Source organism: Chelonoidis abingdonii, chromosome 9 (assembly GCF_003597395.2).
Source record: "Chelonoidis abingdonii isolate Lonesome George chromosome 9, CheloAbing_2.0, whole genome shotgun sequence".
NCBI lineage: Eukaryota > Metazoa > Chordata > Testudines > Testudinidae > Chelonoidis > Chelonoidis abingdonii.
The window spans coordinates 55286578-55410686 of NC_133777.1; the positions used below are offsets into that span (position 1 = coordinate 55286578).

Genomic DNA, 124109 nt, shown 5'->3' on the forward strand with positions numbered 1-124109 from the left:
ATCAGAAGGAGAAGGTGGGGTTGGATAGGACATACACTACGCAAGCAGCCAACTAACATCACCAGACAGGCACTGCGGTGGAACCCCCAAGGCAAGCAGAAAAGAGGCCATCCAAGAAACACCTGGCGACGCGACCTTCAGGCTGATAGCAAAAAAATGGGCTATACCTGGAACCAGCTAGAGCAAATGGCCGAGGATAGAGGACTCTGGAGATCTGTGGTTGGCAGCCCATACCCCGATTGGGGTGACGGGCATGAGTGAGTGAGTGAGTATCCTTTCATTGCAAATTGAAACTGCTTGTTTGCCTTTCATCAGCCTAGTTACTTAAAATGGAGTGTAAGTGCTCTTATGCTTTCTAGTGCAAGGTCCCCTGGCAGGGCTGTCAACTCTGTTGATTAAAAAAATCACTGTAAAATTCACATTAAAAAAAGTATCAGTAAAAATCACAACTTAATTTAGGAAAATATGTTCTTTACTCTGAGCCTGGTTTTGCTTCTGCACTGTGCACAGAACTTCCAGTGACTTCACATGGAGCAGTTGTGAGGCCAGGCCTCTCTTCTGTTTGTTGGCTTATGAAATGTATCCCTGTGATATTCTGTACCTCAGGGAAACATCCTACACCCCCATGTTCATCCTTATAATATGATTGTGTGGTATCCAATGCAAAGTTTGTCATGTCAGGTGTCTTCAGAGGGCTCATGATGCACTGAGCATTGTTGTTATAGTAATGTTATATTATAGGTTGTAATTTTATGTATATAGTTATGAGGTTGAAAATGTGTCCTTATGACTTAAAACAAGCCCAGAAAAAACTCTCCAAGAGTTCACAACTCTCCAAGTTCACACCCCATCATGGTATGTATGGGACAAACCCATACATACTCACAGGAACAAAAGACACTGGTTTAGCAGCAACAAAGGATCCGTTGGACTCTCAAGAGAGTCAGCCCCCTTCCTTTGGTCAGTCTGGAACTACGATGAACTAATGCTCACTTGATTCTGAAGGGGAGGGCAAAGCCAAGAGGGAAGAAAGAACATGATAAAAGCGAGAGATGTTTGCCATGCTCTTTCTCTCTCTTCCACCTCCATCTACAGACATCACCACCAAGTGACTGAAGTGCTGATAAAAGGGGAGATCCTGGCTGAAGGGCAACCAGCCAGCCTGTGGTGAGAGGCATCTAAGTTTGTAAGGGCACTGGAAGTTTTAAGATCAGCTTAGAATGTGTTTTGCTTTTATTTCATTTGACCAAATCCAACTTGTTATGCTTTGACTTATAATCACTTAAAATCTATCTTAGTAGTTAATAAATCTGTTTGTTTCTTCTACCTGAAGCAGTGTGTTTGATTTGAAGCATGTCAGAGACTCCTCTTGGGATAACAAGCCTGGTACATTTCAATTTCTTTGTTAAATTGATGAACTTATATAAGATTGCAGCGTCCAGCAGGCGTAACTGGACAGTGCAAGACGGAGATTCCTAGGGTTGTGTCTGGGACCGGAGATATTGGCGAGGGTCATTTGGTTGCACAATCCAAGCAGCTTACGTGCCAGAGGCTGTGCATGAACAACCCAGGAGTGGGGGTTCTCACAGCAGAGCAGGGTAAGGCAGGTTCCCAGAGTCAAGGATTGGAGTGACCTAGCAGATCACCGGTCCAGATAAGACCAGCCACGTGTACTTAACTGGTAAAGCCACCAATAAAATGGATAGTGTCAGCTAAATAGAATTCAACAAACCCCCCAGCAAAAAGGAACATAATCCCACTTACCCTACTCTGTCAGTCAAAAACTTGGCTAAATAACTAGTCACTTTTAAAATTTTACCCATAGTCGGTCCAAAAGGGCAACTTCTCCAAAATCAATGAGAAAAAATGAGTTCCAGAGCTAAGCTCTCTCCGTCAAGGGCACCATAAGTGAAATTGTGTCCTCACTGAAGTCAATGGCAAAACTCCCATTGACTTGAATGGGACCAGGATTTCACCACACAGCTCCAGCTTCCAGACACATAACTTTTGAAGACCCATCATCAAGAGTTCTTCAGCAATTCCTTTTGCTTGTTTTAGATACAAGGAGCAAGGTGGTTTCTAAGACAACCAGGACCTAAACAATATGTGACTTCAAAACTCAGAACCTGACTTGAACTGCACCCAGAAACAAAGTAGAAACTGATACTGCTTTTGAATACAGTTGTACTATAAGCTCTAAGAATATGATCCAATGTCTACTGAATTTCTGAATTTACTGAATTTCAATCTATGGAAAGTCTTCCATTAACTTTAATCAACTTGGGATCAGGCCCTAAGTGACAAATGCCCCTGAGTAAGTGGGCAGAGGGAGGGTTCTCTCTGAACCTACGTGGCTATTTATAATATGTGCTCTCAATTTGTAATTGTTTTGAAATGGGGGTAGATTTGTAAAAAGTGTCAGACAAAAATTGAGTCCAAAATTGCTTTGGCATCATCATTTTCCAGATGGTGGTCTAATCCTTCCTTCAATGTCAGTTTTAGCTGAATGAGAAGTCCAACACTGTAAAATCAGTGGAAGTTTTGCCTGAGTAAGAAGTGCATGGTCTAGCCCTAAATGGATTTACTGGCCTTCAGGGAAGAGAATGCATTGAAAGTTTGTGAAAACATTTCTTTGCCAATCAAAAACTGATGTGGTGTTAGTATGTTGAGAATGGGATTGAGTGCCTGGATAAAGGAACCTTGAAATAAGGCTAGAGTCTAACAGGCTACCTGTTTTTGTGATACAGTGCAAGAAAGGGGATGAATTAGATTACATTTAAGTGTGTCAGAGATATGGCCTGAATTTGTCGTCATTGACTATACTGGTAGCCTAAACAACAAGATCTATCATTTCACAGGAAGTTAGACCAGCAAAAAGAAATGCTAACCACAGATTGTGTCATCTGCCATTAGTAATGTACAAGGAAGATACAGAAGAAACTTTCGTAGTAAATGAGTTAATTCAAGTGGCAGCAGCAACATGAGATGAAAATGTGCATGATATATAAAGTATCAAGTTCCATAATGGATGGCTTATTTACTACTTTGGCTGTTTTAATACAGACATCTTGCCTAACTTCAAATTGTTCTAAAAAGGATTAGATATAATTAATGCTGTATGACCTCTTTTTTCCCCCCATTTTCAAAGAATGTAGAGCTGTACATCTAATGAGGACCCCTGAAAGGCCTATTATGTCCAATTGTCTCAATTATGCAAATAACGCTGAAATTTTAGGAGAAGGGAGGGGACACTTCAAATTAAAAGTTTCAGCTCTGCATTTAGCCTTTCTGCAGTGCTGGCATTCTTGCAGTGAGTAGAGCCACTGTTTGAGAGAGAAAAGAAGGTTTAACAAATTGGAGATTTGGGCACTATCAAAGTAGATTTGTTGTGCCTTGTTCCACCAAGAGATGAAAATACCCTGTGGGCAGAGAGATGGGTCATGAGACTTCTAAAGGATTACCTTCAAAGGAGTCATGAGATTGGTTTAAACAAAGAAGCTGCTCACATGGTTATCATATGAGATTCTCTTCTTAAAGTGGTGGAAACCCATCTCATTGGGGATTCTCAGGGACTTCAGAGAGGCTGGAAGTCCTAGCAGGAAGATGAGAGAAATCTGAACAATAAAAGGAAAGGTGGAACAGAAACTGAGTTAAATTTAACTTATTTCTATTACATGTAAATCATATTTCTAAATCGGAACAAAACTTTCCGGAAACAAACAGGTAGGATTTTTGACTTGTTTAAAACTACTTTTCTGTGTATTTTTGACCATCTTCTATTGTGCGTTCTTTTTTAATATGATCAAATATAATTGAGATTTAGGTTAAAAAGATGCATAAATAATTATGCTAAGTTGGGTGCTATCACAATACTACAATTAGGCTACTTCCTAAACTTTTCATTGTTTGTTGTGAAGGAGGTGTAACTTGAAATAGGAATTGCAAAAAGGAAAAGGGAGAACAGGGCAACTTTCAAAATTAATTTTGTAAGTAGTTGGAAATCTGTCTTTAAGCTATGTTTCAGAATAAGCAAATTATATCTGTAGGACAATAACAAGGAGAGATGCTGTCGCTGTTAGACAAATATATAAAATATATTTTTCCCCACCTGAGTGTGTGAATGCTAAGTTGGCACTATATTTGAGACAAATACAAAAAGAATGCTAGTTTGGCTGGTGGTTTTCTTTTTTCCCAAACTGAGTGAAAGTCAATCAATAGTCTTTCTGTTTTGGAACTCCATGCTGGGTTCAATACTCACCCTCTGATAACCAAACTTTCTTCTCTTTAACTGGGTTTTATCAGATTCTGATGATACTTGAGTATTATGGAAGTCTGATAAGTGGAAAAAGCATGATTCTGATTCAGGCCTGCAGTGCTATCTGTTCTCTCTTACGAAGAGATGAAAAACATTTACCTCACCGGTATCCTTTCTAGTTATAGTGTTTCTGTATCTCATGGACCAGGTGGTGCCTTCTCATGATAAAACACATAGGAGGAGGCTCTGAGGGTCAGAAGTCTCAATGAGGATCAACTCACTGAGATCCTCCCTCACAACATCCCAGAAATGGCTATGGAGCTTAACAGCAAAACTTGCAAATATGGTGGATCCATGGTTCAGGCCAGGTTCAGCTTTTGTTATCCGTCAGCTCTCTGGCAGCGTGACTCCAATGCAACCATGCTACCAAAACCTACCATAGTGGGTCCAAGGTACCCAAGGAGGAGCTCCACAGAAAAGGTAATATCAATCACCGGGGCAATTATCTTTTTCTTGTATTCTGCCATGGGGCCAGAGGAAGAGCCATGCGTATCAGCCCACCACTGCCTCTGACCCACTGGTCTTTGGAGTATGTTTTTAGAGCTTTATACATGCAATGTTCTAGTCACAATGGGCCCAGCCTGCTGTTCTTAGTTATTCCTTACTCAAGCAAAACTCCTACTGACATCAACCTCCATTGACCGCAATGGAATTTTTACTTTAGTAAGGACTGAGAAAGGGTTGACCCCATCTGTTGAAAGTTGTCTTTATTTAAACATTTTTAAAAAAACATTTTTGAAATTGTCTGTTGCTTTCATATTCTGGGATGATTTTGAACTTGGAATATTCAAATTTTTAGAAAGTTCTCAACTAGTGTTGGCATTTTCCAGAAAATCCTTTTTTATATAATAGTGGTTTTATTTTGTTTGTTTTGTTTGTTTTTAGCCTCTGCACAAAGGAGTTTTAACCATTGAGTTCCAGTGTTTCCATTATGGCCGCTAAAAGAATGTGGGGAGTGTTTCTGTGCTATCACAGCAGCCTAAGGGTTAAACGATTTGGAAATTCTTTGTTTTCAAAATAACAAAAGGCAGCAGGGCACAAAATGCAGCCAACTCTGCCATGACATATTCGATTATAGCTTACGTACCAACCAGTGTCTGTAAAGTAATTGCTTTACTGAGTGTAAAATTAGCCACAGCAAGTAGCAAATTCTCTACCAACAGAACTATTTAGCAGACTTTTGCCTGCAGATTCTTGCTCCCAGGAAAAAGTACAGCATGGGCTGCAAATTAGGGTTAATTTCCTAAGGGACCAAATTGGTTAAACAGTATATAGCCTGACTGCAAATATACAGGGATGTGGGGGTTGAAATGTATGTTTGTGCAACTTGTTTCTAGAAGAAACATCAATTTGTGTGTCATACAGACACTTGAGATTAAAGTTTATTGTATTTTAGGAGTCATCCTTCTCAAAAAGTGCTTTTTAAAAATGTTTTATACATTTTGATTATAAATAGGAATTTTACTATGCAGTAATTAAATGATGTTCATATTTTACAGCATGCCTAGCATTAATTTACATACCAGTATTCTTTCGCCTTCCAGATCTTTTAAAATATAATTCTAAATCCTTTGAAAGACTGAATAATTCAAATATTGAATTTCCCCACTCATTATCATCCTTGTAATGTTGGTGCTTGTGCATTATGAGATCATAGCAAAGTGAGGATAGCTTATGGGGAATGCTTGTTCAATGCACTATGCAATTCCCGCTAGTACTAATCAGATCTGTGCATTTAGGACCCAGTCTTGCAAACGCTTACATGAGTAATCCTTACTCTCACAAATAGTCTAATAAAGTTAATGAGGCTACTTCCATGTGCATAAGGGTGTCTAGGATTGGGCCTGTTGTTCCCTGTTGAATAAAGCATCCTATTTTAATCACAGAGGTACAGCAACATGTATCATGAAATCTTGCACCAGTGTCTTAGCGTTAAAGTCTGAAAATTAAAAGGTAATTAAAACAGAATGATTATCTTTTCGTTCTGAAATACATGCACAGGTATCTCCTGCATTTACCTCTTGCCATCTTTTTAATTGTTACAAACTAAGATAATACTCCAAATTTAGCATATAGCAGCACCTTTTCCAATTTATCAAATCCTTGCTGTAGTAGATTTACTTTCTAACACACCATGTTCATAGTGTCCTCTTTTAAATTATCTTTTCACCTAAATGAAAGACTGTGATTAATCCATTCACATCAACAAGGCTATTTGTAGGAGCATATATTAATTATTCCTATCAGAATAATTTCAGCTTGGTGATACCAGCAGTATATCTTTTGTATGAATTCTTGACCAAATATAAAAAAGTATGTATAAAAGAAAAGATATAGGGCCAAATCCGCACTGCTATAAACTGGCATAGCTCCACAAGCGTCAGTGGAAAATTGATGTAACTTCATTGTCGTCAGTGGAGCTATGCCAGTTTACATGAGCTGAAGACCTGACTTATAAAGTTGCATTTTTTAAGTAATTTATAATAAAGAGGGTCAGCATAAAATATTAAACTGCCAGAAAGGCCATCCTTTCAGGAAATGTAGCCACTTCTTTGTAGAACACAAAGACATTAAAATGCCCTTTAGAACAGGAAATCTGAAATAATAAAATCGACGTTTAAAACACCATTTTAATAAAACCTAAAATCTGACTCAAATGCACAAAATTAAGGATGTTTTCGTTTAAGGTTATCCCTTTGTTTTATTTTCATTTATCTTGCTGGATTTAAGAATGATTTCTTATAGGTCTGTATTCTGGGCCCTCGAACAGTGGGAAATCGCCTATGACATAATGTAACCTTTTAAGAAAAATATCCTGGTTCACGACTGGCTGAAAACAATTATATGATGAGTCAGCATTATTGTACTACTCTCTCGAGATGAATAATAATATGATCTCAAAGAATATTAACTATCAGATCCCAAATGCAAATCTGTATTTCCAGGCTGGCTCATCAGAAGTCAAATAACTATTCTTTCTGGGATCTGTAACTTCATCTCCTTTTTAGAGTGTGACTTTTAAAGGAGATTATTCCAAATATTTCTGATTTTTGCAGGGCCCAATTCTGCCTTGATCCTGGAGGTAAAACTCCAGTACAAATCAGTTTCGCATCTGTGTAGCTGAGATCATATTGGTTTTTATGACTGTATGTGTAAATAACTGCCATGGATTTAGTTTTCAGGCCCCGATTCAGCAAGAGACATAAGCATATACACAACGTTAATTATATGAAAGTCCTATTAAAGTTACACACATGCTTACGTCTCTTGCTGAGTTGAGACCTTATAAATATCAAGAATTTGTCATTTAAAGCACAATATTTTAGGGTGTTGCATAGGATAGATTTTTCCATTTAATACGGGCTATCCAGCTAATCGAACCTCTAAAAATTCCATTCAATATGAGCCTGTATTAAACACACATTTTTTTAAAACAATAATATATGCATTTGGGACAGTTTTACCTTCTGTTACAGAGTGTGTGCAGCAAAGACACTGTTTGTTACTAGTGGAAGGACTGCTAATTAATATGATGTAGAACCCTTTGCTAAGCCTCTCCAGGTTCAGCTAATGTCGTCATCTATCCCTAACTGAGATTTAATGCTTTTACAGCAGAATATAAATGTATATTTATGCTGTACCCTATGGAGTCGCATCCTGCAAAGGCCACACTCCCTCCATTCCCATTGATTCCACCTTGCAGCACTGGACACTTTGTGACAACACTGTAATAGGTGGCGCTGGTCACTCTGCCTGTTATGAAGGTTGCTCAACTTTTCCCATTATAAGACCCTGTTTTCAGATTATTTAATTGTGCCAAACTTGAATCAGTTAGGCTAAACTTTTCCATGCTGAGTGTCTACCTCGGGCTGATATTTTTTTTAATAATTTCTTTTTTATTTCAGCCAAAATAGTTCATTCTTTCTGAGAACAAGGCTAAGGGAAAATATTGTTTACCCCATTTTTAAAAAATTCTGGCAACCTTGTCTTTGAAAAGCTGTAATGCCCCCATGCTTTGGAATGAGGATTTAAATTTGGTACAGGATGGTCTGTGTGTCAGGGATTTGCCTTTTGCTGTCCCCTTGAAAATCTGTCATACCACAATTTCCACATACTTAGTCGAGACTTAGATTGTAGCAGCTAAAATCTCTGAAGATTCCATTGTCACTCGTCATAGCTCCTTTATGGAACTGTAACAGTTTACATCAGTTGAGGATCTGCACTGAAACCAAGAGAGGCATGGCCCAAGGAAACTCACACTATCTATAATGACTATTCAACTATGCTTAATACAGTTGGTCACTAAATGTCACCATTGCTCCATCCAGATATACAGTAACTGAAAATTCACAGCACCTGACGATGAAATAGAGAGTGGAGGGGGGAAAGTGCAGTATGAAATTTCCAGATGGGTAGCTTGATTCTTACATCTCCTTCTCTCCAGGTTCAGCTAATGCATACTGAAGTCTGGTGCCAGTTCTGCTTGCTGTCTTAACACAAAACTTCAATGAGAGCTTTGCCCAAGTAAGGACAGAGGATCAAGCCCTGTAATTGTTTAATCAGACTTTACAAAACAGTCCAAATAACTTTCATTTCATTTTACCAGCCAGCTGGAGTGAAATGGAATTTCCTCCTCAGACCATGTATCAAACATGAAAAATATTTGTTTACTAATTCAATAGTGCTACACATCTCTGGTCCTCTACCTGCCTTTCTCTGAGTATGAGTAGCAGGCTGCTTTGTGGGCTCTCAGTGCACAGCAAAAAGGACGGTGGCTTCTCTAACATTAATTATTGCTCAAATTTATTTTTAACTATGGTTAACTATTGAGCATATTTTGAAGGCCAAGGTCTTATTACCTGCATGGTCTACATACTAAGCAACAGTGGTCTCCATTCTCACTGCAGGATACAAGGCCCTCTCATTGATGGCAATGGGAACTACTCAAAACCCTGTGGTGGGAGAATAAAGCCCAATATTAATTAATGTTCTTTCCAGACATAGCAGTAGATTCGAGGCTGGAAGCCAAGAATTAGCAAAGGTTTTGTTTTGTTTTACCTTAATTGAAGAGACCTTTGTCAGTTTTCACAAAGGAGAATAAATATGCCACTGAGCATTTGAAATGCGTCTTTCCAAGATTCGGTTTTGATTAGAGCATTTTGTGTTTGTAATAATAAGCAGTTTTGAACTTCAATGAGTTTAGATGTTGCACTTTTGTGTTTCCTACAGATCAACAGAAAACCTACAGAGAGCTTTAGTGGCATGATCTTGCTGGCAATACCTATTTTTGTCTCAGCATAAATATACCCACTGGCTCTTGGCCTGAAAACTGTAGTTAATCTGTCATAATCCTTTCAAAATTCTTCTGTTCAGAGGCTGTTAAACAGTATTTAGTTTTTCCAAATCACTAGGGACAGTATGCCTGCTTATATTTTTCTCAAGAAACCGAATAAATTCCCATCCAGAGTGATCGTAGCAGCTTTTCAGAATTGTGCAGAATCCATATCAAATAAGTGGGTAAGGTACCTATTTTCTGACAGTGGATGTGTCTGCTTAAGTATTTGCACTGGGTTATAATCAAGCTCTGAGTAAGAAGATTAAACAGACAAGGGCAGTGAAACTTCAAAGGCTGACCGAACGTGCTTTGTGAGTTTTTATTCCACTGATCTGTAATGCCTGCTTTTCCCTTCCTCTCATTAGCACTAAAAAATAAGCCAGCAGTACATCATGTATTATTTGTATGTGGTGCATTCGAGGTGTGGGTGTGCAGTGCTTTTTTAAGTGCAGTGGCAGATAACAGACTTTATTAAAAATAACTATAGTACAATGAATGCACAGCTGGAATTCAGATATACTTCAGATAAAGCTCACTTTAGAAACTTAACTGCAAAAGTTTTCCTTCCAAACATAAATTAGGAACAGAGAGCCTTAGACTTCAGGTTCTTGCTCCAGATCGTAGCCAACTTTAATACTTCTCTGTGAAGAAGATCAAGTAGCAATAAAAAGTTGGCTCTCTTTGCAGAGTAAAAAGAACAGGGTGAAATAACAACCTGCATTGATGGTGTGCAATCCAGTTGTTCTGATGATTGTCAGGTTGTCTTTTCAGTATTCTGTGTGGAGAAGTCACATGCACAGCATCGCTTATCAACACATCCTGAACTTATCTCCCCTGAAATGCTTACAGTAGGGTTTCCAAAACTGGGGGTTACAGATCTCTCGAGGGGTTCATGGAGCGGATGTATCTATCTATCCAGGCACTTACATGGCCCTCATTTCTACAGTAACTGAGCACCCAGAGAGGGGAGTTATGAAAGGTCTCACACACAAAATTCAGTATATTTAAAATGGCAAAAAAATGGATAAGCACAAGCCTGGAATGCCGTACCCCTTTGAAACCTCTACATTGATATGAGTACCCCAGCTAGGGGTTGGTGTAGACTAGCACAGCACGTGTGCTTGTGAAACAGGCTGCTAGAGACTCAGCTAGTGAAACATGATTAATCTCTTATGGGAGGATGGTTATGTGGGTGCGCCTGGATTTACCTAACACAAAATGGTACAAGTCCAATTAAAAATGTTCTTTAATGTGTACCACAAAGCACAACTACCCATGCACATGAACAACAGCAAAATGTGCTACCGAACTGGATGACAGCACTGCTGAGCATCACGTAACCACATTGCATCTATCATTCAATCTGTAGAGCTCACTTCTGGCCAAGGGTTGATTCAGAAAGATTGATGGTTTCAAAATGAAGGTAGCAGCAACAGATTCCAATGACAGCTCAGAAAAGCAGAAGTAAATGCAGCATAGAATGACACATGGGTTTTATATCAGTTGATTTGAAACCACTGGTTGTAATGTGCTCTAAAATGCTGGCTGCTGCCAAGACCATGATGTTTTCAAAGTTACTGCAATATTTAAAAAGGGAATATTGAATTGGATAGTGGACTTTTGGGGAAAGAAAGCCTGAAGCCTGGAAAGACATGATTACTCAGACTGGCATTGTCAGTAGGAATGCCCTTCAAACATCTTATCTGATATCTGTACAATCATGTAACTGCAAAAGTCATTTAACATTACAGAAAATCTTAGGCTTTCCTTCACAATATACATGGTTTCAGAAGTTCCAGAGGCTGAAGCAGCTATACACGTACAAGGAGAATGTTCATTTAAAATGTTTGGAGAACAAATATTTCCATTTTTATTGCGAGCACCGTATTGCAGTTTACACGGATGGTGCCAAAGCAATGTATGGAGGGAAATAAGTCCAGGCCATACTGGTCCACAGCACTCTATCTAATCCCTGAGGGCTGCATTGTTTCAGATTCCATCAAATTCCCGATGCTAAGAAAATGCCTGATAAGCTGTTCCATGTGGTTCATAAAGCTGTAGTGAATTTCATTAAGTGCTGTCTAATGAATTATTGACTTTTGCAATGCTCTATGATGGCAGGGGTTCCATTCACCAGCAACTCCCTACATTTTGATAGGAAGTAACTTTTACCTGGTACATTGATAGCTTGACTGTTTGAAATAAGAGCAAGAGTATAGGCTTTTCTAAATGACCAACTCTCTCTCCTTGCTGGTTATTTAAGTAATTATTCTTTGGTGACTTGTTTTTGCGTCTTTGGGGACTTTAGTGAAGTAAACTCTTCTCTCCAGGGACAGAATATGAATTTCATCCAGAAGACAGGTTTATCCATATCCTTGAATTGTGACTGTGGTTAATATTTTGTACCTCTTTAAAATCAAAGTATCTTTTTCAAATCTTCTTACTTAGTTCATTTTGGTGTTAGAATGGTGACAAAGTTTTGCCTGCTCAGGGTCAAGGTTACAGGTTTTGAGAATGGGGATCACAAGCACAGAGTTTGGGAAACCTTGGTATACAGCTATTTCTGAGCTATACTTTCCATTCATTGTTTTCAAATCTAATTGAACAATGTTGCTGCAATAGACTTTCTAATTGCATTGCACAGAACTGTGGCATTGTTTTAGCTCATCTAGAATTCCTGTTTGAAAAACATTGTGAGCTTGATATGATGAGTTCTGGTTTGCATTTGCAGGGAAAATGGTCCTACACAATTCCAATTTGTCTTTATAATTAGTGTCCTCCTTCCCTGCTCCCACTATGCCTTGGTGAAGGAGTTCATGCTTTCCTCAGTAGATGAGAGTACCCTATTAGAATTTAAGGAATCTATCCTCCTGAAATGTGCATTGTAAATATCTCATTTGACAATCAAAGCTATATTTCAGGAAGGAAACTAAGAGGTAGACATTTTACAGTATCGACCACTCAGCAAATATATCCATATTTTATTTCCCTTTTCCTATTTCAGGGTCAAAAGGCTTGGATAGAGAAGACCTTTTCAAAAAGAGAATGCATCTACATAATTGCCAACAACAAAGATATTAACAGGTGACAATTTTTAAGCATTTACATTGGTAGATAAAACAATACTTATCACTGAAGTCAATGGAATTGTTCTGAATGTACATGATGTAGCTGAAGCTGATTTCTATTCACTGTGCTTGAGGGAAAGAAGGCAAGGGAGCAAAAATGAAAGTGAGGCAGAGGGCTTGTCTACACAGAGCAGCAGTGTACGCTGGGGTGGGGGAGGAGGAATTTCTAAAACAAACTGATTTGTTGCTCCATGTGGAAACTGGAGTTAGTCCATGGGGAAACTGCTGGAGTGCACTAAAAGTACCGTAGTGTGCTTTAATATAGTACTGTTAGAGACCAGCAGGGTCTATGCCAGGCCTGCACAACTCATAAAGCAGCGAGGGCCATAAGAAAACAGCTGAGGGCCAAAACCCACCACATCCCTCAAAAAACACCCCTCCCAACACTGCCCAGCCCCCCGAAACACCCCCTCACCCAACGCCACCTGGTCCCGCGGAAACAGCACACACCCCCAGCACCACCCCACCGAAACAGCAGTATTGAACCTTGGTAATATATTATAGCGGGCCCCTAAAGTAATATAATTAAGGTAAAAGAAAACTGTCTTTTCACTAGAAGTAGAATAAGATCTTCCCCCCACTTTGTAATCAATTGCCCTGTTGAATGAATGAGGTGCGAATGAGGAAGGCATGGAAGGCAGCACCTCCAGACAGCTACAACCCTTGATGAGGGGATGGGAGCCAGACCAAGAACAATCAGACTTGTCAAGTGGGCTGACCAGAGAAGAGCAGACATACTGACGGCCTCGGAGGTTAGAAGCAAGCACCTTCCTTTGGGAACCCCTCTTTGCATCATTTGGATAACCCCCAGCCCAGAGAAAAGCAGCAAAAAGGACCAATTTTTATGAGAGACAAGACCAGTAGAACAGGTCAGCCACCAACTCGCTGCTTGCTTCCTCAACCCCCCAAGTATAAAGCCCCCTGCCACTGCCCGCCCCCTTGTCTCGTCATCCCCCCACCCCTCCCAGCTCGCCTACTCACACCCCACCACCCGCTCACCTCCTCAGCCCTCTTCTCCCCCACTGCCAGCTCATCTGTCCCCCTCCACTGCCTGCCTGCTCAGCTCATCATCCCCCCAAATCCCCGGCTCGCCTACTCGCTCCCCGCTGCCCGCTCGCCTCCTCATCCCCCCCACCACCGCCAGCTCACCTACCTGTCCGCTGCTGGCCTCTTACCTTCTGCCACTGCCCCTGACTCACCCTCTTGCTGCTGACTCACCCTCAGTCTTGCTGCTGACTCACCCTCACTCTCAGCCTGACACTGGCTTCTTTCACCACCCCGTCCACCCGCCAGCCAGCCAGCCAGCCGGCTGGCCAACCAGCCAGCCGTTGGCTTGCCCCACCCTGCCATTGGCTTGCCCCACCCCGCCGCTTGCCTACTCACCCCCCATGGGCCGCACAGTGAGCCCATGTGGACCGCATGCAGTCCGCGGGCCATGTGTTGTGCAGGCCTGGTCTACGCAGTGCAACACATTAATGCGCTTTAGAAATCACACACGCTAAGGTGCATTACTGCACTGTGTTGACAAGCTCATACACTTGCACACTCTGCATAGAACGGAAGAAAAGGAGCAGAGAGAAGGCCCATACCGGAGGAGTGGAATGAGTGTTAAGGGAAGAAGATGAAGATAAGGCCAGAGAAGCAGAATGTTGCAACTCCTTGGAGATTTCATAAAACCAGAACACAACTTTACATTGGATTCTGAGATCGATGAGAAGCCAAGAGAATGGTACAATCCTGGTTCATGAAGCAAGGTAGCATGGCCTTATTGTTCTGGATGTAGTTGTACTGTAATACTTAGTATTACTGCTACTGTATTATCAATTGGCTAAATTGTGCCCTGCTTGAGTGGCCTCTCAGAAGTGGAAGGGGGTTCAAGGTGCCCCCTTATGCTGTTGCACAGGTTAGCCACATTGTGTATAGCAGCAGAAAAAGGGAGACAGGCTCCACAGAGCTGCTGTTTTCCCCAGCACAGGAACCAGACCATCAGGGTCCAATCCTCTTACAGGAGTGATGTGAAACATTTAGTCCTTAAGCACTAAGCAACACCTGTGAGCTGGTACCTCTGAAAAGTGGGTTTGGTATGTGTGCTTAGGTATGGCTCAGAGGAGGTGTTTCAGTGACTTATAGAAAGTTCTATGTGCCAGATACAAAATAGGTAGGGAAGCCAGAATCATGTGTGTCTGAAATCTAATTTTTTTGTTTCGGGGGGAGTTTGGTTTCTTTTTTTAAAGAGAACACTATGAGATATTGGAGACAATATATTCATCGTCAGTGCAAAATCTAACTTTGGTTTCAGGTGCTGCTGTGGCCAGCTTATTAGTCAACATATTCCAATTCCTCCAAGTACAGCAGCTAACAAAAATGGAGAGGAAACAAAGCAATTGGAACCTCAGCCAGAAAAATGGACCATCAGTAAACACACCCAAACATGTCCAACAGATGCCTATGGAAATCTTGAGTTCCAGGGAGGTGGACATTCAAATAAGGCCATGGTAAGGAACAGAACGCATGCTATACAAACATCTGTCATCTAGATCCCCAGCTCACTGAGGGCCTGATCCAAGCTTGACAGTGTTGGAGACTAGAGTCCTGTGTCTTTCAGCAGAGCAGGTATAGTATACGTAGCCGCAATCCAAGCTTCTCCACTCAAGCATTCCTCTGTGCCTGATCGCTGTTCTAGAAAGAGCCACTCCTGAAATTGCTCCTTGTGCACATTTGTCCCATGGCCTCTCTATAAGACTGCCAAATGAGATACTCTGGGGTGCAAAGGAGAACAACATATTGCAAAACCAATAAAAGTTACAGAAAACAAACACATATGGTTCTCCCATCCCCATTTAATAGAATGCCTGTAGTTTAAAAAGAAATTGCCGTAAGGTCATAATTTTAGAAGTAAATATAATATAAAAAGCCGATGCTTAAGAGGTAGAAAAACTAACAAAACAATGAAATGTTGCATAAGCCAACTTTGGCAATGCAGGTAAGGACTCTAGTTTGGTAGTCAAAACAGGATTCGATTAGTTAAAGAAAACATCTTGATCTTTTTCAGGGAGGTAATTTCCCCTAGTTCAAAATCCTAATGAAAACTTAGTACTTCCCCTTTCCAGCTCAGGCTGGGATTTTTAAAATGGCATCCTGTTTTACTTATAGATTTCATAGATTCCTATACTCCAGGGCCAGAAGGGACCACTGTGATCATCTAGTGTGACCTCCCGTATAACAGTGGCCACAGAACCTCCTCCCACACACACACACAAACTCCTAGAGCATATCTTTTAGCACAGTGTTTCCCAAACTTGGGACGCCACTTGTGAAGGGAAAGCCGGGCTGGTTCGCTCCAGGCCAATGGGAGCTGCTGGAAGCGGCGTGGGCCGAGGGACAGAGCAGCTCCCATTGGCCTGGAGCAGCAAACCATGGCCAGTGGGAGCCACAATTGGCAGAACTTGCCGACAGGGCAGGTAAACAAACCAGCCTGGCCCGCCAGGGGCTTTCCCTACACAAGCAGCATCCCAAGTTTGGGAAACACTGTTTTAGCAAAACGCCCAATCTTGATTTAAAAATTGCCGGAGAAGGATAAACCACCACAATCCATAGTAATTTGTTCCAGTGGTTAATTACTCCCACTGTTAAAATGTATGCCTTGTTCTGAATTTGTCTAGCTTCAACTTCCAGTCATTGGATCATACATTATATCTTTCTCGGCTAGATTGACTACTATCAAATATTTGTTCCCTGTGCAATGAATGGCACGTTCTCAGCTCCTCAACAGTGGAGCAATGCGACTCAGGCTTACTAATTCTTCTCATTACAAGCAATATAGAAACTTTGTGATACACATGTTTAAAAACCATTAAAATCCTTCCTTGCTCATTTTAGACTTGTTGATTCCTCAATTCTCAGTCAATGGAAGGTATCACAAAGAAAACAGCACTGTAATATTAAGGCACTGTTACAAACTATTTTGCAGTATATACGTGTGTCGTTTGACACCAAACCAGATTCTCTGCTTCATCTCATGGTGAAAGACTGGCAACTGGAACTTCCCAAGCTTTTAATCTCTGTCCATGGGGGCCTCCAGAATTTTGAATTGCAACCTAAATTGAAACAAGTATTTGGGAAAGGCCTGATCAAGGCTGCCATGACAACAGGAGCCTGGATTTTCACTGGAGGAGTTAGTACTGGTAAGAAATTACCATCTTCTGAATTTTACTTATGGAGTAAATGTTTCTACATATGGTCTTTCTCATTGGTAGAAGACATGAAAGTGCATAAGTGATTCATAGGTCATATGGTCAGAAGGGACCACTGCAACCATCTCATCCGACCTATTGCATAACACAAGCCATAGGTCTTCCCTGAACTAATTCCTGTTTAAATTAGAGCATATATTTTAGAAAAAATCTAATCTTGATTTAAAATTGCCCAGTGATCCACAACGTTTAGTAATTTTGTCCCAAAAGTTTATTACCCTCTCTGTTAAAAATGTGCACCTTATTTCTAGTCCGAATTTGTTCAGTTCTAGCTTCAACTCCTAGCCATTGGATCTAGTTATGTCTTATCTGGTAGGTTGTAGAGCCTACTATTATCAAATTTCTGTTCCCCATGTTGGTACTTATAGACTGTGATCAAATCACCCTTTAACATTCTCTTTGTCATAGTAAATGGATTGAGGTCTTTGAGTCTTTCACTATAAGGCATGATTTTCAATCCTTGAATCATTCTCCTGGCTCTTCTCTGAACCCTCTCCAACATCCTTCTTGAATAGTGAACACTAAAACTAGATAAAGTATTCCAGTAGTAGTCACACCAGTGCCAAAAACAAAGGTCATCTAACCTGACCTACTTCTACTCAAGATTTTCCTATTTATATATCTAAAGATCACATAAACTCTTTTTGGCTATAGCACTGGACTGGGAGCTCATGTTCAGTTGATTATCCACCATGATCCCCAGGTTTTTTTTCAAAGTCATTGCTTCCAATGATACAGTCCCCCATCCTATAAACATGGCCTGTACTCTTTGTTCCTGGATGTTATGAGCTTATTGAAACACACATGACTTGCATCCAGTTTATCAAGTGATCCAGTTTGCTCTGTATCAGTCACCTGTCCTCTTAAGGACATAAGAATGGCCATAGTGGGTCAGACCCATGGTCCATCTAGCCCAGTATTCTGTCTTCTGACAGTAACTGGTACCAGATGCTTCAGAAGGAGTGAACAGAACAGGGCAATATATTGAATGACCTAAAATCTCATAATGCCTGTATATAAATCCCTGGTACGCCTACCCCCTATCTTGAATCTGCGTACATCTGCATACAGATCTGGTTGCCCCCTCTCAAAAAAGATATATTGGAATTGGAAAAGGTACAGAGAAGGGCAACAAAAATGATTAAGGGTATGGAACAGCTTCTGTATGAGGAGAGATTTAAAAGATTGGGAGTTTTCAGCTTAGAAAAGCGATGACTAAGGGGGATATGATAGAGGTCTATGAAATCTTGACTGGTGTGGAGAAAATGAATAAGGAACTAAGATAACACATGAACTAGGGGTCACCCAATGAAATTAATAGGCAACAGGTTTAAAATAAACAAAAGGAAGTACCGTATATACTCGATCATAAGCCGGTTCGTTTATAAGCTGACCCCCCCCAGATGGATAAATAAAAATGGAAAAATTTTATAACCCGTTCATAAGCCAACCCTATAATTCAGGGGTCAGCAAACTTTGGCTCTCAGGCCATCAGGATAAGCTGCTGGTGGGCAGAGATGGTTTGTTTACCTTGAGCATCTGCAGGCACAGAGGTAAACCTAAGTAAACAAAGTGTCCCAGTGTTCCAGCTGCTTACCCTGACAGGCTGGGACAGCAACTGGTGGGGAAATTTTTTGTGAGGGAGAAACTGGGAGTCAGGAGTAACTTCTGTGACCACTCCCCACATGACCCTACTTCTAGCCTGGGACCCCCACAGTCTCCGCACCCCATCCCTTCCCACCTTATCTGGGGAGGATGTCTCTGGCCTGGCTGGAGCTGCTCCAGCAGGCTGGGCAGTGCAGCCACAGCCTGCTCTGGTGGGCCAGACCGGGCAGCGCGGCTGCAGCATGTTCCAGCGGGCTGGATCGGGTGGCGTGGCCACAGCATGCTCGGGTTGGGCCGGGTGGTGCGGCAACAGCATGCTTGGGCTGGGCCAGGCGACACGGCCACAGGATGTTCCGGCGGGCCGGGCAGTGTGGCCACAGTCTGGTCTGGGGGACGGGGCCAAGCAGCACAGCTGCAGCCTGCCAACCGTGGAGCTGCAGTTGCTTCGGAGACTTGGGGGAGAGCAGCATGGCCAGAGGTGGAGAGACACTGGCCCCACCTCTTCGCTTCTGGCTCTGCTGGCTGTGCTGCCTCTCCTTGCTCCCTCTGTTGGGGGAAGCGACTGTGTCCCACTTCTCCCTCTCTATGCCTGTTTATAAGCCACACCCCTTCTCTGGTACGTCCCTTTTTTACTAAAAAATTCGGCTCATGAACGAGTATATGTGGTACTACATCACACAACACACAGTCAGTCTGTGGAACTCTTTGCCAGGGGATGTTGTGAAGGCCAAAAATATAACAGGGTTCAGAAAAGAACTAGATAAGTTCATTGAGGATAGGTCCATCAATGGCTATTAGCCAGGATGGGCAGGGGTGCACCACCATTCTCTGAGTGTCCCTAGCCTCTGTTTACCAGAAACTGGGAGTGGGCGATAGAGAATGGATCACCTGATGATTGCCTTGTTCTGTTCATGCCCTCTAAAGCACCTGGCACTGGCCGCTGTCAGAAGACTTGGATACTGGGCTAGATGGACCACTGGTCTGACCCAGTATGGTCATTCTTATGTTCGTCCAGTGGATTCACTGATTTTTTGCCCCACTCTTCATTATTTACCACTTCCCCAATTTTTGTGTCATCTGCAAGATTTTGTTTTTTTCTGAGTCACTGATAAAAAGGTTAGAAAGCAGAGGGCCAAGAACCAGTCACATACTTTCAGATTGTAAAATGTAATTGTAAATGGGGAATCATCACTGTCCGTCAGTTTTTAATCCATTTGATGTGTGCTATGTTGATACTGACTGAGCTTCGACATATTCAAATGTAATTTCTTTTAACCATATTTCTAGTATATGGTGGGCAGGGTTAATTACACTGTATCTTTATAAATGGTTATTTCATAGAAAATGTATGCAAACTAAGGGCCTGATCCTGCATTATGATGCAGGCAGGCAGATCTCTGTGCCTGTGTGGGGGCCTCTTTGACAGATGTTTTATAGGTATATATTACATGCCCTCCTAAGACACTCACAAATGTAAGATGGTGATTGCTCTCGATGAGAACAATTTTTAAATAAATAAATGTTTGATTTATTAGATATCTATCATCTAGCTTGCTACCGTATCTCACACACAAGAAGACCCCAGTTTTGCCAAGACTTACCAAGCTTTGCCAAGACTTAAACTAACACACTGTGAATAGTCACACTAAAGCCAATGGTACTAATCACAGTGTGTCAGTTTAAGCTCCAAATGAGAGTCTTTGCAGGACTGGAGTTGAAGTGACTTCAGTGGGGCTTCATGAAGATGCAGGGTTCACCCACACACATTACAATATAAGATCAGTGCCTAAGAAAGCAACTGGAATAAGGATGGTTTCTCTCTTTGTGATCTACTACTTCAAAGTGTAGTCTAAGTCCAGGTACTCCTAGGAGGCAGTTACCTGCCTCAGCTTCAGTTTTGACTGTTTCACTCCATTTCTAGTTTCCTGGACTTCCGAGCAATATCTGAATTATTGCATTTCCTCAAGCTAAAGTAAAGTTGACTAATTTTTCTTGGTGTATCATAAGTCATAGCTATTAGAAGTGGTAAAGTCTTATTTGGTCATTTAGACCCATCTCCTTTTCCATACAGGATTATTTTCCATTGTATATTATCCAGAGCTTTGTCAACTTCAGTTATAAATTATTCAAGGAATGGTTCTTTCATCAATACCTTTGGAAGGCTATTCTAAGTGTGTCAACAAAATGAAGAGACAACATAGGACGAGGGGTGGTGTTATAACGTTTTTCACTCGTATTTTATGGTTTTTATATTTAAATGGACCCTATCAACTTGAAACTCACATTTCCCTGCAACAAAACTTCTCTCTCTTTTACTTACAAATAGCACCTAAGATTGCTAGAACTGAAAAAAAATAGCAAAAAGTACTTTTTGTTATTTTTGTTTGTTTTCTTTGTGTATTTTATAGTGCTTTCTCCCCCTTGATGTGAAGACGCTTGTATACAGAGCAAGGGAGCAGAAAACTGTTTCATATAAAACAAATTAAAGATTTTTTTTAAATTTCAAAGCATATTATTTAAAGGATGATTTTTCAAAAACTAGAGTTTTCTGAAAACAGTTTCAAAAATTATGTGTGCCTTTCAAGTATATTATGCTGTAAAGTTAGAAAAAGTAGCTAACTACTTATCAGCATTTCAGCATAAGCCTCTGATGTGGCTTATGACACTTATGCATAAGTGTCAATAATGAATTTGAATGAATTGTACCTATAGGAGTAATTCGCCATGTGGGAGATGCCTTGAAAGATCATTCTTCCAAGTCCAGAGGACGAATCTGTGCCATAGGAATTGCACCATGGGGCATTGTGGAAAATAAAGAGGATCTGATTGGGAAAGATGTAAGTCTCTACTGTAAGAAAACTCTCATAGTGGGATATCAACTGTGTAACAAAATGCATGTTTCATCTGTTTGCAGTTCTTGTGTATTTGTGTTTTTCTCTCTTTCCAGAGTATTTCTAGAGCTGAAATTAATGTACGTTATTCTAACATTCTCCATCTGATTATGCTCAAAATGTTTTGCTGAGGAAAGGAGGAAGAAGGTAACAGTAGCTGGGCAGACACGTGGCATCTGCTCCATGTACAACGAGGAAGGGAAGGAGCTGAAGATGATAATTTACCCTTAGTCTCTCAATGGAGACATGAGAGAGGGTATATTTGTCATCAGTGTTCTAAGGGTTAATAGATGTTGATTGATTTTAATCTTGAATTCAAGCATATTGCACGTGGCTCTGTGATCTCCAGCAGCTACTACTGATGACACAAAGGACAATTCATGCAAGCTATGAAGGTGTTCTGTTTTCAGCACAGCTATAGATATAATTGATGTGTCACAGATAGACGATGCCTGTGTTCTTCTAGGAAACTGATTACTCTTTAGAACACTTTTTCAGTAAAGATATACTTAAGATGTATTCATTTCACTTGTTGCCATACCAATACAAAATAAGTACAGTATGTGTAGCTAAAAAGGTACTGCTTTAATGCAAGTAGCAGGAGCCTGTTTTTTGTGTACTGGAAACTGCTGGGTTCTAACCCCAATGTTATATGCTGAGAGTTTTGTAGACATCCAGGGTGCCCATACATGGGCAACACAAAGGATTCATTATAGATTGGCACTCAGCTGTTGAATATGAATTACTCGGGGCTCCACGTTATGCAGAAGAAAATTTTGGCAAATTGGCTGAGGGAATTACACAATACAATGGCTATGGAGAAGGTTTTTAGCACTTGTAAAGTAGCAAGTGAGAGATCCTTTAGTTACTGGCTGGACAGCTAAAGACAGGTTGTTGTTTATTTCAGATTATACAGGCCTCTATTAGTAGATGCTCTTCTTGGTGCGGCATGTCGTTATTTTGAAAATTGTGGCTGTGGGTTTATTACATGTGTATATATAGTAGTAAGTAAAGCCTTTTTTTCATCTTTATGCACATATCCCTTTGACAGGTGTCAAGAGTTTACCAAACAATGTCAAACCCTCTAAGTAAGCTCTGTGTGCTCAACAGTTCTCATACACACTTCATCTTAGCAGACAACGGCACACTTGGTAAATATGGAGCTGAAGTTAAGTTGCGACGTCAACTGGAAAAACACATCTCCCTTCAGAAAATTAACACACGTAAGTTCAATGGGAGATTGTAGACAAACTGTGAACATTAATATCTTGAACGAAGTGAATTTTCAAAAAAAATTATTTTTGTTGGACTGAAATTTAGATTTTTTTGTGCCGGTTGTTGACCAGAGACTGAAACTTATTCAGATCAGTGTAACTGGAACACAAACATATGCTTCCTGATTACTAACACAGAAGGCTTGAATCTAACAGGATGGGAAACATAGAAGAGTAAGGATCAGAAAAGGAGGAAGGGAAGGTGAGGAATAATAGAGAGAAGGAAATTCAATGACACAAGACTTTCAGTGAAAGAGATTCATGAAGGAAAAGAAAGATAAAGATATTTTATGTACTTCAAGCCAATGTTCAGAAGCCTCACTGAATACACTCTAGGGAATAATGCTTCGTCTAATTTCTTTTAACCAATATTCTGTGAATCTCTGTGGTTCCTGTTTCCAAGAGTGTGCGCTAACATTTTTTATTTCTCTCTATTTGGGTTTGTATCCCCTGAGTTTCGCTTTGTATTTCACAGTCAAAAATTCTACAACTCTTCCGATGAATCTAACCAGAGATTTGGATTTTTAATGAATCTCTAACCTAGGCAAATCTCATCTAGTTTAAGGGTTTCACATGTAAAGTTCATGCAGATCTGGTGTTTACTTCTTCCCCATTATCCATTTCTAAATAATTTATCAGATGCATTTTGTGTGATTTCTCTCAAGACTTGATCAGTGATTTCTTTCTCCATTGAACCTTCTGTAACATCCTGATCTCGAAAAAAATTATAAAAAAGTAAATAGATAAATGGGAGAGATGGCTGGGCTGGTTTTCCTGTGGTTGCCCAGCTGTAATTATTTTTATTCTAAATAATGCGTAGTTATTGAATAATGTCTCAAAATAGGAGGCCGATTTGGGAATCTGCAACTGAGACAAGGGCAAAACAAAAACTACATTCATCAACATGTCAGCTTTAAAAATTTTCTGCTGCCTCTTCAGACATATCATTGAAGTTTGGTCTCTTGAGCTTATTATCAGAGGACTGGAAGTGGGCACACTTTAAAAATAACAGTTAAAAACGTTAATTAGATCTCCTGAGTTTCAGAATTTGGCATTCACCAGGTATGGATTCCTAAACTTTGGCAGGAATAACTAGGCTTGAAAATACTCCATGTTATCTAATAAATATTAATAGTCATTGATTTTTCCCCCTCACTCAAAAATCAATGGGAGGAAAAACAGCATCATTAATAATTTATTGTACTTTTTAAATAGTCTATGATCTTGCTTGGTGGGGAGGTGGGGATATGAGGTAGGTGAGAGAGAGAAGTTAATATGAAATAATAATATTTTTTAGAACCCTGCCTGGATACAAAATTTGTATCTGCATCCGATCCATGGATATAAAGCAGATAACCACAGATTTGCAGGGCTCTAATTATTTTCTCTTTTTGATACCCCCTGATTTCATGAAGGTCTTATGAAATATTTGAAACCTTTGTAAAACCAGGGTTTTGTAAAAATAAACTTTGGTTTTGATGTGAATTTCAGAGAACGTGGAGATTTGGGGTCAGAAAATCTGGTTTTACGTAAGTAATATGATTTTTATTTTTGAACCTGTTAGGAATCAACTTCAGCCAGTGGGCCAATTTGTTCTCTCAGTTGCAACCAGATACCCAGTGCTTTTACAGTGGTGTAACTGAGAAAAGAATTTGGTCCATTACTTTTCAAATCAACAATAGTTAGTATATGTAAAGGGGGCTTTTTAATTTCAAGATTGAAAAAATAAGGTGATTATTTTAAAAAAAAATCATTAAAAATAAAATCTTTCCTATAGCTGAAATAAATCTTAACATTTTAGTGCCTCAAGTAATGATTATCCTAGGGAGCTTTCAGTGGCTGTTATTTCTTAAATAAGAGGAAATCAATTCAAAATAGCAGTGGCATAGGGACTGATAGCAGCTACTAATTAGGGTTTTTAAATGGCCTTAAAAAAGCAGAAGAACATAATAGAGTGTCAGGTAAAGGCTAAAGCACCTTTGTTTTATACACTTCTGGAGTTTGGTTTTCTTCTTTTCTTGTTTAATTGGTGTTTGGTCATTTCACCATCTATAAAACTAAATTTGGGAATCTGACAAAGTACAGGAGTTAACAACATGCTTTGTGGGAAGCCTCAATCCAGTTACTAGTGGCCACATAATTTAAAAAATAGAAGTCACTCCAAGTGGCACTATTTGGCACCCTTCTTGGACGTCTAAGCAGAGATGTGAAAGGCTCAAAGGTAGTGATCAATAGCTCCATGTCCAGTCAGCAGCCGGTATCAAGCGGAGTGCCCCAAGGCTCAGTCCTGGGGCCAGTTTTGTTCAATATCTTCATTAATGATCTGGAGGATGGCATGGACTGCACCCTCAGCAAGTTCGCAGATGACACTAAACTGGGAGGAGTGGTAGATAACGCTGGAGGGTAGAAATAGGATAAAGAGACACCTAGACAAATTAGAGGATTGGGCCAAAATAAATCTGGTGAGATTCAACAAGGACAAGTGCAGAGTCCTGCACTTAGGCCAGAAGAATCCCGTGCACTGCTACAGACTAGAGACTGAATGGCTAGGCAGCAGTTCTGCAGAAAAGGACTTAGGGGTTACAGTGGACGAGAAGCTGGATATGAGTCAATAGTGTGCCCTTGTTGCCAAGAAGGCTAATGGCATTTTGGGCTGTATAAGTAGGGGCATTGCCAGAAGATCGAGGGACGTGATCATTCCCCTCTATTCGACATTGGTGAGGCCTCATCTGAAGTACTGTGTCCAGTTTTGGGCCCCATCCTACAAGAAGGATGTGGAAATATTGGAAAAAGAGCCAGCGCGAGGGCAACAAAAATGATTAGGGGCTGCATTCACGTGACTTATGAGGAGAGGCTGAGGAACTGGGGATGTTCTGAGGGAACTGGGATTGTTTATTCTGCAGAAGAGAAGAAAGAGGGGGGATTTGATAGCTGCTTTCAACTACCTGAAAGGAAGTTCCAAAGAGGATGAATCTAGACTGTTCTCAGTGGTAGCAGATAACAGAACAAGGAGTAATGGTCTCAAGTTGCAGTAGGGGAGGTTTAGGTTGGATATTAGGAAAAAAATTTCACTAGGAGGGTGGTGAAGCACTGGAATGGGTTACTTAGGGAGGTGGTGGAATCTCCTTGGTTAGAGGTTTTTAAGGTCAGGCTTGACAAAGCCCTGGCTGGGATGATTGAGTTGGGGATTGGTCCTGCTTTCAGGACTGCCGGGGAGTGGGGGGAAGTGGGGCAATTTGCCCCAGGTCCCACAGGGGCCCCCGTGAGAATATAGTATTCTATAGTATTGCAACTTTTTTTATGGAAGGGGCCTCCAAAATTGCTTTACCCCAGACCCCCTGAATCCTCTGGGCAGCCCTGCCTGCTTTGAGCAGGGGGTTGGACTAGATGACCTCTTGAGGTCTCTTCCAACCCTGATATTCTATGATTCTATGATTCAGTGGGCATAAAGGCTGAACCAATCTCTGGGATTCCTCCAGATCAGATATAGGATGCATTGGCTGGACAGTGTGGGGAGACTTGACCTACCGCTGTCCATGCTGTGCCTGTTCTGCAGAGAGATAAATTAAATATGCAGGGTTGCTGTTGTGGTACCTTCCACTGTTTCTCCGTGAACTTTTTAAAAAAACAGACAAACTCTTTATGAAAAGTTGATCATTTTACAGAATTAAGAACTTGATCCAAATGCTTATGGGTAGTGAAATCAGACAGCTTGCACCTAATGCTTTTTGCCTTGCATTTTCCTGAGTTGTAAGTGATCGTGTGACCAAGACTCCAGAGACCATGTGACCTGTGGGCTTCCCTTTGTCATCCTATGCCTGGAGTTCATAGTGAGGCAGGGACAGCAAAGGGATGCTCAGCTGTCATCCCTTACATCGGCCAGCCATTTCAACCTAATGATAAAGAGAGCAAATTAATGCTTCTATCTGAAGAGAAAGCATAGATGGATGTCATGTTGAGGATGACATGGTGTATAAGTAAGAAACTAGTCAAAAGTAGCAAGGAGACAATAGCCTGGAGCCATCAGAATATTAATTGGGGTAATAAGGTATTAGAGTTAGTATAGTTCAGGGGTCGGCAACCTTTCAGAAGTGGTGTGCCGAGTCTTCATTTGTTCACTCTAATTTAAGGTTTTGTGTGCCAGTAATACATTTTAACGTTTTTAGAAGGTCTCTTTCTATACGTTTATAATATATAACTAAATTATTGTTGTATGTAAAGTTTAAGAAGCTTCATTTAAAATTAAATTAAAATGCAGAGCCTCCTGGACTGGTGGCCAGAACCTGGGCAATGTGAGTGCCACTGAAAACCAGCTCCTGTGCCGCCTTCGGCACCTGTGCCATAAGTTGCCTACCCCTCGTATAGTTGATCTAGCTACAGATGGACTCTAACAAGATTCCCATGCAACTGAGATTGCAAAACGGATCACTTACCGCATGTGTGAATAAATAGACAGTAAGTAGCAGTACCGAAGAAAGTTGGCTTGGAGACATTTTGCTTGCTTTCTTTTGAGGCTGTGGAGAAACATAGGCAATATCTTTCACGCCATCACCCAATCATGCACATCCTCCATTTCTTTTCCTGAAGCTTCCTCGCTGCTCTGGTTCACTGGGAAGCCATAACACAGAATTCACACACGTTGACACCATTCCACCTATTTGAAACAAATCCAGTACCGTTACTGGTGTTTAATGACACATCTGTTTCTTTTACAGGTCTGGGACAAGGTGTGCCCGTGGTTGGGCTCATAGTTGAAGGGGGTCCCAATGTGATCTCTATTGTCCTGGAATGCCTGCGAGAAGAGCCCCCTCTGCCCGTTGTGATCTGTGATGGCAGTGGACGAGCATCTGACATTCTGTCTTTTGCACACAAATATTCTGAAGAAGGGGGGTAAGATTTTTAGGATCATTACAAAGCCTGTGGACAGATCAGGGCATTGGTGATATGATACTACCCAGTTTGCCTCTATGTTGCCAGTAGAGGTGGATGAAAATTTTGAAATTTTGACACAAGCTTTCATTCAAGTTACAAAATTGGATTTTAAAAACAAAAAGGATAAAATGTTCACGAAAATGTCCTGTTTTAATTCACCAACACATTTCTCAGTTTTCCCATCTTCACCATCTTTCTAGTCTTCTATAGTGTATTCAAATTTAATTGAAATAACGTATCAGAAATCAGTCTGTTTGATAGCTCACTGCTGCATGGTTGTCTATTGCAGTATGCTTGGACGCTATGTCCAGTTTCCCTATCAGATGATGATGAGATAATTGCATTGCTTGATGATGAGGAATCTTTGGAGTCTCTGCTTTCAGATTAGAGAGAGTAATTTTCTGATGAGCTCTTAATTTATCTATATTTTGTACCTTCAACAGTTTTGCTGCTCTGAATGTCTGTTGGTAATATTTGCCATCTTCTTGAAGTAAATGTTTTATGAAGAATCCAATGAAGGTTGGAGGGCTCACATCTTGTGTTACTTTCACAGACCCAAATCAAATCATTTAAACATTGCTGAAACCTTTTCAACTTCTTTATGTATACTTTTCTTTAGATGTCATATTTTTAAATATTCTGTATGAGCTTCCAGGCTTCCGTTGACAAGAACTCAATTCATAGTCCACTTACAAATACAGTACCACCCAGTAGCATAACACAATACGCCCATCCCACTCTCCCCAAAATCCCATTCCTTCAGCTTTACAGAAAAGCATTTGGAGCATTTTAAGGTGAAATTAGTGGTCTTGTAAAATGTCCTCTGGAGATCTCTGGAGACTGAATTCCTTGGCTGATCCTCACATAGAGGTACAGAACATGTAGCTGCAGTGGCTATCATCTCTGTGAATGAAAAGATGGTTCAGGCACCTAGCCATTCAGTTTTTGGCTCCTGTGTTAAGATTTTTAGACATGCATATGGGAACCAATTTTGGTATTGATCTCATGAGAGTACCGCTAACTCTTTTCATTAGTCCCATAATCTTATATCATAAAATAGGAAGATCCTGGATAAATTATATAGTCTCAAAACAAAGAAACTGGACTGATGTAAAAATTCTTGTTGTTTTTTGTTTTAATGACGGCGTGTAATTTATATTATTTTTAGGTATTTTCTCTCTTTTTTTCTATTAGGATAATAAGTGAATCTCTCAGGGACCAGCTTCTAGTTACCATTCAAAAAACCTTCAACTATAACCGGAACCAAGCCCATCAGCTGTTTGTCATTCTCATGGAATGTATGAAAAAGAAGGAACTTGTAAGTGCCATAACATTCATTCACAAATGCCTTAACCTTAGTACAACCCTACCCTTCCTTTCAAATGCCATTTACATATTGTTACTATTTATCTTTCATTCACAGAGTGCCAGAAATGTACATAATGTTTTACAAATATAGACTAACGAAAGATCACTCCCATCCCAAACAAGTTCCAACTTAATGGCCAGATTCCCATTTAGAGGAATGGAAACATTCCAGTGGACTTCAGTGGGACAGATTTGGGCCCTAAAATAGACATGATGGGAGGATCAGGTGCAGAAGGTAGTGAAAAGATAATTGGAGGAAGGATTCCCGGAAGAAGTGATTTTAGTCTTTTGTCTTGCATCCTTTTACAATTGACTTGTCTTTTTTAAGTCCCCGGGAAAAAATTGTTTTTAATGTTCTTAAGCATCGGTGTCATTCCTGATCTATGCTTGCCATGACAGTATTATCCACATCATTGAGTCACACTCCTTCAAGTCCCACAGGGGGAGAAACTCACTTGTAAGGAAAAGAAAATTGTCTAGGATTCATAAATGTATTCATCCATCTTCAATCAATAGTGCTTGTACTCATGGGGTTATAATCTGTTGTTTTTAGCATGCAAAGGGTACCAATGAATGTTTCCACTTGGTTAATTGCAGCTGTGAAATTTTTTTCATATTTTCATTGTATGAATATATCCTCCCTTGTGTCAAGGGGTAGATTTCTAGTTAATTCTTTTGGGTTGCAAATCTGAAGCAGCCATTTTCAAACAACAATGACATTTTAACAGCTTTGTTTTTAACAGCAGTTTCAACTGGCTAAGTCTAGCTTTTTCCATTTTCAGTGTTGTTTTTTCTTTTCTAAATGCTGGTTATTTTTAGAGGTGGGAGTGGGACTGAAATACCAAACCCCTCTCTCCTAACTGCCTGCAGTAACCAGGTGTGCCTATCCCTTTATGATGAGAAAGTCTGTATTTCCCTCCTCTATTTCTTCTTCCAAATGCTTCCTGCTTCTTAGGACTAGATGTCCCAGTCCCTGTCTGCCAGGGGAATATGGGACCTTATTCCCTATTCCAGGATCCTCTGAGCCTGGAATAAGGAATAAGACTCAGAGCATGGTCTGAAGAGAGGCCCCAAAGGGCAGAAGCTCCTTTTTTATTTGTTGGGACTTTTTAGTTAGGATTTCTTGGCTGTGATTTGGCCGGAGGGTTAAGAAACCCCTCTGGAACTGGCTAGTGTGTGAGCTGATACCCACCTTGGGGAAGGAAAATGAGGCAAGGAGCAGGAGTGGAATACTACGCCAGCAGGAGGCACTATAGGACAGCCACACACCATGACAGTCTGATCTCTGTGAACAAGTTGACCCAGCTCCTCAAAGATGTTTAGATGCCTAACCCCCATTGAAATAATTTAAATCCATGGGATTTAGGCACTTAAATACCTTTGAGAAGTGGGACTATAGTTCCCCCTCATAACATGGCACTGTACACTGAGAAGTGTCAGGGAAAAGAAAGTGTATTCATGTTTGGTTTTTTCCACATAGTTATGTGATATCTGCAGCAGTTTGCATTTCCAGAATGGGATCTGATTCTTGCAGATTAAATGAACAAAGATGTTTTAACCCAAGTCTAAATACTCAAGTTTATGCTTAAGGCCCAGTTCATCCACAATAAAGGGAGTACGCATGGAGGGAGGTGCTACTTCTTGTGTGTAAGAGCAGCAGATTCCAGCTCCTGCTCCTTACTCATGCATACTCCACTGACTCAATGGCAATTTTGACTGAATAAGATCCAAGTTAAGGACTTCAGAATTTGGTCCAATGAATGTGTGATGCTAGTGAAAGATTCCATTGGGTCAGTTCTTCCCTCAGTTCTGTTAATGCTGGCCTCATTATGATCAATAAGAGCCTCATCAGTGTAAATGAGCCATTTATGTCTGTCCATCTCAAACTGATATCTGGACAGTGTTATATGGTTAGCATGATAAAGCCATGATTTCAGGCCTGACTGCAGGTAAAATGTACAGAACCCCACCCAACACCATTAATATGAACCTGCATCCAAAGATTCCATCAGGAAATATTCTCAAAATCCTCAAGTCACATATGCTAGTCTGGAAGGCATTGTCTTTTATTATAGAATCTGACTCCGACAGTCAAAGTATCAATCAAAGAATGATTTTTCATAGCCTTTTGCTGCCAAAACAAAATTTAGTAAGTTACAGAAGGAGCATTCAGCAATTAGGGTAAATAATGGGAGTTATGAGACCAATTTTATCAGCTTAAATATTAATCCTGATGTCCCACTTTGAGGATAAATAGCAGCCAAACAGAACATCCAGAAATCCAGTTAATCAAATCTTTTCCATCAAATCAATTCTGAGTCTCAGCAGCCTCCAACTCTTTCCCCTTCTTCTGTCGTATTCGTCTCTGTAAAAGTATTAAAAAGAAGCTGGTAAAGAGCTAGAAATCATAAAATAGAGAGAGAATGAATTTTAGAGACTTTCACTGTTTTTCTAGTCCTGCGATGAGCTGGATATTAGTATTTAAATATCTGATATTTTTCTCCAGATCCAAACGTTAGATAAAAATCTTGGCTAATGTATGATCACAACGCCACTAAATATCGTATACACTCAGTAACAGCAGTGTTAATGTGAACCCATCTTCTGGCAGCCCAGAGCACAAACAATCTCTTCAGTGGGCTGGGTTGATGGGGTCCTGGCTGGGTCAAAAAGCCAAAGTGTGCACAAAAAACAACCAGTCCACACCCTAATCTCCAAAGCCACTCTCTGCTCCAGTTGAGAAGCTCAGCAGGCAGGCTGGCTGTGGGTTTTGTGGGGAGACAGTATTAGGATGGATACCTCTGACCTACACTTATCATGTTGTGGGGGGGGGGGCCTTTTGGAGAGGTGCTTATTTGCTGACCTCTCGTAGAATCTGGCCATTTGTCATTGAGCATCCACAGTTTTGGCACAAGTCGCAGACTGTTCATTCTAATAGTTACCTCAGTTGGCCAGGAGGTACTAACATCAGTTCCTACAAATTTCAAGATAAGAATTAAGCCCTTCAATGCCAGTCTGTAATTCCTTGCCTGTTTAGTGTCATAGTGGCCTCCTGTTTTTCCCAAATGTTCTTTTCCTTCCTTGACTTCCAATAATTTCCTTTTGGAGGTACATCAGAAGGTGACATCATTCCTAGTGTAGAACTCCCATGGTACTCTGGGGAGTTCAGCATTTGCATCAAGAAAAAATGATGCAATTTCAAATTTACCTCCATTCCTTCGATTTTTATGCTTTTTAGTTCTCAAACCCTAGTTTCCTAAATAAAGGTCCAGTCCTGTGATTCTTATGCAATTTTTACTCAATCCTTACTCTAAGGACTGAACAGAAACTGAAGTAAGGTTCCAAGGATTGTGACATAATGGCCAACATTGATATGGTGGGTCCCATGCCTTTCTTGGCAGGGGGGCTAGGATGCCACCCTTTATCCCTGCTCTTGGGGTGCCAAGGACCCCACTAGTGGTCCAGGAAGGTAGTAGAGGAGGGAAGCAGAGAGAAGGAGTTTGGGTTTGCTCCTCACTCTGAGTCCCAGCCCCTCTCAACCCCTGTGGATTTCTTACCCTCTTCCCCGTTGGGTAGAGTTACTCTTGGTCCTTGACACTAGGGAAGGAAGTCTCTCTGTTCTGCTGGGGCAGGGTCTCTCTTCCTCTGGTTCTCTGGTTTTTCAATTTTCAGCAACATGCCTCCAAACTCCAGTCCTGTCTCCTTCCTCACTGCGCCCTGTCTTCCTGAAGCACAGGTTTTTTATTAGGTTCCTGGCATGGCCTTAATTGGCCACAAGTGCTCCAATTAACCTGTAGTAACCTTCCCTAGTCTACAAGACCAGGACCCTACTGTGCTTTGTACATTGTACATACACATAACAAGAAAGATGCCCCCTGCCCCAGGGAGCTTACAGTCTAGTAGATGTCCTGTTTGAGTTGGGCGAATTGTTTACTTTCTCTGTGCTTCAATCCCCATCTATAAAATAGGAACAATAGTATTTCCTGTCCTCCCACCCTACTGTCTGCCTTGTCTATTTAGATTGCAATCTCCTTGGGACAGGGACTGTTTCTTATTACATTTGTGTACAGCACCTAGAACAATGGGACCCCAATCTTGTCTGAGTCCTCTAGGTGCTATTCTAAAACTTATTCTAATAATTATTCTAATATTAATTCTAATAATGCATAACAATCACTAATGCACAAAGTTATTCACCAGACTATTCTTCTAATCTAGTTATTTATATTGGGCAATCATAAAGAAACATAAATCAGCGCATCTGCCTTACAGCATATAGATGTACTTTTCAGAAGGCCAATATGAGTATATTAAAACTCACTCAAGTACGCAAAAGCGAAACATCTTTAGATATTCTGGGGTAACATAAAAATGATACAAAGTAAAGGACATTTACAGGTATAAGGCACTCTAGTCTCAGAATCAGTGACATACTATAGGATACCTTCATTGAAAGCTAGATATTTATATCCATTTTACTCTCCAGTTCTCTGCCACAGAAGTAGTATTTTCTAACTGAGCAAGACATTTATTAGTACCTGCAGCACTGGCTGTACAGCAAGTCAGTGTTCCTATGTTCCTTCATCACATTTTTTTTTCAAATCCAGATCAAGTTTGCATAGAATGTGAGTGTCAGATCATTCTTTTTACTGTAACTGTATTTAATAAAATACATTGTGAAGCCCATTGTGCTTTCTAGGTTCAGCCCTGCAGAATGCTGTACACTCTGGCCCTGATCCAGCAAAGCACTTCAGCACATGTTTAACTTCAAGCATCTAAATAGTCCCTTTGACTTTAGTGGACTACTCCTGGACTAAAGTGCTTGGCTGGATCAAGGCCAAAATTCTCAGTATCTGGCAGGTTTGAGCCCTCTGTTTCTAATGACGCTAAGCTGATGGAGTCAGAAGAAATCTTACTTTTCATATAGTGATTTGGCACTTCTTTTCTAATGTCAACCAGAACCCAGAAGGACAGTTGGAAATATGAAAAATAATGGGGCAAAAACTTAAATAGGCTTTTTTTCCCAAACTTTTTTGATGAGGTTCTGGTTTAAGGTTCAGATTGGTTCCTGTTTTAGCCACTTGTCCCTTTGAAAAAGGGCTGTGAACAACTGCCTTGGCAGTGCTTGTGGGAATACAGGGAGTGTTCTCTTTGTGAGCATGCAAGGGCATAATGCACACCAAAGAAGGGGAGGAGGGCAGCAGAGTTTGTTTAGTGTAAAGTGGGGTAGCAAATGGTACCTCCAAAGGGTGTACTCTCCAGTCATATGCTTTGGGCAGGAATTGTGCTGCCAGAGGCAAATGCCTCCTGCAGCTTACCACCACCCCCAACATAGGTCACTGACTGTATGTGCAAGTCACACCCATACCTACCTGCTTGATGAATGAGGGGTGTTTTGAGAGGTGAAGCACAGGAAAGCAGGTTTGCAGAAAAATGTCTCAAGGAACTTGCTTTGTTAGGGCACTGTTGTGCATTTTTAACTCAGTAGATTTGATTCACTAATAAGCAACCAAACATCAATATAAATATTCAGTTTTGTGTACAAGAGAGTTGCCTCCAAGGTTCATCTAGAGTTGTACTTTTTGTCAATGTATTACTTAACTTGCCTCTCAAACTTGTGTGAATGTTAAACTCAGTCAAATAAATGCCATAATGGTTATTTCAGATATAAGCGGGCAATTCATAATACTGTAAAATACTAGAGATGGATGGAAAACGAAATAAAATTGGCACAGTAATTTTGTCCTGTGTTTTTTGTCAAAATCTATCAGTGGAAAAATTTCATCAAAATTTAAAATTTTTTATTTTTTTATTTTTTATTTTTACTAATTGAGTAGTCAGTCAAAGAACAGGACAAAGATATGAAAATTTTAATCCCTTTTTATTTGTCAAAATTAGAAATTTTAATGAAAAATGTAATTGAAATTGCAAATTTTGAAAATTTTCAAACAATATAGAAAAACACACAATTTATCTCTTTTCTCTCTCTTGCTCTTTCCCTTAAGCTATGTCAACACTGGCAATTGAATGACAAAACTTTTGTCTTTCTGGGAGGTGTTTAACACCTCCTAGAAAGACAAAAGTTTTGCCACGACAAGTGCCAGTGTGAACAGCGCATTGTCTGCAGGAGAACCAACGAACAGCAGCTACACTGCATGACATTTAGCGGCACAGCTGTACCAGCACAGCCCTTTTGCTAAAAGCTGTGGAGTATAGACATAGCCTTATCCTCTTTCTTTCTTTTGTTCTAAGTTATGTTCCTGAGTTAATTGTGTGTTTGGTTTTACTCTGTCCTATAGATAACCGTGTTCCGTATGGGTTCTGAAGGGCAACAGGACATTGAGATGTCTATTTTAACTGCTCTACTTAAAGGTGAGTTTTTATGCAGGCAACAAATAAGGATGAACAAACCAACCTGGGAAAAAAAACACCAAAATAAACACTTGCTCTGTGTGGGTCATTCTAAATACCAAAACTGTTGTCTGTTCTGTTCTTATCAGTTCAGATTAGTAACCTCAAAGCGTTTGGTGTTTTGGGTTCAGGTCTGATAAGATATGAGCCCAATATGCAAGGTCTAGATCTGAACTTTTCCATAGCATTACCCTGAAGTTTCCACAGCTTCCTTCTTCCACTTGGGCAGGAAATATCAGAAGAACCTTTCTCATATGTGTTTGCCGTGTTGTTGTAGCCATGTTGGTCCCAGTATATTAGAAAGACAAGGTGGGTGAGGTAATATCTTTTATTGGACCAACTTTTGCTGGTGAAAAAGACAAGCTTTCAAGCTACACAGAGCTCCTCCTCAGGTCTGGCAAAGGTACTCTGAGGGCTTGGCTATACTTGAAACTCCAAAGCGCTCCCCCGGCAGCACTTTGAAGTGCGAGTGTGGTCGCGGTGCCAGCTGCAGGTACTCCACCTCCTCGAGGGGATTAGTTTACAATGCTGGGAGCCATGCTCCCAGCGCTGCGGCACTGTTTACACTGGCACTTTACAGCGCTATAACTTGCTGTGCTCAGGGGGGTGTTTTTTCATTGCTTACCTTACCATTGTAAGGTGTGCAGTGTAGACATAGCCTTAAAAGCTTGTCTCTTTCATCAACAGACTTTGGTCCATTAAAAGATTTTACCTCCCCAACCTGTCTCTCTGACCTGTCTCATGGTGTTTCAATACATCTAATTCCCGTCCTGGCCAGTGTATGCAAAATGATAAATAACATGGGGAGAGGGAAGAAGTTAACAAGATTTTTTAAACCTCAAAAAAAATGTAGTTCAAGGATTGGCATGAGGCTTTACAGTCACTTCTAAATGTAATTGGTTTGTCTGTCCAATAAGCTTGCTCTCTCTCTCCCCCCAGTCTAAACCCCCTAACCTTTGTGGCTGAGTCTGTCTTTGTTGGAACAACTCCTGTCATCGAATGTTATGCGCTTCGGAAGTTGATATCGGCTGATTACAAAAGACACTTTAGGTGAAAGATGTAGGGAAAAGAGAAGTATGAGATTAAGGAATCACCAGACCTGTGTTAGAGCATCTGCCAAACTGCAGATTATACTCTGTGGAAGGGAGGGGAGCAGCATTAGGGATAAAGTCAGCAGGGTTTAGAGAAGGAAGAAGCCTTTCAGAGGAGCTGCTTAAGCTCTGATAAACGTCTAGACTTTTAGCAAGGAGGGGGGATTTGTTATGGAGTGGCACTAGCTTCTGAAACCACTCACCCACGCTTAGCTTAGCCCCACAAAATTTGCAAAAATATACCCAAAGTTCAACAAAGCAAATGAATAAAATCTCATTTCCTATTCAATCAATCAATTTCCTTTCCTCTCCTAGTAAATTATCTGTACCTTTACATAGGTCCTAACAAAAGTGTTTGGTTTAAAAAATTGTTGTGTGTGGGGTGTAAATCAGATGGGTGATCATGAGGACGGAGGATGATATGACAACGCAGAATGAGCTGGATCACTCAACTAGCTGGATTAAGGGATCTAGCCAATTCCCCTTGGCCATTTCATTTTCAAACATTCTAACGCTTGAGTTTGGTTTTTGTTGTTGCTTTTAAAGTAAATCTTTGTAAAGAAAGTAATGTTGGTTTGGACTGTTAGCTTGATTCCAAAGCGCACACTCAGCCATAATGCTCTTATCACAAAGATTTTTGTTTGCGAGCTAATCTGAACCATTTGAGATTATTTTATTGCTTCTGACAATTATTCTTGAACATTTAAACTACATAATGTTATTTAAACAACATTTACAGAGAATGATATTGTATCACTGTTGCTAAAATAAGTAAGGGACTAAAGTCCATTTCTGCGAACTGCAAGGAACAAGGGAGAATGTTACTGTTCCCGATTTTGAAAGGATTATTGGGCTGAATCCTCAACTGATGTAAAAAAATCATTGCTCCATTCATTTCAACATCACTACTCACTGTTAGACCAGCTGAAGATCTGATCTAATCCCCAGAGAATTAAATTACAGTTGTGTCCACTCATTTACATGAAGTGTGAAATGCCAAATACTTTTGTTTGCTTAGGTACCAACGCATCTGCACCAGATCAGCTGAGCTTGGCGTTGGCCTGGAATCGTGTGGACATTGCACGTAGCCAAATCTTTGTCTTTGGACATCACTGGCCGGTAAAACTGCTTTTCCTAGACTGATTAGTTAGCAATAATTTTACATTAAGTGGCAAATATCCCTTCCTTTGGTTTTCTTGGCAACGACAGTACTGTTGAATTCTTTTGGTCTGCATGATGGCCTGATCTGGAATATTCCATATGGACTGTTCATTATAAAATATCACTAGTCTACCTTTTCCAAAAAGTTAATAACGATAAAACTCACGTGCTTTTGAAATGAAAAGTAGCAGCATAAAATTAGCAAATTAATTTATTCAAGATTCTTCTTGAGGCAAGAAATTTAAATAATGGAAATCATGTGGGGCCTGATTTATGCTGAGTGCATATCTACACCAGAAATTTAAATCAACCTATGTTAGGGCATTGCTCTAACTACACTGACATAAGCCCTGTGCTTCTCATGGTTCATGTACACACTGCCATCCTTCTGTTGGTGTGGTGCGTCCACACCAGGAGTGCTTCCACTGACTTAAGAGGGGCAGTGTGAGGGGCTGAGAACCTGGGCTCTCGGCTCCACTTGCAGCTCCCTGCAGGAAGCTCAGCTGCCCTCCACCCCCAGCACCAGCTCTCAGCTCCCTGCTCCCCGCCACCAGAAGCCCAGCTGCCCCTGCTCCCAGCAGGGAGCTTGGCACCTGAGGCCAGGCGGCTCCTGGCCTCCTAGCAGGGAGCCAGGAGCGTTGGTGCAACCAGGCTCTGCATAGGCAGCTAGGACCTCCAGATGGCACCTGGGCTCCCCATTGGGAGCTGGGAGTCTCCAGGCGGCAGCCAGGTTCCAAGCAGGGTGGGCACAGCCCAGCTGGGAGCAAAGCACCCAGAGGGGCAGCCAGGCTCTAGCTGGAGCTCCTCACCCACCCAGCGGTGATAGCTCAGCTTTCAGCTTGGAGCCATGAAATTGACAAGACTGACAGCCAGCAGCCAATGTAAGTAACTCAGGGTCTACACGGACACTACATTGTTACACCAACGTAAGCTCTATGCCTCTCGTGGAGGTGGAGTTATTATATTAGTATAATAGGCACATACATCAGTGGGAGCAAGGCTGTAGTGTGAACGCAGACATAATTACATCAACGTAAACTGCCTTCCATCGACCTAACGCTGTAGGGTAGACCAAGCTTCAGGCCTCAGCAGAACCAATCATCACACCCAGATGTAATACTACTTAGACCTCAGGCTGCCTGACTGGTGAGTGCAAGCAGGTGGTTAGATGTCTAGCTTTAATAAATTACACAGTAGGGCTGGAAATTAGAAAGGCACCTAGGAGACTCCTTTGAAAATCCCAGTTGGAATTAATAGGACAAAATCATGACCACAGAGAGACAAATGCTGAATATCAGGCCCTTAGGCTGTAAGATGGTGCAAAATGAATGTAGGAGTGAAATTTTCAGAAGTACCTAAGGTATTGGAATGGGTCTTGTGTTCCTAAATCATTTTTGAAGTGTGATACTGCGCCCATTGAAGTTAATGGTAAAGCTCCCATTGATTTCAATGGGGGAAGATCAGATACTTGAGTGCTTTTGAAACTTCTACCCTAGAGTCATTCATGTAATGAAAAAAACCCTCGTTTTAAGTAAGTTTGATGACTGAATATGCTTGTGCATTTTGCTTTACTACATGAACCATCTGGTATCAAATTATTACAAAGTGTTCTGAAGAACCAGGATGAAATAGGCCATAAGAATTAAGTAAGGTTCTTTTTTTTTTTAATTAGATGTCTTTCTTGAAATGATGTACAATAAAATGGTCAGTAAAATACTTTACATCCACACTGTGTGCTTCATTGAGATTAATTTAATTTAGAAACCTCAGTCATTAAAAATTTAACCAACAGTCCTTCCTGTATATGTTATTTTATTCTTTCCCTGTTAGGAATGTGATGTTTCCAATATTCACAGTCCATTAAAAACATTTTCATAAAGAGGATTTAGGGATCCTAAACAATATAAGTGTTATTATAAATCAATTTATTTAGAGGAAATGTTGCAATCTCCACATTATTGTGTTTAGATCCAAAAACATCTACGGGCAAACAAAACCTACCTCTATTTTGTCCAGTTTCATCTTTGTACTCTTCAATTCTTTGTGGAAATTACATGAGCCAATTACAATTCATTGTCATTTCAAATTAATGAAGACTGCCCTTGATATAGGGTTTGCAGTGAGTTTACAGATCCATTTCTGTCCTGACTTATAAATGCTTTCATGGTAGGATAGTGTGAGAGGACTTTGTGCAAAAAAGAAAGCTTTGTTAAGCAAACGTGTATGCCCTTGATCCTGCAGTTCTCTGGAGGGCTGCCCAGAGGATTATGGGGGCCTGAGGCCAAGCAAATTTGGAGGCCCCTTCCATAAAAAAAAAGTTGCAATACTATAGAATACTATATTCTCATGGGGGCCCCTGCAGGGCCCGGGGCAAATTGTCCCATTTGTCCCCCTCCCCTCTCTGGGCAGCCCTGGTTCTCTGCACAATGAACCAATTTGTTGTGGTCTAGCATAAATGTTTGTGTAAGTTTTGTATGAGAACAAGTTAAGTGTGAGGTGCAGCAGTCCAAACTCTGAGGGGAAGTAGTCTCAAAAAATTTCATCCAAATGTTTTTTTTATTGAAAAATGCACTTTTGGTGACATTGAAGCATTTTGTGAATTCAATTTGTTTTTACCAAATTGTTGGTTTAAGAAAAAAAACAAACACAATTTGAAAAAAAATATTTTTTTTTCAGTTTGAAATTATTTTTGTTTCAAAATTTTCTTTAATATTTTTAAAAATTCAAAAATGTTAAATGGTCCAAGCCTAAATGACATGTTTTGTTCCATCTGGAATAAATTTTTGTCAACTTTTTTAAATTGCTGATTTACTGAAAATTCGGTGTTTGCCCAATTCTAGCCTCAAGCGTGCCTTCCTCCCTTCTCCCAAGAGCACAAGTTAAAATGGAGAAGAGTGTAGTGAAGAATAGGCACATTTGAGGAGACGTGAACATAAGCATGATCTTAGCACGTAAATGAGGCACTTAACTGCAATCTTCCCTCTTTGGCCTTAGCCCATATGACTATATAGAGGTCAGTTGATGGCCATGTGGCATTCTTATTAACACTGGTCCCTTCTGTTCATTATCTGCTTGTTGCTTTTACTTGGACATTCCACTATTGCTCTATATATGTTTAAAAAGTGGAAAGAAGGTAAAGTGTCAGGCGCATATTCAGCATCTTACCATACCTCTCCGTTGTACCTTACTTTGAGACATCCACTTGAGTCCCAGACTTAACTACTTACTACAAAAATATGGTGCTGTCCCACTTTGAAATGTTGTTGTTCATATCAGGGATGAAGAATCAAGCAAATGGTTATGGAACAGGTGCACTCTGGGAATGAACCCCTGCATGAATTTGTTGAGTGTGGTGTTCCTCATTTTGGATCTTTCTCACACATTATGTCCCAATTTGGGCCTTGGTGTTTTGAGAGATTTGCCACTACAGATAAAGATTGTGTACTAGGCGTTGCCTTTTCAACTGTGAATTCTCTACCTATTCCAGCAGCTGGGATCAAATGTCTAGATCTTAAAACATTAGCCTCTATGCTGCCTAAGCTGAAAGTCCCAGCTCTGTTAGCTAAGGCTGTATGAGTCTCATTAATCTCTATATGTGGCCCAGCCACCACTAGAGGGGGGACAGCATGCCACACTGAGTGAGGGTAGGTTACACACAGCACCACTTTAAAAGAGAGTAGTGGTATTAAGATTCAATAGAACATTCTATTGACGTACAATCTCCAATTGCCAAAACAATTGACTGTATTATCTTAATATTTGTGCATTATTAAATGTAGCCTTTAGGAAGCCTTACAGTGACTGATGGCACAGCACCTGAGAAGGAAAAGAAATCTCCAGCAGTTCAAACTAAAGCAGCCAGAGGGAAAGGAAAAGGAAAAAAAAAGGGAGGGAAAATGAAAGAAGAGCCGGAAGAAGAAACAGATCCACGGAAGCTTGAACTACTAAACTGGGTAAGGTGAAAGTGGCATCTTTCTTCCAGTTGCTGCTCTGTTCTTTATCTCATTTGACTCCTCCCTCTAATCTGTTCTCATTTTCCATGTGCACACACCCAGCCTACCCCAAAGATAAATCAAAGAATGAGTTACCTTCTACAAGGTCCTAGAAGTGATGCAAACAGACACATTAATCCCACATGGAATGAAAGGAATTAACTTCTGGTGAGGGACATATTGATGCCTGGAATATTTTGAGGCATGGGAAACCTTTTATGTAGGGCTGTCAAGTGATTAAAAAAATTAATTGTGATTAATCGCGTGATTAAAAAAAATTGTGATTAATCGCGCTGTTAAACAAGAATAGAATACCATTGATTTAAATATTTTTGGATGTTTTCCACATTTTCAAATATATCAATTTCAATTACAACACAGAATACAAAGTGTTCGGTGCTCACTTTATTTTTATGACAAATATTTGCACTGTAAAAAACAAAAGAAATAGTATTTTTCAATTCACCTAATACAAGTACTGTAGTGCAATCTCTTTATCATGAAAGATGAATTTACAACTGTAGAATTATGTACAAAAAAGTGCATTCAAAAATAAAACTATGTCAGACTTTAGAGCCTACAAGTCCACTCAGTCCTACTTCAGCCAATCACCCAGATAAACAAGTTTAGTTACAATTTGCAGGAGATAATGCTGCCCACGTCTTGTTTACATGTCACCTGAAAGTGAGAACAGGCATTCGCATGACACTGTTGTAGTCGGCGTCACAAGGTATTTATGTGGCAGATGCGCTAAAGATTCATGTATCCCTTCATGCTTCAAACACCATTCCAGAGGGCATGCATCCATGTTGATGACGAGTTCTGCTCAATAACAATCCAAAGCAGAGTGGCCTGGCACATGTTAATTTTCATCATCTGAGTCAGATGCTACCAGCAGAAGATTGATTTTGTTTTTTGGTGCTTCAGGTTCTGTAGTTTCCACATCTGAGTGTTGCTTTTTTAAGACTTCTGAAAGCATGCTGCACACCTCATCCCTCTCAGATTTTGGAATGGCACTTCAGATTCTTAAACCTTGGGTCCAGTGCTGTAACTATTTTTAGAAATCTCACATTGGTACCTTCTTTGTATTTTGTCAAATCTGCTATGAAAGTGTTCTTCAAACAAACATGTGCTGGGTCATCATCCGAGACTGCTATAACATGAATATATGGCAGAATGTGGGTAAAACAGAAAAGGAGACATACACTTCTCCCCCAAGGAGTTCAGTCACAAATTTAATTAACACATTTTTTTAACAAGCATCATCAGCATGGAAGCATGTCTTCTGGAATGGTGACTGAAGCATGAAGGAACATACAAATGTTTAGCATATCTGGTACGTAAATACCTTGCAACGCTGGCTATAAAAGTGCCATGCAAACACCTGTTCTCACTTTCAGGAGACATTGTAAATAAGAAGCAGGCAGCAGTATTTCCCATAAATGTAAACAAACTTTTGTGTCTTAGCAATTGGCTGAACAAGAAGTAGGACATGGACGTGTAGGCTCTAAAGTTTTACATTGTTTTGTTTTTGAGTGCAGTTATGTAACACAAATGTAGATTCTTTTTTAAGTTACACTTTCACGATAAAGAGATTGCACTACAGAACTTGTATGAGGTGAATTGAAAAATACTATTTCTTTTGTTTATCATTTTTACAGTGCAAACGTTTGTCATCAAAAATAATATAAAGTGAGCTCTGTACACTTCATATTGTGTTATAATTGAAATCAATATATTTGAAAAACATAGAAAAACATCCAAAAATATTTAATAAACTTCAATAGGTATTCTATTGTTTAACAGTGCAATTAATCGCGATTAACTTTTTAATCACAATTAATTTTTTTTAGTTAATTGTGTGAGTTAACTCTGATTAATCGACAGCCCTACTTTTATGTATTTTATAGGTGGCTTCATAATTATAGGTAGATTACATATTTCTGTGCAATCTACCTGTAGCTAAGGTCACACAAGCATTTCCATTTTAGGTGGTAATTTTCTGTTGCTATTAACACTTCTACATTTTCCAATCTTTTTCCTTCCTGGCTGGAATTTGGCAGGTTTGTTTTCAGTTCAGGAGTGAATTGTTTTGGAAGGTTTGAACCAAAGTGACTAAACCATATTTGGGAACAGAAAGAGTGCAAAAATATATACTTTTTCCATTACAAAAAAGTGATTAGTGAGGGAGACTTAACATTTTACAGAAAGACAGTTCTTTTATTTTGAATTTCCTATGAGTTTATTTTAATTTTTTTTAAAGTTAAACATTCTGTTGAGTTGTTCCCATGTTTGGCCATATTAAGGGAAGCTCTTGTATGTTTTCTGACAAATATTTCCAGCAAGAACTTGGGGATTTATTTTCAGAAGATCGAAGCCAGTGCATATTGCCACTTCTCTCTATTTGAGGAAACAGCTTGTCAATTAAATGGATGCTGCTTATGTGGGTTGTTATGGTACAAAACACTCTTTATGTTTGTGCAGTTCATTCTTTTTAAATTTAACCTGCTCCCATCACACACAGCAAGCAAACCCACCTCTTCATATAATGTGTCATTTCACTTGGTTTAGCTATAAGATACCAAATAAAAAGTACTGAATGTTACAATTATGTTCCTAAAGGTTTCATTTACTGCTCTCATTACTTCAACATTAAGGACGCATCCAAAACAAAAACAAAAAAAAATCCAAAACCACAACATTTAAACTATACATGGAACAATGACATTTGACATGTAGATGACTGAACATAGCTTGAAATTCACATGTGAATTTTTTTTATTAAACAACCAAAAAACTTCTATTTAGCAGTTGCTGGCACAGCATCTCTGACTTACTTACCCAGGGTTTGCATTGTGTTCTCTGTTCTCAACTTTCAGGTGAATTCCCTGGAGCAGGCTATGCTGGATGCCCTGGTACTCGATCGAGTTGATTTTGTGAAACTCTTGATTGAAAATGGAGTGAACATGCAACGCTTCCTCACTATTCCTCGACTAGAAGAGCTTTATAATACTGTGAGTGAATTGTGATTCTGATATAAACTGCTGCATCTCTCACTGTTGAGTTTAGCATGACACTTTTTCCTTTCTCCCTCCCCCCACAATAATTGGCAAGAAACTGTCCAACTGGTGGTTTCACTTTATACTTCAACAATTGAAGGGGAAAAAAACTGGGCACACTGACAGTCCATGAAAGGTGCATATCACTAGAGGGAGTCACTGTAATAACTCATGGCTTCATAATACTTTAAGATACACAGAGTATCTTGACTAAGTCTAGAGCAGCTTTTAGACAATCTTATGATTTCTCATGTAAATATAGTGAAGTATTTTTAAAAAGCATATTAAGAACTCTTTAATAACTAGTATTGCCATTAAAACCATAATATCAGCCAATAGCTGTGGCTTTTTACCTACATATTCTTAACTCGCTCACTGACGTATACACAATCTTGTTGACCCTCTGTTAGTTTTCATTTCTTTATCCTTTATTGTTGTTGTAATAATAAAATGCTATATAGAAACTCTCATCCATAAATCCCAAAGCACTTTACACCTGGAGCTGAGTATCATTATTCGCACTTACAGATGGGGAAACCAAGGCACAGAGGCAAAGTGACTTGCCCAAGGTCACTCAGCAGGCCAGTGACAGAACCAGGAATAAAACCCAGTTCTCCTGAATCCCAGTCCAGTGCACTATCCACTAGGTCATCCTGCCTCTTTTATAACACATAGGCTGCTTGGGACTAGAGTCTCCTTTGCACAAACCCACAGACAGAACACCCCAGTAGATCCTTACTCCTGGGGGAATTCTGTTCCACTGTGCATGTGCAGAATTCATGTGCTGTGCAGAATTTTTTTCCACAAAAATACATTCTTCTGGAAAGGTGCTGCAGTTACTTATTTCATCCACAAGGGACTGCTGTGGCACCAGAATACAGAGCAGGCTCCTGGGCAGGAGCAGCTCCAGCTCCAGATAGGAGAGAGAAAGAAGTTGCCTTGCTCACAGCACCCTGCCCATGGGGGCAGATCAGGAGGCATGGGATATAGAGACACAGACACCATGGGGCACCTGGGGCTGCCAGGGGGTCACAGAAGGGCTAGTGGGGGTGACAGATGGGGGCAGGGGTGGAATGGGAGTGGGGGTGCGGAGACACATGGGGACAGGAGGTGGCTAAGTAGGCGTGCACGGATACATGGGGACAGGGTCAGATGTACCTGACTAAATGAGAGAGACTATGGGTCATCCAGGGTCTGCATGGTGGTGGGTCCCTAACAAACTCTGCCCTCTCCCAAAAACCCTTTACATTGTTCTCCCACCCACACCCAACAACCCTCCAGGTTCACACCCAGCCTCCTTTCCAGCAGTTTTTCCCTCTCCCTAAGCTCCTCCACTCTCCCTGGCTTCCCCAAGCCTTTTCACTGCTCCTTAGGGGTGCAGGAAATACATTTCCACATTGTAGTTCAAATGAATTGTTGCTCAGAGTTCTGTATTAATATACCTGGTAAGGAATCTACTTGTCAAAAAACATTTCGTGAATTTTTTTTGTTGTCTGTATTGTTGTAGACACAGTTGCTGACAGATCTTTGAAATAAATTACAAAATAATTGAAACTAGCATGGTTATATTGTGTTATTTTCACAAATAAAATATGCAGAATTTTAAAATATTGGGTGCAGAATGTTTAATTTTTGGCACAGAATTCCCCCAGGAGTAGATCCTGCAGAGGCACAGAGCTGCCATAAACTATTCCTCCATCACCTCTCCCTGCTGTTAGTGTGGGAGGTGTGGCCAAAGGTAAAGTGTCAGTGCCAAGGCATCCCGGTACCTTGCAATTCCCAGGCAGGAATTACAGCCCCTTGTAGCTGTTGGCAGCCAGTGCAAGTTAAGGCAACCTGAAGGCTCCTGTGATGTATATCTGAGGACTGGACCTTTGCACAGGGTTCCTAGGTTGATAGCAGCACAAAGGTGGCTGTAAACTCTATAAGTGACTTGTTACTTTTGGCCAGTTATGCCACCTATCTTTTTATCCGTGAAGAAAACAGTATATAATCATGTGCTATTCGGGTAATGAACAAATGATCTTTCTGGGAATTCGCATCCAAATTTCTAATGCTTTGCAGAAACTACACTTTGATTTAAAAAAAAAAGGAAGAATTAAAAGCCTAACAAAATATGAATGGTTTCTCTTTCAGAGATTGGGTCCACCAAATACACTGCATTTGCTAGTCAGGGATGTGAAAAAGGTACGTTTTTGTATTATTTCCAGATACTGGGATTTATTTTCATGATTATTTTAATTTTACAAATCAATGAGGAAAGTGAATATAATGTAGATGGAAAATAAAACTGTGAAATGAAATTATAGTTTTTAAGGAAAGGGAAGTTAAATCACTAGTAGTGTAAGATACTCAGACCAGATTTAAATATACTTAATTTCTTTACATATCAAAAGAAGCTTACATACAACCTTATAGTGGAAAAATATTTCCTGGCAAAATTGCAGAATCAGAAGTTAGAGAAAATATCTACTCCATTATCCAGTTCATCTACCTGCCAATGCAGGATTGTTCTTTTCTGTGTACTTACTAGTGTGTTTTTTAGACTTCCAAGCAATGTTACTTCTACCACTTCCACTGGAGGAAAGTCACTTCCACTCTTCAGAGTTAGAAGTCATAAATCTATTATTCATTACCATCCACTGCCGATAAATGTATTGTAAGGCTTAGTATTAAATTTACTATATTTGATGGGTTTTGCATCTGTTGTTTTGCTACACAGAGTATATCTTGCATTCCTATTGCAAGGAAAACCTCAGCTGATTTCAGTGAGTTCCTCCTGAAAGTTTTCTAGGATTGGTTCAATGTATAATCCATAATGATCCACCTCAGGGTTTAATTCTTATCTAATTTTTCATTAATCACATTTTCCAATGGTACTAACTCTCTTCTGTGTATTTTTCCTATTTGTCTGTCTATCTTTCTCCTCCTGGTCATCGCATTTCCATGGCTCACTCTCATTCAGCGACAAGTTCGGGGATTTGGTTGGGTTAACATGGAGGTGATTTGTTTCCCTAGAATGTAGCTCTTTCATCATAGTTTATTGCTAAGTGGTGTTCTAGACTAAACCTTGCTGTGGTGTGCAAAAAAGGATACAGTTAGAACAGTGAAACACAGTGTTCAGTCACAGCTCTGGGAGATTTAATGTAACTGTCAACCAATCTTTAACAATATGACAGTATAGATTATACAACCTGCTTGTTTACCAAGTTTAGACTGCAGATTAACCCAACGTTCCCTGTACATGGTGGCCTGAGAATTGTAGATAATAATGAGGTGGGGGAAAAAGTTGTCCATACAGTAAAAGCTACAGTGTATTCTGACCCCTTTCACAAGCAGGAGGAAACTCGTATATCAGCATACTACACGTAATTGCTCTCTTTTTAAAAAGCAAGGAGTGTAAACAAATCCGACTTATCCTGAAATAAATAGAATAATTAAAACAAATTGTAATTTAGTAGTTTGATTTCTCATCATAGACTTGATCCAAAGTCTACTGAAGTCAATAGTAGTCTTTCCATTGACTTCGTTTGGGGACTTATCTCAAGTCCATTGAACCATTACATTAAGGACACATTATACTGTCCAATTCAGATAATTTTCTCTTTGATTTCTCTGAGAAATCACATAATTTGCAATCCCCTTTTAATTTGTAATTGTCACTTTTTATTTTAAAACACAGAGACTCACATTTTGAGGTTGAGCAAACTAAATATAGGAGTTATCTGTTTATATTCAGGTTCTTATACCATGCTCATTACCATGGAATCTGAGCACCTAGTATGCTATAGAGTTTGCAAGTACTATAATGTTCTCCATAACTGAATACACTTAGTAGCATAGTACATTTATAGTTTATGAAATTTATTAAAATTGCTTATAATCTTGTACTGTATAGAATTATTAGTGATAATATGTATACATTTGGAGTATGAGTATTATAATGATATCTCACTAAATTATTGCACAGATCATAAATATTCAAGGAATGTATTAGTGGAAATGTTGTAGTAATAAAATGCTTGTTTTAATTTTTATTAAGGGGTACAGAGAAAAAAAACCACCCACTCCATTATACAAAAAGCCAGCTTTAAACCATCTCAGAAGCAAAATTAATTCTTGCATGAATAAAACCTTAAAATAGACAAAGCTCTTCAGATTAGTTTGCAGATTGAAATCCCATTCAAACATGGAATGTAATGTTATTAATTCAGTTCAAAGAACTCAGAGTCACTGAGGGCCATCCTGCAAGCCCTGTCTCTCACGAGCAGTCCCTTTGACTTCAGAGGAACTACTTGTGCATGTGAAGCGTACTTTCATCAGTCAGGTTCTGCAGAACCAAGCCTCATGGCTATTATAAACACTTGATTTTTATTTTTGAATTAAAAACAGTTTCAATTTAATTTCTTAGCACCATGTACCTCTAGTAAGATTGGTCATCACTTAAATCTTTCAGCCATGAGATAGCCACACTAAAATTAAGCAAGTTATCTATAAAATGAAAACCTATGAAATTACATCAAATTTCCATGGAGCACATAATCAACAGAATGTGTATAAATTTTCAGCTGCATTGATTTATTAAAAATAATGTGATTGTATCCATTTTAGCAGAATTATATTAAAAACTATAAAGCTCTTGTCTTCTTCCCTTCCCTGATACATTCATAGTTCCATTACATATTATTTAACTGCTGCAAATAACTCTGTACTGATATATATGTTACCAACAACCACTGCTGAAATTCTACCCTTGGATACACAGACAGCTCCCCAAAGGAGAATTTGTCCCCAAGTAAAAATTTTCCCTGGATGAATATATTAATAATGAATAAAATATTAATGTCTACCAAGTATGAGTATAAATGTGTCATAATGTATATAGCCAGGGCAAGTCTCTGTATATGCTTTACTGTTGTTTTATATCCTAAAAATACACTTTGTATTTTGTAGGGAAATCTTCCACCCGATTATCATATCAGCCTGATAGATATTGGTCTTGTACTTGAATACCTCATGGGTGGAGCTTATCGTTGCAACTATACTCGAAAAAGTTTTCGGACCCTTTACAATAATTTATTTGGACCAAAGAGGGTAAGAACGAGTTTATGTTGTATTTCCCCATAGTGCTAATAATCAAAATAACTAATTCTCCACTTATTGAATCTTGTGTGAACTACTGTGTGTCCACTTGATCTTCATTTAACAGCCTGTGGAGTTAATATGAGGATAATGCAAAATGTCTGAGCTAAAGAATAAAGACTCAGGGTCCCAATATGTGCTAAATATGTTGTGCAAGTGTGCGCTTTCCACACTTCTTGGTAATTAACAATCCAAGTATTTCTAACTGTGGTGTTATGTATGTTTAGCCATTCCCAGCTTTAATTTGTGAGTATGACCTTCTAAAGTTATTGTAACTGCATAGAATAGTTATATATACAAAAAACATAGGGATAAACTACAGCTCAGTGAGCAAGTAATTGTAATAATACATAGGCCCGATCCAGGTAAGACAAAGGAGCTGCCTCAGAAGAGGAATAACTTTGCAAATCTCCTGTAAAAGATTGCTTCCAAGAGTAATGGCTTATTACCCAAAATAAACTGTTCTCTTGCCAAAATATAGTAGTGATTATGAAGCTAATTGAATATAAAGAGGAGTCATTTTAAGAAAATGTAATAGAATAAAGATTCTAATTTCTATGGGGAAAAAATTAAATGGGTTTGGTTTGTTTGTTTTTTAATTCAAAAATGGCCTTTTTTTTTTTTTTGTATCAGAGTCAAAGGATGATTTGGGTGGAGGGGGCAGAATAAGAAACTTTTTTTTCCCTTCCAAAATAGAATTACAGCTATTAGCCAAATAATGTTCCTGTCTATGCAAATGAAAAAAATTACTTTATTTGGCACTCTTACATCTTTGTTCTTCCCTTCCATCTAACTAGATTTTTTTTCTTTTTCTTTTAAATATGCAGCCAAAAGCTCTTAAACTTTTAGGAATGGAGGTAAGTCGGATTATTTTTTTTCATATAACTAGGAAAAACACCTTTCTGCATCATTCTGAGCTTTCTCAGTTTTACATTGATTTAATATCAATTGTATCTGACTGGAATCTTCTATTTTACAGATTACTTTTGAAACACCAGCAACCTGCTTTATATTTACGGTCTTGAGTTCTGCGTAGAGCTTTGCTCACATAATCCTCAAGCAGTTTTTTAGCAGTATTATGTAATAACACACTCCAGTGTTGGAAAATACTGTAGATAAAACAATTTTAGATACGAACACAGAAAACATAGTGATGAGAGAGAATACAGCAGCTGAGTAATTCAAGGTCAAATCCTTTTTATATTTAAAGTGCAGTTTATGCATGGAAGATTTAGGCTATGTCTACACCTATAGCAGCATATAAAGTACAGGCACTACATGTGTAGCTACATGCCACAGTGAAAGGCAGACTGCATCCACACTTGTCACTGTGGTGTGTAGCTTTGCACTGCAGTGAAAGGCTCCGGCAGTAGGAAGGAAAGGCTCTCGCAGGGGAGAGGCAGTGAGACGCTACGGAGCTGAAGACAGCAGCATAGATGTGGAAGGTACTGTTTGGGCACGTAGAGAACCATGCAGGGTATGTACCCTGGGGGTTAAGGTATGTAGGGCACTTTGCTCTTCTCACCTAAGCCAGGTCTCACACCTACACTGCTGTTTATAACTGCGCTAGCTGGACCCGCTGCATCTATACTTACATCCTTACATGTGGATTTAGCATAGACATAGCCTTAGAGAGCTCAGAGAGGGAAATTGCTTTTTCAGTCAAGTTAACTAAGTGTTATGTTAGTTATTTTCTTCCATTGTAAAACGTAGCTGATTATTTCAGAGCATAGCAGCACTGCTCTGTAGTAAACAGCCCAGAAATAAGATGGACCTGAACCAGAACCCCAGGTCTGAGCCCTGCCCCAACCACCCCAGAACTTCAGGGAAGTTTAGATTTGGATCCAAATGTTGTATCTGGGACCTGTCTCTCCCATGGACCCAAACCAGAACCCTGGTTCAGATGTCAACAAACTTTGGGAAAGCTCAGTATCTGATCTGAAGGCAGAGCTAAACATTTCTAACAGATACCTTGGAACATACCAGTTAGATACTTGGTACATGAAAAGATTAGGGACTTTTGTATATGAAGCATATAAGCAAGCTTGTATTATCACTGTATGAATAGTAGTGTTGCCAACCCTCCAGGATTTCCCTGGAGTCTCCAGGAATTAAAGATTTATCTTTTATTAAAGATTATGTCATGTGATGAAATCTCCAGGAATACATTACAACACAAAATTGGCAACCCTAGTGAACAGAGTTCTATGTCAAAGCTAAAGTCAATTGTAAAATATATATGCACAAAGGCCTATGTTTTCCAAAGCAGATAAGCAGCTTTTCCCTGTATGACGGAAGTGTAAAGGAAACTTTAATTTTCCTCTCAAATCTACTTCATATTTTCTAACAGCTTTAGGGCAAAGTGCTTAGGTTACAGATGGGAGGAAACAAGAGCTGAAGAGATGTGGTCTCATATATATACCGATGAGCTGAGCTCTGAGATATGTGGCCTTATTCATATGCAGGTTATGCAGTATTTTCTAAGAACACTTTTTGATGTTTTTATGCTTTCCTTCAGTGGCAAATGCTTTACATAGAAGAAATTGAAGTATTTTGAAGTTTAACTCTGTTTTCTCCATCTTGCACTCGGTGCAGTTCCGTCTATCTAAAAGAAAAGAAATGGTGAAAAATAAAATTAACTTTTAAAAAAAATTCCAAAGAAGTAAGAAAGTTTTTGTGCTCATGTGAAAAGAAGAGGGGATATTAAATTTCTTCATTTCTAGTTTTTATTTTCTTTACTGTTAACTATAAATTATTTGGCATTTTGCAATCATTGCTTGTTCTTTTCTACAAAAAAATGCAATTCTCGTCTTCTGATTTGAAATGACACTTGCATGTGTATGCACAGCCTTTTTCTTGAAAGACTGATAACGTTTTTTCTAAATGTATGTGAATAATGACCACTGCAATTTCTATAAGGACCACTTCTCCCTTCCTGAAATTGTTGGAAAGTAGGAAGAGGTGAGATGTATTTAAGGAATAAGTGAAGACTTCTGCTTGGAATCTCAGGTTCTAAAACTTAATTCTGAACTCTCATATAGAGCTCATGCTGCTGCATACTTCCTTAAAAGAATCCAGTGCACTTTGCATGCACAAGGATTGATGTTATAAAGTGTTTATCACCACTACTTGCACTCCATCTCTGATAGTGGAATCAAGCCCTACAAATTATCAGTAGCTCTATCTATATCTATATATGCAGTATTCTTCCTACATTATTTAAACCCTAATTTTCCCAGGCGTGGCTTTTCTCCCTTTAGGATCCTGCTCCATTGTCTGTATCTCCCTTCAGTTACTTCCATGTTTGTTCCTGTAGTAATGGCCTGTCCTCCTTATCCTTTTAGGAAATGGGATAGTTATACCTTCAATTTGTACTGCATACATATGAGGAGATTCCTTATTCAAAGGTGAACATTCCCTTTAGTATCTTAACTCTGTTCCTAAGGATTCTGTCTACCTCCCTTTGCCTGTTTTCCCTTCTCTTCATCTGCATGTTGGTTTAAAAATTGCTTTGATGCCTGATATGAAGCATTATTCTGCAGGAATAGAGATAGACCATATCAAATCAGAGAGTACAGTATAACCTGCTTATAGTGAAGCTCCACTGACAATTCAATAGAAGAAAAGTCTTAAGTTGTTTCAGTTTACTGCAAAGCAACTAGTGCAATTGCATATGCAGTACAACTCTGCTTATACTATAGCTGGTCTGTGTAAAGTGATGACTTTAATATAATAAGGTTCTACTGTATTTATAGAACACTAGTGACTCATAATGAAGCATGCAAGTAATGGTTCTGTGGCCAAAATGTTAACCCAGGAGTGCTAACCCAATGCATGATCTGTTGGTAAGGTATTATTTCATTATTTTGTTGTTGGCATTCTTTATAGAAACAAATCAGAAATTAAACTACAAAACGTGATGTAAATCAAGGAATGTAGGCTGCTTGTTAATGGGAAGTTCACATTTTCTTTTGGAAATGCCAGTAGTTATCTCCATATGTTCTTTGTGCATGGAGTAGGTCTCACAATAGCTTTCAGAATTCAGTGGCAAGGCTTTTGTTTTGCTTTCCTTTAGGATGATGAGCCTCCAACCAAAGGGAAGAAGAAGAAGAAGAAAAAGAAAAAGGAGGAAGAGATAGATATTGATGTGGATGACCCAGAAGTCAGCCGCTTTCAGTACCCATTTCATGAACTCATGGTATGGGCAGTGCTGATGAAACGGCAGAAGATGGCACTCTTTCTTTGGCAGCGAGGGGAGGAGACCATGGCCAAAGCACTTGTGGCATGTAAACTGTACAAATCCATGGCTCATGAGTCTTCAGAGAGTGAACTGGTGGATGACATCTCTCAGGATTTGGACAACAACTCAAAGTTAGTTAATTGGAGCATAGTGCATGGCTAATTTGTATATATGGGGCCATATAGACTGCTCAAAGTTATTTTTGAGCAATTGCAATTAATTTTTAAGATGGTGGGTCACAGAGATGATTGTTTGGCCCATTTTTCTGACCAACTTTTTTCATCTATGAAGTTTGAGGATGTAGGTACAAGACTGGGAGGCACGAATTTTTAAGTTATCACATCTTGAAGTCCCTCTGTGGTCTTAGGAAAATGGCTTAATGTCTCTGCCTCAGTTTCCTCCTGAATAAAATAAAATTAGCTTACCTCACTAGGTCAGGATTAACTGATGTATATGAATTCTCTGAAGAGGTAAATTTGAGTCTACTAAGTAAATTTTATCCCAAACAGTCTCACGAGAGCTGTGAAAGAAGTTGACATGTTTGAAGGAAGGTGATTAAAAATAAAAATAAGTTTAAAGGGAATGAAAATTACATGTTACTCTATGCACTCTAATTCAGTTTGTTAGTCTCTGTGCCTTATTGCTTTTTTAGTTTTAAACAAATTTCTTCAAAACTTCAAATGTAATTGGCTTTATTATAATTGTCCTTAGAATGTTAGAAATTTACAAAATGACAATTACAACGTCTATAGTGCCTGTAATCAAAGGATGAAAAATATTTTACAAGCTGTCAGGGTCTCTTTCCCGCTTTGAACTTTAGCGTCCAGAAAATGAGGACCTGCATGTCCCTTCTAAGCTTAATTCCTAGCTTAGATCTGATAATGCTGCCACCAACCAAAATATAGTGTTTGGTACACTTTCTGTCCCCAAAAAACTTCCTGGGGAAACCCTGAGATATACCCTGATCAAACTCCTTGGATTCTATACACAGAGGAAATAACTCTTTCCCCCCCCTTTTCTCCTCTCCCAGACTCTCCCTGAGAGAGGAGACCTGTTATCCAACTCCTTGGATCCTAAAACAGAGAGAAATTAACCTTTTCCCTCCTCCTTCCCTCCCAGAGACTTTCCTGAGAAGTACACTGACCAAAACTCTTGGATCCTAAAACAGACGAGGAATAAGTTTTTCCTCCCCCTTCTCTCCTTTCCCCCCACCAATTCCTGGCGGGGGTGGGGGAGTTCAGACCAGTCCCCTTGGGTCTTAGCACAAGGAACAAAATCAATGCAGGTTCTTAAACAGAAAACTTTTAATTAAGAAAGAAAAAAGGTAAAAAATTATCTCTGTAAAATCAAGATGGAGAACATGTTTACAGGATCTCAGCTTTCCCTAGACCAGAGGGACTTCCCCATCCAAAGCCTAAGTAATACCGTTAACAGCCAACAGAGGTGAAAGTATCCTTTCCACAAAATACACATTTGCAAATAAAAGGAAAACAAACATAAATCTAATCCACTTTCAATTTGAAAGTATCTTGTCTCCCGATTGGTCCTTTGGTCAGGTGTCAGCCAGGTTCACTGAGCTTGTTAACTCTTTACAGGTAAAAGAGACATTAACCCTTAACTATCTGTTTATGACACAAGCAATAATGACATTTCCAATCAATAGCTTCTTAAGCACCAGAGTTAATTATCATTTATATTTATTTGTGGGTGGAAGTTTTGCATGCTAGCACAAATCGTGATTGAGGCCCAGTTGTGCTTGATTCTGTACAAAGACATGGGAAAACACTGTCCCAACCCAAAAGAGTTTACAATCAGATTTAAGGGAACACTACAATTTTTAAGCAAAGTTTATCCAATTCTTTTTGCATGTCTCCTTTTCTTCAGAGATTTTGGCCAACTGGCTGTTGAGTTGTTAGATCAATCCTATAAACATGATGAACAGGTTGCCATGAAATTACTGACCTATGAACTGAAAAATTGGAGTAACTCCACCTGCCTAAAACTTGCTGTGGCAGCTAAACACAGGGACTTCATAGCTCACACCTGCAGCCAGATGTTATTAACAGACATGTGGATGGGGCGACTACGCATGCGGAAAAACCCAGGCCTTAAGGTATTTCTTCTACACAATTGCAGTAATTTCCTTGGCACTGATGTTGAAGATACAGCTAAGGCATATAGTATTGTATCAGATTTAGTATATTTATTCATATAACCATTCAGCCCCCTAATTATAGGGGTGCTTTAAAAGTATTTCTTTTGTGAAGCTAATATTTCTGGCTCCTAATCTCAGAATATTGAAGTGACAACATCCCCATGGCAGAGGGAGTGTAGAAGGCAATAAAAGGCTTAGTATGCTTTAAATCTGGAAGCAAAGCCAGATAAATGACAAAAGTGTTCATTTAAGTTTATACCCTGGCCATGAAAACTGGTTATATGACATGAGAAGCTAAAAGACATTCATCATGTTCAGATACTACTGTGGTGAAGGGCACATAATGAAGGATGAGAGAGAGAACAAACCACATGTGACAGATGCTAGTCACATCTCTTAATGCAGTACTGGAAGGAGCTCAGATAATACAGTGAAAAGGGTGGTATAAGAACCTATGCAGAATAAGGTAGAATGATGGGGGGAAAAACACTTTTTTTAGAAAGACTCTTTTCTTGTTTTGAGTGCTTGAACACATGTTCTGCTGATTTCTCTCTCTTTCCATTGATGAGACTCAGGTGATTGTTCAAGGGTGGGTTCAAAGAATGAATAACTGCTAAACATGAATAATGTTAAGTGGGGCCAAGGGGAGACACATAATACACACAGTGTGAGGAGTGTTTTGGTGTTGCTTGTGAAGAGGATAATATATTATTTTCTGGTCTATTATCAGGTGAAGTCCTTCTCTCATTCTATATTGTTAAAACTGCCTTCCACATGTAGGCCTGTCACCTTGGTGTCATCTCCAACCCATCTCTCGTTTTCTCATTTTCAGGTCATCACCAAATCCAGTTGATTTTTCACACCATAACATCTACAAAATCCATCTATATTTTTCTTCTTCTCCTGCCAACATCCTGATCCATTCTCTGTTTTTCACTCTCCTTGACCTGTCTCATCTTCATCTCTCTCACTTTTCACTTTCCCACTTCTCTCCAACTTAAATTACTCAAAATCTTGAATCATAGCTCATGATCCTTTCCCTTCTTTCAGATCACATCTCTCTCCCTTGTTAAATCTATTCACTGACTCCCTTCCTGTTCCATGCAAAATTCAGCCTTCCCTAACCTTCCAGTTCTATGCTCCTCATCTGTATGTCCCCCAAACCTTCTATTCTCATTCCTTCCCCTCACTACTCCTTTTATCTCCTTCTCCAACTCTTCTTATGTGCATGCTATCTCTCATGCTTAGAAAGCTTTCCCAGTTGTTGTTTGCTAAGCTTCCCCCTTTTATTCTTTCAAAACTCTTCTGAGGACCCACCTGTTTCATATCAGAATGTAATTTATAAGCTTTGGTATGAACCCTGCTCCCCTCACCATCCTGCTGTGTGTTGTTCCACTGAATTGAGCTATTGAACCCTGTCCTGCAACACTTTTACCTTCTGGTGTGTTTTATTGCAATGCATCTACCAAGATGAGTCTTCCAGAGCAAGTTCCATGTTATATATTAATATATATTACAGTTAGGGGGACCAGATGTCCCAATTTTATAGGGACAGTCCCGATTTTGGGGTCTTTTTCTTAATAGACTCCTATTACCCCACACCCCTGTCCCGATTTTTCACATTTGCTGTCTGATCACCCTAATTATACTGCCATGTGTAATACTGGTGCTTGATAAATATTAATTATTTCAGTAGCTTCCTGTATGTTGAATGTTGTTCAGAGACATGATAGCAACAAAAGAAATAATGTTGTTTTAAACAAAATCTAATGATGTTATCAATGATGCATTGAATTGATACCTCTTTTCTTGCCCAGGTTATAATGGGGATTCTCTTCCCACCCACCATCCTATTCCTAGAGTTTCGCAGTTCTGATGATTTTTCCTATCAGACATCAAGAGAAAATGAAGATGGCAAAGAAAAAGAGGAGGAAAATGTGGTTGGTACTATACCTTATCATGAGGGTTGGCAACCTTTCAGAAGTAGTGTGCCGAGTCTTCATTTATTCACTCTAATTTAAGGTTTCGCGTGCCGGTAATACATTTCAACTTTTTAGAAGCGGTCTCTCTATAAGTCTATAATATATAACTAAACTATTGTTGTATGTAAAGTAAATAAGGTTTTTAAAAAGTTTAAGAAGCTTCATTTAAAATTAAATTAAAATGCAGAGCCCCCTGGACCGGTGGCCAGGACCAGTCAGCTTGCGTACCGCCTTCGGCATGCGTGCCCTAGGTTGCCTACCCTGCCTTGTCAGAATGCTCTTAAGTTCTCCAGCAGACTTAATATCCAGATTTGCCTACAATTATGCCATTGGCCACTTCAGATTGAAATCTGCAGCTTTCCCATGCCACCTGCTTGTGTAGAAACAAAAATCCCTGTGTGTTCTAGTACTGGGAATATATGGGCCACATTATCAGCCAGTGTAAATTGATGTAGCTGTATTGAGGTCAGTGGAGGTATGCCAATTTACAACAGCTAAGAACCTTGCCTTGTATTTTTCAAAGTGCAATGGAACTGGATAATTAGAGAATAGAGTCCTATTGTTCAGAAGGAAGCTTCTTCTTCGAGTGCTTGCTCATATCCATTCTAGTAGGTGTGCGCGCGCCGCGTGCACGTTCGTCGGATACTTTTTACCCTAGCAACACTAGGTGGGCCGGCTGGGCGCCCCCTGGAGTGGCGCCGCCATGGCGGCTGATATATAGCCCTGCTGGCCCAACCGCTCCTCAGTTCCTTCTTGCCGGCTACTCCGACTACACAGGTCATCCTGATATCTTGGTTTTCTCACTTAAGAGACTCCAGTCTACATTTCGTATTATCTACACAGGTCGAAACACTTCTTACAACAGTTCTTTCCAATCGCCTCACACATCCTCATCTTCTACAATCTCACCGTATTAGGGTAAGTTGGCCTAACTCTTGCTAACAGAGACTGTCATGCATTAAGATCCTCTACAAATCCCTGTCGTTCTTTCTCTACTTTCCACAGGTAACAAATTGTTAATTCAAAAGTTAAGATGACTACTCACCGTGTAAAACCAGAATTTTACCAATAGGTGCATATATCAATTCATAGATCTTTTTCCAATAGGACAGCTCGTTCTTTTGTTTCCTTCTCTTCTATCCCTTTCGGGAGCCTGTATCAGCATTTGCATCCTGGAGACAGAAACTGCAGCTTGGTCACCAATACAATGTCACCTATGAGAGATTTTTCAGTCATGATGCTCAATCATCTGTTCAGCTTACAGAAAAACAAAGGTTATTCACTTTGTAACTGTGTCTTCAGATGTGTTTGCTCATATCCATCTAGTAGGTGTTGCGGGCCGTCGTGCACGGTCGTCGGATACTTTTACTCCTAGCAATCACTAGGTGGCCGGCTGGGCGCCCCTGGTAGTGCGCCGCGCGTATCCGTGCGCGCTGCAGCTCGGTATTTTCCCTCACGCCCATCCGCACCTGGATTCCCCTCTGACTATATAGCCTGCCGGGCCCAACCGCTCCTCAGTTCCTTCTTGCCGGCTACTCCGACAGTGGGGAAGCGAGCGGTGTGTGGACGAGAAGAAAACAGTTACAAAGGTGAGTACCTGTTTTCTTCTTCGAGTGCTTGCTCATATCCATTCTATAGTAGGTGATTCCCAAGCCTTACCTAGGCGTGGGTCGGAGTGAGACATTGCCGAAGCAAGACTGCTGTTACCGAAGGCGCATCGTCTCGAGATGTCAACCGCGCATAGTGCGATGTAAAAGTGTGCATGGACGACCAGGTAGCCGCCCGGCATATGTCTGGATGGGGACTTGGGCCAGGAAAGCAGCCGAAGAGGCTGAGCCGAGTAGCAATGGGCGGTGATGCGACCAGCGGGGCGTGAGCCAATTCGTAGCACGTCGGTCAGATACACGAGGTTACCATGATGAAATCCTCTGGAAGTTACAGGGAGACCTTTCATACGCTCTGCCACTATGCTATGAATAACTGAGGCGAGCGTTTGAGGCTTTAGTTCTGCTGATGTAGAATGGCGGGCCCGCGGACATCTAAGTGTTGCAGCTGCTGGTCCGGCGGCAGTGTGCGGCTTCGGAAAGAAGACCGGCAGGAAAATATCTGGTTAGATGGAATGGTTGAGACGACCTTCGGAAGGAAGGCTGGTATGGTTCGTAGCTGCCACACTTCGCATCTTGTGAGAAGATGGTGGTCTCTCAGGTATTCCATAAGCAGATAAATAGCTCCTACGGAGCCCTTCTCCGATGTCTGCTCGAGTCCGAGGCTGGGAGGGATTCGGATGCTCAAGGCCCTCAGCAGTGGCCCTTTTGGACTCCGTTGGGTACCCATCAGAGCCAGTGGCCGCACACGCAGCCTCCGCCTCGCCTCCGTTGCTCAGTTGACCGAGGGGTCACCCAAGTTCCACGGTGAGCAGACCACCGGGCGGCACACTATGGTTAAACAGTGCGCATCTCACCATGATGCAAGCCGCAGAATGCGGCCATCCGGACCAAGAGTTCCCTTCAAGGACCCTGTTGGTCCCGGAGTCTCGTCCTCATGCTTTCCCCGACGAGGCTGTGCGCGGAACATACCACATCTAGGGCCACCGCTACCGACCTGCACGGCGCACCAGGCACTTCTACGGCGGGTGTGCTCTGAACATATATCTGCCAGTGGAGGTAACGTTTCGCCGAGGTGGGACGACGCCCCGATAGTCATAATCCCTCACGGAGGCCCCGACCGCGCTAGCGCTCCTCGTTATTTCGTACGCATCCTAGGCACGGCCGATACCGCATCTGGCAGACCCCGGCTTCGGTGCTGCCAACCGGCAACAGGGTGTTGCGCAAATAGCATGGTGCCCTCCACAGGGTACGATACCTGTCAATGTTCATCCTCCGCCTTGCTCGTGGGTGGTCCAGTGCGGTCAACGAGCTGAGAGGCGGCACGGGTCAGCGCAAGTCACCTGCGCCCAAGTCTAGAGAGGCAAGCGTCGAATGGACCTCCGTGCGGCAGGAGATTTACTCTCCTGGGGGCTCCAGCTCCGAATCGCCAATGCAACAGGCCCTAACTTGAGCCGTTTACAGTTTTTACACCTTGGAGTCAGTGGAGAAATTTCAACTTGACCTTCTCGCCACAGGCACTCTCGCAAGAGTTCTCTCGGCGCTCATGCAGCAGGGTAAGAAGGTGGCGCGCACCCCCTTCAGGCTTCTATACGATGCCGGCAGACTCCGAGAGCTAGAACTCTCGCATCAGGGGTCGCTATGAGGCGCACTTTCAAATGGCTGCAAGCGTCCGGCTTACCGTCGTCGAAGGTCCAATACACTTTATACAGGACCTCCCCCTTTGACGGCCCAGCTGGTTCCCTCTTCTCGCCAAAGACGGACCCTCGCCGCCAAAGTCTTAAGAGACAATCGCGTCATAAAGCGGCTCGCGTGGGAATGCACACTGCCGCAGATGCAAAGACGGCCCTTGCGCCCCAGGCCGAATGACGGTCTACCGCCCACGCTCGGCCGTGAGAGAAGACTTCTCCAGGCGCAAGAGGCAGGGACCTCTCGTAAGACTGCCAGGTGCTGGCCCTCAAGGTAGCTGTAACCGCTCCGCTCCCGCCAACACCTGGCCTGCGGGGGGGACCGAAACCCAGCTTTTGGAAGGTGCGCTCGAGGAGCACCCGTACCGAGGTCCTCCAGGATCCACCTCAGTTTTCAACCGCCTCGCCGCTTTCCTCCGCTGCTTGTTGGTCCCCAGCTAAACATCAGGACCGCTGGGTCTCTCACACGTGTGGAACGGTGCCGCTACGCGTCTGCAGTTTTTCTTCGACCTCCCCCTTCCCACCCTCCCTCCCGGTCCCTCTTCAGGTGACCCCTCTCACGAGCAACTCGCTCCTACAGGTACAGTGTTCAATAGCTCCTTCACATTAGGAGCCATAGAGGAGGTTCCAGAGGCCATTGAGAGGCAGAGGGTTCTATTCCATACTCCGATTCCTGATGGCAACGGCGAAGGCGCCGCCTTCGTCCCATCCTTGGACCTGCGACTCTGAGACAAGTATTCTCAGGAAAGCCAAGTTCCGCATGGTCGGCCTGGGAAACATCATTCCTTCGCTCGATCCCGGGATTGGTATCGCTGCTCTCGACAGGAGCGGACGCATATGTCTATATGGCGATCATATCCCACCGCACAGGACGTTTCACTCGTTGTCGTAGGTGAAACGCGTCCGTCACTACCAAGTTTGCAGTTCGTGCCTTCGGCCTTCCTCGCCGCCCCTCGAGTTTGTTACCCAGTGTATGGCTAGTAGTAGCGCCTACCGCCGTCGTCGTTCACATCCCATGTTTTTCCCTAGCCTCGACGACTGCTTGATTCGGGGACGTCCTGAGGCAAGGTAGCCGGCATGCTACAGTTCAATCCAGAGATCCTGTCTCTCTGCGTCTCGGATTTGATTCATCAACTCGAGAAATCCCTCCTACGCTTTCCCAACACACGGAATAGAATTCATAGGATCACTGCTGGACTCGAATCGAGCAACAGCCAGCTGGCCTCCTCATACGATGTTCAGAGCGTATAGTTTCCTCGCTTTCAGAGGTTCCATCGCCTTCCCACACCACTGCCCTGTACCGTCTCGGCCCTCCTTGGCACATGGCTGCAGTGCACCTTTGTCTACAAGCACGCGAGGCTACGCATTGCCGCCCTCTACAAACGTCTGCGCTCCGCTTCAGTCTTTTCGGGCCACGACGGGACTGCCCTGGACATGGTAGTGCACTAATAACGTCTCACGTGGCTGGGCTTCCCTCAATTGGTGGCTGGCATCCCCGCCCTACGTGTTGCGCCGGTCGACCGCTTCACTGTGCACTCAACCCTCGACTACCCTGGACGATGGATGCTTCCGCTCTGGCAGATGGGCGGCACAGCCTGGGCCATTCTGCAACACCAAGGGTTGGTCCTTACCAGAGCTCCAAATCCACATCAATGTCCGGGAGCTAAGGGCAGTCCGCTTGGCAATGCCAGCATTTCCGCGAGCAGCTACAGGGCTGTTGTGTTGCCATTTTCACCCCCGACAACACGACGGCCATGTATATAAACAAACAATGGAGAGAACACGATCTTCCCCTCTTTGCCAAGAGGCTCCGTGAAACTGTGGGAATTTTGCAGTAGCCCAGCTCGATCGACTATGCTAGCCTCTGCTCCTCCCAGGGGCCGGAATACGACTAGCGGACCGAGCTGAGCAGATCGTTCCTGAACACACGAATGGTGCCATCCGGTCCCGGACGTTCTGTTTTCTGTCTTCCGAGGTGGTGCTTTCCCCAGATAGCCTGTTCCCTCCAAGGACAACAGGAATTGTCAGATGGTCTTGCTCACGCTAACAGGGCCGCTCCACCGGGCTCCCTCTCGGACGCCTTCTCATTCCATGGGACGAAGGGCGCTCCGTGTATGCGGTGTCCCCCGTTCCGCGTTGAGGCACAGGGTCCTTGCTCAACTGCGCAGGGGACCTAAGCGCCAGATGACTTGATGATCGCTTCCCGTCATGGCCCCCCCTGCGGCAGTATTGCGTACACCATGCTGCTCGACCTGTCCCGGGCGGCCTCCAATATCACTACCTCTCTACCCGGACCTTATACCACAGGACTTCGGCAGGCTTCGGTAAACCCAGACCTCCGTCCCTACACCTGACAGCATGGCTGACTTTGGTGTTTGAACGAGTCTGAGCGTCAGGTGCTTGTCAGCGGAGGTCCAACAAGGCCCTTGTTAGGTGCAGGAAACCCTACGCGGGCCACTTATCTTCGCGAAAAGTGGGAAGCGATCCTCATGCTGGGTGTGCACGAGTGTCTCCATGGTCCCGACTTGCCGTCCAGTCTCTGTAAGTCTTGCGACCCTTGACTTCCCTATCTCAAGGCCAGGGCTAAGCCCGCTCTTCCAATTAGGGTCCCCATCTAGCCGGAAATCTCCACCTTCCATCCTGGAGAGTCTGTAATCGTCCACCGTTTCCACACCCCACATTTCGCAGGTTCCTTAAAGGATGGAGAGAGCTTTACCCTCGGTTAAGCCTCCTTCCCTACGTGGATCTGAACCCTGGTATCTCTCTAGATCGCATGGGGCCCCCCTTGTTGAGCCGTTAGCGACCTGCTCCTTACTAGATCTTGTCATGGAGCAACGTCCTTCCGGGTAGCTATCACCTCTGCCAAACGAGTATCCGAGCTCTGTGGCTGGGCGTAGCACCCAACCTACACCATCTTCTAGTGCGGGAGATAAGGTGCAGCTACGACCATACCAGACTTCCTTCCGAACCGTCCGTCTCACCAATTCCATCTTTAACCAAGATATTTTCCTGCCGGTCTTCTTTTCCGAAGCCGCACACCTGCCTGCCGGACCAGCAGCTGCACACCTTGAGATGTCCGCGGGCCCGCCATTCTACATCAGCAGAACTAAAGCCTCATAGACGCTCCGGCCTCAGTTATTCATAGCATCAGTGGCAGAGCGTATGGAAGGTCTCCCTGTAACTTCCAGAGGATTTCATCATGGGTAAACCTCGTGTATCCTGACGACGTGCTACGAATTGGCTCACGTCCGGCTGGTCGCATCACCGCCCATCATGCTACTCGGCTCAGGCCTCTTCGGCTTGCTTTCCTGGCCCAAGTCCCCATCCAGACATATGCCGGGCGGCTACCTGGTCGTCCATGCACACTTTTACATCGCACTATGCGCGGTTGACCATCTCGAGACGATGCGCCTTCGGTTAGTAACAGCAGTCGTTGCTTCGGCAATGTCTCACTCCGACCCACCGCCTAGGTAGGCTTGGGAAATCACCTACTAAGAAATGGATATGAGCAAGCACTCGAAGAAGAAAACAGGGTACTCACCTTTGTAACTGTTGTTCTTCTCCGTCCACACACCGCCGCCTTCCCACTGTCGGAGTAGCCGGCAAGAAGGAACTGAGGAAGCGGTTTGGGCCGGCAGGCTAATATATCAGTAGGAAAAGGAATGCCGCAGGATGGGCGTGAGGAGAACAATAAGCGGCGCTGCACTCCAGGGGCGCATGCGGCCACTAGGGGGCGCGGCCGGACCACCTAGTGTTGCTAGGGTAAAAGTAATCGACGAACACGTAGCACGCGGCGCCGCACACCTACCTAGATGGATATGAGCAACACATCTCGAAGAACAACAGTTACAAAGGTGAAGTAACCTTTGATTTTTCTGTATCAGCTGAACAGATGATTGAGCATTCGCATGACTGAAAAAATCTAGCTCATAGGTGGACATTGATATTGGTGACCAAAGCTGCAGTTTCTGTCTTCCAGGATGCAAATGCTGATACAGGCTCCCGACAAGGGAGATGAAAGAGAATGGAAACAAAAGAACGAGCCGTCCTATTGGAAAAAAAAGAATCTATGAATTTGATATACTGCACCTATTGGTAAAAATTCTGGTTTTACACGGTGAGTAAGTCATCTTAACTTTGGATTATTAACAATTTGTTACCTGTGGAAAGTAGAGAAAGAAGACAGGGATTATGTAGAGGATCTTAATGCATGACAGAGTCTCTGTTAGCAAGAGTTAGGCTAACCTGTATACCCTAATACGCTAGAGATTGTAGAAGAATGAGGATTGTGTGAGGCGATTGGAAAGAACTGTTTGTATAGAAGTGTTTCGACCTCGTGTGTAGATAATACGAAATGTAGACCTGGTAGTCTCTTAAGTGAGAAAACCAAGATATCAGGATGACCTGTGTATAAACAAAATGCAGCTGTTGCTTATTATTGTCTGTAACAAAAGTATAAATGCTTGCTGTAATTGTTTACCTGTTGAGAGACCTGTCCGGGACTGGGGCAACCCTGTGTTCTAGGGCACTCCCTCCCTCAATTGCAATTGCTTGAGAAATAATAAAGTATCTGACTCTGCTGCACCCAAACAAAAAGTGAGAAATGAGTTTTTCTCCGACATACCTTATATTAATTTAAAACAAAATAATAGGAAAACATCTTGATATATAGTTTAAAGAACAGGTATCAACAAAATACACTTTGGCCTTGGCATCTGTTTCTCTTACGAATTTATACTGCTTCTAGCATCGTTGTACGTGAGCACATAACAAAATTCACATCGCACATGGTCTAACGCCCATTAAAACTTAAAGAGACATAGTTAAAACCTTTTAAATTGTTTTTCCATCTTCAGTGCTGCTTTATTATATCTAATTTTTTTAAATATCAAAAAGTTCAAAGGTCTCCACTCATTCTGGACTTCCAGCTTGTGACACCTGTGGCCATTATTTCCCCATTTGACTTTTATTAAGGTTGTAAGCACTCAGTATATTTTGAAAATCAGCCCCTAGCTTCAAGAGAAGACCAAGAGATGATTTGATTGCAGTCTATAAGTACCTACATAGGGAACAAATATTTAATAATGGTCTCTTCAATCTAGCAAACAAAGGTATAACGTGATCCAATGACTGGAAGTTGAAGCTAGACTAATTTAGACTGGAAATAAGGTAATTTTTTAACAGTGAGTAATTAACCGTTGGAACAATTTACCAAGGATTGTGGTGGACTCTCCATCACTGGCAATTTTTAAATCAAGATTTCATGCTTTTCTAAAAGATCTGTTCTAGGAATTATTTTGGGAAATTCTATGGCCTGTGCTATATAGGAGGTCAGTCTAGATGCTCACAAGGTCCCTTCTGGCCTTGGTATCTATGAAACTTGAAATCCAAAATTAGTGGACAACTATGAATATTTTCCTGAATATTAGGTTTTGTTTCTGCTGATATACACTTATGTTCTGTACTTTATACATTTAAACTTGCTGCAAATGACTTTTTGTACTAATTTTGGAATGATCTCAAGTAACTAAATGCTGTCTATGCAGCCATGGATAAAGCAGTTACTGTGTAACAGCCCTGCACACTAATGCCTAGAGTCCATGGACATAAAAGATTCTTTTTTCCAGATATCATACCTGGGTTACCTAATGCTGTTCAATTATATAATCTTGGTGCGGATGGACCGCTGGCCCTCGCTCCAGGAATGGATTGTCATCTCCTATATTGTGACTCTGGCTTTAGAGAAAGTAAGAGAGGTAATGTGAATCACACCAATAACTGCTATTTTACATTATCCTGGGGAAGAACTTGCCATTTATAAATAAATGGTGAATGAGGGCTGGAGGAGTAGTGTAAACAGGCAAGCCTTGCATGAGGCAGGAGATTCCCTTCCCTGCACCTCTTCCAAATCCATGCCAGTGCAGGGGGACTTCAACTATTACCCACACCAGGATTCTCAGAACCCTCCTGCCTGAGCAAAAGAGCAGTCAAAAATTCCACTAGGTCATTTCTGCAGTTTCCTGAATTCACTGCCCCTTTCATATGTGTATTTTCCTGGGAGGGCATGAGGATATAATCCCTAAATAGCCTTCTGTTATGCACAATTAATGTATGTTGCATTGATCAGTTATAGTATATGATGAAGAGGTTGGGAGGGAGAAACGTGTTTTATATGTAAATTTGCAGTAGTATTTAATTTATTATCATCTCGGCTCTTACGGATTGGTAGTACAGCACAAAAACCCCACTCCCAAATCAATTCACCCCACTGTAGTTCCCTCCCAGTCTGTTTCCCCTCCAACCCACCATGTTCCTAAAATAAACACCTCATATAATTTTGATTTGGACATAAATGTGGACAAAAAGTTAATGGGCCGCAGCCGGTGAATTAAGTGACAATCCTATTAAGTTATGAAATCCTATGGTTAAATGAAAGTTTGGTCAAAATAGAAAAATTAAATGGAGTCTGTAAGCAGCCATGTGCTCTGCTGCAGGGGCAAATCCTGGTCCTGATGAAACCCATTACACCCAGTCAGACTATCCTCTGTCTCACCACCATTATTTAAAAAATGCACTCCATAGATTTTCTTCAGGATTTTTTCCCTTTGCTTTTAGATTCTGATGTCGGAGCCAGGCAAGCTGAGCCAGAAAATAAAAGTCTGGCTGCAGGAATACTGGAATATCACTGATATGGTGGCTATTTCAGTATTTATAATTGGAGCAATTCTTCGCCTACAGAACCAGCCTTACATGGGTTATGGAAGAGTAATCTACTGTGTGGATATCATTTTCTGGTACATTCGAGTACTGGATATCTTTGGTGTGAACAAGTATTTGGGACCCTATGTCATGATGATTGGAAAAATGGTTAGTACATCTGTAGCTAGAGGCTTGCTTTAAGGACGCATCTTAAACTATGTAAGAAAGCAGATTTGGGAAAGTAAAATCATTTCTTCTTCTAGATTTGGGAAAGTAAAATCCCACAACTGTTGCTCATCTGATTTGGTCTGTGAATAAGGGCTGCAGAATGGGGCTCTCAGTCTTGACTCATGAATTACATTCTCCCACAGAGATTTTGAATATACTAATAATAAACTTTATTCAAGAGAGAATATTTCTTAAACTGTTTCAATACCCTGTATCCTTAACACCCTGTTTTTCTGTCCTATTGCAGTCTCTTCAGAATAGTCTACTTAATCAGTATGAGTCTCAGTGAACCATTTTAGGGTATTTCCCTTCAGAAAAGTGAGATTTAAAATTTATAAGCTTAGAGTCTGATTCTCAGAGGTCCTTTTAGGATCTTCAACTCCCATTGACTTCAGTTAGAATTGTGGTTGCCCAGAGCTTGTGGTTCTTAATATCAAAGCCAGACTGGCTTTCCTTCATCAAAGCATAGTATTAAACCCACTTCCAGTTAATGGAACTAATATATTTGAAGCTTTGTGCTGCCAATAATGTAACAACAGGCTCCGATAAAATTATCCTCCTTAGCATATAATAAACCCAGTATACACATACTCATAAGGAGGAGGGGAGCGCTCTGGGGAGCCCATTTGATTTTCCATTGAATTGAATATAACTGTAACTAAGAAAGGTGGTGAGACTACAACACAGAGTTCTGTTAAGGTGAACTTTGCTGGAACATATGCATTTTGGGTTTCAGGCTCCTAGATCACTTAGGTGACTGAAAATTTTGCCATCTGTTCCTAAAAAATATATTGAGTATATATCGATGATATGAGGGAGTATTCAACTTGAGAGTGGTGAGGCCCTTCTTTTAGCACTTAGAGATGAAAATACCTTTCACTTGGTGCATTCCAAAGTCAAAATGTTGCTCTTCAGAAGTGTTTGTATGTGAGCCTCTCGGGCAGAGGTGGCTTAGCAGCGAACAGAGAGGGAAAGCACCACCAGCAACAGAGAAATCATCGTATTTCTTCCTTTCAAGTCAGTGGCAGAATTTTTACAAGAGCCACTGTCCTACATGTTGTTGCCTGTGTGTTCAGGGAAAGTATGACTAGAATGAGTTCAAATATATACTCTTGTCACCGGCCCAAGCACTTATATGAAGATGCTCACTCTGCTTTCGCTTTCTGAACATAAGTACATTATTTGTTTGCTGCTATTGTCATTGCTGTTGTTATACATTTTCATGGCACCATAAATGTACACCATACCATGCAAGGCATAGAAAAGTTCATAGGCCCAGAACCTCCACCTGAGGAGCACACAGTCTTACTCAGGAGAGGTGCTGCAAATGTGGCTTTAAGCCACCTTTGTGCAACCCAGATCCTGGGACCCTGAAAGTTGCTTTGATTTGAACTGACTCACTTCTGCCCAAGGGCCATTACAGAAGCAAGAGATTGCCAGGGCACAAGTATGCTTTCTAATCTAGCAGTTAACACTGTGACCAGTTGTGCTGGATTGAGAGGTCTCTTGGCTTGGCAGGGCAGGGTAAAGTGTGCCTAATGCAGGGGGAATCTGGTCTGTAAAGCCATATAGTCTGATACTCCTTTTAGTCAAAAAAACATATTATCTGTTTAACCGGATCTTGGGTGTTGTTTTTTTACACTTAGTATGTTTTCAGCTCATGACAGATATTTGTACCAGCATAATAATATCTGGGAAACAACTAGTTTGGGGGATTTTTTTTTTATTCTCATGAATCTTTCTTGGTGGTTTTCCTGCACACATTCTCCTACACACATTCTTTCATATATGTAACCTCTGATTATGACAAAAATATTTGTATGGTCCCTCTGTCCAGATGATTGACATGCTGTACTTTGTGGTCATCATGCTTGTGGTTCTGATGAGTTTTGGAGTAGCCCGCCAAGCTATCCTGCACCCAGATGAGGAGCCCTCTTGGAGACTAGCCCGCAACATCTTCTATATGCCCTACTGGATGATCTATGGAGAGGTGTTTGCAGACCAGATAGACCGTAAGAGTAGAATTCATAGTAAGATTCTGTTTCCTGTTTCTGAGGCAGATGATCAGATCCAAATTAATGAAAATGACTGTTTTTAATTTGGAATTAGTATGTTTGTCTTTGGTTGCTTTTGTGGCAGATTCCAGACTTCCAAACGTCACTTTCTCCTCCCCACCAGAGTACCAATGGGAATCCTCTACCCGTCAGCATATGTTCTATTTCAATTACTGTTGAGAGTGGTGCAATCTGAAACGCTCACCAATCTTGGATGTTAAGAATATCACCTCTGAGATGCTCCTCTTCCTTAGATGGGTCAAGAAGAGATAATCCTTGAGTTACTGTTGAACCTGGTTCATCACCACACTCTGATTCAGGAAAGCACTTGAGCACAAGCTTAACTTCTAAATTCATGCTTAAACCCTATTGACTTCAGTGGGACTTAAACACATGCTTTCCTGAAATGGGGCCTATAAAAATTAATTGTGGAGCCATAGGTCTGCACATGCTCTAGAACAAGGGGTCTCAACCTGTTCAGTACAGAGCCCCTTCCCTTAGCAATATGTGAAGTTCAGGGTGGTCACAATTCCATGACTTCTGGTTATGACCCCACAAGTTTAGAACATATGTTCCTAGAATATTTTAGGTAATCAATAACTTTTGATACCATCCTTTTGCCAGACAGTCTGGGTAAATCACAAATGTCCTGGCTTCCTTCATTTCTGGGGGCAGGGCAGTATCTATCAAAACATGAGCCCTGCCAGCTGGAGGATGAGCTGTGATATCATCAGCTGGGAATGCACATGCTTGTTGTTAACAAAGGAATGAAATGGAGGGGCAAGAAACAGGGCTAATAATAAAAATTGGTAATACTTTAAAATGTGAAAATACTATTTGGACTGTTTACAAAATGTAATATTACCAAAGTGGCCCTTTGTTCTGATTTTGTGGCTCAGCAACACACTGAAGTTAAGAATGCTGCAATCTAGAGCAGTAATTCCAGTTAGTTTTGATCAGGATGAAGTGTATTAAGTAGGAATGAGGAGTAAAATCAAGGAGAAAAGAGAGAAAACTGTTCCCAAATATATCATAGCTCCATCCTCAACCTTTATAGGGCCATAGCCTTGCTTTGGCCACCTTGAACTCACTGAGAGCCCCTGGCACCTCATAGACTCATAGGTCAGAAGGGACCAATATGATCATCTAGTCTGACCTCCTGCACAAGGCAGGCCACAAAACCCTACCCATACACATTTATAACAACCCCTAACCCATGGACTGAGTTATTGAAACTCTCTCAAAATTGGATTGAAGGACCTCAGAGCTGCAGGAGAAATCTCACCAGCAAGCGACCCATTGGCCCCACACTGGCAGAGAATGGCGAAAAACCTCTTATTGCGGACAAATGTGGCGCCTTTAGTTAAAGATCAGCCACTCTTTAGAGGTATTAGCTAACCTCAACAATAAGCAGCAGAGTTAAACTTAATTTGGTTTAATAGAGTTTCTGCCTTAGCTCTAGATTCCTTTGATTATGTTGTTTAATCATCGATCCTTACATTTTACGGTGTTTTGTAATTGTTTACCTTGTTTTCCCCTCTTATACTAAGGTTTATATGCGTCTACATCAGAGGTGGCGCAAACTTACAGTCCATTAGGACCGTTCGGTCCTGCCTAGGCCCCCAAGCTCCTTGGCCCCGGGGGCTTCGGCACCCGCTCTCCCCTTCCATGTTCCCCCTCCCCCTGACAGGCCTCAGCAGCTTTGCCCCACCACTGGTTGTCAATGTCTCTGAGTGGCGGTAGGCAGCAAGCTCCTGGAGGCACAGGCACAGCAGACTCTGGCCTGACTCGGTCTCTGGTGTGCTGCATGGATGCGCAGCGAGCAGTGCGATGGTGGGCCAGGTTCCAGCTGGGTGGTTGAGGCTGTTAGTGGCTGCCAGCAGCCGGTGCCCCAGGCAGCACCAGGTACAGGGAGGGCAGAGGAGCCTGGCGGCGGTTGGATAGAGGGCAGGGAGTTTGGGGGGTGGTCGGGGCGGGTTTTGGATCTTAGTTTCGATTGGTAGAGCAGGGGGGGGAACAGAAGGGGTTTGAATGGGGCGAGGGTCCCGGAGCGGGGCCAGTCAAGCAAGGAAGGGGGGTTGGACTGGCAGGTTGCGGCGGCAGTCAGGGGCATGGGATTCTAGGGGAAACGGGATAGGCAGTCAGGGGACGTGGAGGACGGGGCGTGTTGAACTGAGCAGCGAGTCCGGGGAGCCATCAGGAATGCGAGAGGGGGTGGATGGGGCAGGGGGGTCCGGGTTGCGGTCAGCGGGGATAGGAAGATGGAGAGCGGCGAGGTGGGGCAGGCGGTGGGGGGGGCTGTCAGGGAACAAGGGAAGTTGGATGAGGCAGGAGTCCCGGGGAAGGGGGGGCAGATAGGAGGTGGGAGCCAGGCCACGACCCGTTCCCCTAACCGGCCCTACATACAATTTATGAAACCCAATGCAGCCCTCAGGCCAAAAAGTTTGCCCACCCCTGGTCTAATCATTAGTGGTCAGAACTCCCTGCCGCATAGAAATGGCTATATGGAAATGGCTAGATGGGCTGTACCATTAATCTGGTCCTGCAGTTACATTGTCGTAGTGATGTTTTGTTTAGATAGGACACCGAAACACTCTTTTCTTCTTCCTTTCCCTCATAAATTATCATCTTATTACTGTAACTTACAATATGTAAAATTGTTCTTGGAAATATTTGGGTCAATCCAGTTACGTATTACATGCTGCCCCAGCTTCTGAGTGGTCTGGCTAAGTCTCAGATGGGTTGAGTCTCATGTTGAGAGGAAATGACTAAGGCAGAGATTGAGGATATTGCTGCAGTCCATGTGGTTCACAATATGTACACAAATTCCTATTCACCTTGAACACAGATGGTAAAAGCAACAGCAAAGTCTCATGTATACGGGTCTGTTTTTCTCAAAAGTCAGCCAAAACATACACTGGTCTCAGCACCTGTAGCCAAGTTCTCCCTGTCTCTGTATCTTGCTTTACATGCACTGTCCCAGCTCTGATCTCTGTTTCTATCATACCCCGACTATACAAGATAAAGTCCTATTGTGGGAAAATGTGATTAGCCAAGGACTCAAAAAATCCTACCGTAGACAGGAAAAGCTCCACAAACCTTTGAATTTCATTTCCTGTTTGCCCAGCTTGGACAGCTGATCAGCACAGGTAACCACGCAGAGTTCATCAGCACAGGTAACTATGCAGTCTGAGAATCAAAAAAGAGCTCCAGCATGGACCGCAGGGGAGGTACTGGATCTGATTGTTATATGGGGAGAGGATTCCATGCTAAAAGAGCTCTGATCCAAAAGACGAAATGAAAAAACATTTGAAAAAATTTCCAAGGCCATGATGGAGAGAGGCCATAGCAGGGACTCAGTACAGTGCCGTGTGAATGTTAAGGAGCTCAGACAAGCCTACCAGAAAACCAAAGAAGCAAATGGAAGGTCCAGGGCAGGGCCGCAAACATGCCGCTTCTACGTTGAGCTGCATGCAATTCTAGGGGGGTCCACCACCACTACTCCACCCCTATCCGTGGATTCCGAGGTGGGGGTAATCTTAGCCATGCCTGAGGATTCTGCGGACAGGGGAGATGAGGAGGAGTAAGAGGAGGACGAGCTTGCAGAAAGCACACAGCACTCCGTTCTCCCCAACAGCCAGGAGCTTTTTCTCAGCCTGACAGAAGTACCCTCCCAGCCTTCCCAAGCCACTATCCCAGACAAAGAAGCCATGGAAGGGACCTCTGGTGAGTGTACCTTTGTAAATATAAAACATGGTTTAAAAGCAAGAGTTTTTTAATGATTAATTTGCCCTGAGGACTTGGGATGCATTCGCGGCCAGTACAGTTACTGGAAAGCTCTGTTAACGTGTCTGGGGATGGAGCGAAATCCTCCAGGAATCTCCATGAAGCTCTCCTGGAGGTACTCCAAAAGCCTTTGCGGACGGTTTCTGGGCAGAGGCAGCCTTATTCCGTCCTCCATGGTAGAACACTTGACCATGCCATGCATGCTCGCAAGTAATCTGGTATCATTGCATGACAAGCCTAACTGTGTATGGTCTCGTGTTTGCTGGCATTCAAGCAACATCCTTCTTTATCTCACTGTGTTCTCCTCAGGAGAGTGATATTGGTTCATGGTAAACCTGGTTGAAATATGGGAATTTAATTAAGGGGACAGAGATGGTTGGGCTGTTGCCTGTGGCTTAAAAGAAATCCTTCCCTGCATTTAGCTAAGCGGAGCGGGGGGGTATTGCGCTGAGCTGTTTTGCTAGCTGGGATATAGCGGGATCTTCCCTGCTAGCTGGGATCTTCCCTGCTACCAGCCACGTGGTGAGGGGAGGGGTGGCTAGCAGCGATCTTCCATGATACCAGCCATCGGTGGGGGGAGGGTAAGCTATATCCCAGAGAATTGGATGGGGGCGGTTCTGGTGCTGCACGTTAACAGAAAGAAGCAGCACTCAATGGGCCTTGCTTGCATTTGGGAAAGGAGGGCGCTTGGATATATGAAGGCTGCAGAAAGCCGAAAGACAGTGCTTACCATGGCCACATGCAAGTCAAATTCTGATGCTCGGACCTGCACCTAACACCAAAGCGCAGGCACTCAATTTAAGATGCAAAATGCGACCTTGTAGTGAGATCACATGTTCAATGTAAGGTAAATAGTGTTGTTCACCGTGAAGAGTATAACCATTGTCCTGTAAAATGTATCTTATTAAATACTTCTCTCCCTTTTTTCCCTCCCTCCTGCAGCTGCAAATTTTTCAAGTCTCCCTCCTCCATCCCGAAGGCTATCTCAGATAAGGCCAGCGGAAAAAAAAAGACACGAGACGAAATGTTCTCGGAATCATGGAAGTGCACCGCAATGAAAAGCTCATCTTGAATGAGTGGAGGACGTGGTATCAAAATACAGAAGATGCCAGTGACCATGAGGATAGGAGGGACCAACATGAGGATAGGAGAGATGCTCGAGATGAAGTGGCGGCAGAAAGATCTGAGGTGTCGGGATGGAACTCGGGGCTGCTGCATGATCAATGATATGTTCCGGTATCTGGTGGAGCTTCAGGAACAGCAGCAGGATCACGAGATGCTGCTGCAGCCCCTGTTATAACCACCCTCCCGCCTCACCATGTTCCTTAGCCCTCACCCAGACATGTGAGAACGCTCGTGGAGAGGCTCCGTGCACCGCCCATTCCACCCAGTGGACAGCCAACCAAAAGGCTGTCATTATTTTTTAAATTTTTTTAGTGGCTTTTCCTTCCCTCTATCCTCCTCCCCAACCCACCCGGGCTACCTGGTCAGTTCTTCTCCTCTTTTTATAATTATTTAATAAAGAATACATGATTTTTAAATGGAGTGACTTCATTTCCTTAGGAAGCAAGCGGAATCAAAGGGGAGGGTGGTGGCTTACAGGGAATGAGTCAATCAAGGGGGAGGGGGTTCTATCAAGGAAAACAAACACAACAGTCACATTGTACCCTGGCCCGTGATGAAACTGGTTTTTCAAAGCTTCTCTGATCCGCACCACTTCCTGGTGTGCTCTTCTAATCGCCCTGGTGTCTGGCTGCACGAATCAGTGGCCAGGTGATTTGCCTCAGCCTCCCACCCCGCCATAAAGGTCTCCCCCTTACTCTCACAGAGGATTGTGAGCAGCACAGCAAGCAGCAATAACAAAGGGGACATTGGTTTGGCTGAGGTCTGAGCGAGTCAGTAATGTGCGCCACCCGCCTTTAAACGGCCAGAGGCACATCTACCACCATTCTGCACTTGCTCAGCCGTTAGCTGAACAACTTCCTGACTACTGTCCAGTCTGCCTGTGTGGCTTCATGAGCCCTGGAATCAACGGGTCAGCTGGCTCCCCCAGATAATACAGGCATTTCAACATCCCCAACTGTTAATTTCTGGTCTGGGAACTAATTCCCTTGCTGCAGCCGTTTAAACAGAGTAGTGTTCCTGAAGATGCGAGCGTCACGAACTCTTCCCAGCCATCCCATATGGATGTTGGTGAAACGTCCCTTGTGATCCACCAGTGCTTGCAGCAACCATGGAAAAGTACCCCTTGCAGTTTATGTACTGGGTGCCTGGTGCTCCAGTGTCCAAGATAGGGATATGGGTTCATCTATCGCCCCACCTCAGTTAGGAATCCCATTGCAACAAAGCCATCCACTATGAACTGCACATTTCCCAGAGTCACAACCTTTCGTAGCAGCAGCTTAATGATTGCTTTGGCTACTTGCATCACACAGCCCCACAGTAAATTTGCCCACTCCAAATTGATTCCCAACTGACTGGTAGCTGTCTTGGCGTTGCAAGCTTCCAGAAGGCTATCGCCACTTGCTTCTCGACTTGAGGCTGCTCTCATCTTGGTATTCTGGTGTTTCAGAGCAGGGAGAGCAAGCTACAAAGTTCCATGAAAAGTGCCCTTGCCACGATGCGAAAGTTTCGCAGCCACTGGGAATCATCCCACACCTGCAACACTCTGCGGTCCACCAGTCTGTTGCTTGTTTCCCAGGCCAAATTAGGCGTTCAATGGCTAGAATCTGCCCCATTACCAGCATGATCTCCAAAGCGCAGAGGCCTGTGGTTTGAGAGAATTCTGTGTCCATGTCCTCATCACTCTTGTCGCTGTGCTGCCGTAGCCGCCTCTTCCTCGCCTGGTTTTGCAGGTCCTGGTTCAGCAATGACTGCAAGAGAATGCGCGAGGTGTTTACAACGTCCATGATTGCTGTCTTGAGCTGAGTAGGGTCCATGCTTGCTGTGCTATGGCATCTGCACAGTTCACCCAGGGAAAAAGGCGCAAAACGGTTGTCTGCTACTTGCACGGAGGGAGGGATGAGGCTGTACCCAGAACCACCCGTGACAATGTTTTTTGCCCCATCAGGCACTGGTATCTCATTCCAATGGGCGGGGGATACTGCAGGAACTATGGGATAGCTATGGGATAGCTACCCACAGTACAACGCTCCGGAAAATTGACACTAGCCTCAGTACATGGACGCACACCGCCGAATTAAAGTGCTTAGTGTGGCCGCATGCACTCGACTTTATACAATCTGTTTTAAAAAACTGGTTTCTGTAAAATCGGAATAATCCCATAGGGTAGACATACCCCTACTTTCTAAAGACCATTCTGCTTTCAAAGACAATAAGTTTCAATCTAATCTTCCTATGACAGTAAGTAAGCTCCTCTTAACAATTTACCTGGATGTGACTACAGTAGGCAATCCAACCAATATGTCAAATACGGTGGGGTCCTTTTGCCACGCTTAAATGATTTATGGGCAAGGTGACCAGATGTCCCAATTTTATAGGGACAGTCCTGATATTTGGGGCTTTGTCTTTTATAGGCATCTATTACCCCCCATTCCCTATCCCGACTTTTCACACTTGCTCTCTGGTGACCCTATTTATGGGAAAGTACCATACCATGTTCCCCTTTCAGTAGTTCAGTAAAATGCATTGCTTTGTTACTTTCCTTTGTCACAACTGTACATCAAAGATAAAACCCTGGCACCACTGTAGTCAAAGGGGATTTTGCAGTTGACTTCAATGAAGCCAGGATTTTGCCCTTAGGATGAAATTCACTCCAATGCTACAATGTAAAAGAGCCACATGAGCATGAAATCAGAAGCATTTAGTACTTAGCAGGAGCAAATTAATAAGCAGAAGAAGGGTGATCCTGCTTAAGACTTTCTAAGGACAGGCACACCAGTACCCATAATGCTAATCAAATTAGATTTTAATATTAGATACTATAACAATATATTTGTATCATAGCTAATGATCATTTTAATATAGAATGATAATAGAAAAGGAAGCAGGCAGCAAAGGACTCTGCTTCCAGGAAACAGGAGGAAGTTTGTTTCTGTAATAGCTAAAAGATTAAGTTTGTGTGGTAACTTCGTGTTGTTTTGTTTGTGGTGACTATCAATTGTGTTTTACTGATAAATCTTGTATATTTAAATGATCGTCTGCCAGCATCATTTTGTGATTTATTTTTACTGTCATGAATTTGCTGCCATATGTAGCATTTGGGAAAGACAAAGTGAAAAGGAAATTGCAGAATGTACTGTAACTCTAACAAAGCCTTTGTTTCTAAGCATATGTCTCTACTGTTCTGATGTTTAAGTTGCTTATCTTTTCTTGGCAGCAAAACAGCTACAGTATTGTCAGTCATTTGTTTTATTTTCCCCCCTATTATTCTGTTGTTTTCTTTCCTTTTTTTTGCTTTCAAATTGCTGTGTAGTCTATGCCATGGAAATCAATCGTAAGTCTATGTGGGGAGCTGATTAACTCATTTAGTTAAATGCGTTCATTAGTCTTTTTCTTCCCTGGATACTGGTATTTTAATTATAGTGTTCTGACAAAATTCAGATGTCAGATTTTTGTTCTTCTACTGAATCGATTTCAAGTATCAAAGAAGCAGGGAATTCTTTTAATTATAAAAGGAACCGACTGGGTACTACTTTATTGATTTGCAATTATGTGCCAACATTTTTGTACATTTTATTGTTTCCACCACAATGATCCTTTTTAAATTATGTGAGTTTTTGCACACAGAGAATTTAATTTCCTTTGATTATCCAAGTTCTACATTAACATTTTAAAAAGCTAGTTGTGTACTCATGTTTTTGAGATGTACTTGACTTTCCATGTCCAGTTTCCACATGATCACCAGAAATACAGGATTAGTGTATAATTTGGTACCATGTTTGGAAACCAAGTCTGAACTTTCTTTAAATATGGTTCTGGCCTAACAAGATGTAAATATGTGTTTTCAAGCGAGTGTAGACAAGATCAAGCTGATTTCAAATCCCCTAAAAACCTTATCTTCAAAAGAGGTGGAGAATGTTAGTTTTTACAAACACTTTTAAAATAAAATGGTTCAGTTTATGCTGGCAAACCAGATCTTGCAAAAAATTACTGCTGGGCACAGTGTCTTTTATAAGACTTCAGTTGGAGAGTACTTGCCACTGTAAAGTGTTCTACCTAATGGTAAGCATTTGTAGGATCCAGCCCAGGGTTTGAAACCAAATTAACTGGAACTATATTTAAAGTAAGAACAAACTTAAGGCTTGTCTAAATCAGGGGTCTCAAACACGCAGCCCGCAGAGCTCTTCCCTGCGGCCTGCCAAGCTCCCTGCGTGCCCCACCCCCCAGTTACTTCCTGTTGCCGCCAAACTACCTTCACCCCCCCCCCGAGTTATTTTATATGGCAGCTAAGCTCCCCGCACTCATCCCCAGCACCACAGCCTCACCCCTGCACTGCACCCCCTCCTATCCCCAAACTCCATCTCAGAGCCTGCACCCCCACCCCCTGCCCCAGCCCAGAACCTGCACCCAGCACCCATACTTCATCCCAGAGTCTGCACCCCAGACCCCCTCCCCGACCCAAACTCCCTCCCAGAGCCTTAGGAAATGCAGATGGAGTTAGTGGAGCTTCAGTGTGACACCATTTTGAAGCAGAAGTGTACAGATGTTGGAATTCCAGAATTCTACAGGTTTCTTTCATGAGGAAGATTTCCCATGTTATTCTCTATTTCCGCAAGGATAATGGCAATGTTTGGAAGTACATATATATGTGAACAGTTTTTCTCTTCCATGAAGATTAACAAATCTGTGTTAAGGTCAAGGCTCACTGATGAACATTTGAAAGCAACACTGAGATTGGTTTCGTCTCAGGATATCATACCTAATATTGATGCTCTGGTTGATGCAAAACACTGCCAGCTAAGTGGCCAAAAATGAAATGACTGTCAAAATTAGCACTGACTTTTCACATTACAGTTAAATAAGTTAATAAAAAAGTTAATAAATTGACTTTTAATAGCATACTATGTTTTAATACTATACTACTATATTACTCTTCTACCTCCAGGCACTTCCCGCCGCCAAACAGCTGTTGGTGGCACTTAGCACTTTCCGGGGGGAGGAGCGGGGAGCCGCAAACTCGGGGCAGGAGATGGAGAAGAGATGGGGTGGGGTGGAGCTTAATGGAAGGGGTGGAGTGGGGGCGGGGCCAGGGACAGTGAGGGTGGGGGTGTCAGTGATGCGGCCCTCTGGCCAATGCACTAGTCCTCATGTGGCCCTCGTGATCATTTGAGTTTGAGACCTCTGATCTAAATGGTGGGGGAATGCGCTCTACAGGGGTGTGAGTTCTAAAGCACACTAACTTATTGCACTTAATTGGTTCGTGTAGACCCTGTTGGCATGCGCTAGTGCACTTTAATGTAATACTGTTTCAAGCACTTAAAAGTGCACTGGGGGGATCTTTAATGCACATTAGCAGGGTCTATACAGACCAATTAATGCACAGCATGTTACTGTGCTTTAGAACTCACACCCCTATGTAGCACATTACCTACCATATATACAAGCCCTTACTTTTCAAACGTGATTCATAGGCCAATACCTTCAAAAGTAACTAGTGACTTTGGGTGCCTGACTGGAGACATCCTAAATGGCCCTGATTTTCAGAACTTAGTGCCCATCTACTGGCCCCTTTTAGGTGTCTTGCCACTTCTTTGCCTCTCATATTAGGTTTTTAGTCCCTGTATAGTTTTAAATCTCACTGATGTATACTTCTGATCCTGCACCATTGAACGCAATAGGCGTTTTTCCATTGACAAAGAACTTACAGTCTAACTGGGAGTTTTGAGAGGGAGGAAGTTTAACTATCTAGGCTACGGCTACACTAAAGAGTTTGCAGCACTGCAGCTCCACCGATGCAGCTGCACCACAGTAGCCCTGCTAGTGCAGATGCTCCAAGCCGACAGACAAGAGCTTTCCCCATCGACTTAATTACTTCAGCCCCTGAGTCGTGTAACTTATACTGACTTAAATTGTAGTGTGTACATAGCCCTAGTTTCCACACCCTGCAGCAACTTCAGATTTTCCCATATGGGCTTCATTCGCCACTTTTAAGTGGTTCTTTTTTTATTCTGGTATTAAAAAGTTTACATGTGCTTAGAGTTATGAGATCTCTTCCTAGATCCAGTTTTGCTATTGGGAGAAAAAATCTGTAAATCCTAAGGGCTAAATTGTAATCTTGGTTACATCACCACAAATCTGGAATAACTATTCACTATGAGGGGAGGTTATTTTGCATTTACATGGTGTAACTGTGAATTTGGCCCAAAAACTCCATTTGGTTCTATTGGAAATAAACTTTTAACATGGATATTTGTCCTAGCAAATTTTATGCAGATCTAATCTTTACATAAATCTGATCAGTGTTTTCAATGTCAGACAAGCACTGAAAAGTAAACCTTCAATTGTCTCTTCAGCTCCTTGTGGGGATAATCTTTATGATGAGGATGGTAAACGTCTCCCTCCATGCATACCTGGGGCCTGGCTCACTCCTGCTATCATGGCTTGTTACCTTCTGGTAGCAAACATTCTACTGGTAAATCTGCTGATTGCTGTCTTCAAGTAAGTGCTTAACTGTGTGATTGTTAACTGATCTTTCTCAGTTTCTTCATACTAAGATGAAATGCCTGTGAGATCCTATCAGCAGGACCAAATTATACTGTGGTTTTGCAAATAGATAGCAATTTGTGAATTTGCACTATACCCAAAGCCCAATTGTTCTGTTAATGGCATTGACAAATATTTGAATTTTAACTGAAAATCAGTTAAAAGAGTCAGGGATATTGTGATAATTGGCCCTACAAATTTACCTAATTGTGAGCTCAACTGTAAAAGGTGAGTGAAAGTTCATAAAATGTCACAATAGCCTACAACAAATGGTAACAGGAAAAGGTATTAAAAAAAGAGAGGCAGACTGCATTAGTCCAAACAAAAAGTTCTTGCTATAACTCAAGGTCTGTGTTAAGATTGTGCCTGGTAAACAAGAACAGTGCAGAATGGGAAATCAATTAATCGAAATTGGTATGCCAGAAATTAGGTCTAATTGGTGGACAAAATGAGAGAATGGGCTATTCCACCATTTGCTCCCTTTTGGGGCTTGGATTTTTTTTTTAAAGGTGGGAGAAGAGAAGCTGAGGGGGAGGAATTTGGCTACTGGAGCAAGCTTCGCCATCATGGCTGCCATCCCTACTATCTCCTGGGTCCCCACGCCTTTGTCTTGCTGATCCTGAGAGTTGTCCTAATCAGACTGGGCCCGAGAGACCCAGATGACATCGCTGCTTCTGCTGGCTCTGGCTAAATCTTAGCCACCATCCTGGATAAGAGACTTTCTATCCCTGCACCCCCTACACCACCACTTTTCCTTCCCTATCTTATTTCTTCTCTTTCCTGTCTCTCTCCTTTTTCTTTTTGTCTGATAAGAACCTGACTTAGTGAGCTACAACTGTATATTTTGCAACATTGTTGCAAGCCTGTGAGGCAGCTAAAAGCAATGTCCTAAAGAGCCCAATGCTGGTATAAATTTGCCAGTGGCTGATAGACTGTGTCCTGGGTCTGTGTTTTTCCAGCAGAGGGGTTGCACATGAGCATCAATATCAGAGACTGAAGCTGCATTTTCTCTCTTAGCTGTTCTTTTCTATTTCCTCTAGTGTTTCTCTTGTTTTGTCTTCTTAAGAAACTGGATCAAACTTTAACAGCTCCAGCCCATCTCAATTAATGCCTTCTCTTTTCCTCAAAAAGGATGGTTATTACCATTTCAATTATTGCCATTTTAATACCATCTAAAAGACTCAAACAAGGGACTATTACATTCTAAAACCTCTCTCCGGCTAGGGTGACCAGACAGCAAATGTGAAAAATCAGGATGGGAGTGGGGGGTAATAGGAGCCTATATAAGAGAAAGACCCAAAAATCGGGACTGTCTCTCTAAAATCAGGACATCTGGTCATCCTAGAAGCAACTGAAGTGACTGCTAGGAATCACAGTGCCATGATGCCTAATACTTAGTGACACTAGTTCCTAGCAACTACTTCAGCCTCTATCAACTATGTTTAAACAAGTGAATTTCACTGAGGTTGCAGTGGTTATTGTCATTCAGATGTAAAACAGAGGTTATTCAGATGTAAGACAGCTCCATCCCAGGTTCATCAATTGCTATACTGACTTTGCAAAATATACTAGTAGTCCAGCAGGATGGAATTCAGGGATCACTAGAAGAGAAGGTAAGATCTGATATGAGTAGAATGTTTCCCAGAAAAGGACTGCCCCCCGCCCCTACAGTTGAAATCAGATAAAAGATGCTTATAAACTGCCTAAGCCTTGTGTAGTTTTACGGCTAGCCTGAGAGGCAGTGTCATCCCTACCCATACACAAAGTACACAGCTGCGCAAGGCACCAGGAAATGTGAGGCACCAAATTTTCTGATGCCCCAAGCAGCTGCATGCTGGTCCAGCCCCAGATCCACCTCTTCCCACCCCACTCCACCCTTCTGCCCCCACTCCAGCCCTTCTTCAAAGCCTCTGCCCTGTTCTGCACCCACCCTGCCCCTGCTCTGCCCCAGTCCCACCCCCCACTTCCCTGAGGACTGCAGCAGGGCCGGGCCTGCGCTCACCGGTGGCGGGAAGTGCAGCGACCCGGCCCCAGCCATGCTGCTGGTGAGTACTGGAGGGTGGTCCCCTCCCCCCCGCAGCAGCCTAGGGCCCCACATCCCATGCCGGGGGTTGCATATGGCCCCAGAATAGCTAGGGATGGCCCTGCTGAGAGGTGTCCGGAATGCAAAACCGATAATCACAGTGATCAAAGTGATCATTTATATTCCTGTCATTGATAGTCACAAAGCAAAACCAAGGAATTTTTATCCACTTTTACCACTTCCTCTTTATGTTGGGTACTGTAACAGAGTGGTTCACCCTTGAAAGGTGCGGGTAGCCAACCTTGATTACAACCCCACCTGAAGAGATCGGCAGCAAAGAGGCTGTAAGGAAGGGGATTAGAGGCTGCTGGGAGGGAGCAGACTCTAGCAGTGAGCCCTGGGAGTAAAGACTGAGACTACACCCAGGTAGCGTCTGGGAGTGGGCTGCCAAAGCAGGGAGGAGAAAGAGAAGCCTTTGTTTTGTGTAGACTGGATGGACTTGAAAACTTTTATTCTGAATGTTTGTTAATTTAATAGGACACAATCTAAGAAGGGATGAGAATGGGCAAAAGTGTTTTATTAGTTTCTTGAACAGTCCAAGAAGAGAAACTGAGGCAAGCTGCTTGTAGTGTGGCCCTAGGCCATGGGCGGGGGGCACGTGGGAGATGGCTGGCCCAGTCACAAGTACCCTGGATGTTCTTCCCATCATGACATGGGGGTGGGATGGAAGGGAACGCTAGAAATGACTGCTACTACTAAGTCACACTCAGAAGCATCACCTAGTGGAGATACAAATGAAGTGGTGTTCCCCATGTATAGACTGCTTTGCAGTGCTTGCAGGCATAGGTAGATAGCATTTTGTTGGGCATGATACCTAGTTTACGTCATGCTAGGGTGACCAGATATTTAGGTGTTTGTCCCGCATCCCGACCAATCTTTGGTTGGGCTGCAATTTGTCCTGATATTTCCCTCCGCCAGCAGTACACGTTTTTTTTGGTTGGTTGGTTGGTTTTTTGTGCCGCCGGCAGCACTCGTTTTTTTTTTTGCTCTGTCGGCAGACTCCCCACCCCGCAATGTGTCCCGATATTTTCTTCCTCTCATCTGGTCACCCTATGTCATGCCCAGGAATGTATACTTCACAAAGTGTATGTAGTTAGGAGGTTTGGTAGCTTGAATTTTAAAGAACTAAAATGCCAGTCACACAGCTGGAAAAAAAACCTTACATACGTCAGTTACTATTGACTGAAAAGACCAGAGAATCAGCAGTTTAGGAAGTAGGTCATGCTGTTAATGCCTGTCAGCAGCATAATGGCAGATGATAATACTCAGCCAGAGAACTCTTGCAATGGAGAAGATAGTAGAATAAAGCCAAATTGGCCAATATCAATGGTATATAAATGCACGTATTCCTAGCCATAAGAAACTATGACATTCATGTTTTATTGTAGTCATGTTTTAAATACTTTCACAAAACAGTATGTAAGAATTTTAAAACACAGCAAGTCAAAAAACAAATGGTTAGAATTTTTTTTAAAGGAAGTGCTTATATAACCTTTGATGGTTTAGGAAAAATAGAGTATTTGGGGACACTAAAATAGCTTGAAAAGTTTCACATCACATTCAGAACTACATGACTTGCTTTCAGTTGATATAAGAAAGTCTATTATTAGTCTCTGGGTCTAGCAGTGTCCCTTTTCTACCCCTCCAAATCCACTGAACTCCTAAATATATTCTTTTTAACAACACACCTGGTTTGATGGCAAAAATGAAAATCTTTGGCTTCTAAGAGCAGCTCTTTGCAAGTATCTGTGTTCTGTTCTGAAGTGGAGAAGTTTGTATGAATTGAAGTTTGAATTGAGGACCTTTTGTGATTGCTTTAGAAAAAAGTCTGCTATTTAGGTCAAGCTGATCAGGATATGCCTTGTGAAACTTCTGAGTTTTATTATACAAAATACCTTTCATGACTTTAATACTCTGTGTAACATCAAACACTGGGATGTGTTATTAGCAGAACTTTGTTTATAACCATGCTTCAAAATAGGAGTGTGATGTATATATTTTTGCAGAGCTTATTTTTCTCCATGACTGCTGAGAGGTTTTATATACTGGGGCAAATATTCTAAAATGGCAGACCTCCCAGTGGAAGTGCAGGAATGTGTCCTGGAAGATGCAAGCGCTGTGTTGTTTTTTTTAAGAGCTCTGGCTGTCAGCCCCAGGTAGCTGGGTCTTGTGTGGAAGGACCATGAATATTCAAGAGACAGGGACAAAGGGTCCCCCATCCTCCCAGGCAGCCCAGGCTCAGGCCCTCCTTCTCTTCCTCTCTGCCCCAGTCTCTCACCAGGAGGTGGTGGGTCTCCAGCCGTCAGCTGCAGCACAGAAGTACAGAACAGAAGTAAGAGTGGCAATGGGGCACTAAGTCTGCTGTAAAAAGTGATATTGATGAATATCAACTTTCACATTGCCATCCTTACTTGTGAGTTGCTGCTGGCATGGCACTGCATTCAGAGCTGAGCGTCCACCCAGCAACCTGCTTTCTGCTCTGCCTTCAGAGCTGGGTGGTGGAATATGTATTTGTGCAGGGGGGGAGGAGGGCACATAAACGACTACAGACACAAAGAAGGGGGGCCCGATCAAATATGTTTTTGAGAACCACTGTTCTAAAAGGATAGCCTTCTGGGGAGGAATGTGCTTCTGTTCTACCACAGTCAAAAGGATAGCTAAATTATTAGTTCAACTTAATCAGCAGTCTTAACAGTCTCTTCCAACTAGAGCCTCCAGGCTTTATAATAACTGCTGAAACGATTGGCTACACAACTCAGCAATTCATGTCAAATTATTGTATCTGAACTCAGACTGCTATTTAATATCCTTTGTATTTTTAATTGCATGCTTGTTTATGGCAAAGGATCATCAGAACCTAATGGCAAACAATAAATCTAACAATAACCTCTCTTGCAGCAATACCTTCTTTGAAGTGAAGTCCATATCCAACCAAGTTTGGAAATTCCAGCGATATCAGCTGATCATGACATTCCATGACAGACCTGTCCTACCTCCACCTATGATCATCTTCAGCCACCTCTACATAATCATCATCCGCCTTTGCTGTCGCTGTAGGAAGAAACAAGAAGGGGACCAGGATGAACGTGACCGGGGACTGAGTATGTGAAGGATTCTGTGTTTTAAATAGAGCTCTTTATACCATTTCAAACACAAAGCAGCCATTTATCCAGTGCTAATTGCCATTCATTTTCTTCACCTTGGCCATTGGCAGTATTAGTAAAAATCAGTATGTGACAACACTTGCATCAAACTAATAAATTCATAGAGGTCTCCAGGGTCCTGAGCCCACAGAATATGATGATGCACTGCTGCTGCCAATTTTCCTTAGCATTTTTTTTAAAGTTGCTGACCCTATAGTCTTGCCATCTGTTTAGTCCAGATTAACCAAATTATAATGAAGGCCACACAGTGGAAGGTAATGGAGATCATTCACAAAGACATTGAGGGGATACAAGGATTATGGTTTCTAATCTTATCTGTCACATTGACTTCTCTCTTGCCTTTAACAGTTCATGTATGACAATATTGTGCCTCAGTTTCCCCACATATAATAATACCTACCTATCTCATAGGAGAACTGTGAGGATTAATTATTATCTGTAAAATACTTTGAAGATGGAAGTGCCCTGAAATTGTTACTTTTAACATAATAATAATAATAAAGAATAAAAAACAGATTTAATCAAACAGATGTTAGCATTTTTGTTACATATGCCCCTGATGCAAAAGGGTTACATATCTGACACCCCTGAAAATACTATGAAGCATTCCCAAGTGATTTTTTTCTCTCATTTCTTTTTCCTTTTTTTAAAAAGAAGAATTGCAATTTTTTGTAAAGTCCTTACCCAAAGTCTGTCAGTGGAACAGACTGACCCATTGGATTTAATCTACTGAATGTGATGACATCCCTTTTTAGAGAGAGGGTAAAAAAGAAGACTCATCTAAACGAGCAATCAGGTTGACTGAGTAAGGTAACATTGCGCTCAGGACTTTGGCTAAGTGCTGGTTGCCTGTTTACAAAATAGCCTGTTTATTAAGTGCCCAAGCAAGGACTGCAAAAACAAAAGCTTCAGTTCCTTCCCCTGTCTCCCCCCTCCTCCCAGCTCCCCAGTATCCAAAGAGCCCTACAAAATCAAAACCCACTTGTTATATTGGATTTAAAATTATATGAAACTTGGGCAATTCAACTAATACGTTTTACAATTTTATGCAGAATTGTTTCTGAATGATGAAGAGCTGAAGAAATTGTATGAATTTGAAGAGCAATGTGTTGAGGAATATTTTCAAGAAAAGGAGGATGAACAACAATCATCTAATGACGAACGTATCAGAGTCACATCTGAAAGGTAACTAGTGAAAAAAAAACCGCCCTAACTTTACTAGTGATTAGAAAACTTCTTTTTCTGTTCATTAACACCTAGTGTTGGTCAAGCTATGCGATGTTTGTAGCCTCAAAAAAATGCACCAAAAGTTTCTATGCTTATCTTAACCATGCCTATAAATCTGGCTCCAAAATTGAGTCTCTCACAAGAGCAGGTTTTCTCATGAGAACTCTAGCACTGTTTGTTTCTGTGTGGTCTGGGTATACTGCAAGAGCCTTGCCCACATTTTACTTCTACATTTCCTCTCCCTCCCCCTCCCAACTGTGTGATGTTCAGAGATGTTTTCTCTACTTGTTTAACAAAGAACGACTTGCTCGATTTCCATCAGATTGCCCTATTGTATTAGAGTGGAATCAAATGACAAGAGCAGTGAGATAGGACAGGAGAAGTATGTTCTAGCGGTCTGCATGTCGGGGCTGGACACCCAGAACTCTTGAATTCTAATCTCAGATCTGGTAAAGATTCCCTCTGAGGTCTTCGGCAAATTATTTAAACTCTCTCTCAGCTTCCCCATCTGTAAATAGCAATCATACCTATGTGTACCTTACTGAGGTGTTGGGAGGCTTAGGTAATATTTGTACATATGAAGACCTAACCAGTAGTAGTATATGTCCCTATTACTAGGTCGTCTAATCAATAACCCTGCTGTTGCAGGGTTTTTCCCTACAGAATGTTTTCACACTCTACCTACTCCAGTGGCAGTTTTAAAATAACTCAGAGATGGGCCTTCTATTATTCCCTTGGATGACTATTCCACAAAATAAGAAATCTCGCTATTAAGAAAATGATACCTGATATTCAGTTTACATATTCCTTTACCCTGTTGCATACTCACTAATCCCTAGTTATAGCCCCACCCTAAGGACCATCCTAAATTATTCTATTCCTGCTGTTTTTTACACCTTTAGAATAACAATAGCCAAATATAATAATCCTCTCAGTCATCATTTAGCCAAGTCATCACATTTACCATGTGCAAATAGTCAGTGCGACTGTGGTAGCAAAGGGAATACCTGCAATGCCACAGTAATGCTAATTAACTCAGAGCAGTAGATGTCAACACTTCAATGGTGACCACTCTATCCATATGTTTCTTTTAAGAAATCCTCACAGATCAGTGCTACTGTTATCTGGGGTTTTCAGAACCCAAAATGGTGGTGACTTAACCCACTTTCTGCAGGCGGTGTCAGGAATAAATCAATGGGGACACAGCTCCTCCATCTGATGAATGATTAGGACTATCATAAGCCTTTCTCCCAAATCTGGACCTTAGCGTCCAAAATCTGGGTGCTTAGCATGAACCTCCAAGCTTAATTACCAGCTTGGATCTTATCTCTGCTGCTCACCAGACAGGAATTACAGCGCCTGCCTCGCTTCTGGTCCCCCAAAACTTCCGGAGGGACCCAAGACCAGAAGCTCTGAGTTTATGGCAAGGAAAATACTCCACTTCCCTTCCCCTCCCTCTCCCACCAGACTTTAATCTCTGTAACTTGAGAGTATTGATGGCATACTCTTTACATCACCACAAACTACAAGAAGCATATCTCCTCTATTCCTAAAGAGACAAACCCCAAATAACAAGGAAACAGATATGATTCTCTCTCTCTTTCCCTCCACCAATTCCCTGGTGTGCAGAGCTATCTCCGTAGATCTAACCAAAGAGAATTCCTCCCCTTGTTCCTAGCCTACCAGAGGAAAACTAAACGAGTCTTAAAAAGAAAACTTATATTAAAAAAGAAGAAAAAGCATCAAATTCTCTGTATTCAAGATGACATAATACAGGATCAACTGCTAAAAAAAATGATAAACAGTCTGATTCAAAAATATCCCAATTTGAAACATTCAGCAGCTACACAATGTAATACAACCAAAACAACATAAAAGCCTATATTGTTTTTCTACTCGCGTTACTTACAAGTTGGAAATAGATGATCAGTGAAGATAGAAAGAAGCTTCTCATAGCTGAGAGACAGACCAAAAGACACAGACCCAAGACAAAGAAGACCCACAAATTCCCTCCCTTAAGCTTTTAAAAAATCCGGTTTCCTGATTGGTCCTCTTGTCAGGTGTTTGGTTCCCTTTGTTAACCCTTTACAAGTAAAAGAACATTAACCCTTAGCTATCTATTTATGACAAGGACAAACGATGCTTTCACCCAAAGCTCCTTCTTTACTGAGTCTCAAGCACATGCCATGGCAATTGTTTTAGAGCACCCCAAACATAGTTACCCAAAGTCTGAGATGGTTTCAAGTGATCAACAGCCAGGTGCCCGGGGGTCCTTCTTCCGTCCAGCTGCTGAGAAAGATGTCAGTCTCTGCTTTAAGAAAAGCTCCTTGAACTGCTCCAAAGTGTATTCTTTTAGAGCTAACTTAAATAAAGCACATAACTCTTAGTGACTCCTAGTGGGTCACCAGTTCTCCTAGCTTCAGCAAATTGCTCATTATCCCTTATCAGCAAAGCATTTCTAGTCATAACAACAATAAAACTTCTATGTCAGGGGCACTCAAAACCAAGGTTGGCTATCCAAACACCCTCTTCCAGTCTTATGGTTCATTAACTCTCTGTCCTGTCCTCTTATTCTGATTAGCAAAACCACAATCATGCACCTATTTGGCTTGGCCTCTCAGACTTCTAACAATTATTCTTATCTGTGTGGTATTTGGTTTTTCAGCTAATAGTGGCTGGACGCACACAATGGCTGCCGTTATATCAAGTTTAATCCTCCCACAACACCACTACCACTTAAATTCTTTCTCTGAATTAATTAACATCTTTCTGACTGGGAGGTGTCCTGAACATCAAGTAGTGTCTATGTGCAGTCTCGGAGTCAGAGAGTAAATGAAATGTGCATGTGTGTGTAATTTCTACGGCACTGTTTATCCCATGGCAATTTGTCAAAATCAAGGCTATTGTGACAGCGAATAACATGCTTCTCTGATTCATTATGGTACATCGTCACAAAGTAGATCTGCATATTTCTCATGGCTTCTTGCTCCAGATGCTCCACCAGTTTTAGTATGTGAGAGCAAATGAATGTTAATTTACTTTCACGGTTGATTTGCTAGTGTGTGATCTCTAATCACATCACAGTGTGTAGTTTTTATATCCAGTCCTCCTGCACTGTAACTTCTATTATGCGATAAATGATAAAGAAAATTGAAATAATTTTAATAGAATTTTTTAATGATTCTACTGTTTGCAAATCTCGTACATAATAGAAAAGTAGAAATCAAAGGCTAAAGTAGTGCACAATTCCATAAACTCCAGAGTACATTCTCTTTCATGCAGCAACGAAATGTGTTTTTCACCATTATCTTGATCTTATATCAAGTCAAAATTTGAATCTGTCATTAGAAAATACTTCCCATATAATTAATAGAGTTCCTTACGGAGAAGAATGATTATTATACATGAAGAGGTTGGCATGTGTGGAAAGAAATATAAAAACATGCTTACCTTAAGACTGACATGACTTGTACTTGCCTGGACACTTAATAACTAAGGGGAGAGAGAGATTAAATTTCCATTTTGTATAGCATAATGAGCATAGCTCAACAGAAAGTGCAAAATCTTTCAATAACATGAATCAGATTAATGAACTGCTTTATTGTACAAATGGAGCTGATAAAATTATTTTAGAAAGTTCTTTGTTCAGATTGTTTTGGAAACTAGATCTGATTTCTGCAAATTTATTCACAATCATTCACTGAATTACATGCAAATATACTTCAACCTATGGATAGTTTTGCATACTATTCACTTTCACTGTTAATTGTGGTGTGTGATTGGTCAACTAGGTCACAGTGGGTACTGTTTCTGCTTCATGAATGGATGTCTGACAGTTTTTAAACAGAAGACTAAAGAATGGCAATAGTATATAATATGTTTCCATTTATGAATTTTTGGATGAATAACAATTGGTGTTAGAATTTGTGAAACTTCAAGGGTTCTCAGATATTTTCATGAATAGCCCGTGGCCATCCAAATACTCATAAACAGTAAATTATTGGAGTGGGATGGATCTGAGGTAAGGCAATAAGAAATGAAACGGGTTCACAGCAATGGAATCTGATGTTAAAACTCCTTGCTCAAAGTAAGAGACTATCCAAAACTCTCTTCGGATTTTGGCATTCATTTATAGCAGGATTCTGCATTCTTTGCACCCCAGAAAACCCTACGGGCTTTGGTGCGAATTAAGATGTCAAAAAGTAAATGATTGATTAGTTTTATCAAGAGTTTCCGCATCTTGCATCATTGATTTTTTTTCCCAAGTTTTGGGGAACAAATAATTTGGTACAATGTAATTTTAAAAGAACGCTGTTAATGTTCCACATTTGCAATATTAAGTGCTGTGTAATTTCATATAATTTCCCTTTTTTAAATAAAAGGTATCGACCTCCAGCTGTAAACTGAGAAGTTTTCAGCTTTCTCCTCAAGAGGTTCTGAAAGTCTTTTCACAATAATTAAATGGCAGAATAAGTTTAACAAGATAATGATTAATACTAAAAATCAAATATGACAGATCTTTTCTTAAACAAAAAGAGGTACAGGGGTAGAAAACAGAAATGACTAGACAGTAAGATACCAAATATTGTGACATTGTAGTGTAGCTATCAGCGAGGTTTTCAACAGTTTACATATATATATTCAATACTTCCACTGTTGGAAAATCACAATATAGTAGAATGTATTACACAAACTTTTGTACAACATGGGGAGAAGTTTGTGCATTAGAAGTTTGTTCCTTAAAATAGTTAGTGCATATATTGTAAAATTCTCTGCTATTCAGAGGGTCACCACAAGACTTATGGATGACTTAAGTTCTGTTTTGAAAGCTTAAGTGAGACTTAGGAGCTGCAGAAATCTTGTTTTGGCTTTCTGCTAAGGAGCAAATTTCACCCCATATGTGAAAATTGCACATTCAGCATGTCTGACCTTTGACATAGTTATTAATAAGGAACGTGTATGGTGCAAAATTCAACTCTAACATTACTCAGCAGAAATTAGTGTGTTACTTGAAAACATTCTATGGGATATTTAATTAATCTTATTCTTATACTCCATAGAGTGGAAAACATGTCTATGAGGTTAGAAGAAGTGAATGAAAGAGAACATTTTATGAAAGCTTCTCTTCAGACAGTTGACCTTCGACTTTCTCAACTAGAGGAGCTATCTGGTCGGATGGTGAATGCCCTCGAAAAGCTGGTGGGTATTGACAAATCCGAACTGACGCATACACGCTCACGAGCTTCTTCTGAATGTGATGCCGCTTACCTCCTGAGGCAAAGCAGTGTCAACAGCTCTGATGGCTACAGCATGTACAGATACCATATCAATGGTGATGAGTTAACATTTGATGATAGCACCACCCCGATGTCACCAGCCATGGCATTGCGCAAAAAAGCCTATTATTTTGGTACGAAAGAAGAGAGAGATTGTGCAGACTCAAAGATGAAGCTGGTTCCAGAACGTCAGGGTAGTCTTCGCTATATCTCCAGTGCTAATACAGTTGCCACTACAGATTACAATAAATCTACATTAGAAATTGCACAGAATGTCACTAGACCCCGATCTGATTCAGACATTTGTGTTTCATCTGATGACAAGCAAGGGATTTCCAAGAGTGATGAAACAATTCCCCAAAGCATAAAGCAAACAGATATTGTTATGAATGAACAGTCAGTCACAAGACCAGATTTTCAGAACACTTATTTAACAGTAGAAAGGACCAAGTTAGAAGCTACTATCTCTTATCCCTTGGACAAGTCTAAGGCAATGCGCTATTACCCTGCTGAAGCTTTCAATGCATGTCAAACAACCATGCTAAAGTCAAGAAGCTTTATATTTGCACATGGAGGGAAACTGGCTGGAGGGGTCAACAACTGGACCACAGAATATAACACCATAATGGATCAAGTGTGCCCTTCCACAGTTGAACGGTGGACTAGTGAGTGGAAATACCAGGCTGAACAGAAACTTTCTAATGAACCTAGTCCAGAATATCCTGGTGAGTCTGAAGCAGAAAGGCAAGCAGAGCAGAAACAGTTACTGACAGATACAGAAGATGACAACGATGTTGGCGAAGCAGATGTCAGTGCCTCTCATACTTCTACACCCGTCACTGACAGGACTGAGACAGAAAACTTACTGTCAGTGAAGCCAGACAGGACTAATAGATTCCCATCTGTACGATCAAAGAGTTTACACAGCCATTCTCGGAAAGCCAAGTCCATTAAGGACAAATTAAATAGACCAGGACACGCCAGCAGTGTAACTAATCTATTGGTGGCCTGTGGCAGTGCAACAGAAGAAAAAAAAGCTAAGCAAGAAGACACTTCCACAGAAACTGAGTGCTAAAATGGTTCATGTGGCAGTGATGGTCAAGAATTTGTTTGGATTAGTTTAACAAATATACCACACTGAACAGAAATGTTTGAAAATGTAATTCCTAAAAAATCATGCATTTACTGATTTTCTGTATTTTTAATTCTGTAGAAATGTTAATGCCCTGTTCTCAAACAAATGCTTTGTGATTTGGGTGAAAGGAAGACATGCGCTTTAGGGGTGGATGTAAGGCGAGGCATGATAAGAAAATGCCAAGTGGTCCACACCTTTCTGGGGTCTGTCGGCCTTCCACATTTATTTATTGACTGAGTCTTTATTAGAGCTGGTTGAAAACTGGAAAATATTTTCATAAATAATTGAGAAAATTCTCTCCCTTTTTTCATTGGAAAGCTGCTAAATTCAAACTTTTTGGACTAGCTTTATCTTCACATGTGCACCTGATTTCCTTATGGATGTAGTCTTTTTTTCCTTTAAAGTACTGAATGCAAAGGAAAGTTTTGCAATCTTCTTGATTTCACAGATACCTCTCAGTTAAATTACTAAGGAATGCACATCAGAAATGATTTTCAGTCAATAAAATAGACATAAACTGAGTTAAAACAATACAAAAAAATGCAGGTTTCTCCAAGAACAGCAGGACTTGGAAGCCATCAGTTTGGTCTAGTACCAAAATATTTCACTTGTCTTTGAACATGGATAATGGCATCTTGTTTTCTGTTGCTCTGAGAAGGAGTATCCTCTTTAGCAAGCATGCATGCATACACACACACATACACTCTCTCTCTCTCTCTCTCTGTCAAAACTAATTGCCTTAAGCTGGGCATCGTACTGGAAATACTGCTTTCTGGAGGGTCTGTTTTGGGAACTACATATATTTTTAATTGGCAGTGTTCATTATTTCAAAACACTTAGTGGGGATTGAAGTGAGAAAATGAGAGTCCAAGACCTGCATCAGTGGCTTGCATCACCAGAGGTTACAGTGGAGCCTCATAGTAAATGGAATTTGCTTTATTTAAATAAATAAGTACAACTGTAAAATGAGTGACACGTACTGATAAAGTACATACACACCTTTATTCCAGACAAATCTAATGCAACAAACCTTTCTTCCTTCAGGAATTTCGTTTGATGACAACTGGGGAGCACAAGTGTCAAGCACTAAAACACCTGAAGCTTGTTTTTAGGTACTTCAAAACCATGATAAATTTTTTGTTGGTTATATTTTCTATATTTTCCTTCTCTTGTGAAAATAGAACCTGAATGGCCACTTCGGTTTTATTAGTGTGAATCCCACCTGTCTCTTTTGAACATTTCTTGTATAGGAAGATCAAGTGGTTTTCCTTCGAAATCTATAAAAATTTAAATCCCCCCAAATGAGGGGGGATTTACAAAATTTGAATTTACAATACAATTTACATAGGGAAAACAAACTCCACAAAATAGGCTCTGCTGCTCCCTTTTATCTTCCATGAAGGGGGCCTAAATTTCACAATTTATAGTCAGTGTTTTCCCAACTCACATCTTTCAAATGTAGAGTCATCATTCAAAGATATTGCAAAGTGCAGTACTAAAATGTACTTGTTTCTGGCGATTTTGTTGGTGATGTTATATTTTGATTACGTGGTTCTTATTTGTTACTTTCCAGGACTACTTTTCAAAAATATTCAAGGCAGCCCCCTTACTGTAGGGCAAATGCACCATTTAACAGATAAGAAAGAAAACAGGCTAGCTGACTTTCAAAGTTATTTTCCTTACAGACTGCTGTTCAAAGGTTTACATTCAAGTCCTGCTTTTAGTAACCAGGATTTTTACATGCACTATTTTGAAATTGTAGAGTTTAATATGTATTTTCTTCCATCATCAGATCCACTGTAGCATGGGGCCTAGTGTTTACAATTAAAACTCTACTACAAGATTTGAAAAAGAAAGGAGGGGTGGTGTGTGGGTATGGGTGTGTGTGTGTGTGTCAAGATTCTAGTAAGGTGTTGGCTGCCTCATGTTTTTGTCATTAGCATCAAATATCTCCATCTAAAACATGTTCCTATACTGTACAGTGCTGCCAAACTTAAATGAAATGGACAGTTATAGAAGTTCATTCTTCATGACCTAGGGCACTTCTCCCTGATGTTGTTATTCAAAGGCTTGTCAATGTTATCGAGACGTGAAGACAGGATTTTTTTTTTCATGAGGGCTTTTTTATTCAGTTTCTTAGAATTTGAGAATTACTGTTGTAAAATGGAATGACATTTGATATTGTTGCACTTCTACACTGCTGTATGACAGTTTGATTCGATTTCATGGTGATTTTATATGTGTGTTTAAAATATTTGCTCTAATTTGCAGATGCCTTTTATTATTTGCCTGTACACTCTTGCCAGAAACTGATTCATCAGCAAACTCAAAAGAGATAAAAGTTTTCAGCATTTTTCCTAAATGAGCAGTATCCATTTCAGTATGCAGTACAGTATGTTGCATGCATCTTGTTGTAACATCTTTATAAATTGTGTTAAGCCATGTTTTATTTGCCCAGAGTCACTTTCTAATTTTAAAATATTAATTTATCTCATATTAACCATTGAATTAGACTAACATGGAACTCTCTTAAATGACTTTTTAACTTATTTTCTGTGTGTACAAATAACCAGTTATATTAGCTCTAGGAACAATACAAAAAAGGTATGAAATAATAAATATAAATGTAACAAATTTGTCACTGTAAGAATACTGAAAACACTGCAGCCTGTGTGTTCTTTTTTACAGATTACATGAAGTAAATGTTTTCCAAAGCAAAATTTCAGTTAATGGTTTCCAGTAATTTTAACTTAGATGGGATTCTATGGAGTGATACCTTTATAAGGCCTTGATCCTGCAATCCTAGTGAATATATAAATAAATGTTGACTTCTTTTTATTTGCCTTCTTGTTCATGTTTTCAGGCTTTTTTTCTCCACAAACATGAGAGCTAGAAACTTTTTTTAAAACAATGTGACTGAGAATTTCAGGTTTTGTGACTCCAGGAGCTTTAGGAAAAACACCAAATATCATCAGATTCATAATTAAATCAAGAGAGTTGGCAATGCTTGTTCAGTTGGGCCATATCTTGAGATGGTGCACAGGAACTCAGGAATCTAGTTTGACTGGCACTTAAGATCTAAAGGGATCAAATCTGATCATGAATCAGTGAAACTCAATAGCTGGAGCTGGTTTGAAAATGGGAATTTCTTTTCACTAAATGTGGACATTTTGGTTTTCATTTGAATTCAAAACAATGTTTCCACCACAAGGTATTATAAAAAAACCTCTCCTGTTTCAGAACAATCAAAATGGACTATTTTTGAAAAATGCAGGGGGGCTGGCAAGGCCAGCAGGCAGCATGAAAGTTGGGGGGCTGCGGTGCTTGCCAGCCAACCTGCTGGGGAGCAGAGGATGCAGGAGCAAATGGAGAGACAGGCGGGCTCTCTGGAAACTGGCCTAGCTTTGTCAAAAATTTTGACAGAATTGACACAATGAACATTTTGATTCCATCAAATCAGCATTTTCCAATGGAGAACTTCTCCAGTGCAAAAATTTTCAATAGCCTTTAAACCTCATGATCCTCTGCTGAACAGGTCATTTTTTCAGAGTAGAACTGCAGTATAAAATTGGTTTCAATCTATTCTGTAATGGCTGTTTGTCCGCATCATAAAACCATTATACATAAGAAATGAAATTGCATTTGTAATTTCATCTGAAGAGGGCTAATGCTGAAACAAAATGCTGTTGCAGATCTGATATGATATAAATTAGTTGTAATTTTTAATGATATGGAGGCACTGGCAAAGTTGATAAATGCAATTTCAGGCTTTTTGTGTGTGTGTGTGTGTGTGTGTGTGTTTTGGTGCTGTTGTGTTTTTTTGGCAATGCTGTTGGAAGAAAGGGCTGCATGCTAAAGTTTCATTTTTTACCTTTATATTTTTTTAAAATTCTAGTACCCTCGCTCACATAATGGACTCATGTAATAACACATTGTGTACAGTTTACATGCAATGGCGAAAAAAATATTTTTAAAGAAACCAAATTTAAATGCAAGTTTCCCTGGGCTAGAACATGATACACTTCCTTACACAGAGTCAGACCTTAACTTCTCAAATAATCCAATTGATTTCAATGAGTCTGCTCAGAGTAGATAAGAGTATAGGGAGAATATTTATTTGATTAAGGAAAAATACTTTGACAGTTTCTGTTAGAAAGAGAAGGCTATGACAATGTATCATCCGTTAACAGACAGGTTCAAATTAACAAGATAAACAATAATCATTGCAGACACACCATGATGTAGATACACAGTGACAGGACACAAACAGGACTTGCATATATAAGGGCAAAACTGTCACGTTAGATTACAAAATCATAATTTATCACCTGTAAAAGACAGAAACATTTGTAATGAAGTAGTCTGTCAAGTTGTGTTCATGTTATGTGACTCCATTGTAACTGGTAACCTAATCAAACTGGGAATCAAGCAGAGAGTTTGTGTTGGGAATCTCTCTCTCTCTCTCTCTTTTTTGTTTTTGCTTTGTTTTTTTTAAAGCAAAATTGTGACCATCTTGAAGGATGAAGAAAAGATGGTGGCAACAGTTTGTTGAAGTATTTTGTCCCTTTAGGTCAACCTCATTCATGAGAACAACCCTCTGAAAAATCTGTCTCATCTTTGAATTTACCTTCACTGACCTGTTTGAATGTTAATAGAGTGCTTTCAGCGCAGAATACAGAAGAGACAAGCTGCACCATTTCTCACGTAACAAACCCACCAGGGATTTTAGCTTATAAAACAGGATCTGTCTCCAGTAGAAAAGCAGAAAAAGATTTGTAGAGCTGCTCTCTGGAACTGCCATGAAAAGAGTATCACAACAGCAAGAGCTTTTGCAGAGAAATGTACTCTCTTAGAATAAAGCAACAGAGTCCTGTGGCACCTTTAAGACTAACAGATGTATTGGAGCATAAGGTTTTGTGGGTGAATACCCACGAAAGCTTATGCTCCAATACATCTGTTAGTCTTAAAGGTGCCACGGGACTCTCTGTTGCTTTTCACAGATCCAGACTAATATGGCTACTGCTCTGTCTCTTAGAATAGAAAGTTGTTGATTCCAGAAAGGATGCAGGGTAGAAATACTGCAAGAGATAATGACTTAACAGTGTCTTTAAAATGTCAAATAAAAACTTAAATGAGCAAGCACAGAATGAAATGTGGGGAATTTACGGTGCCCCTTGTAAGCTGCTCCATGAGATTTTAAAAATACAGGATTTTTTCCTTTTTGAACTCCACCTCTAGAGCATGATGATCAAAGTTCTCCGTTGATGTCAATTGGATGTTTTGGTTGGATCAGGCAAGGATCAGGCCCTGAAATCTCAGCCCTTTATTTTAATGCTCCCAAAACCTAGGACAATGTTTTATGCCCAGATACTCCCATGCAACCCCATTAAGCTTAATGAGAACATAATTTGGTCATGGTACTAATGCTGGCTGCTATGTGCATCATGTGTCTTAATCTGGGCTTTTCCTAACAAGTTAACAAAATACAAGACAATCATGATTTTTTAAGAGCTTTTGCTGCTATTGACTTAAACGTGAGCTCTGATACAGAACAATGGCAATATACAGGCCAAAATTGTTAAACTACTTTACATAAGGCAAGTAAACAGTTGCCAGATATTAGTGATTAGCTTGACAGCTAATTGCCTGTGGATCTGAATACTTTTAGGCATCCAATTTAGGTTTTCTTAGAAGTAAAACTAAAATTAGAAATATGATCATAAATTAAAAATGATTTTTTTACAATTTAATATGTAGTTTGCAACCCAAACATTACACTATAATGTTATCTCTGTTCCAGCTTGATTGGGGGAGTAAACAAACGGCACAAACAATTAAAAATAAATGTAATTGTGTGGTGAAATTAGTATTATTTTAAATACAGTTACTAAACAGTGGCCCTTTAATAATACATCCATATCCATAACTAATAATAACAAGTCAATCAGAATGACTGAATACACACTATTTATCATTGTCTGAGTTATGCAGATAAGTCATAGGTCTGCACCCTGATACCTGGCAATTTCATTTCTATCTGCTGTCTTTTTTCCCTCAGCCTTTTCTGATGATTGACTGGCTCTTACTTTCTCAGTTTGGGGTTCCTGATTATACAGCCTTTCCACTGCAGTTGCCAAGTTCCTATACTGGATGATCACATGATCATTCCCATAGCTTCCATATGTTTGTCAGCTAAGCAATTAATATTCAGCGTCTGGCTTTCCTGATAACCACCAAAGGCAGAATCAGAAGTATTTTTTTTAACTTTCAAAACCTTTAAATACTTTGCATTGTCACATAAGGATGAAACACAAAACACAAGTAAAATCTGTTTCTTGTTATTTTTTCCCATTGCTCCTTATTTGTCCATTAAGTTGTGTCAGCCAGATACTAGAGTAGACTTAACCAATCAGTAGAGTTCCTCATCCTGTCATTAGACTCAAGCTATTTGCATTCTGTAAGTTACTGCAGCCAAACCTAGAACAAAGATCTTCATGACGAAACTCACTGAAGTCGTGCTGTCTTGGAAGTTGTTCTTTGCATGTCTTACATTTTGCACCATTCCCCAATATGAATCTCAGCCAAAGGTTCAAAGCAAAAAAGGAGGCGATAGACTTCACCAAAAGGGGAGTCTGCCAGTGCTTGCTAAAAAGAAGCAAAAGATGAACATTTTCCCAAAAGCCTCATGAATAATAGGAGCTGTATGAGGTCAAACTCCAAACCAGGAACAGATACAAAACCACGATCTGCAGTTTGTAGCTTTTTACAATGTACAGAAAAATACAATTGTCCATTAAACAGAAATATTTTCCAGAGCTGTAATTGTGTTTCTTCTCTGTAACCTTTTATTAATACATTCAGCACCCAAGTTCTGAAGGCACATATATTTGTATGTTGAGATACCGGTGAGTGCATGGATCACCAAGCCTCTTTACCATCAGGTGTGAATATGCCCTTCACTTCACATGACTATCAGGACAAGTTAATCACAAACCCACCACCTAAGACAAACGGGGTTGTGAACCCATCCAGGAATTTTGCATTGAGAGGGCAATGGGGTTTTCCTGAATATTGTACTGTCTGAGTAGGGGGTCTTTGGGGGAAAAGGGGAGGCAGAGCAGACAAAAATGAGACTCAAAGGAAGGAAGAGAGACAAGCACGGTCTGACCGTGGTGGAGCCTTGAGGAAGGTTCTGGGTCTGGTGCTACCTAAGAGGCTTAGGACTGTAAGCAAATAAGCTAGCACTCTGTTCATTTTTCTTTGCCTGTGTTCCTTGTAAATAAACAAGATTGCATCAAACAAAACAACAGATGCCATCATAAATTTCTGCTTCCAACTGAAACATCCTCAGGGCCCAAAACTTTGACTAGCCAGTTGGGTCAAAAAAGGGTAATAATATATTCTTATTGTATAGGTAGAGAGAATTACAGGACAATTTACAAATAAAAAGCTAACCTCCCTTTTCCATGTCACTTGAACTTTTGGGTTTGTGGGTACACAAAGTACAAAGATGGCTCAGTAACGTGAATTGTGCCCACAAATAACTCCAAGAACAAAAGAGAAGCCAGGTTGAGGCTGGGGTCAAAGAGCCTGATTCAAACCTTATTAAGCTCAATTTCGTTGACTTCAATGGACTTTGGATCAGGGCCAAGGCCAGTCAAGAGCAGGAACCCTGACTCTTAGTCCTTAGCTTTAAGCACTAGACAAGGTAAATTCCTCCATGAAAACATAAAGAGTGACAGGTTAACTGTACAGTAAAGAAGGCAGGCTCTCACTTTTTTCCCACCCCCATGTGGGCTTTGTATTTCCCTTTTGTTTCTATGGGACAACAGCCAAATGACAACCAGTTGCATTTTACTACATAACACCCAGTTGCCATTCCAACTCAGACCACGATCATTTTTATGGTTTGTCTACATGGAAAGTTACTGGCATAATTGTACGAGTGTATTTATAGTATAGCGGTATAACTTCCCATGTAGAGACACTTATTCTGGAATAAGAATATCTTTTTCTCCTTTAGTCTGTTGCTTTGGCAGCAGTATAAGCTAAACTGGAAAAAGCATGTCCATATGGGAAGTTATACCAATAGAATTGTATCAGTAAATTTCCCCATGTAGACAAGTCGTTAATGGACTTGAGCCTGTAAGTTCCTCAGCGCTCTACCCCTGAGCCTATAAAGCACGTGCTTACCTTTAAGCCTGTGAACAGGCCCATAATTTCAATGTTTAAGCATGTGCTTGGTGAATCAGGACCAGCATGTGCAGTACAGAGCTGTTTGAGCAAAATAAATTTTGTGCTCCCATATGTTAATACATGAGTTCTATATTTCTCTCTATGTGCCCAAATGCTATACATATACAGTACTACTGTAAAATTATTTAAATACCATCCTACAGCATTATGGATGAGGTACTGTATATTAGAAATATAGCTCAACTGTTGCATAAAATCTACATCAGAAAATCACAGTCACACCATTTTTTTTCTTTTGGCCTATGATTTTAGCTAAAGATAGAATTCTGATTGTGGATTTAGTTATCTCAATCCCCGTCAGATTACAATTAAGTAGGAAATTACCCATGACAACTAAATCCTATCACACTTTACAGGCCGACTTCAATGATATTTCTCACAGGAGTAAAGTTTTTTTTTTAATGTGCATAAGTGTTTGCTTAATTTTCCATCATCAAACCTCTTCTGGAAAGTATAAGCTGTCAGGGCTCACTGAGGGATAACATTCCCATTCATTGGTTCTGATTCAGGAAAGCACTTAAGTGTATGCATATCTTTTTAAAATTAAGTACATGCCTAAAACGCATGTACTTCACTAGGCTTAAAGCACTCTTTTAAGCACCCTTCCTGACTAAGTATATTTCTTGAATCAGGGCTATTGACTAGAGCTACTGCGACATGAGCAGGTATTTCTAAAACTGTGTTGATTTTATTAGTTTGAAACTGTATATTGATTTCTTTATTAATAAAGGGATACCATACAGAAAGCTATACTGACATACTTAGCTGTTTAAGGTAAAATTACACCAGTTTTCCTTTTAACCTTTTGCTTCAATAGTAAATAGTAATGATTTTGTTATGATTGTTAACTCATTGTTAAAGCAGGCTAGGAAGCTCATTTATGAACTTGAATATTCAGCCCCACCAATGGAGCATTAAAAATAAAAGGCCTGGATTGTCCTCCCCATGTCTGCAAAAATGACTCTTCATGAACAGAGCTCCCACAGATTCTGTACCGAAGAGCATCAGCCATCTCCCTGGCACCATCTCTCCTTTGTGCCCCGCAAAGGGCACTCTTTAAGTGTGGGGTTACACAGAGAAAAGGATTGGACACAGGCTCACTGGGGATATGGATGAATTAAGGGCCAGGACAGCAGGCCACACATTGTTTTGCCATCTAGCCTTGCAGCATTTGAGCAGAAAAGATAGTACAGCTAGCCTGGGGCAGCATTATATTTTCTACATAGCTCTGATCACCCTAAATGGACAGATGTAGGGGAAGAATTCCTGGAGCTGTACTGTAGGCCAGAGTTATAGGGTGGCTCTGGCCTCTTGTAGGTTTTGGGGGGCAGGCCTTTGTGAACAAACTCCATACACACACCCCCAACAGAAAAATATGAGGGTATCTACCAAGGTAATGCTTAAGATTTTCTCTCCCAGTGCTCCTTCCAAACTACAGGGTCCAAAGTAACTAGCCACATGAGCACCACCAGAGGAATTGAGTAAAATTATCTTCCACATAGGTGTGCACCACACCCAGGTTATGTTATAGAATATAACATACCTCAATAGTCTGTGTGAGTGTTCATGTTTACATTTTCATCTGGCCACAGCTATAAACCATTAATGATCTCTTTCTATTTCACTTAGGATTTTGTACAACTTTTTTTTTTATTAAATACAGAATATGTGAAAGACCACAATACATTCTCCAGTTGACATTGGTTGAGGAGGTGGCGAGGGAAGCAGTTAATCCAGAAGTTATTTCAATCAATTCAGAGTGTGCAAAGCCTGGCAGTGTAACAAATAATCATCCCAGACCATCATTTAACTTTCTTCAGCCACAACTGGTGTTGAGCTTTCACTGAAGTGTCACTTTCCAAGTAATGCAGCAACTATGCTGAATGCTCTAGTCAGGATTATTCTATTAGACATTAAAATCATTGTATTTATCATATTTTCTCACAGCCAAGTGCAAAGAGACAATAATTTGACAAAATGAGCACTTGATTGACTGCAAATCAAAAACTCCTGAATTTTTTTCCTGTCTCTGCTGTTTCCATGCTGTGTGGAGCTCTCTCATTTTCGCTATTGGGAATGGACAGAATACTCACTTGATAAAAGATGTGGATTAAATAGCTAATGTTTTGCTTGAAAATGTTGCACTGTGCAACTAAGTATTACTGTGTGCTATGTTTACAGACAAAATAGGTACTTGATTTTTGTAATTTTAATAAATACACAAAATTAATACATACAGCTACTGCTATAAAGTACTAAAATGTCCAGTGTTCCCTTGTCAGCTAATAATCAGAAATTATTTAGCTGACAAGGGAATAGGGTATTGGTTAGGCTCACAGTGCTACATAAAATATTCTCTGTAGGTACTTTAATTCTTTTCTGAAGTTCCTCATCTGTTTCACAGTTGTGCTGGAACTGATCCCAGCATCTGAAAAAGAAACTAGGGGAAGTGACCTTGAAATACCCTCACAATAGAGTCAAAATACAGTAGGAGTAAACAAAACATCAGCAGAGACAGATTTTGCCACTTTTACTCACTGTAGCTAGTTCCTTACTCCTTAAGTAGTCCTATGGATTTAATTCAACATGCCTAATGGTAATAGAATTAGAATATGGCCAGGGAGTCTGATTCTTCTCCCACTGAGGGACAGACTAGATAGCTATTAATTCTTGTTTCAGATTTCTCTTTGATCCTGGTAAGTAAGATTGCATGAGGAGAGGGCGGGGGAAGGAGCATTACAGCTTGTTCAAAAGCTGTGTAAACACACCCATAGCTGCCTATGACCGGGAATGGAAAAACCTGAGGTTTTCCTCTGGAATGAATGAACGCATGTACCACACACACACTCTTACACAGAGAAACAAATTAAAAAGTTTATTAGAAAATGTTTAAAAATAGATACAGAGAGTTTGAAACATCAGTTATTGGTCATCGGGGGTAACATACCTACATATGGTGTTACATATATATTTTATTGTTTGAAATCTTGAAAGTAAATTATCCCTGACAAAGTAACTTTTGACAACAGTAGGATTCCAGGTGCCAAAAGCTGCCTTTGCTGTAGCCTATGTTGGCAGGGGCCATCCTTCTAATCTATTTGATGCCACTGTCACAGCAGTGGTGCAGCAGCCATGAGATCCATAGCCGCATCCAATGGCATAAGATTTTGAAAGAAGGCCTGAAACCCTCCAAAAGCCCGTCATCTCAGGCCAGAAGCCAGCTCTGGGGACTCATGGGTCGGAGATCTCAAAAGCAGCTTGTCTAGTTAACCTCAAAGTGCGTGTAACACTCCCCCTCCCTCCTTCCACCGTATGTGGCTGTTAAAGCAGAAAGGCCCTTGTCCAAGGAGGTGGGGCAAAATCAGGCTTGTAAATTGCAAGTGGAAAGCTACAGCAGCAGCCACATCAGCGGGGCCAGCCGAGGGAGGGGGGCAGCTTCCCCTTCCCTGGGGCTGGCAAGGCTGAAACTGTGCAGAGCAAAGCCCAGGGGAAAGCGGGGAGATCATCCAGCCCCCCTCGGGTCTGCTGCTTAGCAGATGCCCCAGTCACTGGGCCGCGAGGCGTGCGGCCGGGGGTGGGGACACACACGTAGCAGGGCAAGCGGCGGACGGGGGAACGCCTCTGGGGGCGGCCGCTTGGCCCCTCCGCGCCGCCGTACAAACTCAGCCTCGCCTCCAACATGGCCGCCCAGGCCCCAGCCTCCGGGGCCCAACCAGGCCGCCGCTGCTTCCTGCTGCTGGAGGCAGGGAGCTGCTAGGGCGGGGAGGCTCCCTTCACACGCCCCCGCCTCCACGCCGGCCCGCAGGGGAGGGAGCAGCGGGGCTGACGGGGGCTCCATGAGGGGCCGGGGCAGCCCCAGGCCGGACCTGCCCAGCCGGCTGACTCCTCCCTTGGGAACGGGGGGGCAGTGGTGCTGCCTTCCGCCGCCTCGTAACTCCAGAGCGCCGGGAGCCTGCAGCCCTGGGCCGGCGGGCTCGGACCCCGCCTGGCTCGGGCAGGACTGGGGGTTCATCCCGCTGTTTGCCTCACCCGGGGAGCAGCCTCCAGCGGGGACTGCCGGGGGCAGCCGCAATGTTTTCGCTCAAGCCAGCCAAGCCCACCTTCAAGTCCTACCTTCTGCCGCAGGTAACAGCCCTTTCTGTCCATTCCCCCCCACCCCGGCGTAGCGCGCTAGGGCCGGGGGCAGAGGATGGAGCTCCTTGGGGCGGCTTCCCTCCTTCCCCTCAGCAACACTTATCGGCCTGGTAATGGCTCTCGGCGGTGTTTAAATAGCACCTGCGCGTGAGCTAGACCCCTCTTCGGCTGTGCTAGGACAGCTTTCCTTGGGTGGTGGTCCCCGAGCGAAGGCAGTAGCATCCCCGGAATTGGCCGGTGTCTGGACATTGGTGCCCCCTTTTTGTTTAGGTTTGACCTCCCAAACTCTATGTAGATCATTTCTGTTGCAACTAGAGGAAAGCAACAACTTTTTAAGCAAAAAACTAATTAAAGTTTGTCAACCTAAGAAAAGTTCGGATGCTTTGTACTAACTTTAGCTATATATGAATAATTTTCCTTTCCTTTTTACAGTGATTAAGTGCTGGAACCTTGTTTTAGCAGTAGCCAAATATTGGGTTACTTTAAAGAGAAAACATAAGTGCTTGTTCCTTATATGCAAATATTTAAGCTGCTGCAGTACTCATTAAACTTATTGTCACTAACTAGAAATCAAAAGCTGACAATAAAACAAGAAAATGTTATGTTTCAGTAAAACTATTGTGAAAAAGTTCTAAATTTCAGTGTGAGTTTCTGCAGTGCTCTAAAGACTGAGTGATTTTTATATCTAGATTTATGGGGTGTGGCTTACTAGTTGAAAAGTTGGATGCTGTGTCATACTAACATGTATGGCCAAAAATAGAAAACTGGATATTTTTTTCACATCTTTTCAGTGAAATAGAAATGACTATTTGGTTTTTTGTTTCGTTTTGTTTTTCTGGGAAGGGCGTCCTTGTCTCTATGGAAAAGGTAAATAGTCACATTGTGCCAAATGACATTTTCTGTATCTTTTTAAATGAATCATAATGGGTTTTTTGTGTTGTTTTTTTAAGGACTAGAATTTAAACATAAAATGGTTTATAAAGTGTCTTTAAAAAAATTATCAAATTTAGGCCTTAATCTTATACGTTTCTTCATGCAGATAGATGCTTACACTTGAGTAGAACCTTGTTTAAATCACTGGGGGTCTGTGCAGGCACATGCATAGATCTTATTGTAGGACCAGCAATTTAGGGCCTGTCTAGACTTAGTGTGCTTAAGTTTACACACTATGGGCTTGTCCACATTACCCTGGATCCACAGGCAGTGATTGATCCAGCGGGGTTCGATTTATTGCATCTAGTCTAGACATGATAAATTGACTGCCAAGTGCTCTCCCGTCAACTCTGGTACTCCACTGGAGCGAGAGGCGCAAGCGGAGTCAACAGGGGAGCATTAGCAGTCTAGATCTAAGTACGTCGACGTGGCTGAATTTGTCTAACTTAGATTGACGCTTCTTCTCGCCCCAGTATAGACCAGACCTATTAGTAGTTCCATTAAAGTCTATGGAGTGTGTAGCCATTAAACGTGTGTAAATCCCTGCAGAATCGGGACCTGAAACTTAGGACTCAAAAACTTTTAAACTAAAAAAGTGGCCCCAAGAAGATCAGAAAATTTATAAAAACAACAGGAGTACTTGTGGCACCTTAGGGTACGTCTACACTATGGGATTCTTCTGATTTTACGTAAACGGGTTTTGTAAAACAGATTGTATAAAGTTGAGTGCACGCTGCCACACTAAGCACATTAATTCGGCGGTGTGCGTCTGTGGTCCGAGGCGAGCGTTGCACTATGGGTTCCTATTCTGTAGCTATCCCATAGTTCCCGCAGTCTCCCTCGCCCCTTGGAATTCTGGGTTGAGATCCCAGTGCCTGATGGGGCAAAAATCATTGTCGCGGGTGGTTCTGAGTAAATGTCGTCAGTCGTTCCTTCCTCCGGGAAAGCAATGGCAGACAATCATTTCGCACCCTTTTTCCCTGGATTGCCCTGGAAGACGCCATAGGACGGCAACCATGGAGCCCGTTCAGCTTTTTTTTACTGTCACCGTATGTGTACTGGATGCTGCTGACAGAGGCGATACTGCAGCGCTACACAACAGCATTCATTTGCCTTTGCATGACAGCAGAGAGGGTTATCAGTTGTTTTGTACCGTCTGCTGCGCCACTGTAAATTGGCAATGAGATGATGGTTATCTGTCGTTCTGTACTGTCTCCTGCTGTCATGGGTGCCCCGGTTGAGGTTGGCCGGGGGCGCAAAGACAAAAATGGGAATGACTCGCCAAGTCAATTCCTCGTTTATGGTATCTAAAAATAGAGTCAATCCTGCCTAGAATATGGAGCAAGTGTACTAGAGAACCAGAGAGCACAGCCGGTCCGTGTCAGATCCTGCAGAAATGATGAGCTGCATGCCATTTTAGGGGGTGTCCCTGCAACAACCCTACCCGTTGCTTCCCTCCTCCCCAAACCTTCCTGGGCTACCTTGGCAGTGTCCCCCCCCATTTGTGTCATGAAGTTATAAAGAATGCAGGAATAAGAAATACTGACATGTTGTGAGATAAAATGAAGGGGAAGCAGCCTCTAGCTGCTATGTAGTCCAGGCAGAACTACGTGTGTGGAGGAAGGAGGAGCCCAGCATTCCCGCTGCTATTGGACACGCCAGGCAGTACAGACTCTTTTCTTTACACATGAAGGGAGGGGGTGATGGAGCTCACCCCACCGTTATATTAATGAGGACGGTTACCAGCCGTTCTGCTACCATCTACTGGGAGATGGACCGGGAATAATTATCCTATTTTTTACCAGGCGCCCCGAGCCGGCCTCACCTGAGGCCAGCCAGGAGCACTCACGGCTCTGACGAGGACGGCTATCAGTCCTTTCTGCACTGTACCGTCTGCCACTGGGGAGAGGTGGGAGAGAGGATGCTCTGTTTTACTGCTGCGCACCGTTGTCTACCAGCAGCTTGCAGTATACATAGGGTGACATAAAAAAGTCAAAAACGATTTTTCCCCTTTTTTATCATGGAGGGGGAGGGAGGTAAATTGCACGAGATAGACCCTGAACCACCTGGACAATGATATTTGGACCTTCCAGGCATGGGAGCTCAGCCAAGAAATACAAATTGCATATTTCGGAGACTGCGGGGACATGTGGTAGGGGATAAGAGTCCTCGTACCGCCTCCTCCCTCCATGACGCGCTCCACTTTCCTTCTTTGCTTTGTGTTACGCATCTCACACAGCACTGTTGGACTCTGTATCATTAGCCTGGAGAATTTTTTCAAATGCTTTGGCATGTCTTCTGTAACGGAGCTCTGATGAAAACACGATTTGTCCCCCATACAGCAGTCAGATCCAGTCTATCCCGTCGGTCCATGCTGGAGCCTTTTTGGATTTGGGATCGCATCGCCACCCGTGCTGATTCAGAGCTCCCCGCGGGCAAACGGAACGAAATTCAAAGTTCACTGGGGCTTTTCCTGTCTACCTGGCCACTGGATCCAAGTTTCAGATTGCTGTCCAGAGCGGTCACAGTGAGCACTGTGGATACCACCTTGGAGCCCAATACCGTCGATTTGCGGCCAACCACTACACCTAATCCGATAATGGTAATACCGATTTGCGCTACTCCTTCTCGTTGAGGAGGCCGTACAGAAACCGATTTAAAGAGCCCTTTATATCAATATAAAAGGGGCCTCGTGTGTGGACGGGTACAGCGTTAAATCGGTTTAACGCTGCTAAAATCGGTTTAAACACGTAGTGTAGACCAGGCCTTAGAGACTGACAAATTTGTTTGAGCATAAGCTTTCGTGGGCTACAGCCCATTTCTTTGGATGCATAGATTGGCGATATATTTAGGAGATATATATACACATACAGAGAGCATGAAAAGGTGGGAGTTGTCTTACCAACTCTGATAGGCCAATTAAGTAAGAGAAAAAAATTTTGAAGTGATAATCAAGATAGCCCAGTACAGACAGTTTGATAAGTGTGAGAATACTTACATGGGGAGATAGATTCAATGTTTGTAATGGCTCAGCCATTCCCAGTCTATGTATATCTTTAATTTTGTAAGTATTTTACTTTTTTGTGATGTTGCTGTTGTTTCAGGTTGAAGACAAAGTAACCCCAGAGCCCAGGATTAAAAAGCTGGAACCAGTACTTTTGCCAGGTAAATATTAATCAAGGATTTGACAGAGGTCTACACAGGGCTGTTTTTTTTAGTGTCTTCTATTCATTCTGGTAGTATTTGTAGGATTAACAGCGTGCACGTAACTCTATTTTTCTGTACTGTTTGACCAATAATTAATAACTTTTATTCTACCCTTAATGTAGTAATTAAGGGAATACAGTTTGTAACTTAGTAAGAAAATCTTCTGACTCTTGTCTGTGAGAGATTTTCTAATTTTGTTTAGTTAACTCTTGAAACTAAACATAGGTGGGTAATTGTTTTGTTATAGGATTGTAAAATTTCATGCCTTGATATTTACTTGCTTATCTGAAACAGGTAAGCACTGTAATTTGATAGTCTTTGTGACACAGTGTTTAGGGGGTTCTCTCTTTGGATCACCAGATTTAGGCTCCAATTTTGCAGTTGGATCACATGGGCAGATATTTGCGCCTTTGGTTAGTCCTGCCTGTGTGACGTGGGTGGCAGCTCTGTGTTAAACTCTTCATTCCTTTTCTTTTACTGAATATCCAGTATCTGATTCTAAGCTTTTTGAACTATTTCAAGAGAGTGTGATGGAAAGGAGGAGTAGCTTTTTATCATGCTTTATAATCAGTAGTTTATATCAGAATCCAAGATGTCCAACTGCATGTACTACCTCTTTATTAAGAAAATAAAACTTTAGTAAGAAGATAAAACTATATTATCTCAGAGAAACATGGAATTATAAAATCTTGTTCTGACATTAAAAATTCCATCAGCCTATACTATACTATACTATAGCTGTTACTTGAATCACAAACTATTCCTTACTAATTAGAGCAATAAATATGGTGGTTGATTGCAAACATTGCTTGGATTTTGTGGGAGTATTTTTGCTAGAACAGATCTAAGCATATATATTTAAATACAGATAAGAAAAATAGATGACCTAAATTATCACTTACTTTAGTGGGACATTGTTATCATGGCTAAAGAATTTCTAGATAAATTAGATGTATTCAAGTCAGCAGGGCTTGATGAAATTCATCCTAGAGTACTTAAGGAACTAGCTGAATCAGTCTTGGAGCCATTAGTAATTATCTTTGAACTCCTGGAAGACAGTAGAGGTCCCTGAAGGTGGCAGAAGGGCAAACATAGCACCTATCTTTAAAAAGGGGAGGGAGAAGGACCTGGAAGATACTGGAGCAAATTATTAAACAGTCAATTTGTAAGGACCTGGAGGATAATGGGATTATAAGGAATAGTTAGCATGGATTTGTAAACAAAAATCATGCCACACCAACTTAATTTCTTTCTTTGATAGGGTTACCAACCTAGTGTATAGTGCAGAAGCAGTAGTCATATGTATCTTGATTTTAGTAAGGCTTTTGACACATTTCTGCATGACATTCTCATAAGCAAACTAGGGAAATGTGGTCTAGATGAAATTATTATAAGGTAGAAAAATCCAATGCACAACTACAAAATGAGGAATAATTGTCTAGGTGATAGTACTTCTGAAAAGAATTACTGAATATGATGCAGCTGCAAAGACAGCTAGGAGTGTATTAACAGGAGTGTTGTATATAAGACACAGGCGGTAGTTGTCTCACCCTAATCGGGACTGGTCAGGCCTCAGCTGGAGGACTGTGTCCAATTCTGGGCACCACAATTTAGGAAAGATGTGGACAAATTGGAAGGAATACAGAGGAGGGCAACAAAAATGATAAAAGGTTTAGAAAACCTGATCTATGAGGAAAGGTTACAAAAACTTCCCATATTTAGTCTTGAGAAAAGAAGATTGAGGGTTGACCTGATAAGTCTGCCAATATGTTAAGGGCTGTTATAAAGAGGACAGTGATCAGTTGTTCTCCATGTCCAGTGAAGGTAGGACAAGAAATGATGGGTTTAAGCTGCACTGAGGGAGATTTAGGTTAGATTATTAAGAAAAACTTTTTAACTATAAGATTAGTTAAGATCTGGAATAGGTTTCTGTCACGGAGTTCCTGGGCAATGCTCTGGAACTGCTCTTTACAAAGCCAGTCTGGACTCTGGTGAAGTCCCATCTCTGTGAGCAGACTGTCTTCAGGGCAAGAAGGACACACAGCTTCCACCTTCCTGTGTCTGACCTTTGGAGCATTCAGCATCCTCTGCCCCTCCATGTGCTTCCCATAGTGAGGCCGCCCTCATGAGGTCTTGGGGAAGCCACAGGGTCCTGCACCCGCACTTTGTGGTCTGATGTGACTCTGAGCCAGCCAGTAAAACAGAGGTTTATTAGATGACAGGAACATGGTCTAAAACAGAGCTCGTAGGTACAGAGAACAGGACCCCTCAGCCGGGTCCATCCTGCGGGCAGTGAACCAGACACCCACGTCTGCACTCACTCCTCATCCCCAGCTAGCTCCAAAACTGACTCACCCTCCAGCCCCTCCTCCTCTGGGCTTTGTTCCTTTCCCAGGCAACGAGGTCACCTGATCTTTGTTCTCCAACACCTTTAGCTGTCTCCTTGCTGCAGGAAAGGGCCCCAGCCACTAGTTGCCAGGAGATAGTGTCAGCCATTTATGTGCACTGGCCCTTTGCTCTGCAACAGTCTCACCTCCTAGAGACTTAAGAAATGCATAGGGGAAATGAGGCACCCACACAGTATTCAGAGGAAAGATTAAGAAGAGTCCCACTTCGTCACATCTTCCAAGGGAAGTCATGGAGTCTTCATCATTGGAAGCTTTTAAAAACATTTGGAGAAACACTTCTCAGGGATGGTTTAGATTTACTTGGTCTTGCCATAGCACTGAGGGTTGGATTAGATGACTTCTCAAGGTCTCTTCCAGCCCTTGATTTCTGTGGTTCTATGTAATCAGCTAAGTCTAAAATTGACTTTGATGTTGCAGCCCTCAAAGTGAACAAGAAAAGTAATAAGTAACTGTTCCAAGTGTGTATGTTAATTATTTCACCTACTTACTACCTGGTATTTGACTATTGTTAATCATCAAGCAGTACTAACTACTTGCAATGCTGTTGTGTATTGAGATAAAGTTTAGTGTGCTGAATTTGTGGAGGGGACGAGGAGAAGAATCTTTTTGGTTAGTTTTCAGTATTTTATTTTTACCTGAATGAGTAATTATTGATTGACTGCATCTTCTTATGAAAGAAAGTATGGGATCTTGTTCTGGGGCTTAAAAATGTAGGTACTTTGCAAACAGCAAAAATTGTTATTTATCTGTAGAAAACAGTTAAACAGTCTTCATGCTGTTCAACCTCTTACATGCTACATTACAGTAGCAAACAACTAAAGTGTAGGGTTGGTTTGTTTTTTAAGAACAAATTCAGTTTGTTTGTTTTTCCCCAAGAGGGAATAGGCCTTTGTGTACTCTGAATTTGTTGAGTATTTTGCCCACTTACTCCCATTACCGCCATTCCTTCCTGAGGTCACTATCCTTCTGCATTAGGAGCATTTATTCAGGAAGTCACTAGAGCTGTTCTGTAATTGGTCTGAGAGGTGAGTTAATTTCAGATTAGTTCCCCAGCATGGTGAGGGCAGAAGTGTAGTGTTGTGGTTAAGATCTTGGGAGATCCGAGTTCCATTCTTCCACGATTTTCCTGTGTAATCTTAGGCAAACTGGCACACAAAATGAAGCAATCTATAAAGTGGGGTGGATAGTAATTCAGAATTTCACAGGATAAATTAAATGACTTCTGTGAGACTACCTCTGCTTAAAGCTAAGCATGTGCTTAAGTGCATGTCTGAATACAGTTAGTGCCATAGAAAAGTCTATAAACACACATACTGTGGTGCTATAGGTGTTGACTTCTCGATGAGACATAAAGCCAAGTTTCTGTCCAAATTCCAATTTGTTTAATTACATTCTGCTTTACTTGCCTTCCCCTTGCAATTAACTGAATATGGCATTCTTGATTTCCTGACAATAATTGTTGTATAATGTTTCCTATGCTGTTAAAAAAACCGTATGTTAACCTAGTAGAGCTAAACTTCAGGGGTTGAAGACTGTTATATAGTTAGTAAGTTTGTTTTATAATTCTTTGAGATGAAACTCTCTGTAAATTAGGGTAGTAATCTTAGTATTGTGATAACTGTAAATATCTAGTGTCCCAAACTGTTAATTCCTAAAATATAGTAGTTTTTAGAAAACAATTGAGTTAGTAGAAACTAGAATCCAAAGCTAGGTTTGGTAAAATACTCATTATGCTGTCTTTTAAGTTTTGTTTTGTGTTTGAAAGGGGGTGGGGACGGCTGGCGGAGTGCTGTGACTGGACTACAGTATTGCCACCCCCAAGCATTCAAAAATCCCTGGACGTTATTAAAAATAAATTGAGTCTTTAGGGTTCATGTTTTCAGTTTTTTTTTCTGCCACCAGGAGGTTTACCTTTTTTATTTTTTTTTAAATGAAAACTCGGAATCTAGTGTAATCGCATGACTCCAGGGAGGTGAGGTGCTAAGAAAAGAAGAGCAAATATCATGAGTCTTGGATTTAAAACCAGAATTGCTGTCAGTACTGGGACTGTAATAGTAGACAGTGAAAACCTAATCATTTTATGGCGCAGGGCATTTTCATTCTCAAATTAAGTTTGAAAGTTTCTTTATATGTAATTATATTCAGAATTAAAATCTGTTTTCTTTTACCTTCCTCTATGTTCTTCCATTCCTTTTTTCCTGATCAAGAATGCTTGCCACAGTTGTTTGGGACACTGGCCTCAGCAATATTTTCTTCTCTTTTGTTTTATTAGTTTATTGATCTGAACAGGTAACATTTCTAATGAGCAGAGTAGAGAAACAGCAAGTAATCTGGCAGACATCCCCTGCAGTGTGACATACCTAGTTAATAGAACACTAGCTGGCTTATTTTTGGAGAGTTGTAGTTATGACTAATGATTTTGCAAATTGTGAACTAGGGTAAATCTTGTATGTAAGTTTTCTGCTTACAAGCAGTCTTCAGGGAATTGGTTACACTAGTTGCTGTTCCACTAAAAAGTTCTACAGCATTTGAGACATTGTCATAAGCATTTTCAAAATTGTATAGTATACAAAATGTGTCCTGAATTATATTCTAGCTGTTTTATGTTTAGATGAATTGCCAACCATGCTGTGCAACAGAACATGCAACTTGACAATAGACCTCAGTGGAGTTTTTAAAAACAGCTTTGTTTCATGTTGTTCATACCCAGGACCTTTTGTTCTGCTCACAGGTAGTCTATGTTCTAAAATTTGTATAAAGTCTAAAGTACAAAGTATAGTGTTTAGCCAGGATTCAGGCAGACTGATACATATCCCTGTGCTATTTGTTCACCTTCCATTTGTGACTCCACTTCCTAATGGTAAAATTAAACATATAGATGACAACTTAAAACCAAGCTTTTTGTAGACAGTATCATTCCTAGTAACTTTTGAAATTATAATATTCAATTTATGCTTACTGGAGGAGTACTTAATGAAAACCAAGGTCCTTTTTTGTTTTTACAAGAGGTAAAGTAACATCTTGAGTAGTATGGTCTATCCAAATGGTGAACATACGTACTTACTGCTTACATAGCTCTGTTCATCTGCACATCTCATAATGCTTATAAAAAGCGGGTAAGATTAGTTATCCCAACTTTTCAGATGAGAAAATTGAAGTCCAGATAGTAAGTAGTGACTTACCTGAAGACACACAGCAGGTTAGTGGGAGAAGCAGGAATCTGAGAATTCACAAAGCGTGTGGCTTTTCTCATTTCTCTGTCCAGTGGAAGTCTTAAATCTCCCATTTCAAGGGAATAACTTGTCTTTATAGTTTCAGTAAATTAAAGAAAATTTCTGAAGCCCATTCCTACTTCTTGGCATGGAACCCTGAATATCTTCCTGATTCAGCCAAGCTTTCTTGCTGTGGAAAGGAGAGCAGATTACAAGCGTTCTGCTCAGCAGTTGCTATTTGTGTCTATACAGCTGCTGATCTCTACTCTTCCACTGGATGCTGAATCAAGGATCATGGCAGTGTAGGAATCCAAGTGCTTAAGTGACTTCCACCAGTTCACTGATGTGACTTTCTTTAAAACATCATCAGCAAACATATATTTCTTGAATGGTTCACCCTTAGCTCTGAAGTTTAATATAATTGGCATTATGTAGGGATGATTGCTGGATGTCCATGTCGTAGCCAACTCCTCTTCTTCAGCAGTTAAGGTTTGACCCTGTTACCAAGTATTGAGAATATCTGCAAGAAAATGAGCTGGAGGTAGTGCTTGTCCTATTCGTTTTTTGTAATGCTTGTAATTTAACTCTGTCATTACATATTTCTCTTTTTAAGATCTCGCTCAGTTCCTTCCACATTTCAACAGTGTCAGCAGTAAAACAGTTATTTCTCTGCATTTTGTTCAAGGCTACAGAAAAAGGCTTCAGGGTAATCAGCATGTGTTCAACATTTCTCTTAAGCCCAATGTTGAGAACTTTGGCTGTGACATTGCCATCTATTTTTTTCACAGTTTTGTTCACAAACTGTCATCGGATTAGTCCAGTTCTTGATAGTACTCAAAACAGTCCACTATGGAGTTCCATTGCATGTCTTGTCGGAGTTAGCTTGATTCCTCCCACTTTTTTCACAGCAGCTGCTGCAAAGTGGTTGTTAGGGAAGTATTTTGCAGTTTCAACAACATTAGCCTTTATTTCTGGAACACTGAAGTCTTTGGCTAGGAATTGCATCAAATGAGCACTACAACCATATATTAGCTTGGGACTCTCTTCTAAATAATTTCTTCTCATCTTGGATACATTTGTAGCATTGTCTGTGTGACCAAGCTGCATGCTAGACATTTGAATTTTATTTCACAGTTTGTTATAGCTTTTACTGTTGCTACTTGTAAGTATTTTGCTGTGTGTGCATTTCCTGATGTATCAATTGTTTCTGTAAGGAAGACATTCCTTTCTTCTGTTGTCACATAAGCACCTACAACAGGATCATTGTGGACATTGCTCCACCCATCAAGACTCGGGTTAACAATTTTACCCTATAGACCTTTTGCATACTGCTCAATTTCTCTTTCATACGCTGTATCCAACAGTTTGCCTGCAACATCTGTTCTGTTGCATCAACTGTATGCTGGGCTTAATGACTGAACCACGTTAAGGAAGCGTGGGTTCTCAGTCATGCAGCAAGTAGAGTTTGTTGCATAAACAAGCCGGACAATTTTTTGATCAATTACGTCTTTTTGTAATCTGCTGGGTCTTACCACAAACTTATCTATGGTGGTTTCTGGATGATGGAGATTTTTTTTCTTTTTTCCTTTTTGCTACAGGTGGTATACTGTGGCTATGTGACATTCATGATGTGACTGAAACACAATCATTGGCAGATAACTCTGAAACTATAAAAAATGATGGTGATCTTGAAGGTGGATAGTCTTCAGAATCCTGTATATTGAGGGTGGATTCTCCTAAATAAAATAAGTCAATGCCGTTATTTAATTAATATTACCATACTGCTCATTTAGTATTACTCATTGTATTCACTGACACTCAGTACTACTTTAAAGGTGAGATCTGCCTATTTCAGCTTTGTATTTTGTATTACAACTGCATCTAAAATGATAGTACCATAGAGTAACAACTATATTTTTTTTTCTCAAACATGAGAATTCAGGAATAGTCCAGAAGGAAGACAGGAAGTCCTAAAGAGAGAAGTATGAAATAAAAAAGTTTACCAACCTGAAGATCCTGCATGTTCAGACCAGTTCCTTTCATCATCATCAATGCAGCTTCATCCTGAGAAGGAACACTTCTCATGATGTTGTTTCATTTGGGCAACCAGGCCTTGCATTTCTTTGTTGCACTGTTTGCATTTTGGATGCCTGTCTTTCCCACAGGTAGAGGAACTTCATTAAAATATTCCCAAACTGGGTCTCTTTTGCGGTCTGCTGCCATTGTAGGTTTTCCTTTCTAGTGAGAGAATGGTATGGTAGATCTCAAATCAATGAAGGCTACATTCAGAAAGATCTCAAGACTTCTGGAATATGCCGCTCAAACACTTTCACTTTTGGTTCTCCTGTCTGTCCCTCCCTTGTCACATTTATCTCCAGACTTTCTCCTTGTCCAGATCTATTCCTCCCCCAACAATCTTCTATTCATTGAACTTTTTGAAACTTTGCTCTTTTAGAGAGAGGTAAGGGATTGACTCTGTGTACACAAATTTGCAGCAGGACAGTAGAAATGAGGTCTGTTATTTCTCACCTCTCTCTATATAGATATAGCTATTTATTTATTTAAAAACATTTTTGTTGTTAACAAGCATGTTATCTCTGGAGACACAAATCCACAGTTCTTAAACTGTAAAACTAAGCATATCTGATGGTATCTTCTAGACTAAGCACTGAGTCCCATTGAGTAGATAGAAAGATTAACCTAAATAATCTTTACAGAAGCCCTGGAGCCCTATAAGATTGGGTCCCTAATCCATGAACTATTGGAACTCATTTACAAAACTTTTCTTAAAATTACATAAATATATCGTCTCATACTGTAGAATTAGAATTTATAATCCCTATTCCATGATGAGATATCTTTGAGCGATAATGTATCTTAATTAAAACTGTCTTTAGATAGGTGTTTTCCTCAAAAAGCATTTTATCAAAAAAATCCTGTTTAAATTTTAAAAAATCCTATTTATTTTTTAAAATCATTAATTTTTATCCATCCTGCTTTCCCTACTCTTCTCGATCTGGTGGAGTACAGGAGTCGCTGCTTGTTGATCCCCCGGTAAGTGTAGACAAGCCCTAAGTGAGCTAACCAGTCCTGCTTTCTAGATCTTTTATAGAGGACGACATCCCAAAAGTTTAGTAACACGTGTCATATGGGACAACTTTCTCTTTTCTATTCCTCTTTCACTAAACTCTTACTTGTGTTTAAACCCTGTGAGCATGAGGGAGTATATTGAGTCAGGCTGCATTTCGTCTTTTTAATTCCCAACATTCCTTGTATATTTTTCCAGTATTCTTATCTTTGCTATTTCCCTTGACTTCAGACCAGACTGTCAGATCTAACACTTTCATTCTTAAATTGATGGACATTTCTCCAGTAACTACCTGGATTATTACACACAGCAGTGTCATTAGAAATGCACCACATGCAATTCATAGTTCTTACTCAGTCTGTCCGGCTCTCCCATTTTATATGGACAGGGTGCCCTCTCTTAAAACTCAATTAGGAGGCAGCTGAGGAGTCACAGGTACACTGGATCCTGTTCCTCTTAAAGGGGCCAGTTACAATTTTTCCCCTAATTTTATTTTGACTGTTAGCAACCTGAAGTCAAACAGTTAAGAGGTAGCTTTGATCTTGAACTTTGGTTGTGGGTACTGTGGTAGAGGCTGAATTTTGCCATGATACAGCCTTAAAAATAGCCATTGCAAAACTAAAACTCCTTTCTCTTCGTTAAATGTCCTCCCTCCAATTCTCCTTTAAAACCCATGACTCTTGATTAATAAAATAGTATGATCTCCTTAGTTCTCTTCTGCCACATCGCAACCACTTCCATATTTTGTATTGTATTTTTCTGTGTTAGATTTAAGCAGGTCCGATTTGATCTTAAAAGTAACACTGAATATATTTGTCATAAGTAACATCTAACATTACTATATCTGAAAGAAAAATGGCTTTAGATTTACTTTGTGTATAGTCAATTTCACTCATTCACAGGCATAGTCAATTAAATAGGTTTATGTTCCACAGTGGAATTCACTAGCACAGAGCCAAGTGGTATCCCATTAACTTTTTAGTTAGATATTAGATCACATTGCAGGATTAGAATCTTAGCCCTTCCACCCATCCCCCTTTTAAAAAAAATAATAAATTGAAAATAACTTGTGATTGTAAAACTACCAAAGCTAGCAGGAGCTGTTAGGCATTGGTGTAGCACCTGAAACTCTTTTAACTTCATGTAAGTCAGTGCCATGCATGTGTGTGGAGCTCTGTTCAACACTGCAGAATTACTGGAATTTTATTTGGAAAATATGTGTTTGAAATAATTTTCTGAAGTTTTTCTTTTTGCACCCTATTTTCAGTTTATGCAAATATTACCAATCTTTAGTTCCATAAGTTGTGGAGATTTTTTAGATTAATTTCCAGATTTTTTTGGCATATTACTTCTGCAAACTAATCTTTCATACCACAAAAAAAATTCAAAATGAACCAAACACTTGACTTATTAGTTCCTAACATAAGCAGAGCAACAGTTTATAAATACTATATGCTATTATAGATCTGCATATACATCCTGTCTTAAGATCCAGTGTAAACTTTGTGGTATGTTTCTGTGTATCGGCTTATTTATTTTTTGAGAGGTATTATAAAGGACTGATTTATGAGTTCTGTCCACTTCTAAGAATTATCTGGAATTTTAGATTCTGGATGCAAACTTACATTTGTGGACCATTTCATATTGATGATCTTAATTTACAGTCAAGAATACTGAGATCTGTTTTTTCTAAAGTTTCTGACTTGTATAGATATGTTAGGTATTTTGTGAACATCTGTCTGAATTATTTTTCCAGCTATGAATGGTTTCATGTAGTTTAGATTTGATTGTATAGAAACCAGACCTAAAAATGGTTTTGCTTGAGTCTACTTTAAAATTAAATCTGTTTGTTTTTCCTTGTGCATTCTGCCAAAAAAGTGGGCACTATGCTGCCAGTTAATTTTTCCCTCCCAATGACTTCTGACCAGTGGCAAATGTTCATACCATAAGTCACTAGAGAGCCTAGAAAGAGAACAGAATGTCATCTAATGAGTTTTAACAGCCTACTAAACAAACTACTATACCACTTATTTTCCCTCCTGTCAACTAAACAGACTTGCAGAGAAGAAATTCTTAAAATATGCTTAGTTCTTGAGAACATCTAGTTTTGTGTTCGATGTAAAAGTTGACAAAACTTGCACTACTCTAACTCTATGTCCATTGCTGCTGTTACCAAACGTCTGTTTTGTATCCATGACTTAATTACAGAAAGTGAAATTATTTTATAACTTAAAATAACTGATTGAAAAACATAACCATCTCATCCAATAGTACTGATTATTCGGTTTATGCAGAATCATTATGTAATATAAGTAAGCAGATTGATATACTGTGCAATACCTCAAAAAAATAATAAATCTCTATTACATTTGACTCATTATCTTGGAAGTTAAGGTTGAGTCAGGCCATCCACACCAGTACCTTGTTTGTTTGTTCTCACTCAGCATATTTCTAAAATTTACCTTTTAAACTCTTTCATCTCTTCTGTTAAAAACTCTGAGCGCTCTTCAGGCACTGTGCTTTATATAAAATTATTAAAACTGATATACAGACTACCCTATGAAAATGAGAGAGTCTGTTGTTTTTATCTTTTTAAATGACATCCCATTTTCTCCATTCAATGCTAACACATAATCAGACCAATTTTCCATTCTCTAGTAGTAACAGTATCAGGCTATCCTGTTGGAAAATGTGAGTACAGGTCTAATTTTCACATTTTAGAATCAACTCTTAAATATAGATATGCGTAAAATAGCGTATTAGTATTTTCACAATTGATCACTGTAATATGCTGAACATAGAATACATATAAACTTAAATTCATGGGGAAATGATACTATATAAAATCTTAACAGGTGGTATCATCTAACAAGCATGCCATTATTTCTTGATCTTTTATAGTACTTCTAATACATTGTAAGAGCTCAGGAAAATTCCCAAAGAAGAGCTTTAAAAAGTACTTCATGAGCTTAAGTAGAATCTTATCAGAGTTTTTTCCCATTTGAACTTCAAAGTCTCTACTGAGCAGGCTGAACAGAAGATTCATTTAGAAGTGAATGAGAGGAAATCTACATTTAAATGCTTAGCTCATGCTAATAAACCCACACTATTTTAGTATTCTACTCTCCAACAAGGACAACTAGCAAAAGCCAGTTAAATGGTTAAAGATGCCTGAAGACTTCAGTTTAACTTCATAATTAAATTATTGAATATGTCACTTTTTTAGTTAAGAAATTGTTCAAGTTATTTATTTGTGTTCAAATCCATATTTTGCCCATCATGTTTGGAACAAATATAAACTGTTATGCTAGTTAAAAATCTTGTTAAAAATGCCTGTCTAAATATGCACTACCAGGATACAGATGTGTATATACTTTAATTGCTACATAGTAACTCCAATTAGTCTTTGATTTATTTTGCAGTGGAAATGTAGGGCTTGAGAGATCATCTAGTCCAGCCTCTTGCATTTTGGCAGGACCAAGTACACCTAGACCAGTGGTGGGTGATCTGCGGCCTGTCAGGGTAATCTGCTGGCCAGCCGCCAGTTTGTTTACTGCCTGCAGTTCCCAGAGGCCGCAGAATGGTGAGCTGCAGCCACCGGGAGGTGCGGGTAGCCATGCAAATGTAAACAAACTGTCTGGCGGCCTGCCAGCGGATTACTCTGATTGGCTGCAGGTTGCCCCCCACTGACCTAGACTATGCTTGGCAGGTTTTTGTCTAACCTGTTCTTAAAAATCTCTAGTAACAGGGATTCCACAGCCTCCATTGGAAGCCTGTTTCAGTGTTTAAGTATCCTAAGGCCTGGTCTACACTATGCATTTAAACCGATTTTAGCAGCGTTAAACCGATTTAACGCTGTACCCATCCACACTATGAGGCCCTTTATATCGATATAAAGGGCTCTTTAAATCGGTTTCTGTACTCCTCC

General features: G+C 41.0%; 4 protein-coding genes across 6 annotated transcripts in view; all 4 read left to right on the forward strand.

The window, feature by feature from the left end:
- Positions 1 to 15189: 15189 nt before the first annotated feature.
- LOC116822295 (transient receptor potential cation channel subfamily M member 1) lies at positions 15190 to 51163 on the forward strand. 2 transcript variants are annotated; one of them, XM_032776063.2, is made up of 13 exons: positions 15190 to 15273; positions 16749 to 16962; positions 21349 to 21473; positions 22579 to 22750; positions 27517 to 27691; positions 28928 to 29051; positions 35401 to 35473; positions 37622 to 37722; positions 41544 to 41717; positions 44636 to 44770; positions 46952 to 47002; positions 49769 to 49909; positions 50785 to 51163. In XM_032776063.2, the coding sequence occupies exons 1-13, from the start codon at positions 15271 to 15273 to the stop codon at positions 50980 to 50982; spliced, it is 1686 nt and encodes a 561-aa protein (XP_032631954.2). In that variant the 5' UTR covers positions 15190 to 15270; the 3' UTR covers positions 50983 to 51163. The 2 variants fall into 2 exon arrangements, with proteins under 2 accessions (XP_032631954.2, XP_074925668.1); XM_075069567.1 differs by lacking the exons at positions 28928 to 29051; positions 35401 to 35473; positions 37622 to 37722; ... (3 more) ...; positions 49769 to 49909; positions 50785 to 51163 and having other exon boundaries at positions 27517 to 27695.
- Positions 51164 to 53904: 2741 nt separating this feature from the next.
- On the forward strand, positions 53905 to 65644 carry LOC142047291 (transient receptor potential cation channel subfamily M member 1-like). Its single transcript, XM_075069087.1, has 4 exons — positions 53905 to 54328; positions 56082 to 56310; positions 58170 to 58292; positions 65606 to 65644. The coding sequence occupies exons 1-4, from the start codon at positions 54153 to 54155 to the stop codon at positions 65642 to 65644; spliced, it is 567 nt and encodes a 188-aa protein (XP_074925188.1). The 5' UTR covers positions 53905 to 54152.
- Positions 65645 to 67226: 1582 nt separating this feature from the next.
- LOC142047292 (transient receptor potential cation channel subfamily M member 1-like) lies at positions 67227 to 95636 on the forward strand. The gene is made up of 7 exons (XM_075069088.1): positions 67227 to 67382; positions 68242 to 68493; positions 70391 to 70565; positions 81869 to 82013; positions 87040 to 87242; positions 88358 to 88490; positions 93593 to 95636. The coding sequence occupies exons 1-7, from the start codon at positions 67227 to 67229 to the stop codon at positions 94881 to 94883; spliced, it is 2355 nt and encodes a 784-aa protein (XP_074925189.1). The 3' UTR covers positions 94884 to 95636.
- Positions 95637 to 106803: 11167 nt separating this feature from the next.
- The window catches only part of MTMR10 (myotubularin related protein 10), a 62063-nt gene continuing 44757 nt past the window's right edge, over positions 106804 to 124109 (forward strand). Inside the window, exons 1-2 of one of the 2 annotated variants that reach the window (XM_032776047.2) lie at positions 106804 to 107324; positions 111371 to 111431. In XM_032776047.2, the coding sequence (XP_032631938.1) occupies positions 107271 to 107324; positions 111371 to 111431 (115 nt within the window). In that variant the 5' untranslated portion in view covers positions 106804 to 107270. The remainder of the gene's footprint in view (positions 107325 to 111370; positions 111432 to 124109) is intronic. The other variant, XM_032776046.2, reaches the window with a different exon arrangement.

Coding starts and splice junctions, on each gene's coding strand:
- LOC142047292 (XM_075069088.1), top strand. CDS start 67,227: ATGGACATAAAAGATTCTTTTTTCCAGATATCATACCTGGGTTACCTA. Junction 82,014..87,039: donor CTGCTGATTGCTGTCTTCAA/GTAAGTGCTTAA, acceptor CCTCTCTTGCAG/CAATACCTTCTTTGAAGTGA. Junction 88,491..93,592: donor ATCAGAGTCACATCTGAAAG/GTAACTAGTGAA, acceptor TATACTCCATAG/AGTGGAAAACATGTCTATGA.
- LOC142047291 (XM_075069087.1), top strand. CDS start 54,153: ATGGTATGGGCAGTGCTGATGAAACGGCAGAAGATGGCACTCTTTCTT. Junction 56,311..58,169: donor GGAAAAACCCAGGCCTTAAG/GTATTTCTTCTA, acceptor TTTCTTGCCCAG/GTTATAATGGGGATTCTCTT. Junction 58,293..65,605: donor AAAAAGAGGAGGAAAATGTG/GTTGGTACTATA, acceptor TCTGTCTTCCAG/GATGCAAATGCTGATACAGG.
- LOC116822295 (XM_032776063.2), top strand. Junction 44,771..46,951: donor TAGAAGAGCTTTATAATACT/GTGAGTGAATTG, acceptor TTTCTCTTTCAG/AGATTGGGTCCACCAAATAC. Junction 49,910..50,784: donor ATTTATTTGGACCAAAGAGG/GTAAGAACGAGT, acceptor TTAAATATGCAG/CCAAAAGCTCTTAAACTTTT.